General features: G+C 44.3%; 2 protein-coding genes across 5 annotated transcripts; one reads left to right on the forward strand and one right to left on the reverse strand.

The window, feature by feature from the left end:
* Positions 1-20,661: 20,661 nt before the first annotated feature.
* Positions 20,662-21,934, reverse strand: LOC132439289 (lathosterol oxidase-like). Its single transcript, XM_060033560.1, is given in 2 exon segments — positions 20,662-21,374; positions 21,630-21,934. Coding segments are annotated over 2 exon segments (930 nt in total). The 5' UTR covers positions 21,847-21,934.
* Positions 21,935-39,609: 17,675 nt separating this feature from the next.
* On the forward strand, positions 39,610-112,487 carry GPAM (glycerol-3-phosphate acyltransferase, mitochondrial). Of its 4 annotated transcripts, none has more exons than XM_060034072.1 (22): positions 39,610-39,828; positions 67,184-67,236; positions 68,257-68,387; positions 69,548-69,670; positions 71,891-71,964; positions 74,463-74,576; positions 76,306-76,452; positions 86,778-86,874; positions 87,517-87,653; positions 90,498-90,597; positions 91,151-91,363; positions 93,162-93,275; positions 94,641-94,726; positions 95,466-95,581; positions 97,546-97,616; positions 98,407-98,671; positions 99,226-99,362; positions 100,544-100,621; positions 101,245-101,385; positions 103,038-103,227; positions 104,536-104,594; positions 105,418-112,487. In XM_060034072.1, exons 2-22 carry the CDS (start codon positions 67,200-67,202, stop codon positions 105,532-105,534), a joined length of 2,547 nt encoding a protein of 848 aa, XP_059890055.1. In that variant the 5' UTR covers positions 39,610-39,828; positions 67,184-67,199; the 3' UTR covers positions 105,535-112,487. The 4 variants fall into 4 exon arrangements, with proteins under 4 accessions (XP_059890055.1, XP_059890056.1, XP_059890054.1 ...); XM_060034071.1 differs by lacking the exon at positions 39,610-39,828 and adding an exon at positions 59,469-66,750; XM_060034073.1 differs by lacking the exon at positions 67,184-67,236.
* The last annotated feature ends 31,692 nt before the right edge of the window (positions 112,488-144,179 follow it).

A 144,179-nucleotide genomic window follows, 5' to 3' on the forward strand; every position in this document is an offset into this window, starting at 1 on the left:
ATAGTAATTTCTTACAAGTTAGTAGCAACATGGAATCTGAAACCTATCAATGAAATTTTTGTACTCTGCAACACTAAATTCATTGGTCTATCTTACACTTTAATAGATCTTTTACCTTTGCGTGATTTATAACATTTTGCGTTGGTCTTTTAGAAAGTATTAGTTCATTGAGTTTTGCAGATTTTCTAAAGGTTGACATGTTCATGATAAGTATTTCAAATATCACATTTATTAAGATCACCAACATCTCTTCAGAAAATTCAGTGAGTATTGAGAAGCTGTTACGATCATGGTGGTGGAGAGTAGATTTTGGAAATTCTACTTTTCTAGCAGAAGTTCAGCTTTTATCATTGGCAACAAATACCATCAGTTATTTTCTTGTAGTGTCAAGCTCACTTAGTTTGTTTTAGAGAAAATATCTGCTAAGATCCAAGTCTGAATAACCACAGTTCGTCTGCTAATTGTTCATTCAAGTAAAAGTGCTCTTCCCTGACAAAGCGGCTAGTTTATCCCTTAGTTTAAACAACCTTCTGAGTGCTTTCCCTCAAGACAATCATTACACTTTGGTATGTAGCAGAAGGGCTTTATGCATGCTTCCCATTCTGTTACGTGCAATATTAATTTAATATTGAAAAGTTATGTACTCAAGGGTTGCGATTTACGTAAATTAATCATTTTTACTGCTTCATCAAGGATATTCTTTAGTGAAAATGGCTTTTTTCAAAGCTGGGAGTGACCTGCATTGACAATTACAAAGACTTTCAGTGCTACCGCCTTGATTCTTGCTGAGACACCAGCAGTTTTACCCACTATTGCTTTTGCACTATTAGTGCAAATGCCAGCTCAGTGAAAAACGCAATTAATGCCTTAGTATTGTTACGAAAATGGTTTTCACCTCACTGACTCCCAGAAAGGGTCTTGGGAGTTCGAAAGGGCTTGGAAAAAAAAAAAAAATCCCTTGCATCATCATTTCCTAAGCACTTTGAAGCTATCAGCTATCTGCTTTCACAATCACATCATTATTTCTTGTTGAATGCTTGTGTCTCCCACTGGAAGTGCTGGGAGGGCAGGGACCCGTCTCTGGATTATCTGCTGCTGAATTTCCACCATCTGGTGTCCAGAATTCAACGAACTGAATTTTTGTTAGATGATGACATAAAATGCAATGACTGCTGTCTGAGTGTCATCTGGACTGGGAGAAAGCATCCCAGCCTGGGTACCTGAGCGTGATGTCACTGTTTCAGTAGTGACGGGGAGGGGGCATGGTGGTAGGAAGGTGTGTGTGATGGTTAGAGCCAGGGCACAAAAATGAGAGAGACCAGCTATGTGTCTGCAGATCAGTTTCTTAACCTCTCTTTCCCCCCACTTCCCTCGTTTGGAAAAAGGCGGTAATCCCAACACCTGCCTCCAAGGAGCGTTGTAAGGAAGAAATGAGAGAAGGCAGGTAAAGCACTGGGCACCCAGTAAGCGCTCAATAAATGGCAGTATTGCTATCATCTTATCACCATTTCTCCAAGTCCCTGTAGGAGGGCAGTTTCTCCGGCACATTCTTTTATGGGGTTCTGTTCCCTTCATTTAAAGGACATCTTTCTTCTGAGCCCTCGGGGCTTCTGCTGGAGAGACTCAGAGACTTCCCACGAATGTGGAGCTGAGGGCCCCTTTTTTCACACTGCCCACACCGTTGCCTTCAACAGTCTGGGGGCTTCAAGTCTCCAGGTACTTCTGGCCCCCAGCCCAGTCTTTCTGACACTAAGTTTGCTTTTAAGTCTCATCCTAGGGGACCATTTGTCCACCACTTCTGTCTTGTCAGCCCCACATCTCCTTATTGGCTGGGAAATCGGGTCAAAGCAGAAGAAGAGGGAGGCTTAGAACTTACAGGAGAAATTTAGGCCAACCCCCTACAAACTTTCATCTGCAGGACTGGGACACCCGTGAGCTGTCTTTCTGGTTTCCTTCCCATTTGCTTTTATTGTCATCAGCTGTCTTTACAGAGCCAACTGATTTAGTGATCTTTGTGGTCACTGAATATTTCCCCAGCTGTGAGATATTTTATGGGAGAATGTAGTGCAATGATATATATATATATTTGAAAACAAAGGAGTAGCCCAGTAAGTTGAATTTGAGCAATCTGGACAGTTGCACGGTCAGGCCTGCAATTTTTTTTCAAGTATTGCAAATGCTGAATAGTTCTGTGGTTTCCGGCCCTGACCTTTGCACACTGTGACCTTCACTAGTTACCTCAGACTATTTGCATAGCTTTAGTTTTGGGTTTGAAACCAACTCTGTCCTCTTACAGTTGGATTAAGAAGCTGTGGAAATCTATCCTCCCCAGTGGACTTAAAAGATGGTTAAAACTGATAGGAAATCCATTTGCGGCTCTGTGCACACTCCGAGATAACCACCGCACAACGTGGTCTGCCCTTGGGCTTGGGAAGACTTAGATTTCTCCAACCCCCTCCCCGCTGTCAGTTTGGTTCTGCCCTGAACTCACTGTGCAACCTTGGGCAAATGGCTCCATTTCTCTGGTCGTTCATTTCCACCAAGCTCCTTACAAGGTTGTGATGAGGGACAGAGGAGAAGCATTCAAAAATATTTAGAAAAGTTAGAATTTGTGTATCAAATTATATAATTACATATAAAGATTATGCAAAAAAAAATATATATATATAAAACATCTCTTGCTACTAAGCAGAGAGACAGACAGGTAAGTGGAGGTTGTAAAAGCATTTTCAAAACTATAAGGTCACACACAAGTGCAAGACACTGCGGAGATCACCACTTCTAACAGTGAAGCTGGCCTTGTGGCTGGTGGTGATTTTATCTTGAGGAAAGCCTAGACTGTTGTGCCCACTACGATTTACTGAATATGCTAGTGGAGATAAGGCTTGAGTGGTGACTCTGAGCTGGAACTTGCACGCCTGGGTTAGGTTAAGGTTAAGGTTAGGTTAGTTTAGGTTAAGACATGGCTCTTACCATCCTCTACCATCCTCTTCTTTCATGTTTCTTATCCTCATTCTCCCTCCCCTTTGGTTTCTTTTTTTTTATTTGTTCTTTCTATAGAAGTAACACTTACTCTTTGCAGAATATCTAGAAAGTTCATAAAATATTAAAGAAACAGAGAAAAATGCATAATTCCATCCCCTTGAGGCAACCCCTAGACTATTTGCTATTTTCTTCCTTTTGTTGTTGTTGTTACTGGTTTTTTGTTTGTTTGTTTTTTTGCGGTACGCGCGGGCCTCTCACTGTTGTGGCTTCTCCCGTGGCGGAGCATAGGCTCCGGACACGTAGGCTCAGCGGCCATGGCTCACGGGCCCAGCCGCTCCATGGCATGTGGGATCTTCCCGGACCGGGGTACGAACCCGCGTCCCCTGCATCGGCAGGTGGACTCTCAACTGCTGCGCCACCAGGGAAGCCCCGTTGTTACTGTTTTTAAACTATGCATTTTGAAAACATCATTGAGAGCCTACTGTTTATGAAATTTTGGTATCCCGCTCATCCTTATTTCTGACTCTACCGTAGTAGAACCTTGATGATCTTTAGGGGTGCGTCTCAGGACCTTCTTGAATCCCTATTTTGGTGATACTTGTATAGAGTATGATTTCCCCAATAAAACTTCTCTCTCTGTTTCAGCAGCCGTTGACTATCTGTTCAGGGTTACTTTCTACTACTTTGCATGAACTAGTACACACGTGACAGCAACTGCATTGTACTGCGGCCTGTTGATGGGGCTCCACCACTAACTATGGAATCAGATCCCATGACCTAGTCCCCCCACTACTTGAAACTCCAATTCACATGACCAGAAAGAACAAATGACTCTATGTCTTGGACTTTCAGGATCACTTGTGAACAGTTTTAACCTCAGATATTCCACTGTGACTGTCAAGGGTGCCCTGATCCCCACGCCGTTGCGTAGGAGGGGCAGTTCAAGATTCTGTTTCTCATCTTCTCCCAGGTGGAGTTGGGAGAATTGGAGCCTTGGAGAATCACCTCACTTAGCCTCATTGCCATCCAGGGAGGGGGAACCCACAGCACAAGTCATTATTTTCCAGCTGGTGAAAGGGGTTGAGGTGGGGTTAACAGCACCGTGACTGTAAACTACACACCTGAATCTCTCATCAGGGCCCAGTAGAGGTTCCTTATCAAATGGTCACTGGAAAAATGCAAATGGTGACCTCTCCCCTGTGCCCTTGAGCTTATCCTGAGTGGAATCAGAATTCTCTCCTCCCATCACTCGAGCGCATGACTTCACGCCGGGGCCTCCTTTTCTGAACACATTGAAACCATTATCCTCCTGGGTGATCCCTGTTTTTCTACATTTGTGATTTCGAGGGAGCCGATAGCGTCATCCCCCATTGTCTCAGGCCTTTTGGAGTCCATATTAAGTAACTCCTAGGTGGCCCTGTAGAGGCGGCTTACACATTGCAAGTGAGAGAATGACATGAAAGTGGCTTTAGGGAAAAAAGAGCAAAGTCAAATCAGCAAGTTTGAGCTTGGGTTTCAGGAGTCCCTGTATCACAGAAAGGACTGTGGCCTCCACTGCTTTCCTCTGATTACAGTCTACTGGTTTAATTGAAGGGAGGGAGGCCGTCTCATCCTTCAGAAAAAGAGATTCTAGGGATGGCCAGATTTTCTAAAATCTTACCGCAGGAAAGTGTCAGTCACTCTCTTGCTCAAACGTGGCTCCTTGTTAATTTCCAGGATCACATCAAATCTCCAGATATCAATATTTTGATCCCTCCATGACCGCCCTTAATTTATGCTTCCGATTTTATTTCCTTTTTCTCCATCCCTCTTAGTAGATTACACAGTCCCGCCACTGTGTGCTACTGACTAACACCTCCCAACTCTTGCTCAAGTGCTTCCACTCTGCTGGTAGTGGCTTCCCTATTTTCTTTTCAGGGTCACTTCCCACTGTTTACCTAATCTGTAACTGTTAACAAAAGAGCATTCCCTTAGATCAGAGGTTATGAACACGCAGGCCGTTGGCTGATTCAACCGGCAGGTGACATGACTTGTTTGGCTCTCATAGGGCTTTATGAATTTGAGCCAACATTTTAAAACGAGGAGATTTTACATAACAACCTACCTTTTAACTTAACTTGAAGAATGATACGCTTGCAATACCGTGCCCACGTTTGTGCACGGTGGTAGCTGTGGTTGCAGAGAAGATCCTGGCCCCTGTTGACAGGTCACAGACTCTCCAGCTGTCACAGTCCCTGCCACTCACTGACAATCTGTACCTGTGCTTCCACTTGCTTCTGCTTCTCGCATTCATATTCCCTGTCTGGACTCTGCAGGCATTCGTATTTGCAATTCCTGCTTTAAATGAAACAATAATAATTTAAAAATAATTAAGACACACTCAGGAAGTCTTCTAAAGCACTACTCGACACAGGAACGTGCTGCCTAGAACATGACATTGCAGAGTTGGAGGGGATGTCTAGGTTGTGCTCTGGTGAAAGCCTAAATCTCCCCATTCTGGTTGAGGCCCATGAGCACATATGCGGGCAGACCGTGAGGGTGAGACGGGGAATGTGGAAACAGAGAGGACTCCAGGGTGGTGCCCAGTGTGGACAAGATTTGTGCAGCCTAGAAGGAGACCTAATGAAGGGCCCTAGGTTCCATGGTCTGTTGTAACAATGGAAAAGGTTGTACTTCAGTGAGGGAGGCACTGGACTTTCATTCAAAGTGACTGTTATACCATGTCCTGGGCAACAAGAAATCAAGATGATGACTGGAGGCTTTTCTTGGTCAAAAGACAAATGGAACTAAAAGGGAAGAAACTGGACAAGGTGTTCCCTTGTTCTTTTCAGCCCTCTTGGCAAAAGCAGAGATGGCAGATAAGCTTTATCTTTTGGTATGCCTGTGCCGACTGATTGGTACTGGCTGTCTAGAAAGCTGTGTTGAGAAAGATTCTCAGATTAGTGGGCTCAACATTTGGATAAAATGCTGTGATCGATTAGCGATGTCTACTAAGAGCATTGAATTGGAAGTAGCGAAATGCATGCCACACATTTGTATCCTTGGGTGAATGAGTATTTTGTTGTCAGCGAAGCACTTCATGACCTCTATGGAGACAGAACATTTTGCTATAGAATGTGATGACAGTTACTCTGCATTTTTTGTACTTCTTTCTTTTTTTGTTTTTCCTTAGGATTCCAAAGTTTTTTTTAAAAAAACATTTAAAAAATATTTATTTATTTATTTTGGCTGCACTGGGTCTTAGTTGCAGCACGCGGGATCTTCATTGTGGCACGTGGGATCTTCATTGTGGCATGTGGGATCTTTAGTTGCGGCACATGGACTCTTAGTTGCAGCATGCATGTGGTATCTAGTTCCCCGACTGGGGATTGAACCCGGGCCCCCTGCATTGGGAGCGTGGAGTCTTACCCACGGGACCACCAGGGAAGTCCCCCAAAGGTTTTTATTTGTTTTCTTTTCTTTTCTTTTTCTTTTTTTTTTGCGGTACGCGGGCCTCTTACTGTTGTGGCCTCTCCCGTTGCGGAGCACAGGCTCTGGATGCGCAGGCCCAGCGGCCACGGCTCACGGGCCCAGCTGCTCCGCAGCATGTGGGATCCTCCTGGACCAGGGCATGAACCCATGTCCCCTGCATCGGCAGGCAGACTCTCAACCACTGCGCCACCAGGGAAGCCCATATTTGTTTTCTTTTTAAGTGAAAATGCCATGTGTTTTGGCTGTGCTGAAAGGAACTAAAGAGAACTAACCCTTTTTTGACAACTCTTGGCCTGAGAGTTAAGGGGGAGGCCCCTGCTGGGGCTGGGGGCAGGGCTGACACAGGCGTTGGGAGCCCAGAGCTGTGGGCGAGGCTGCTTGTGTTCTGAGACCCTCCTTCCTTTTCCTCCTGCTCAAGCCAGGAGGTTTCTGGTTTTTATTTAAGGGAAGTCATTTCGTTGTTATACCTTGTATCCAACCACTGTTAGCCAATAGCTGTCCCCATTTTGGGGGTCTCACCCCTTCACCTCCCTCTGCTTCCTGCCCTCATCTTCATAAATGTTCAAACCCAGAGGCTCCAGGTCTTGACGTCTCAGAGGCAGCCATGGCCCAGAGTCGTGAACAGCGGGCCTCACTCGAAGGCTGGTACATTAGCCTGTGACTTGGCTCGTGGGTGTGACAACCTTCAAGAGGCCTCAGGACACATCTTTTCAGGCATTCTCCTGGATGGCCTTTTCTGGTGGTTTTGTTCACAAGATGCCTTCAGAGAGCATCATGGGGTGTGGGGGAGAAGCAGGAAGGGACTAAGGGGCTGCTTACTGTGGATTCTCACCAGCACGCCTGGAGGAAGCGTTTTTTTGTTTTTTGTTTTGCGGTACGTGGGCCTCTCACTGTTGTGGCCTCTCCCGTTGCGGAGCACAGGCTCCGGATGCACAGGCTCAGAGGCCATGGCTCACGGGCCCAGCCGCTCCGCGGCATGTGGGATCCTCCCGGACCGGGGCCGAACCCGTGTTCCCTGCATTGGCAGGCGGACTCTCAACCACTGCACCACCAGGGAAGCCCGGAAGCGGTTTTATGTATCAGAACCGTGGCGGCAACTTTCTCTCCCCACTTAGGGAGGTTCGGAGGGGATGTGGTGGAATAGATGGTAACGCAGGCTTCCTTTGGAAGAGCCCCAGATAATTCTCATGGACGCCTTCTTAATTTCTCTCTTTCCGTCTGTTGGAGTCTAGAATTTCTCCCCAAGAGCCATTCCTTAAAAGTAACTCCAGGGCTTCCCTGGTGGCGCAGTGGTTGAGAATCTGCCTGCCAATGCAGGGGACATGGGTTCGAGCCCTGGTCTGGGAGGATCCCACATGCCACGGAGCAACTAGGCCCGTGAGCCACAACTACTGAGCCTGCGCGTCTGGAGCCTATGCTCCGTGACAGTGAGAAGCCCGCGCACCGCGATGAAGAGTGGCCCCCGCTCGCTCCAACTAGAGAAAGCCCTCACACAGAAACGAAGACCCAACACAGCCAAAAATAAATAACTTTTTTTTTTTTTTTTAAATTTTATTTAACTCCAGTACTCACTCTTTTAAAAGACAGGTCCATGGGGCAGATGTTCTTTTAAAATGCCTGGGATATGAGGTGAATACAACACTAGTCCAGGACTGGAGAGTCCTAGACTGAGTCTTGACTCTGCCCCCAGGTCATCTGAGTCCTCCCTTGGGTTTCAGTTCCCTCACCTGTGCGGTGGGAGAATGGAGTTCAGGCATCCTGACGCCACCTACCTTTCTCTCTGTGTAGAATTAATTCTAAACCCTCCCACTCAGGGCGACAGGGGAAATCCCTATGCACCCTCCTCTTCTCCCGCAGCCGTCAGCTTCCAGTACTTTCCACAGCTGAAAGTCAATGGGAATATCACAGGCAGCCTCTTGAAAGAGGAAAATGTCACAGAAAGTTGGCATGTCCCCCCCACCCCGCCCCGCCCCGAGTGGGTCGTGAATGTGAGTGTTTGGGGCAGGAGGCAGATGTTTGAAATAAAAGCCGGGGCTGTCGGGGCTGGAGAAGGGGTGAAGAGCAGGCTGTGTTAAGCACTGCAGGGCCCTAAGCCCTCAAAAGCTCATGTCACCCCCTGTCCTATTTGTAATTCAAATAGAAATACTAAACAGCAAAATAGGTATCAAGAATCTAACATAGTTTTGAATTTTTAATGCTCTTTTGGAAATATAAAATAGCAAATTCTTTCAAAACTCTCCCAGGGTGGTGCGGTGATGGAGGATGCTTGTGCTTTGCCAAGGTCATTATCACAGTCCTGGCCGCCTCCACACCTGGTGAGGAGTCACCTCCCTTTCTTGGTCACCGCATCCACATCTGACCCTGAAACAAGTCACATCTCCCTGGTGTCTCCGTTTGCAAAACGAAGAGTTTGGAATAAAGTTTCTCTAAAAACACTTCATAGAGTCAACATTTTATCACTTCACAGATAAATCTGGTGCTTTGTTTTGTTTTTAAACGTCTACCTATTGAGGAGTTTGCGCTAAAGCAAACATAAACAACAACAAAGCCCTGCAGTGTTTTTTTTTTTTTACATCTTTATTGGAGTATAATTGCTTTACAATGGTGTGTTAGTTTCTGCTGTATAACAAAGTGAATCAGTTATACATATGTTCCCATATCTCTTCCCTCTTGCGTCTCCCTCCCTCCCACCCTCCCTATCCCACCCCTCTAGGTGGTCACAAAGCACCGAGCTGATCTCCCTGTGCTATGCGGCTGCTTCCCACTAGCTATCTGTTTTACATTTGGTGGTGTATATATGTCCACGCCACTCTCTCACTTCGTCCCAGATTACCCTTCCGTCTCCCCGTGTCCTCAAGTCCATTCTCTACGTCTGTGTCTTTATTCCCCCTGCAGTGTTTTGCGTGGGAAGCAATCTGGTTTTCTGCAAGCCTATCCTATCTGCCTAGGGTTGGGGGGCTGAGGACCAGGAAGTGTGGTGAACAATAATACTTTTGGGTGTTTTTCTTTTTTCCTTGCAAATGGATCCACTTTGGGCTGGGGGAATGTGTGAGAACATAGGGAACATTCCATTCTGGTGTCACCTGGCTCCTGTCCCGCTTCTATTAGAGGGATCTGGTAACAGTTAAAGCATTGTTCCAAGGGGCTTTGTGTCGCTTTCTTCTGCCTTTCAAAAAGCCCCCTTTTAACCTCCAAAAGTGGTGGGTTAAAGGGAGGGTCCTGAGGGAGAAGCTCACAGGCTTGGCCTGTTCCCTTGTCCCACTTTGACCACCCCCCTCCCCTCTGTCTCAAGGCCAAAAGAGAGAAAGGTCTGCATTGGCTTCAAACAGAAAAGCTCTTTTCAGGGACGGGTGGGAGGGCAGGGTAGCTTCGGGGTAAGAGTGGCCATTTTCCAACTTCTGAAACAGCCTCCTGTGTCAGAAGAAAACATGAGCAACTGGAAGGAAGGAAAATGTGATTTTTATCAGATTTGTGAAAGCAGTAGAGGGTGGAGGTGGCGTGGATGCAGGGCTGATGGAACAGGGTGAGCATTTCCTCTTGGCTGGTTTCAGAGCCTCCTCTACACGGGCTGCTTCCACATTTTCAGGGAGGTTGCGAGTGATTGAAAGACGCAGGGAAATTGTGAGTTGGTTCGGCAACTGAGGTGCTGTCCTCCGGGAAAGCCCCACTGGGTGCTGAGCCGTGCCGCCTTCTCATCTCTTATGAATGTCACTTCCCTGAGGCACCATCTGGGTAGAGCCCTGGGGCCTCAAGGAAGGTGGTGCCCTCCCTGGGATGGTAAATTTCAGGGGTTTGAAAATATGAGAGAAGAGTCTCTTTCTCTTACTAGTTAGAAATAAAACCAAACCTTTTTTTTTCTGAAAGCAGACTATGGCTGGATATTTCTGGAGACCCTTGAGAAGGCAGAATAATTACATGGAAAAATGCTCATAATTTAATGTTTAGTGAAAAAATAGGTTACAAAACATTAGGTATAGTATGATCCCAAATTTAGATTATATTAATACATAAACATATAGGTGTACGTGTGTGTGCATGTGTGTGTATGCGTATGCTAACTGATAATAACTGTATGCTAACAGTTATTATCTCTGGGGGAAGAAACTGTTATGGACTGAATGCTTGTGTCCTCCTAAAATTCATATGTTGAAATCCTAACCCCACCAATGTGATGGAATTAGGAGGTGGGCCCTTTGGGAGGTGATTGGGTCATGGGGGGTTAACCCTCATGAATGGGATTAGTGCCCAGAGACCTCTCCCCCTTCCACCATGGGAGGACACAGCAAGATGGCCTTCTATGAACCAGGAAGTCGCCCATCACCTGATATCGAATCTGCTAGTGCCTTGACCTTTGACTTCCCAGGCTCCCGAACTGTTAGAAATAAGCTTCTGTCATTTATAACCCACCCAGTCTCTGGTATTCTGTTACAGCAGCCCAAACTGACTAAAACAGGGATTATGGGTGATGTTTACTTCCGGTTTGTGCTTTCCTGTACTTCCCCAATCTTATACAATGAAATGAATCGCTCTCACAACGTAAGCAGTGCCCAGAAATGTTAAGAATTTTGTCGTCCTTGAGGCTTTGTGAGCTTTCTTTCCATGGGAGCATTTATAGGTTTTGAGTTTCCCTTCACACACCGTAAGAGTGATGGACCTATTCCCTATCTGCCTTCAACAGTATAAGGGTACCCGCCTCAGTCCGTGGGATGTCCATGAAAGCCTTTCATCCTGGACACAAAATGCAAATGTTCCCCCAGGATCCTGCAGCCCTGCAACCCGGTGCCCGAGATCCCTTAGTTTGTCAGCTGTCCCTGCCTTGCTTGCTTTTGGAGCTAATTCTTTTCAAGGTAAACTTGAATCGGCCCCCATCCTCACTCCCACTCTCCACACCTGCCACCAGCTTTATATTTTAACGAATTTATTTGTTTTGGGTAAGCTCTGATAGTCTGAGGCAGGCTTGGAGCTGACACAGATACACGACCACCTGAGATTTTAGGGAGATCATTCTGTCCTGTGTTTCTCAAATTTTCTCCCTTACAGTAGCGTATGGAAATGGATTATGTCTCCTTCCTGGTCTTAAACATCCATAAAAACTTTGTGATGCTGTAATATTTCTGTGTGTGTTTTAATAAAAGCTAAAATAAGGTTTTATATTGCCGCTTTAAAAACTTAGCAGGGAAAATAAAAATTAAAGTTAAAAAAATAAATGAGAATAAAACTGGTGTCTCGGGAAGGATGGGTTGCTTGCCCTGTGCCTTTGGGTGTCCCTAGCTCCTGCCATATTCCTGCAAGGATACTGGTCCCTCAATATGAGAAACAAGGGTTTGGAGCTACTAAATTCTACCTGTAGGGTGTAGAAGGCCTGGACAGGCCACTCCCTTCAGTGTTCCCTTTGCGGTTGTTAGAGAGATGAAGACAGACCTTTCCTATCCTTCAGAAAGAAATATCTGCAAAGAAGTTTCACTTAACAATATTGGCCAATTTTTATATAGCAAATCTTTGATGCATTATTTTGCTGATGGGATTTCTGTCTCTTTTCTCCATTTTAGTAAGGATTCCCTCCCAAAGTAGTTGGGAGCCATGCGAGAGGCAGGAAGTGAGGGAGGCCAAAATAGGTCCTTCTGACATAGATGTAATTTAAACTTCTCACCCTGATGACCACGAAGCTGAGGTCCAGAGAGGGAAGTTAGGAGGAGACAGGCACTAAAATTCATTACCAGGGGCTGAGCACAGGACTACATAGTCCTTTCCACACCATGCCTCGTTCATCTTCACAACCCTGTGAGGAAGGGGTATCATCTCCACTTTTCAGATGAAAAAATGGAGGCTCAGAGAGGTCATTTAACTTCCTAAAGTCACGTAGACCATAAGCAGAGCTGAGCCCTTCTCTCCAACTGACTTGACTGGAAAGCCAGGGATGTCTCCACCCATGTTGTGGTTCTTTAGGTCTCCATGCTCACCATCGTCCTGGAGGTATGTCATAGAAGTTTGTAACGTACGTTTATCAGAGTGCTCATGTCTGGAAACAGTTAACTTTTAAATTAAATTGGGAGGAAGTTCTGTCACTCACCTGCTCATATGCTTTCTTGGGTAGAAATGAAAGGAAGGACAGGAGTGGGTGAGGAATATAGGGGCATGGAGGGTTGCAGGTGTGTGGTGTCATGAAGAATGTTCTGGAACATGCTGTTAATACATGCAGAGTGTTTAGGAATTATTGTCATATTTTGCTTTCCTATGCATTAGAAAAGACACACACCTGTTTTCCAGTGGGAAAGTCATCTGTCATTTGGTTGTGGCAGAATACAGGTTAAGAACTGTCACAAACAACTGTGCTTTGGGGGACTTACCTGAGACTACTCTGACTGATTAGTAACAGCTTTAATCAGAATTCAGGTTTCCCATTTTCCAGTCCAAAACTTGTGTAACATTGCCACTTTTAAGATTTGGCCTGTGAGTGTTGACTTACATGATACTTTAACTGAGAAGAAGAATTTGGCCCCCTCAGAGAACCCCAAAGGCTTTACCTAAGACCAGTGAAATAAACAGACCCAACCTTAAAGGTCTGCACTTTGCACAGGTTTCTTCCTTAAGCCATTAATCCACGTAGCAAATGGTTATTGAGGAAATGCTTGTTAAATACTATTTTTTTAAAATTATTTATTTATTTATTTTTGGCTACATTGGGTCTTCGTTGCCGTGCACGGGCTTTCTCTAGTTGCAGCAAGCAGGGGCTACTCTTTGTTGCAGTATGCGGGCTTCTCATTGCGGTGGCTTCTCTTGTTGCAGAGCACAGGCTCTAGGCACGCGGGCTTCAGTAGTTGTGGCGCACGGCTCAGTAGTTGTGGCGCACAGGCTTAGTTGCTCCACGGCATGTGGGATCTTCCCGGACCAGGGCTCGAACCCATGTGCCCTGCATTGGTAGGCGGATTCTTAACCACTGTGCAACCAGGGAAGCCCTCGTTAAATACTTTTCAGATGTATGACTGAACATCTACTGTGTACTTAGGGAGGGGGTCTTCACCCACTTTAGGGATCTGATGAAAGCTGTCCTTGTGGCAGACAAATGAACATCCTCAAAAATATTTACAGACATTTTTAGAGGGTTATTGGACCTGCTGACGTCTGCGCATTGAGGTCATAGACCCCAGGTGAAGAGCCCCTGACCTAAGGGCTCAACCTTGAATCAGACAGTTTCTGTTCTCGAGCCACTCGTAATCTAGGTAGTTACCGCTTAACCATGAATTTCTCAGCCCATTTCATTTCAGGATTGACAAGCACAATCTGGTAATGAAGTAAAATATGTTTCTCATTACAATTCTCACGGCACTGAGAGGAAAGCCATTCATGTTCAAGCTTTAAGAGAAAGGCTTCATGCCAAGTACCATGGGGGCACAAAGACATACCCCACACAGTCTCTGCCCCCGAGGAGTCCTTTATCTCCTAGGAAGTATGGACAGTGATACCGAAACATAGCAATTTCAAGGTCTGGTGAGTGGGACAGCTGATGAGCAGGGAGGGTGCCTGGTGGGCTCAGGTGAGAGGAGGGGAAGCTGAGGCCAAATCTCTGCAGTTCCTGTGATGCAGACACAGAGCAGGGTTCCAGGCAGGGTAAGAACTCAGATACTGTGGCTGTTAAATCTCACCCCTAGAGCCCAACATCCAATATTACTGGAAATAATTGCAGAGTGGGGGTGGGTATCATGGAGCCGGGGGACCTGGGTAGGAATCCTGACTCTACCAATCACTGCCTGGGTGTCCTCAGGCCAGTTCCTTAATGTCTCTGAGCCCCCATTTCCTCCTAATATTACTGAAAAAAATTAGAAATAAGACATAATACAGTATATATTGGCTGCCTAACAGGTTAAGGTGTGTTAGTTTTCACCCCCTAGTAAGTCAGGAGCCAGGGTGATGTTAGCTCCTCTGACGTGGCCCCTTATCAACTCCTCCAAGTGGTCATGTCTGCCCAACTTCCCAGGCAGCCACTCATTCCTTCCAACCCATTTCACCAGACAGCTTTGGGAAGGAGCAGGGCATCTGGAAACTGGAAGTTCAGTCCCAGTCCCCTCACTCACCAGTTTGTGAGTAGCTACTTAACACCTGTTCCTCAGTTTCCTCATCTGTAAAATGGGGATATGATATGTGTCTCACAGAGCTGTGGTGAAGATTAAGTGAGAGACTACATGTTGCAAAAAATTAAGCCATTGTGAGTGATCCACAAAAATGCCTGTTGGCACCATGATGATCTCACTGAGTCCGGGAGGAAGAGTAGGGACCAAGGCAAGGTCGCCTGGCTTGTCCTCTCTGAAGAGAAGATGGAAAAAGAGATCAGATGGAGCCTGGGGCTAATGATTTGGTGTATTCTCTTTCCTTGGGCTTGTCAAAACAGAACCACAAGGGGCCTTGAAAGGGAGAGAATGCATGTTTGCCCAGAGCCTGCTCTATGCCAGGCACCGAGGGAGGTGCTTTGTATAAATGAGCTTATTTCATCCCGAGGTCAGCATGCTTATTGCATTTCAGAGATGATACAACTGAAGCTCAGGAGACCCTTTCAAGAAACTTGTAATCAGGATTGCCCTTGAGTGTAACAGAAGATGGTTTGTTCAGAGGGAAAAAATGGAGATCAAAGACAGGTCAAGTGGAAGAGGAGAGGAGATGCAATCCTGAATCTTTCTGGCATCCTCTTTGCAAAGACTTAGCATTTCACAGAATACTAACGTTTCAGAGCTAGAAAGGAGCATATGGAGATGATCTAGGTTAGATTCTCTTTTGTAAGGTGAGGTTCAGAACCTGTAGGGGACTTGCCCAAACTCATGGCTGCAGAGCAGAGGGGGCTAGACTATAATTTAACCCTCTGGGCCCTGAATCCAGCCTTGCTCCATTGCCCCATTATTCCATACTTCTGTGTGTGCCTGTGTGTCTGACTAGGAAAGGAAAAACCTGGAGAGAAAAATCTCTTTTGAGAGCATCACTCAAGTGAGAGGCTCAGGGATTCGCTGAAAACACATTAGACATTTCGGCATTGCTGAGATGATTGTCGGTAACACTTGACAGGTTGCTTTTATGTCCATAACTTGTCTTTCTGGGTCTTGTGTAAGCAGGGCAGGTTGGCTCTGGGACCTTTGGCATTCACATGAGCTAAGAATGCTTTACTACAACTACACTTTGCTACTTGAACATTATTAGTTTTGAAAAATGCTGTCTGGTCTCAGACCTTGAGTTAAACTTGGAACTGATAGAGCAGTAAAATGCAGTATAGATACAGTGAGCTGTGGACGAGACACACTGATTATTCATTCAGCACGTGTTTATGGAGCACCTATACTTAGGCTTGCTAAGCTCTTCTGTGGACCTTCCTAATGGAGGGAAAGGATCATAAATGACTAAGTAAAATACATAATAGTGATAAAGAGAAGGTGACAGGAATTTCTGGAGATGGGGAGTTCAGAGTAGGCCTCAGTGAGAAAGGGACATTTGAACAAAGACTTGCAGGAGGCCGGAGAATGAGCCACAGCAGTGACTGGGGAGGAGTTGTTTTGGCCAGAGGGAAGAAGAAGCACAAAGTTCTAGAGACAGGAGCCTTCCTGGGAGATGGAGAACTAACACAGAGGCCAGTGTGGCTGGATCAGTGCGTTAGGAAGAAGTCGTAGGACACGAGGTCAGCGTGGTTGGTACCAGGGGCCAGAGCATGGCAGGGACTGAAGGCTGGACCAGAGTGACAGCAGCTCGGGGAGGAGAGATGGTGTGATACTGAATGTATTTTAAACATATCATCCAATGCGGTTTTAGTTAACAAATATGTGATGTGTGCTTTTAACATTCAAGGTAAATACAGCACAACTCTGAAGCGCTCACCATGAAGATGAAGCGATAAGAAAAGTAAAGAAATAGCTGCAATACGAGATTGTGTAAGGCGAAGCCCCAAGGGGAACAAATCACTAGGGGAAATCGTTCTTGTTCCGGGTCAGGGTCAGGGACATAGGCTTTACTGAAATATGTGAAAGGCCTAGCCCAGGAGGCAGCCCTGTTCTTAGGATAAATATTAGTTAATTCACTTGGGCCTGAAGGATGCTGCTTTGCCCTCATCTGCAGAAAGATGATAATAATGACTATTGTTCTTTGAATTTTCTTTTTTTCTCTTTTCCTTTCCTTTTTCTTTTTCTTTTTTAGCTTTAAACAACAGAACTTTATTGTCTCCCAGTTCTGGAGGCTAGAATTCTATAATCAAGATGTCAGCAGAGCCACGCTCCCTGTGACACCTGTAGGGGGATACGAGTTTGCTTCTTTCTGGCTTTTGGTGGTTTGCCAGAGGTCCTTGGCATTCCTTGGCTTGCAGTTGCCCCACTCAGATCTCTGCCTTTGTTGTCACATGGTGTTCTCCCTGTGTCTCTGTCTTCACGTGGCTGTCTTGCAATAGGACACCTGTCATATTGGATTAATAGCCCACCCTACTCGAGTAGGACCTCATCTTAACTAATTACATCTGCAACACCCCTATTTCCTAATAAGGTCTCATTTTAATGTACCAGAAATTGTTAGGACTTCAACATATCTTTGCCAGTGGTGGTGGTGGGGACACAACACACTTCTACCCATAACACCAGCCTCATTTGATTATATGTCCCATCAGGGCTTTTTACAGTAAACTAGCTTTTTTTTGCTGTCGTTCATTAAGGTTTTATCAATTAGTCCTCACACTAATTCCTTGAGGTGGGCCATTATCATCTCTCTTTTGCAGATAGGAAACTTGCTGAAGATCACACAACTTGAAGGACTTGGAGGCAGGGTTTGAACCCAAGCAGCTGACTCCCAGGCCTGTCCACCCATGGGGTTACTGTGAAGAGAAAAGGAGTTATAGAATACACCGGGGAGTAGTGGCCTCAGACCGATGGTTCTTATGACAATAAAGTCATTAAACAAATACCAAGCACCTGCTGTATGGTGTATTATACCTGCTGTATTAAATACCTGCTGTGTTAAACAAATACCAACACACTCTGTTGTGCTAGAAGACATGTGAGCCCAAGTAGACTCAGTCAGAGTGGACCTCGCAGTCCATGGAAGACAGACACGAATCCAATAACCACACAAATGGATGTGGTTAAGTACAAACTGAGGTTGGTGCTCTGAAGAAAACTGACCCAGTTTTAAGAACATTGAACCGGGAACTGGCCAAGATTGAGGGAGAGGGATATCTCAAAATAATATGATAATTATTAGGAATGAGGGAGTGACTTGGGTGGGATTCAGTGTAAGTGTCTGATAAGTGATCAGATAAATAAGTAACCCAGTATTCTTTCCATACCATGGGCTGTGGCACAGCAGTGAATTGTGAAATGAATCTGGTGGCTGCAACGGGCATTTTAAAAATAAAATGGAATAGCATCAAACATCAGAGGCCTTGTCCACAGGAAGAGAGGTTGTGAAACTTTCAGTTATACAGTGTATGTGTCTGTTGAGTGTGACCTGAGTCCTTATGTAAAATGTATTTCATAATGTGTTATCATCAAAGAAGTTAGAGAAACATTAGATGAGCTTTTGTGATCAGGTGGGGTCCTCAGTTTGAATCCCAGCCTTGCTTTACCTTCCCGGGGTCACTTTGGGCAGCTTATTTAATTTCTCAAAGCTGTCTCCTCTCCTGAAATGGAAGAGCATCTCTCCAATCAGTTGCAGGCAAAGAATGAGTCAATGCCTGGCGAGTGTCTAGAACAAGGTCCTCTCCCTTTCCACAGTGGCTTGGTCATGTTCAGAGGATGCTCACCTAGCTACGGCAGCCCCCCGCCCCCCACTTCCTCACACCCGTATCCCTTCTAGACAGTGAGCACCCAGGGCCCCTCGCACCACGAAGCAACCTCTTTTTGTGCCCCACGTCACAACTCCTTGCCCGGCCCCCCAGCTTTGGGCGGTGGTGGTGGAGTGTTCTTTGCCCACTGCCAGTGTCAGGGCTTTCTCTGTAGCTGAGGAAGCCTGCTCAGCCCACGTGTAGGTATAACCTGGAGCTGGGGGCCCTTAGTGTCGCTGGAGAAACCCTCAACCATGAGGAGAGTGGCTGACAGGTAAATGCCTCAGTCTCCAGTCCTTCAGACTCACACCCTATACCGTCCCTGGGGGGACTGGGCTCCGTTTCCCAAGGCGGTAACCAGCTCCATAATGTACCCTTAACTGACTTTCTCCCTGCTGGTCTCGCTTTCCTATGTCCCTCATCCTGCTTCCTGGGATCTTTTCCCAAGAAATTACCTGCTCCCAAGTGCTTCTTTCAGACTTTACTTCCAGGGAACCATTTGAAGTCAGGCCAGCACCTAAATAGGCTCAGGTAACTTTTCTCAACAGCTCCCAGTTAAGGAAATTCCATCCAACCTGCTTGCTGGCTCTCACTTCCCTGGACTAATGAAAACTCAAAAGGTGGGGACAAGGAAAACCCAGAGAATCCACACTATATGTTGATTTTTGGCAGCCTTCTCAGTTTGAGTTTGAGTTCGGGCCAGGTTGGTTCATGCCTGACATTCTTTTGCGTTCTGAAGGACTCACAGCGAGAAGTACTAACTAATTGCATCATAACAAATACAAGAAAATAATGACAGTTGTCATTTAGTGAGCAACTTGTTCCATGAATCTTAAATGTTCTATTTCAACTTCTATTAATATTATTAGAAATTTAAATGTAATATTTAAATTCTAATTTCTTTTTTAACAGCGTTCTTAAGATGTAGTTCACATACCATACAATTCACCCATTTGAAGTGTACAATTCAATGGTTTTTAGTAAATTTACAGAGCTGTTCAGCTATCACCACGGTCAGTTTTAGAAGATTTTCATCATCACACAAAATAATCCCTTATCCATTAGCAGTCCTTCCTTCCTTCTCCCAAACATCCCCGCGCCCCCCAACCCCTGGCAACCACTAATCTATTTTCTATCTCCATGGAATTGCCTATTCTGGACAATTCATAGAAACAGAATCATTTGTGGTCATTTGTGTTTGGCTTCTTTTACTCTGTATAATATTATCAAGGTTCATCGAAGTTGTAGCGCGTATCAGTATTTGATTTCTTTTTATTACCAAATAACATTTTATTGTATGGACGTACCATGTATCTATTACTTTTTTTTTTTAATAGTCATAATCAACTTTTATTGATTTTACATAAACAGCTTAGAGAACGCCTTTGGAAACCATGTTTTCCCAACATATTTATGTTACAACACACGACATTTCTTTATGAAAGTATTTGTTAAATCCTTTTGCAGAGGGAGTGGGCAAAAATGAAGAAAGAGGAGGGGAAATAAGATTTCAAAACTAGTCTTCAGTGATAGGCCTAAATATTTGGCAATTATTTTCTTTTATAGAAAATCACCGGACTGTAACTTTGAAACATACCAAAAGTGCAGTGCATCGATTTAATTAAAAAACCAGTGGTGTCTAATATATTCTTTGGGCATCAAATTTCCCTTTCTAAATATAATCAGGGTCATATAATTTTACACTTATTAAATAATGATTGAAAACAATAACCATCAAAATCTTTAAATAATCCCAGATCTGGATTAAATCATGGTAGTATTAATATTTTCTAAAATTCCAATTTATTTGTTCATCAGTAAAATGTAACAGTTGACAATGTCTCCAGAGAATAAGTTTTCTATGTGTAGGAAGACAATAATCTTACAACACCTGCTATTAATCAGGTCACTGAGCTACTAACACATTATATCACGATTTATTTTCACACTGATTTTTCCACTTCAACAAAGTACAAGTAGTTGTTATCATACCAATTCTGAGTACTTAATCATTCCTGAAACAAGGAACCATCTTCATATTAGTACTTCTTTGTTATGGTGTTTAGTCTTGATATCATTAAGCACAATGAATTTTACTTAATGAATATGGATGAATTAAGGCAAAAGGACATAACCTGGTCCCCTCAATAATTTATCCTCTACCTTTTAAAAAACTGTTGTTGAGGCTATACAAATTACAGATCTACTGGCTGGAAAGACACAACTTCTCCCTTAGACCAACATTCAGTATTTTGAGCACGAGGTTAAAGTCATGGTGTTCACAGCATGTTCCCTTGTTCTACCATTATGGTCGTTCCTCGCCTGTACCCACAATACTGATTTTCAAATGATACTGTTCGCTTGCTATGCGTCCTGGCTGTAGATTATTTTCCTTGTTTAAAAATATTTAATAATTGGGCAGTAATCTACTCAGTCTTTGTAAACTCTCCGTTGAATATTTTTTCATTTTTACAACCACTTACTGCATGGCTGTTGCACTTTTTTTCTGTCATCTTCTTCACATGATTAAGTGGTCTGTTCCCTTCAAAGGAGGAGGGATTTTTGAATGAGCCTCCAATTCTATCCCACAATGTGAAATACTGTCCATAGTTATAGTCAAAGAGCATGTGGTGGTCTGTGTGATGAGCTGAGCCATTAATAAATGGCCTGAAGATATGGGGAACACGAAAATCACCATCATGAATAGAAATTGTCCAGATATTGACCAAGACGTACAAACCTAAATGAACTACCTTGTGTAATGGGAAGATAAATGGGTATATGTGGTAAGGTAGACCCTGAAGGAAGCCATCCAGAGGATGAAAAGCATGACTTGCAAATGGAGTTGGGATCTCCCAGATATGATGAGGTTTGTGTAAGCGCTTATATACAAGTCTATGATGAAGGCCTCTGTGAATCTAGTAGATCAGCATGTCAGTGAAAAAGAGAAAGGACAGTACACAAGCAATGAATCGAAGCCAGCCGTATGGAAACTCCTCTATGCCGTCACGTAGTTTGCTATAACCTCTCACCTCTAGCAGGAGCACTGAGACTGTGGGGATGCTTATCCGTGGCACTGACTGGACAGAATGCATAATCTCTCCATAGACTTGGTTCTTTAAAAATTGTGGGTGTTGGGCTTCCCTGGTGGCTCAGTGGTTGAGAATCTGCCTGTCAATTCAGGGGACACGGGTTCGAACCCTGGTCTGGGAAGATCCCACATGCCGCGGAGCGACTAGGCCCGTGAGTCACAACTACTGAGCCTGCGCGTCTGGAGCCTGTGCTCCGCACCAAGAGAGGCCGCGATAGTGAGAGGCCCGCGCACCGCGATGAAGAGTGGCCCCCACTCGCTGCAACTAGAGAAAGCCCTCGCACAGAAACGAAGATCCAACACGGATGGAAGGAAGGAAGGAAGGAAGGAAGGAAGGAAGGAAGGAAGGAAGGAAGAAGAGTTCCTCTAAAAAAAAAAAGAAACAAAGGATATAAACACCGAGATTTGTTATAATCAGGAGACTGACAGCTTGTCGGAAGATGCTGTCCTCTGGCCATGTGGCTGGATATATGTGCGGTGTGAAAAAATAATAATCTGCCGCCTTGAGTACAAGCTCCATCTTAGCCCCTAGAAAGGGTCCGCCACCCGCTGCTGATTCGGTTCCTGCGGGGCCCCGGCTGCTCCAGCTACTCTCTATTACTTTTTGATTGTCTCTTTTCTTCACTGTAGTACTCCTAACACCTAGAACAGTGCCTGCCACAAAAACTGTTGGATAAATATATATGAGATATATGAATGAGTAATTGGTGAGAGATCTCACAGTAGGAATGAAACTTAGTCCAAAAACTAAGCTGTGAAAGAGGTATACGTTTCTTTATTTTTCTATAACTAAGTTAAATTCCTATTTTGAGAACCATCCTGTGCAATTCAGGGTCTCCTAGCCTGAGAATACATCTGTCTCCAGGATCATCCCCTACCCACACTGGCATCTTCTGAGACAGCCTCATTCCCCAAGATTGCAGGTATAGGAGTCCATCAGGCAGGATGCAGCTAGCTTACCTCCTTTTCCAGCAGGGATTCTCCTTGAAACTTCCCTGCCTTCCAGCGTGCAGGTGTCGCTGCCAGGCAAGCCTGAGGGATAGCTGTGAGGCTGTCTGAGGTCCTCTCTGCCTGGACACACAGCTGGTGGCTCCTTCTCTGGAGTCCTGCAACCTACCCAGGTGTTGCAGACTGACAGAGGACAATTGGATTGTCCCCAGTACTTGACTCTTGTTCTCATCCCCTGACTGCCCGCTTTTTTAGCTAGCTATAGTGGGAAGAGCAGAGGCTTGATCCAATAGCCACAAGTTCAAATTCAGGTTCTTATCAACCTAGCTGTATGATCTTGGACAATTCCTTTCCCTCTCCTGAGCCTCACTTTCCTTACTGGTAGTGTTATGGGGGTGAACAGTATAATGCCTATGTCCCCCCAAAGTCTACTGGCCCTTTTGTCCCTATGTGTTGAGGCTGTTCTGATGTCAACATAAAAACGAAGCAGTTTTGTACTTTGGATGATCACCACCCTGCCTACTCCTATCCTCACCCCCACTCGCTCTACTCCAGCCTTCATGGTCGACTCGGCATTTCTCTAATGCTCCAAGCATGTTCCCATTCCAGGATCTTTGCGTTTTCTGTTTCTCTGCCTGGAATGCTCTTCTCCTAGACACCGGCAGGGCTAGCTCCCTCATTTCCCTTAGTTTTTGATGAAAACTCACTTCTTACAGGAAGACTCCCTGGCCTGCCTCAACACCACTCCTCTTCCCCCTCACATACCACCCGCCCAGTCTGTCTCCTTCCTTGACCTAGGTTTGCCCCCAGCTTGTACCACTACCTGACATCTGCCATCCTTCTTCATCATGTGTCTTCCCCACCATAATGTCAGCTACAGGAGAACAGATTTTGATCAGTTCAGTTTGCTAGTGCAGCCCCAGCACCCAGAATCGTTTGCAAGATGTTGTGGGGCTTCCCTGGTGGCACAGTGGTTGAGAGTCCGCCTGCCGATGCAGGGGTCACGGGTTCGTGCCCCGGTCTGGGAAGATCCCACATGCCGCGGAGCGGCTGGGCCCGTGAGCCATGGCCGCTGAGCCTGCATGTCTGGAGCCTGTGCTCCACAATGGGAGAGGCCACAACAGTGAGAGGCCTGCCTACCACACACACAAAAAAAGATGTTGTGAAAATATTTGTTGAATCAATGACTGAACGATGTGGGGAATGGGGAAAGTCTATATTGTCTGGCTTGTCATATTCACTGTCTGCTTTCTGGGCTCAACCCCGGTGGGGATTTCCCGGCCTCTGAGAAGCCAGTTTCCTCCTCCCCTGCATCTTCCCGCCCCCAGCTCTTCAGATGTCTCATCAGCTCCTTTGAATTTGCATGCCCCACACGAGGAGGTCAGCCACAAACCGCCTAGAGTTCCGGAAAAGGCAAACTTTAAAAAAACTTTTTTTTTCTTCCTGTCTGCATAAAGTGCAGAGGCCTGCCCGAACATCAGTGCGATGGGAACAAGCGTGCAGCACGTGGCAGTCCCGTCCGCGGCAGGCGCCCAGATGCCTGCTGAGAGGAGCCATGACGAAAGCTGAGATTCAGAGGTGTTACCTCCGCTCACAGCTCCATCCTGGGAGTGAGGTACCGTTCAAAGGTTATGTTTTGGAATCTGAACACACTCCACTCCACCTTCTTTTAGGTTTTAAAAGCTCATCAAGGAAGGGAGAAGAATCTGGAGGAATTGGTATCTGCATAGATGTTGTAGATCCCTGCCCACCCATCTGTCTCTACAGGGCAAACCCTGAGGGTTGTTTATAACGTGCAAGGGGGTCCAGTAGAGGTGTTGACACAACGCATAGAGGACGAGGGCTTTGTCATTTTCTTCTACACTTGACACGGCTGCTTCAATGTGCTAAGGCAGGCAACAGCATAACTGAAGATGTTGGGTTTGTTTGGGGCCTGAGCAGCATGTGGTCTAATAAATTGGGACTGGTTTATTCTAACTCTCTACTAACCTCCAACTTGCTGTGTGACCTTGAATGACATTCCCAGCCTCTCTGAGCCTTAGGCTGATCCTCTGCAAAGATCATCCACTGGCAAATTACAATATCAAGTGGTTTTCAAAGGCGAGGCTACTGCTCAGTGCCTTTACAAGGAGATGCCTGAGATGTAAAAGCCTTTGTGTACAATTTGCCTGAGACCTAAAGCGGAAGTGAGAAACGGCTGAATACCTGGTGTGTCCAGTTCTCAGTAGAGATGTGAACATCTTCTGCAAAGCTTCAGGCACCGATGGCTTCCTGTCAGTGTTTTACATCTGAATGCCCAGCTCAGGTGGATTTGTCAGTTTCCATTTCTCCCTTGTTGGTGGCAGGATCGGAGGACTCATGTGAGGAAGCCAGACTCCATCCTTGACCTTCTTCTCTACACACGTCTAATCACCAGTTCAGAGCAATTCCCTGTCCTAAATTGCCTCCAAGTCACCCACTTGTCTCCATTCCCCTGGACACCACCCTGACCCAACTCTCCACCCCACCCGACGCCCTCCTGCAATAGCCCCCTATCCTGTGTCCACCCTGGTTTGCAGAGCAGCTAGAGTGATGGTTGGAGCTAGACTAGGGTCACCGCCCCCCTCTACCGCTCCAGCTGCTTAAGCTCTTCAAAGCCTCTCCACCGCTCTCCTATGAAGTCCCAGTTCTTCCTAAAACTCTCACCGCCTTCTGTGTTCATCTCTGCAGCCCTTCTGCCCACTGCACTTTATAACCCTGGCCACGTGGAATCACTTGCCCCCTTTCCCACATCTGTCCCTCACGTGTGCTGTGCTTCTGTTTGGAACCAGCATCCTTCCCATCTTCACCTGGGGAACTCCCATTTGACCCTTAGGCCTCTCGATTTGGGAGGCACTTTCTCCCCGCAGTTTCCCTGATCTACTGTCTCTGTCTTAGGCTGAGATTCCTCCTCCTGTGCTAACTGATTAACTGGAGGCATCTGCCTGGAATGCTAGTCTGAGAAGGTTTTGGAGACCAAAGTGAGTGAGAAAGAGAGCTGTGAACGGTTGAAGGCATTTGCAATGGAAGGAGGGGCGTGTGTGTGTGCAGTTAAGCCTTCACCACCTGATACGACCCTTCCCCTTGCCGATGTCTAGCTCCCTCCCCCACCCCCACCGCCATGAAATCCTCTGACTGCTTCTGCTGACACTGATCTCACCTTCTCCCAATGCCTTTGTGTAGAATCAAAGCCGCAGAGCTAGCCCCGAATTCTTCCGTAATTGCGTTAGGCATCATTTCTGTCTCCTGAGGCTGGGTGCTCCTAGGAAATAAGAAACTTCTAATGGAGTCTTCTCTGTTCCCCATCCAGCAGGGCTGGAAAATAGCTGCTGACAGCTGGATGGCTGCTTGCAGCCCTTGCCTCTGGCTCCCCAGTACCCTGTCGATGGTCACGTGTCCTCTTCCCCACAGGCCCTAAGACCCCGAGCTCCCAGTGCTCTGATCTCATCTCCTGCTGTAGCCTGTCTGTGTCATGCTTGACCTTCTCATGGTTCCCCCACTTCCCACTGTTCAAGTTCATTTCAAATGTCACCTCCTGGAAGACCCTTTCCTGACTGTCCTGCTCCTTTATGACTCTCTAGAAAGTTACCCTGCTTTACGTTTTTTGGACCATGTGTCTTCTTTTGCTGTGTTTCCTTTTTTCTTATTGTCTGGCTCCCCCACCCCCATGCCCCCCAAATATAAACTCCCACATGTTGTCTGTCTTGTTCTCACTGTATCCCCAGGCCAGGCACTGTGGCTGAATGGATGGATGAGTGAGTGAATGAATGAATGAGCGAATGAGCGAACGCCTGAGGAATGGGCTGTCTGTCATTGAGACTGATCCAGTACGGGGGCATCTTTTACCAGACTGCTAAGTTCCCAGGCCTTTGGAATTACAGCATCTGGCTCTGCACATTCAGGAGAATTGTAGATGGCCTCTTGCTTTCTGGGAGAAAGCAGTGGAAAGAAAGAAAAGAGAAAGAGACAGAAGGAGAGAGAGAGAGAAGGAAATGGTTGCTGGATTTGAATGCGCACTGGGCCACCTGAAAGACAAAGGAGGCTTCAGCCACTGTTCTGCTCCCCAGCTTCTCCCACTCCTGGAAAGAAAGGAGGCTGGGAAAGTGTCCCTTCCGGTGGCCATATTTGCTGAGAAACAATAAGCCACGTTTCACAGCTGATGCACCAGAAAGGAACAAATACCCCTCTGACGGGCTCTGAGCCTAGGACTTGAGAATCCCCTGAAGATGTTAAGGGAGTTTAATATTTCCCAGCCGAAAGTGCTTTTGGAGAAAGGAAACAGGGAGGGAGGGAAGCATTTTCCTGTATCCTTTTTGGTCTTAACAAACCAGGACTGTTCCTCCGGAGAATGCTTTGCTTTTTTTTCTGCAGTTTATTCTCAAAACCTGTTCAGTGATGCTCAAAGGCTGTCTTTCCTCCAGGACCAGGCAGAGAACTTATTAACCTGAGATAGCTGTTTGTTTCTAATATTTTTTACTGTGATAAGTTTGGAAAATACCAAAAAGCAGAATTTTAAGGAAATTAGAACAACCTATATTCCCAGCAGTCAGAGGCAAACCTCCAGGCTTTTGCTTCTCTCATATATGCTTATGAAATTTGGGAACATGTCATATATACTGCTTTCTCATTTGACAATATGTCATAAACCATCGTGAACATTCTTACTGAAGAGAAATTGTTTTTGCTTTCTTATTACAAAATAATACTCTTTTGCTATAGAGAACTAAAAAAATAAAATGAAATGAACAAAAAAACCCAGATAGCACAGAGACATTGTAAAAATCTGTAATTTCACAATTCAGAGGTAATCACTATACAATATGTACCTAACTATTCTTTAAAAGCATATTCCTAATATATATAAAATATAATTATATCTAAAAGCTATTCTTAAAAGGATAAAAATTGAGCCATGTTGTACGTGCAGTGAGGTCAGGGAAATAGTCTCTCATAATATGACCATTTAAAATCAAGTACATTTCATATACAACATGATTATTATGTGATGGAATATGGCAGTAGCTCCAGTGAAACTTATTTAAGTCACCTTCTCCCTTGCTTTTCTCTACTATGGAGCCTAAAAAGTGAAAAATACTCAGTTTCCCTTGTTGCTGAGGGTGGTCATGTTATTTATTCTGATCAATAGGACAAAGGCAGTTACCTGAGAAAGACTTCTCTTCCCCAATAAAAAGACAATAACTTAAGAAGAGAAGACTTTTTGCCATTTACACTACCATTTCTTTTTTTCTTTTTACACTACCATTTCTTTTTCCTTCTTGGAATGTGGACGTGATGCCTAGAATGCAGCAGCCATTTTGAAAATACAAGGACAAAATCCACAAGCAAAGGACAGTATAGCAGGAAAATAGTAGAAGCTGTTGATGATTTTCATGATAACTTCTCTAGCTCTGAACTGGAGTGAGAAAAATATGCTCCATACTTGTTTAAACCACTATTTGTGAGTTTTACTGTTAACTATCTGTGATTGCTCTCCTAACTGATTTGAGATGTATATAAAATCCAGCATTATACAAGTCTGCCCTTTATCTCTCCATGCTCCATGCAAAATGACCAACTCTCATATTCGAACTTGGTGGGGCCATGTTCACAATAATATGCTTAATCCAGGAAGGTACCTATTTCAACTGTTCATTTCAGTGGGAGTTCATAACATCTGGCTATCTTCGCTCAATTATTTTTATGTAGCTTTGTAATTTTTCTGTCTTCAAACCCCCTTCAGTGACCAACTTACCATCCCAAGTCAAGAGCTGAGCTGTATATTTCTGTGTACCAACCCATAGCACAGTGCTTTGTGAAAGGGAGGTACTCAATAAATGAGTGGTTTGATTGTCTGATTTTAATTCTCTGATTTCTTGGTTACAGAATGTGTAAGGATTGCTAAGACTATTGATTTAGACATCTTTACAGAATGCAGGAACACAAAACGATGCTTGTTTTTTAAAATGCTAAGCAGACTGGTCAAAATGACCCTACTGTACTCTTTTGTTTAAGGAATATTTCCAGCTGCCCATCATCTATCATTTGATTATTGTTACCAGCAATATATCTCAGTCCAGTGGTAAGATTAACCTTTTGAATGAAAGGTTCTGTTTGAAAAGATCTGGAACTGATTAGTGAGGCAGCTATGGCACTGCTCATGTCTTCTCCTGATAACAATGGGAGGTGGTCAATTAGTTGAGCTATGCTCGGTCATATGGTCTCTTGTAATTGAGGGTCTGGTGTTCTTGCCTGTCTGAGCAGGCGGTGGGGTCAGCAGGGAGCCTCACGGCAAGGCAGACAAAGAGGGAAGAGGGTAATGTGGTTGCCCAATAAGTCTTCAGGACAAATTGATCCGAACTGTTTGTGGTTCCAAAAGTCACCATGTAGCTGTCCTTGGTGTGTCATTGGGCAATGGTTGGGGGTGGGGGTGGGAACCTTGACCTCTGCCTGTCCGCTTGCAGCGGCAGGATGAGAGCCAACTGTTCAATGAGTATCTTTAGTTCATGTCTTGTTTGCCTGGCTCAATCCATCTTCTTCAGCCATGGGGACCAGCACAACAAGGAAGAAATCACTTGAGAGGTTAGTCTTGTTGGCTTCTCCCTGGTGGGAGGCCAGAGAGCTAAAAGCCAAGGCCACTTGGTGACTGTAGGAGCCGAAGGGGCTCTGGCCTCACAGCCCATTAGGTGAATCAATTGAGCAAGAGAAGAACAAGGACAGCCAATGGCTGGGATCCAGGAAGGCGAGGTGCCAGGGGAGGGTGAAGCAGGAGAGAGGCCTCAGGGCTTAGTTGGAAAGCACAGAACAGAGAAACAAATTCTGTTATGCTCCTTCATCCCCCGAACTAATTGTCCTTAAGGAGTAAAAGTTCATGTTTAACGGACTCTTCTTTATGCAGAGACCACATTTACGGAAACACCCTAAGTCATTTTCTTATAGAGGCATCAGGAGAGGGTCCACAAGAAGTAAAGGAGGAAGATGCTGGCTGGGTTAGAAAGGATCATGGATGTCTGCACATAAAGGGATTTGGAGGTCATTTAGGCTTCCAACTGCCTTTTATGGAAACGCTCAAGGGAGGGAGAGTGGCGTGCCCAAGGTCATATGGGTTCAGGGTGCAACCTGGCTTTTTTATGCCGGGCCTGGTAATCCTTTACCACATATCTTCCAAGCCTTCTTTTATATTTCCAGTGGGAAACGGCTCCCCACTCCCCTTCAGCCTCTGGGTTCTAATTCCTGTGCTCTGCAAATCCCTTTTCCTTCCCCTCCCATCCTCTGCCCATTGATGACCTTCATTAATAAGGGAAAAGGAAATAAGTATAGAGCCCAGAGGTGGCTTGGTGCCTGGGGATTGGTGAGTGGTTATACAAGCAGAGCATTTACAGGGAAATGAACATCATCTAAGATTCAGTTTGCTGACCATGACACCCCAGACAGGAGTGTCTCCATCTTGGGCCTAGAAATTTATTTCAACATAAGGAAGATCTTATTAGCCTCATTTAAAGAATAAAGAAAATAAGGCACCATGAAGGAAAACGCTTTGCTCAAGGTCACAATGGTCATATGTAACTGAATAGGGGGCCCTGATTGACTCTACTGTAGCTTGTGGCTTCAGCATAGAAGAGAACAGCTTAGTGCGGTGCAGAATTTATTTAATTTATTTACACTGCTTCCAATGTAAACTGGGAGATCAGTAGCATCTTTTTCATGTATAAGGAAGTATGGAAGCCCCTGGGCGTTGGTGGAGCTCAGGCACTTTAATTGTTGGGGTCCTCGGAGAAACAGGTGCTAAAGGAGTAGATGTGGACGAGATTTATCGGGGGTGATGCTTCCGAAGGATAAAGGGAGAGTGAGTAGAAGTGTAGGCAGGCCTTGGACCAGGATGCAGGTCTGAATCCTGTGAAAGGAGAGAGGGAAGGGAGCATTGGGTAGGAAGAGCCTCAGACCACAGTGCAGCTCTGGAACGTCTCTGCTGGACTGATGGAAGAATGCCCCGGGGGGCAGGAAAGGACTGGCTCTAGGGCCCCCGTTGTGCCCAGCCACTAGCCAGCAGCAGCCTGGGGGAAGTGTGGCCTTGGTGGGAATGTGCAGTGGTCCAAAGGGGCGCACCTAGAGGCTGTCAGTCAACCATGCTCCTGCAGCGGGTTCTCTTGAAGGTGAAGCTGAGCTGTGCACCTCTGTGGCTGCCACAACGTGCAATGTTTGCCTGCACACCCTGTGTCAGGTTCCATGCTCGGCCTGGAGGCTACAGAGATCTGAGGAACATTGTTCCCATCCCTCAGGGAGCTCATGATCTAGCTGGGAAGACCAAACATGCACACCTGAGTGAGGGAATGTGTGTTAAATAATGACAAAGGTAATAATAACAGGTGAGTGATGGAGCAGTTTGAAATTGAGGGGAGCGATGTGTGCTGGTGGTTCAAAGAGGGATCCCTGGAGGAAAGCTTGGGATGTTCCCATTAGGCAATATGATAGGCGTGTGTGCCAGGTGTTCTGCATCATTTCAGCCTTCCCCATGCCCATGTGATGCCTCCATCCATTCGACATTCACCAAGTACCTACCAACCATGAGGCTCCATGTCAGGAACAGTAATCACGTGGGTCATCAACAAGCTTACAGTATTGAAGGGCCTTGTAGTCTGATGAGTCATTTCAAAAAACAAACCTGTAGAAGTATGTGTGACTTTGTGTGGGGCTCCTAACAACGGAAGTCCTGCTTATATCCATGGTGAGGCACAACAACGGCAAAGCCATTCACTTCATTACCATATATCTGTTAAGCTCTGTAAAGCACGATGTGGTAGTAGGAAGTCTTTTCTTTCCATTCATCATAAAAAAAATAGAAAAAACATGAAAAAATAGAAAAACAAATCATATAATAGACCATGAACACACACATCAACCAGCTTCAACAATTATCGGCTCACGGCAAATATTGTTTCACCTTTAGCCTCATCTAGCTCCACCATCTTGTATTATTTTGGAGCAAATCCCCAACATCACATAATTTCACTGGTGAGTATTTTAGTATATGTCTCTGAAGAACAAGGATGCTATTCTTCTTTTAAAACATATCCACAATACTAGTATCATGCATTTAAATTTCCTGAACCTCAATTTTCTTATCTGTCAAATGGGCATAATGATATCTATCCTGCAGGGCTGTTAGAGTTTTATATAGAGTGCTTAGTCTAGTAGCTAACCACAGTCATGTTCATATTATAATGTGTATGATCTTTGCTAGGCAATGTGGAGGAAAATAAAAGAACCCCAAAGCATGATTTCTGACCCCAGACTTTCCAGTCTAATTAGAAAACTAAGAAACGTATTAGTTGTGTGTGTTAGTTCTGCTTTCATAGGACACTTTGCATGGGAAATGATATTTAGTGAATTTGGTTTTCTGCCATGAAATGCAGTGACATTTTCATATGTTCAGGATCTATATCAAGGGAGAAATGCTTACTTAAATAATTAGTCTCGGTGACAAAGGACCAAACAGAATCCCAATTCTTGAATTGCCCAATTATTCTTCTTTTGAATAGAATTAAATTACATTACCTGAATTTTTTAACACTTAACACATATATTCTTTCTTTCTTACACAATCTACACATAACATCACACAAACATATAAAATCTGTCTTGCACACACACAGGTCTTGCATCTTTTTTTATACACTTTTGACTTGGTGGTGTGGTAGCTTTTATGATTTCCAATTACTGACCTTTTGAGTTGAATTTCTTCAGTCTTATCAGTTCATATTATTACTAATGGTCTTTATGTCTCAAGATCTGTATTAATTCCCTCAGAGTACTGGCCATTCATATAAATTCCCTGGACGATTATTCAGCAGCAGGGAGTGTTTTTATTCTGGTCGCAAACACTATTTCATGCTAATCCCCTTGTGTCTCAGGGTTTGTACAAGTGCAAAGAAGAAAAGGCACTGAATTCAATAGCTTGGCCTTTCCTTTTATTTTCTGTCAGCAATTTTCAGTTGGTTTTTTCCTTGTAAGCCATTTGGAAAATGAGCAATTTCTATTTTCTGAATGATACCAAGCTCCAAAGAATATAAATTACAGGGGTCAGTGCTTAGGAATCGTGATGAAAACTCAACAACAAAAAAACAAACAACCTGATTTTAAAATGGGCAAAGGGCTTGAATAGACATTTCTCCCAAGAAGATGTACAAATGGCCAATAAGCACATGAATGGATGCCCAGCATTGCTAATCGTTAGGACAATGCAAATCAAAACCACAATGAGACACCGTCTCTTACCCATCAGGATGGCTACTATGAAAAAAACCAAAACAAAACAGACAAACAAAAAAATCCCAGAAAATAACAAGTGTTTGGGAGAATGTAGAGAAATTGGAACCCTTGAACGCTGTTAGTGGGGATGTAAAATGGTACGGAAAACAGTATGGTAGTTCCTCGAAAAATTAAACACAGAATTATGACATGATCCAGCAATTCCACTTCTGGGTATATTCCCAAAAGAACTGAAATCAGGGACTCAGTAAGATGTTGTACGCCCATGTTCATAACAGCATTATTCACAACAGCCAAAAGATGGAAGCAATTCAAGTGTCCATGGATGGATGAATGTATAAACACAATGTGGTATATACATACAATATTGTACAACCTTAAAAAGGAAGGAAATTCTGACACAGGCTACAACTTGAATGTACCTTGAAGACATTAAAGCTAAGGGAAATAAGCCAGTTACAAAAGAACAAATACTGTACAATTCCACTTACATGAGGTACCTAGAGTAGTCAAACTCACACAGACAGAAAGTAGCGCAATGGTTTCTAGGGCCTGGGAGGCGGGGAAATGAGGAGTTGTTGTTTAATGGGTACAGAGTTTGAATTTTGCAAGATGGAAAATGTTCTGTGGAGGGATGGTGGTGATGTTTGCACAATAATGTGAATGTACGTGATGCCACTGAACTGTACACTTAAAAATGATGATGATGATAAATGCTGGAGAGGCTGTGGAGAAAAGGGAGCCCTCCTGCACTGTTGGTGGGAACGTAAATTGATACAGCCACTGTGGAGAACAGTATGGAGGCTCCTTAAAAAACTAAAAATAGAACTACCATATGACCCAGCAATCCCACTACTGGGCATACACCCTGAGAAAACCATAATTCAAAAAGAGACATGTTCATTGCAGCACTATTTACAATAGCCAGGACGTGGAAGCAACCTAAATGTCCATTGACAGATGAATGGATAAAGAAGATGTGGCACATATATACAATGGAATATTACTCAGCCATAAAAAGGAATGAAATTGAGTTATTTGTAGTGAGGTAGATGTCTGTCACACAGAGTGAAGTAAGTCAGAAAGAGAAAAACGAATACTGGATGCTAACACATACATATGGAATCTAGAAAAATAGTACTGATGAACCAAGTGGCAGGGTAGGAATAAAGACGCAGATGTAGAGAATGGACTTGAGGACACAGTGGGGGGAAGGGGAGGCTGGGACAAAGAGAGAGAGTAGCATTGACATATATACACTACCAAATGTAAAATAGATAGCTAGTGGGAAGCAGCCTCATAGCACAGGAAGATCAGCTCTGTGCTTTGTGACCACCTAGAGGGGTGGGATGGGGGGTTGGGAGGGAGATGCAAGAGGGAGGGGATATGGGGATGTATGTATACATATAGCTGATTCACTTTGTTATACAGCAGAAACTAACACAATATTGTAAAGCAATTATACTTCAACAAAGATGTAAAAAAACAAACAAAAAACCCCTTCCAAAAAACAAATAAACAAAAAAATGATGATGATGAAGGGAAAGGGGGAGGGGCAATATAAGGGTAGGAGATTAAGAGGTACAAACTATTATGTTTAAAATAAGCTATAGGGATATATTGTACAATTCAGGGAATATAGCCAATATTTTATAATAACTATAAATTGTGAATTATATATGGTATACCTCTAACTTATGTAATATTGTGCATCAACTATATTTCAATAAAATTTTTTTAAATAGTAATAATGGTAAATATTATGCTATATGTATTTTACCGTAATTAAAATTAAAAAAAATCTGTAGTAAAAATGAGTCATGATGATAATACTAATATAGACTTTAATATACCAGGAGCTGGTTTTTACTTTTGGGTTTTTTTTTTTTTTTTTTTGGTTTTATTGGGTCTTAGTTGCAGCACTCGGGATCTTACTTGTGACATGCAGGCTCCTTAGTCGCGGCATGCATGCAGGATCTAGTTCCCAGACCAGGGATGGAACCCAGGCCTCCTGCATTGGGAGCATGGAGTCTTACTCACTGGACCACCAGGGAAGTCCCATCCAGGAGCTGTTCTTAGAACTTTACGTAAGTTAACTCATTTGATCCTCACAATGACCCTATGAGCACCATTATTATCCCCATTTTACAGATGAGAAAGCTAAGGCACAAAACAGTAGAGTGATGTGACCATGGTCACATAGCCTATAAGTGGCAGAGCTGCGATTTGAAGACAGGCCATCTGGCTCCAGAGTCTGTGGTTTCAGGGACCTAATCCCAGTACACAGACAAACTGAGGAGGCATTGAAAGTTCACATTCAAGGGAGGATTGCCTTGAATATTCAACGATCAACTGTTGAAATGAGAAGAGGCTAAGATCATAGAGCACACTCGCTTGTGTGAACAAAAACCTGGACCGACCACTACTAGATGGATCGTCTTGAGAAGCGGGAAGCCAGGGCTTGAAGCTCTGTGGGCTGCAGAGCTGTCGGGCACCTCCAGTGGACACCAGGACTGAGAGGGTACATTGCCAACATTTATTGTGAGCTTGGCATGTGCCGCGCTCTGTTCTAAGAGTTTACATATCTTAACACAGCCAACGCTTACAGCAACACTACGGAGCACTTCTGTTTTAATGACGAGGAGATAGGGGAATTCTCTGGTGGTCCAGTGGTAAGGACTCTGCACTTTCACTGTCTGTGGGCCCAGGTTCGATCCCTGGTTGGGAAACTAAGATTTCGCAAGCCGCGCCACGCAGACCAAAAATAAATAAACAAATAAAGATGAGTAGAAGGGTGGAGTGCTTAAGGGACCGGCCCAAGACCACACAGCTGATGGTGGTACAGAAATCAGGAGCGTCATATCCAAGCAAGATTGCTGGAGTTTTAATCCCTTTATGTGAAATGGAGTTGACGATTGCTGGCTCTGAAAGGTTTGTCACGGTGAAAATAAATATGAGAGGACTTTGGAAAGCAGGTAGAACCATTCCAAAGTGGACCAGCATTTGCCTTTTGCTGGTTCTAGGTTTGGGCCATAATTCTCTGATCTCCTCTTGTTGAAAATTCTATTTTTGAGAATCTTAAGCCTGAGCGTCCCGTTCAGGGACACTTAGGAAAGCCCCCTTCCAGGACCAGGTCCTCAGAAGATGCCTGCAGTAGGGAAATAACCTTGGTCACAGGAGCCAAATTCTCTGCTCAGTAGCTGACACACAATCGATGCCATCAACCGTCTCAGGACAGACAGCCTCAAGGAAGTTAAAAGCAACGGCACTTGTACCCTTCTCTGAAGGCAACAGAACACACGTACATAAAAGCAAGGAGGCTTACATGTGAATATATGTAAACAGATATGTATTCTCACAGATATGTAGGAGCACGAACCTAGATGCATACATGTTATATATGCACACGTGCACACAAATGATTTTGGGAGCGCTAGAAAAATCACTGAAGGAAGAATGGGAATAAGTGGCAGCTTGTCAGAAACAGAAAAAAATGAATCTAAGAAGAAAGTGGTAACGTGAAATAACAGAAAGGTCATGGGCTTTGGAGTCAGATGACCTTAGCCTCAAGTTCCTTCTCTGCCACATATTAACTGTGTGACCTCAAGCGAGCTGGTTAACCTCTCTGAGTTCTACTCTTTCATCCCGTGAAATGGGTATAAGTATTCCTACCCTACAGGTTTTTGTGAAGAGAAAATGTGACAGGGAAGGCAACTGTCCGGGACCTGGTCACCTATCTGGTAGGTGCCAAAAAATATTGTATTTTTTGCCACTAAGATGAACGTACTGATAAGTGCTTGCCTCGTTCTGTATCCTGGTGCCCAATCCCCGGTGCTCTGATGCAGGAGGAGATCTAAAGAGAGCCTTTCATTTTCCAGAAGTGGATCTTATAGATGGCTCAGATCTTATAGATGGCCTAACCTTAGAGAGATTTTCTAACTGAATTTTTCTGACAGTGTTTTGCCTGCTGTGTACTGAATTCTACAAGTAACAGGCCCAAGGAAACCCAATAAAGTTGGCATGGTCTTGGTGCAATGAATCAAGAGCCATGAGACGCCTGGCTGGTTCCAGACCTCCGGCATGCCCACACTCCTGCTGTTCACGCTGTGATCCGTACTCCCAGGTAAGAAGTACTTTGCCCTGGAATCTCCACCTGGGAGGTGAGCTGTGTCTGTTCCCATCTCCTGTGCTCACCTGGCCTGCTTGGCCTCATCTCCCCCCATGGAGATCTTTGTCCTCCTGCTTCTGGGAGGATCCCTCTCCCGTGGTACAGGACTGTGCTCTTTGGTTAGGTCTGGACAGGTGATAAGAAGCTGGATGGATTCTCTAGCTCTGTCTCTGGTTGATATCTTTCCCACACCATTCCACTCAGAACATCTGTTCGTATTGTTTGTCAAGTGCCCGTAAGGGTTTCGATGAAACATTCCTGGCCACGGGACAACCTGGGGACTTGGCCAGCCTTTCAGCTGGACTCTCCCCACGTTCTCTGTTTCTTTCCTCCTGCTCTTGTCTTCATAGCCGTCTCTGCATCTTCAGACTCGCATGTTCCCTTATCCCCTTCCACACCCCATGCTGTGGACGGCATCTTCTTCACCCAGGCCCACCCTCATCTGCAGTGCCCCCTCCAAAGCTACCCTTCCTTCCATCTGAACAGCCATGTTACTGCTCTTGGTTAGATGTTAGGAAGAAAGCAAGATGATCTAGCCTGTGTTTGGGGACCACCTAGCTGCCTTTAAATCAGCAATGACTGGCTCACTAGCTCTGTGCCTTATAAGATATTTAATCTTTTTGAGCCTTAAGTACAAATTTTTAAAATGCAGACAGTAACAACTACTTGTTGGCCTAATTACCACTTTCTCCATAAATAATGTCAAATCTCTTTTTCTTTCTTTCTTCTTCTTCTTTTTTTTTCCCTTGGACTACGCTTCCTGGAAGCCAAGTCTGAGTATGTAAGAGAAGAATAAAGCCGTTTTGTGTGTGAAGAGCTGCAGTACAAAGAACGCAGAACCTAGTTCTGCCTCAGTTCTTGGCTGGGTGACTTCTGGCCAGTTACCCAAACTTTCTTATTCTTTATGATCTTATCTTTAAAATGGCAATAAAAATAATACCTCCCTCATCCCTAGGCTTGAGGGGAGGATTACACGAGAGGGAATGTATGACAGTGCTTTATGTGTTGTGAAAATTTGTGGAAATATCACGCGCAGCTACTGTTGTGATATTCTCTCTTCTGGCTAGAGAGATGTCCTTCAAAAGCTACTTCTCTCACCTGCTTTGTTTCCTTCTTATTTCCCTGCTATGAGATTGTGAATTTGTGGATAAAAGGGAGTGGAGAATGTCCATACAGCATTATTTGTAACAGCAAAAAAGTGGAAGCCATCCAAATGTCCATCAGTGGATGAATGGAAAAACAAATTGTTGTATATTCTTACACTGGAATATTATTCAGCAATAAAAAGCAATGAAGTGAACCTTGAAAACATTATGGCAAGTGAAAGAAGCCAGTCACAAAAGTCAAATAGTGTATGATTCCATTTATGTGAAATGTTCAGAATAGGCAAGTCGTGGGAGACAAAGTAGATTGGTGGTTGCCAAGAGCTGGCAGAGGTGGGAATGGAGGGCAGGGGATGCGGAATGACTGCTAATGAGAAGGAGTTTCTTTGTGGGGTGATGAAATGTTCTGGAATTCATTCTGTACAGCTGTGTGAATACACTAGCAATCACTGAGTGGTGTACTTTCAATGGGAGAATTGTATGGTATGGGAATTAATCTTCATGAGGCTGTTACATATTTTTTTAAAAGGAGTGGCGATACAACTCTGCTTTTCCTCTTTTATCCCCTGGTCTGATACCCGTAGGGAGTTCCCTTGGGGAAAGTTTGGCTACACTTGGCCCCCCGACTTGAGTCCATTTCCCGCGCGCCGTTGCTGGTTTCTCCCTTGTCCCCTTTGGACGGGGCCAAATCCCCCGTGACAGAGCCCCCTTCACTGTCCTGCCTCCATGCACTGAGGACTCTAATAAAACTGCTGCCTCCTGTGCTGTAACATTGTTTCGTGAGGGTGGGGAACTCACCTTGGTGCTCGCCCAGTGAGAGACGCCAAATAAATATTGTTGAATGGCTGATGGGGAGGTTGGGGTATGGGGAGGGGGAATGACTGCTAACAGGCGGGGGTGATGAAATGCCCTAAAATGGATTCTGCCGATGCTTAGTGTTATTCACCTAACAAAGGGGTTCTTCTTAAGTTCCTTTAGATATTGACCTCTAATATATCAATACCTCTTAAGGGTTTGATTACACCTCCTCAGGGCCCGTAACAACCTCACGGGAAGTGGCAGAGTTCTCTCATTTAATCCTTGCAGCAACGAGGGAGGGGCTAAGAGGCATGTTCAGGGCTGGAGAGATGGAGGGCCATTATTCACTCCCAGGCCTGCTAAGCTTCCAGAACCCACCCTCTTTATGATACCTCTGTGGCCTAATAGAGCACTGATAGCATTGGAAGGGGAGGGTGATTGGGAAGGCTGAAGAGTAAAGAAAAGCTCGAAGTCACCGCTAATCAAGGACCCCTAGGAAATGCATGAGAAGCATCTCCAACATGTGAGGGCGAGTCACTGGGGTCTCCACCACCTCTTCAGGGTCACAGTCAATGAGTTGCACAGCTGGTGTCAAATATGCTCACCCGCTGCTGACCCAAGCCTGCTTCAAGGGTCCTCTTGGTGATGTGGAAGCATCTGTGCAGGGAGCTGGGTGCCACGTGATCGCTCAGGGTCCTCAGCTGCAGCCCCTGGGCCAGGTGCTTCCACTGACAACGAGGTTCCTGAGCTTGGGGCTTCACTTCCCAGTCAGAAAGTCCCGCCAGGCAAAGCCAAGAAGACACCAGCGGCAGCATCATTAAATTATAAAAAGCCCTGAAACTCAGACTCAGCCCTGGGTCTGTTTGCCTTTGCGGGTCAGGAGGAAGCGTGTGATTGGCTGGCTGAGCTCGGCCTAGAAGGCCTTATCTCTGACTGGTTATTATTTGATTAAAGAGGGCTTCCTCCTCCTGTGGTGTTTCGAAACTGTGCTGGGAGAGTTGCTGCTGCCCGGGGACTTTTTCTGAGGTTACTACCGAGCACCCAAAGTCCTTCAGTCTTTGGCCGTACAAACAAGCACCCTGAAGAGATTTTCATTCAGCCCCACACTCAGGCTGGGGCTGTTTTCTCCAGAGTCTCCATCAGCTTTGCTAATCAACTGGTTGGAAATAAGTCCTCAAACAGCACAAAGTCAAGGATACAGGTATTAAAAAATTTTTTTTTTTCTGGGGCTGTTGGTCTAATTTCTTAGGATGTCAAGACATTAGAAATGGGGGTGGGGAAAGGGCTGGGGCAGTAAAATGGAAAGCAGGAAAGGCAGAGAAAGTGGAGGAAGGAAGTGGAAGGAAAGAGAACTCAGAATCTTGGAATTCTACAGAACGGCAGAGCCAAGGAATGAGCTGTCTGCAGCTGGACAGAGCTGTAAGCGCGATCGTGAGGTATCGTTCGGGTCTGCGTGTTTTGCCCCCATGAAATCCTTCCCCAGGTCTAGCTGCCCCCTTGGCCTCCTTGTCATCCTTCCCGCTGGCTCAGAACCCCGAAGTCCTGAGAGGGTTCTGCACACTTTATGAGAAATCCAGTTACTTCAGCTTGAAACGTTGTCACATCTGATCCTCAAAGTCCTACTTGGTGGTACCAATCCTCGTGACGTTGGCATCAGAGAAGGAAGAGTGGGACCAAGCTCCTTGTTTAGGAGAATTTGTCTCCCACGTTGTCTGGGATCTGCACCTGATGTGACTTGTCCATTCTCATCCTCATTATAGTCCCACCTCGGTGGTGTTTCTTGAGCTTGAGGTGGGCAGACAGAGCTTGACGTCAAAGGACGTCCTTGCTACGGATGGAAGCTGGGCTCCTTGCAGTGCCAGCAGGGACTTAGTCACTTGGAATGAAGGTGAAAGGGAGATGACAGTATGGATTCCGTCCTCTCTAATTGTTAGGTTTAGCTGGAGGTGGTTGAGGAGGGGAGGATATGATACAAAAATAAGAAAAACGATTTTATTTTGGCATTAACTGGAAAAGAATACTTTTATGCTGAATGGCTATGCTTAAAACTGATTTTTCCCTATGCATTTTAGGTTAAGAGATAGCCATGCCAACTGCGTTTCCTTTCTCTAGTCTTGGTGGCTGTCTTAATCTCCAAATGTTTCCATCTGTGTTGTCTTAACTCTTGAGTGTTTGTATACGGATTGTCCCTGCTTTGTTAGCTGCGGCAGGATGCTGTCAAGGCTTGGTCTCAAAACTGCTCCACAGGATGGAAGATCGTTCTTCTTGCTGACTGCTTCGTGGTTCCCAGGGAGTTTTCTCTACTGAGGCCCTATTGTGTTTCTTGAGACTCTTCAGAGTAATTGGTCTGAGAAGTTCATCAAAGTGAATCCTGCTTCCCCCTAATAATTTCAAGAGAAATATCAAGAGGTAGAGGAGAAGCCCAGGACACAGGGTTATGCTTCCTGGACCCTGATCTAGCACCAGGCTTGGTAAGACCGGGCACCTGCCCGGGGACACAGCTCTGAGCTATCCTCTGTTCTAGAGCCATCCCTCTCCTGTTCCTCCTCTCTCCCAGATGTCTTGGGCATCTGGTTCTAGAACATCACAGCCCCCAAAACCTAAGCCAAAGCCCGCAGGTTAAGGGGATCTCCCCAGTCTGCTAATCTTGGTTAGAAGAGTAGTGCAGCATGGGGGAAGGGTCATTCAGATCCATTGCTGGAGTTTGCTTTTTCACCTTGTTATTTAAATTGTCTAAGCCCCAAGTTCCTCATCTGTAAAATAGGTATAATACTTCTCTCATGGGGTTACTTTGCGAATAGAGATTCTGCTTTCATTAATAGCGGTGTGTGCCTACTGTGTGCGAGGCGTTGGGCTATAGTGGAGAATGAGGCAGAGAAAGCTCCCTGCTCTCCTGGAGGTTACAGGTAAACGGGGTGGGAGGTGATAGGCAGTAAAAATATCACACAAATAAATAGGTCATCCCCATCTGTGATGAGAAAAAGAACAAAGGACCTGATCTGGATGGGGGTGGAAAGCTAGTCAAGAAAGCCCTCTTTGAAGAACTGAATGATTCCTAAGACTGAGTTGCTGCTCGCTGGTGTTTTATGATTCCTTGACCCACAGCAGGATAGAGCCAGATCAAATGGGAGCCTCCTGACTCCCTGTCCAGTGCTCTTCTACCCAGCGGCCTCCACTGCTGGAGAGAGGCTGGGCCCAAGCTCAGGGAGGGTAGGAGGAAGAATTGGCCGATTCTGTCTCCTAGAATCCCTTTTCTCCAGCACCTCCTTCCTACTCCCCAGCTGGAGCCCAGTATCCTCACTCCCCTGGGATCTTTTCTATCAGATGAAAATCCCTAACTCCTTCCCAGGGATGCTGGGGTGGGAGGGGCCAGATAAGAGGCTCTCTGTGTCTTTCTCCCCCAGGTTCCTACACGTCGATCCTGGATGACTAACCCACCTGGGGCGGTCATCTCTGGTGGTGAAATTCCATGCACAAGCAGGCTGGGAGGAGAGCAGGGAGCTGAGGATTTGGGGGTGGGCCCATCATCTTCTCTGGCTGCCATGAGTGTGCCCAAGGCTGCCCCCTTCCTCACCCCCTCAGCCTCCGAGGAGCACCGTGTTCCTTTCGCACTGTACACGGTGTCTATTGTGAGCCTTCTGGCAGGGGCTTCAGTGACGGCTCTTGTAAGGAGCTGGTTAGCATTTTTTCCAGACAAAGCCAGTTCTGGGAGGTGCTGGGGAGGCTAAACCTGCAGAGAGTGATGAAAGGAAATGGTCAGTCTCAGGCTCCTGAAAGAACAGCGTCAGCATCTTCAATTCTCTCCCACCTTCCCCGTGGGGAACCCTGTCCCCGTGACCCTCAGAGGCATATCAATTCTCCCTTCGTCTCCTCTTCCTTAGCTGGGGCCTCACTCTTTTGCCTTCAGCTGTCTGCTAGCCAGCCCCCACCTGTTGCTTGCTCGCCACAGTAAGGCTTAGTAGGACCTCCCAGGGTCATCGGTGTTTTAGCCAGTGATGGCTGAAGGGAGCAGTCATGGTGGGAAGACAGGCAGTAGGATTGATACCTCAAGGCATGTAACTGTCTTCAGCTGAATTCAGGATTTAAAATCCTCTGTTTGGTGGGAGAGTCACAGAGGATTGGATGGTGAGAAAGGAACAGAGATGCCATGCCATAAATAATACGCTACACAAGACCATTTCCAACAAGAATTTTTTTTTGCGGTACGCGGGCCTCTCACTGTTGTGGCCTCTCCCGTTGCGGAGCACAGGCTCCGGACGCGCAGGCTCAGCGGCCATGGCTCACGGGCCCAGCCGCTCCGCGGCATGTGGGATCTTCCCAGACTGGGGCACGAACCCGTGTCCCCTGCATCGGCAGGCCGACTCTCAACCGCTGCGCCACCAGGGAAGCCCTCCAACACGACTTTGAATAGCGAGTAGTACCCCAAAGCAAATTCTCCCCAATAGGTCGTAAGAGGAAAATGGCAGGATATTTGCAATAGGAAACTCACTCTCACCGTTCAGTTCCCAGAACCCACAGCCTTGCTCATCCCACCAAGGTGGAGCTCAGTTCTCCACCTGCCGAGCTGCATTTCAGATATTTAGTGGGGCTCCGGCTGTCACACTGAGCTGGCTAATGGAAACGCTCTATCATCACCCCTGGGCTCCTGAGTCCTCTCCCCACCCCATCCTCCCCTTGCCTCAGCGCACCTGCTTGGTAAGCTTTGGATTTTGGCCTCCACCCAGTGCCCGGTGGGGATGGCAGGATGTCTAGCTGAGGTTTGCTCTGTCTATTGTGCTTCCACATCCTGCCAAAAATCAGATTGGCTCAAGAAAAAAAAAAAAGACGCCCAGAATGAGTCTTGAAAGAAAGCAACGTCCAGTTCCCCGTGGGCTGGACTTTCTCTGCAGGGAAGGGGTACTTGTTGTGGAACTGAAGCCTGGTGTCTCCTGGTAACTGTGTCGGTGATGTTTTCTTTGAGTCAATTCCAGAAAGTGATTATGAGGAACGAGGGCCTGGGGAAAGTGAAAACCTCGGGACTGAGAACTCTCCTCAGACTTGGCAATGGGGAAGCGGGAAGATCAGGCAGCAGGCAGGCAGGAGGCTGGCTGCCCCACACCCTCGGCCCTGCTTCTGTTCAGACAGCTGCTCAGACGCAGGCAGCAGAGCTGAGCCTTCGCTCAGCGGTCCCCTGGCACCTTCCTGGGGCAGCAAGAGTCCGAGCTCCCATCAAGCTCCCCTTGGGGCGCATTTTAATTATCTTGTGGGCTGATGCTCAGGGTGAGCCTGCCAGGTAGGATGGAGGTAGAGCCCCCTTCCACTACACTAGGCAGAAACTGCATGCGTGATTAGATAATAGAAAATGTGCCTTCTAACCCTCAGATCATGTGGGTCCTGGAAGCAGCACCGTGTGTCCCTTGTGCTTTGCCGTTGCTCCTTCAAAGGCCCGCTTGCTATACCACCACATCTAATTAGCTCTGTGACTCAGGGCAACGAGGTACAGACACTACTCTCAAGGAACTTAAAGCACAGTGGAAGAGACAGGTGATTAAACAAGCAATGTCCTGTAGCATTACAGCGTGGAGGGTGCCTCCACAGAGCGGTAGTTTATTCTCAGGGCAACTCCTGTGCCCCCATTTCTACCCCTCCCCCGTCCATATCCTTGGCCTGGGATATCTTCTCCATTCAAGCTGGGTCTCAAGTCTAATTCTTCTCCACACAACTCCAGTGGCTACTCACAGTACCCAGATTCCACACCGCAGAGAGGTGCTGGTCTATGAGGTTTTTCCAGTCTCTGGTGACACATGAACTAAGGACAAAGTAGCACGTCTTTAAGATGGCTGTGGGTGTTCAACTTGAGAAACTTCCCCTTGCTCTGAGAGTCTGTCCATCCTGCTTGTTGGGTTGTTAAAATATTCTTTCTTTATTAAATGATGTTGTTTGTAGATTGTCAACTTCTGTTCCGTTTAATTTTAATATTATGACTGGGCAGCATAAAAAAGTGATAGCTCAAGGTCTGGGAATCATTGCCCTTCAAACTGCTCATCCCTGAAATTAGCACCCATGTCCAGACCCAAGCAGGAGCCCCTGGGGTGTCTTTCTTAGTATCTGATTTTCCAGTCTGCAGTAGAGTGGCAGAGCTGATATATTCAAATTCCACTCACTTCCCCAAGACACTTAGCTGCCTGTGGCAGCCAAATCGTTAAACAGACACTACTGTTTTCTTGGCATCCCAGGCTCCTGTATGTTTAATGCCTTGAATATCCGATTTCTGGGCCAAACTCATGAAAATCTAAAGGGGAATTATCTGTCTCAGAAAGCAGTTGCAATGGAAATAAAAGCCATTAGTACTCAGTGTAACCAGGATGTTTAATTTTTCATTGAAATTTCAAGATAAAAGTCCATCTTCAGAGTTGTGTTAACTGAGATCTCCAGCTTCCACTGAGAGGCAGCTTAGAGACTGCTGGAGAAGATGCCAGTGCCCTGGCTCAGGGTAGCCTTTTGGGGGCCCTCTGTCTACCTTCTTAGGTTAAGGGACCTCGGGGTCAAAGCATCTCCTCTGGTTAAGTGAAGTCCATATTGCATCTGGTCACCCTGTCATTCTAGGTGTGATCTAGGGCATTGGAAGTCCCCCATGAAGCTTGATGGATAGAAGAAAATGTCCCCCAGGCAAACCAAATCCCGATGACACAAGTGGTAAAGTCCAAATTCTTGGGCTGAAGTTGAGTGTTTGTGTTAAAAGTTGTTTAAAATGAGTAAATCATACTGGGCTTCGCTATTTAGCTGTAAGGAGGGTTTTGTTTTACCCATTTTGCAATGTTGGCTTTGCTCTGTGAAGGCGGTTGCAAAGGAGACCCTCACGTTTGCACTGAGTACTTCTTGGGGTCAAGGATATAACTTACGTGTGATGTTAGTGGACACCTCTTCTCCTTCTGCCCATCTCTCCCCTGGGACCCAACACATCTCTTGGCACATAAGAGGCCAAAAAATTGTTGGTGGCGACAATGACAATGCAAAGGACTCATATGTTTTAGAGAGAATCAGTTTCTGGCAATATCTACTTGACCTCATATGACCACCCAATCATTAATATTTTTATCTTGCCTATTTAATTATTAAAAGAAAATTCTTTCTTGGACTTGATCCTTGTGTTTGGTTTGCAACCCTAAGGAAAGGAGGGAGTGGGAGCGTGACGCTGGTGGCAGCAAAGGCCTCTAGGTGAGCACTCTGTGTTCTGAGTCTTGGTCTCCTAGTTCCAGAACCTCCCTTGGCTGCTTATTCAGGGGATGATCCAGACTGAAGAGCGACAGTCTTGGTCCTTTAGAACCTGTGGAATTGTGTTTGGTTTGCCTGAGCCATTATGCCAACATGGTCTTTCCTTCCCACTGAACCCATCCCTCTTATGGCAGGCAGCCTTCTGGCTGGCTAGCCTTGAGGTCTGGCAAGAACCGTTGTAGGAGGCTCCAGGGGATGTCATCAACCAGTTGTTGATGTGTGAACCTGGGCAAGTCTCCTTATCTCTCTGGGTCATGGTTTCCTTGTGAAACATGCTGGATTAGGTCAGAATTTCTCGACCTCAGCACATTGTGGGTCATAATTCTTTGTTGTGGTGCTGTCCTGTGCATCGTACAATGATTAACAGCATCCTGGCCTCTACCCACTGGATACCAGTGGCACTCCTCCCCTTTTGTGACAACAAAGCATTTCTCCAGACATTTCCAAATGTCCCCCGGGGAGCAAAATCACCCCCAGTTGAGAGCTGTTGGATCCGATGATATCTGTGTTTGAGAAACCACATTAGGAGCTGTTCGTTTATCCTATTTTATTGCGCTCCCACTATGCGTGGTGCAGTGTATTAGGTTTTACAGCCTAAATACTTTTTACAGATATTCTATTGAGAAAGTCCCATCTACTTCATGAAAAGCTGAATTAGAGCAGGACGGTGTCTACACAGGCATTGAGGCAAAGCGTGGAAAGAAGAGCTAGAATTCCTGTTTGGCTTCTCGCTGGCGTCATCTGTAAAACAGCAACGTTATACATTGTTGTGAGGACCTAATGCTCAGTGTATATAAAAGTGCATAGATCATAGTAGACACTCAGTAATTAAACTCATTCCCCTTTTCTCTCCCCCAACCCTGAGAGAATCAGATCTGCACAAATCAGTTACTTGGCCAGCCTTGCTCTGCTGTGTCTGGGAATCTAACCTTATCCCACCATGTGCCCACAACCTCCTCCCTGTCATGCCAACACTGATATGTCATCTCAAAAACAAATCTTCAACTGTTTGTTTCGAGGAGAGCCCCAGATCTCTTGTACCACCAGATTGTTGAATTGGTCCATCCTTAAAGGGACTGCCTCTCCCTAGCAAAGAAAAAGATTCTCCAATAAGCAGAGATTTGTAGATGCCACCGTTTCATGTTGGCTTGAGCACAAAAATGACAATAAGGAATTGAGGCTGAGGGAACCCCACTTTGTGGGCTGTCAGCACTGCTCCTCCTGGGGCATGGATTGGGCTGTGGGTTTTATCATCTCTCCTGGGTTCTAAGTGTCTCAAGGGCAAAGACCATGCATTGAACATCCATGGCAGGTCCTACACTATCTCCTCCAGGCAAAACATCTTGGTATTTTGTAGCCTGACCCAGTGAAAACTATAATGGTATAGTAATAAAAAGATAGGGCAGGGACTTCCCTGGTGGCACAGTGGTTAAGAATCCGCCTGCCAGGGCTTCCCTGGTGGCGCAGTGGTTGAGCGTCCGCCTGCCGATGCAGGGGACACGGGTTCGTGCCCTGGTCTGGGAAGATCCCACATGCCGCAGAGCGGCTGGGCCCGTGAGCCATGGCTGCTGAGCCTGCGCGTCCGGAGCCTGTGCTCCGCAACGGGAGAGGCCACAACAGTGAGAGGCCCGCGTATCACAAAAAAAAAAAAAAAAGAATACTCCTGCCAATGCAGGGAACCTGGGTTCGAGCCCTGGTCCACGGAGATCCCACATGCCGTGGAGCAACTAAGCCTGCGAGCCACAACTACTGAAGCCTGCGTGCCACAACTACTGAAGCCCGTGTGCCTAGAGCCTGTGGTCTGCAACAAGAGAAGCCACCACAATGAGAAGCCTGCACACTGCAACGAAGAGTAGCCCCTGCTGACCGCAACTAGAGAAATCCTGCATGCAGCAATGAAGACCCAACACAGCCAAAAATAAATAAATATTAAAAAAAAAAATGTTAGGGCAAGGGAGTTTGTTTGTTTTTTGCGGTATGCAGGCCTCTCACTGTTGTGGCCTCTCCCGTTGCGGAGCACAGGCTCCAGACGCGCAGGCTCAGCGGCCATGGCTCACGGGCCCAGCCACTCCGTGGCATGTGGGATCTTCTCGGACTGGGGAACAAACCCGTGTCCCCTGCATAGGCAGGCAGACTCTCAACCACTGCGCCACCAGGGAAGCCCCGGGCAAGGGAGTTTGAATCTGCATTTTCCTCTCTGGTCAGACTCTGACCAGGGGCTACGGGGCTCATGAAGGCAGTGTAGTTCTCAGAAAAAAAAAAAAAAAAGAGAAAAAGGTTCAGGCTCAAATCCCAGCTTTGCCACTTACTCTCTGATTGACCTTGGGAAATTTATGTCACCTCCCTGAACTTCAGCTGTCATATCTGTGAGTCTGCAATCACAAGGGTTCCTCCTCATGAGGAATTAAATATTAGAACACATGGAAAGCACATGGCACAATTCTGGTAAATACTAAATGTTCCATAGAAATCAATTTTTATTAATAATATAAATGATCTGAAATAGTGGCTATTAAAAACAATAAGTATAGTAGATGTTAAACAGACAACAAAAAGATGGACTTCTGGGTGGATGAAAAGGTATGAAATTGACTCATTGTGTTACTGATAGGAAAATAGGCTCAGAAAAAGGAAGCGAGTGGCAAGGGGTACCCAGGACATCATTGCTGGTTAAGGCAGAGCTGGGTCAGATGTTGCATCTCTAGATGCTGGTTCTACCATGCTGGGGCTGCCTTCCTGTGTTAGAGGGGAAAAAAATAACAACACTTGTTAAAGGTGGCAAGGCAGGCTTTCCTTGGGACCACTGTGATAAATATAGGGACCACTGCAATGGGATTTTACAGTGGGGGTGAGAGATTGGGCTCAACTCCAAGTACAGCCTGGGCAAGTGAGGATTTACAGCTAAGGGGCAGGTTGGGGGTCAGTGGGTGGAAAATTACCAAGAAGAAACATCATGGGTGAGGGGGATTCTCGGTAGACTGACCCAACAGGATTCTTTGCTGTAGTCTCGGGTGTCAGATATCACCTGGGGGATGGCAGAGGATAAGGAACCCAATCAGATATCAAAGATGGGGGCTCTGGTGAAACTGACTTAGCAGCGTTCTTAGAAAAACTGGATTTTACAAGAAAGCACACACACGGGCCTCGGAAAAGCTTCAGGAGCCTGACTAAGGTTTGAATGTTTGTCACTATTTAAAGCCCATGTTCAGAAAATTGCATACAGATTGAGGAAAATGCACCTCTTGGTTTAAGAGCCACGTGCTGTTTCTAGAGGGACACTTTCTTCAGGGTAAGAGAGAAATGAGTATTTTGTCTACAGTGTTTCTAATGCCCTAGGGCTGCCTGAGAGAAAAACAGGGCAGAGAGGAGGCCTTGCCCCCAAGCCTCCGGCATAGCCAAGCACTATAGAAACCACCTTTGTCCCTACCTCCCATCTTCCCAAAGTTCAACCCTTACCCTGCAGCCCAGGCTCAAGGGACTGGGGAGTTGGTCTTTCGCGTTAATGCTGATATTCAGTCTTGAGAGCCACTCTGATTAAACCCCTGGGCACCAATATGTTCACCTTCTCAATGAGGCTGCGGGAGATTTCTCTGGGCTGGCTCTGACCTGTGATTCATATCTTGTCTTTCACCTTTTGCCAACGAACTCATACCTTTGCTTGAGAAGAAAAGACTGAAGTTTTCAGGCTCAGTGGTTGAGAGAGGAAGAGTTTTAATCGTCACAGTGCCTCGGGATACTTTATCCTTCAATCTTGCCTATCTTGGGCCTGCTTGGGATGGAGGGTATGTGTGGTCTATTAGGGTGTTGGCAGGTGAAATCACGGATAATTGCAATATGAATGGAAACTTGGTTCAGACAGAATACCGTATTTGCGTCAAACTGTCCTGTGGTCTCAGTGATGGTTATAAGTTAGGTGAGAAGTTGAAGAAGTAGAGTCTTAACTCTTACCAGAACTCCATCGCCTATTTTGCCTTTTTAAGCTTAGTTTATCCACCTGCTGTCTTTCTTATTTGAAGGGCACGCATTTTAATGCTTTTCTTTTACTTCCCTCCTCCTCTTTTGTTTAACCCCCTTCTAGCAAAGCACAGATAGAATGATGATTTAAAGGCGGGATCTGCAAATCATGGTCCCTGGGCCAAATCCTGCCCACGGCTTGTAAATAGAATTGTGCTGGCACACTGCCACGCCCCTTTGTGTATGTATAGTCGTGGTTGCTTTCTGCAACGGAGGTGAGGAGTTGCAATGGAGACCATATGGCTCAGAAAGCCTTAAATATTTACTCTCTGGCCCTTTATGGAAAAAAGCGTGCTGACTCCTGATTTAGAGTGTAACGCGGGAGTTAAACATACCTCGGTTCAAATCAGGTCTTAGTTACTTGCTTGCTTTGACATTGGAAAAGCCACATAAACTCTCTGAAACCTAATCTGTACCGTGGGATAAGAAATACGTACCTTGGAGGGTTGCTGTGAGAATTCAGTGAGAGAGTATTTGCGGCCCTGTGCCTGGTACAGAGGAAAAGCTCAATAAATGTAGCTATTACGATGATCATTGATTCCTTTAACCACCAAATGTATTTCTAGTGCTTTCTCTCTGCTAAGCCTGGGGGGCTGCAGCAGTGATCAAGACATAGACGATCCCCGCTCTCATGGAGCTCACAGTCTAATGGGGAAGACTGACGATATGAAGAAAATAAATCGAGAGATTATTTTCAGACAGTGATAAGTGCTATAGATAAAATAGGACAGTATGAAGGAAAGTGCCAGAGCAGGGGACAGAAAGTTGCTAACTGAGCTCAGACTGAAACATGAGAATGAGTCAGCCATGCAAATATCTAGAGAAGGAATGTTCCTGGCAGAGAGGACAATAAATACAGAAGCCCCTAGCCAGGGGTGAGCTTGGGATGGTCCAAGAACAAAGAGATGGCCTTGGGGACTGGGGCAAAGTGGAGGTTTTGGGGTAGGGGAGACGGTAGAAGACAAGGCAACAGAGGTCAGCACAGGTAAGAGCATGTCATCACTCACAGGTCCCGAGAAGATGCTTTCAGAGGCAGGGATGCAATCTAAGGTCATAATGGGGCAGAAATGTAACTGGGTCCTTGGCCTCATTCTATGACCTCTGTTGTAAATATATTATTCTTCCTCTTTGGTCTCTGGCATTCATCACTGTCAGAAATAGGAGATGAATAGGGGCTCTAGTGAGCCCTAGTCAAAGTGCCAAGCCCATCACGTGGCCCCAGCAGGACACATCCACCTCACTTGGGCCTTCTCCTTACAGTACCCCTGACTCACCAAAAAAAAAAGTCTTCTGGCCAATGCCATTACCTCTTTGAAATCATTCCTTATCAGGAGACTTTAATGCTTCTCCAGGTGGAGCACTTAAGGTAAAAATCAGTTAATGTAATCTTAAAACCCCCTAATAAATTTCCCGCAACTTAAGACAACCAGATAATCATTTTGTCCCTAGGGTCACTCAAAATTCACAGCTCAATTCCCATAATTAGCATTTCTTTTGTATCTCAGTCATTGAACAGGGGGTGAAGAGCCCCAGTGATAATATTTTACCTGTTTGAGGTTTAAAAGAAAGCTTTGATACAATCAAATAAACTGCCTCCAGAGTTGCCAATAATTACAGCCATACAGTACGTTCCAGTTCCAAGCAGTGTGCATACTTGGCTCGCTTAAAGGTAAAAGTGTACATTTAGTTTATCAACTTTGATCCATTTGGGGTGACTCCCCCTCCCCCTCGTGTTCTCCTCTTCATTCTCCTCTTTCATCACCTTTATCCTCACCAGAACCCCTTATTTATCAACCCCCTTGGCTAACAGTAGTTAATACTTCCTTTACAATGCGCAAGTATGTGTTTCTGTCTCATTTTGTTTCAGACATCCTTAAAAGAACAAGATCCAAAGGTGGCTCTCTTCCAAGCCATGCTTTCGAACACTGATTCTTAATCTGGGGTCCATGAATGATCATGGCGGGGGGCGGTTATGAGCCCCCTGAAATGGAATGCACACTTTTACATGTCCTTTTTTTTTTAATCAGGAGGAAGTCTAGAGTTTCATTACACTCTCGAAGTGTTCCCTGATTCTAAAAAGTTAGGAAATACTGCTTTAAAGACTTTACTGACTCAATCTATAACATGGTTATCAAAGGAAAATTCTAGAAATTTTCTATCTGAAAAAGGAACATTTGTTGAGTTGGAGCTGGGCAAGCCTGTGATTCTCAAAGACCACATTTATCACTTATGACCTGTGAAAGCAAGGGGGATTGATGGTTGTTGGGTCAAATGCAGCCTTCCTTTTGGAGGACTACACATTCTCCTGGGGGTTCTTATCACGACTGCAAACATTATATAGTTCCCACTATGCACCAGGCACTGTCCTAGAGCCTTATATATTTTAACTCTTAATCCTCACATTAACCCTATAAAGTATGTACTATTATTAGACTTGTTTTGCAGATGAGGAAAATAGGGCACACACAGATTGAAACCATAGAATGAGCTTTATACTCAACATTCCAAGACCCTTCACAGGTCTGCATAATACATTTTGCCCAGCTGTAATTAATGGCTCAGAATAATTATTATTGTGGATGTGTCTGAATGGCAGCCATGTTGTAAAACCGTGAAGCACATGCCTGATTAATAACAGGATTCCTATTTGTGCCACCTTTGGTTTTGTGAATAAGAACAGATTGCATGTCACATGCAGAGGAGAGCCAGCTGACTACTATGCTTAATTTGAATTTGGCTAAGAGTCACTGTGGTTTATAAAGTGAGGTTATTGACCAAGTAGATAATTTTATTATTATAACTATTGTTTTTTTAACATCTTTATTGGAGTATAATTGCTTTACAATGGTGTGTTACTTTCTGCTTTATAACAAAGCGAATCAGCTATACATATACATATATCCCCATATCTCCTCCCTCTTGCATCTCCCTCCCACCCTCCCTATCCCACCCCTGTAGGTGGACACAAAGCACCAAGCTGATCTCCCTGTGCGATGCGGCTGCTTCCCACTAGCTATCTATTTTACGTTTGGTAGTGTATATATGTTCATGCCACTCTCTCACTTCATCCCAGCTTACCCTTCCCCCTCCCCATGTCCTCAAGTCCATTCTCTACATCTGCATCTTTATTTCTGTCCTGCCCCTAGGTTCTTCAGAACCATTTGTTTGTTTGTTGTTTTTTAGATTCCATATATATGTGTTAGCATACGTTGTTTTTCTCTTTCTGACTTACTTCACTCTGTATGACAGACTCTAGGTCCATCCACACAATTTGTTTTAAGAGTATTTTGGGGGGGGGGCTGGCTGGGTAGGAGGCTTTATTCTTTTGGCAGATCCTCTCAGTCATTATAGATATTGCTGCACTGTTAATAAAAAATATGTGCTTCTCTGTAAAGCATTAAAAAAAAAAAATCCAAGGATGAGATGGCTGAGGTCTCAGCTCAAGTATCTCCAAATACATTGTTGTCCATTCCCTGACCTTTCCGTGTGTTATAGCTGATTCACTTTGTTATAAAGCAGAAACTAACACACCATTGTAAAGCAATTATACTCCAATAAAGATGTTAAACCAAACAAACAAACAAAAAATCAAATTGTGACAGGCAATGAAAAGTGGATACTGTACAATAATGTGGAACGGAAGAGACTGTGGGGCAAGCAAAATGAACCACCACCAACCATACCAAAGGCTGGTCTTCATCCACAGATGGTGATGTTGTGTATATGGTAGGATTGGAAGGGAGTCCTCTATTATGAGCTCCTTCCGGAAAACGAAACGATTAATTCCAACAAGTACCACTCCCAATAAGACCAACTGAAAGTGGCACTCGACGAAAAGCATCCAGAATTAGTCAACAGAAAACGCACGATCTTCCATCAAGATAATGCAAGACCGCATTTTTCTTTGATGACCAGGCAAAAGCTGTTACAGCTTGCCTGGGAAGTTCTGATTCATCCGCCGTATTCACCAGACATTGTACCTTTGGATTTCCATTTATTTCAGTCTTTACCAGGTTCTCTTAATGGAATAAAATTCCATTCCCTGGAAGACTGTAAAAGGTACCTGGACCAGTTCTTTCCTCAAAAAAGATAAAAAATTTTGGGAACGTGGAATTATGAAGTTGCCTGAAAAGTGGCAGAAGGTGGTGGAACAAAAGGGTGAATATGTTGTTCAATAAAGTTCTTGGTGAAAAGGAAAAATGTGTCTTTTATTTTTACTTAAAAACCGAAGGCACGTTTTGGACAGCCCAATATCATCAGCAGTTAGTGAGCAGGCGGCCTAGAAATTTAGACAGACTATTCTCGAAGAAAATCACTTATAAATAATCTATAGAAAATCCAACATTGTGGGTATTAAGGTTTGTGTGATTCCACCCGTAGCCTATAGTGGTTACTAGGAATCCTACAATTCATGTATGTAGGCTAAATTTATAGATAGAGGTGAAGTAGGAACCCTGGACCGGAACAGAAAGCCTCTGGAAAAAGTAACCGTAAAATAATTTGATGAAGGGGAAAATGTTTTGCCATCTCCTAAGCAGATTGGATATGCAACAGGAACAGGCGAGGTGTAAGTCATCCTAACTGAGTGAAGGGTCAGACTTAATCGCCTCCCAAGACAGCGGAATAACAAAGCGGGGCTGGGAGAGAGGATTGCACCCTGTGACCCTCAATTATGGAAAGCCTGTTTTCTAATATCTTACCTTCATGTTGGAGGTCATCCTTGTAATAAATTTCAAATATTTTAAGGAATAATATGATGGTGACCGTCAGAGAATATCTGGTTAAAACCGCAGTCAGCTGCATCGTGCTTATTCAGGTTTCACTTTATATCAGGCAATTTAGATCATTGGAAACTGGGTTGATAACACTCTTTACTTTGGAAAAATGTTCTTTTGGGAAATCTGTAAGTTAAAAGCCAGACACAGTTTTAAGGAGTATGTTTAGAATACCCAGGAGAATAATTTTCCAGAAGAAAATCTTAGAGCTTCTATGTCCCCAAAAGTAATGAAAGTAAATTTATTTAAAAGTATTCGAAAAATGAGCCTCAGCTGAACTTCAATTGATCTTCCTTTCAATTAGACTTAATAAGTAAGTTTCTAGCTTACTTTGAACTCATTAGAAAAAGAATAAACGCAGAGTAGTCCTGTTTCTCCTTGTTCCCTTCATGAAAATTTTTTTCTTTTTTGACAAAGACTGATTCTGAGGGAAGAAAAATAAAAATTAGTCTGTCTCCAGCCATGTCTAGCTTTCCTCTCAAGTATTTTCAAATTCCTTCCTTCAAGGGTATTGGGCACTAGTGTGCTTTGCCTTGTTCTTTCTTTCTTTTTTTTTTTTTTTTTGCGGTACGCGGGCCTCTAACTGTTGTGGCCTCTCCCATTGCGGAGCGCTCCCGACGTGCAGGCTCAGCGGCCATGGCTCACTGGCCCAGCCGCTCCGCGGTATATGGGATCCTCCCAGACCGGGGCACGAACCCGTGTCCCCCACATCGGCAGGCGGACTCCCAACGACTGCGCCATCAGGGAAGCCCTGCCTCGTACTTAATTGTGGTGTTCTTATCCATTGTGGGCCACCTCCCACTGTGTTGCTGGTTACCACTGGAGAGTTGGGCCCCTGTTCTCCCTTGTATTATGTTCTTCCGCCTACTCTGGTTCAGGAAGTTGGGGTGGGAGAGGAATGGGAAATCTGCTTCCTATCTCCCTGTCAAGCTTGGATACATGCCTTCCCCAAGACCCGTGAGTCCTGAGCCCCCAAAACTCTAGGTTCATATATCTCTCCTTGAATACTCCTGTTCCTAGAGCTACCCTTGTCCAGGACTCTTGACAGTTGTCATAGCCATTCACACCTTCCTTTGTTAGTAGGTAATTAACCATGTTGTATTTAGATATTTGACAAATAGATCTTAAGAATCTGTATTGTACAAGGTACTGTTAGGTGCTAGGGATACAAAGGAAAGGAATGGTAGAAATCAAGACGGACATTCAAGAGGGAGAGGCAGATCTTAAATGGCTAATTCTACAATTAATTAATATTCAATTATAATTGTGATAAGTCCCTTGGGGAAGAAGCATATGATATGGGGCCTGCCTTAGTCTGAGGGTCAAAAAGTTTTTCATGAGGAGGTGAGAACTGAGCTATGTTATGAAGCATGAGTTGGAGAGAAAAAAGGGTTGTGCTCTCTCTGCTGGCAGAGAAAGCAGTTTGTGCGATGGAAGAGTAAAGCCCGTTTTTCCTGGGGACTGAAAGAAAGAAAGGGTGACTGAAGTTGGAGAAAAAGAGGGCAAGTGGGAGGAGATGAGGGTGGTGAGATTAACCAGGGTGGAATGTGCCAAGCATTGGCAGTTCTAAAAACTATAAGGAATAATTGAAAAGATTTTAATCAGTCGGAGTGGGGATCAGGCAGAGAAATGGGGGTGTTTGACATCGTCAGTGTTGTACTTTCAAATGTTCATCCTGGCTGATATGTGGGGTGTGTGGGAGGGTGGTGTATAGAAAGCAGACATGAGGAGTCCAGGTAGTAAGCTGCTGTGCCGCCCAGGGAAGATGGTGGTGGCCTGGAATAAGACAGTTCAAGTAGAGAGGAAGATAAAAAGATGATGAGTTTAAAGCTGTCTAGAAGGTAAAGTTGCCAGAAGTTAGTATTCGATTGGATGTGGGAAGCAGTTAAGAATGACTCCTAGGTTCCTGGTCTGCTAAGGACAGAGTGTGGAATGAGAGTGAAGGAGGGCTTTGAACCAGCAAAAGATGCCGAGAAAGAACATTCAGGTAGGTAGAAAGAAATCCAGCAGGACATGGGGTTGTGAAAGCTGAGGAAAGGCTTACACCCAGAGCTTGAACTTGCTCCACGAGCCATCAGTACGCAATAATCTGACATCAGGTTATACAACAGTGGAAGAAAGGTCCCGGGTAAGTCTGGGCATGAAGAATCTAGCCTACATCAGGATCCCTCTCCCAGAAGACAAGATGTTTTGTTTACAGTCAGCATCTCAGCTCCACAAACCATGTTGGATCATACGTTCCAAGAACCAACAGCGGTTTTCAGAGAAGTGGTCTTAAGCAATATTTAGGAAGAAAAGTTTTTCCTAAAAGACAACGTCTTCGGAGATGCAATTCTAGGCACAACAAGGACAAACTTTTGATGTCATCTAGGGTAGTCTGGCCTGTTAGAGGCTCCTGAATCCCTTCATTCCACATTGGGGCCTTTGCTTTAACCAGCCCAACCAGAAGTTTCACTGAGGTTGTTCTGATAGTCATTAGGGTTGCTCATAAATGTTTAGTTACCTTGTTTTGGGCACATGGTGGGATTACACCACCTCTTGCTTCACTCTCTTGCTTTATATGATGTTTTAGCTAATGAAATGGGAACAGAAGTGATGTGTGGATTAAGAGCCAGTGCATGGTTCCCTATGCTCTCTGGTCCCAGCCCCAGCAATCAAGGAAGCAAGTGTCAAGGTGGAGCCTCCCTTAGTGACCTTATAAGCAGAGCCCCTGTAATAACCTGCAGTCTCCATGTAGCACAGGCAAATAAACTTTGTTGTCTCAAGACTCTGAGACATTTGTTACTGAATCATAACCTAGCCCATCCTGACTGATACAGAGACATTCTTCCCAGAACAAAGTAAACTTAATGGTTGATATGAGTTCCAAAGATTTTAGGATAAATTCTTCACTAGGATTCAAGCTCAAAGGAATAGGACCTCTCTTTTGTCTTCAGAGTCTATGCAAGAGGAGACTAACAACAATCATAATAATAGCTACTATCTAGTAAATCTCACCATCTGGTAGGCAATCTGCTAATTATCTGTATACATTATTCCATTTTACCTTAAAATAACCCAGTAAGTGAACATTAGCAAATCCACTTTTAAAATGAGAGAGTTTTGGGGCTCAGAGAGGTTAAATAACTTTCTCAGGGTCACACAGCTGGTAGATGGCAGACCATGATTGGAACCCAGGTTGTCAGGCTCCAAAGCCCTGTCACAAACTCTCGGACATTCTGCTGGAAGGACTCAGGGTTAGTCCACTTATGTCCCAACTAGCAGCAGCTCAGTTTTTAAGCCAACCACCTCTTAGTATCACTACCCTCAGCTCCTTCATGGAGTGGGGTTTAACATAAAGATAAGCTTTTCAGACCTGGGATCTGGTGGCCGAGTCCTAACTCCCAGGCTCTCACCTATGCTGGCTGAGTAACGCTATCAGTTACATGTTTGGGCTCTAGAATCAGATGGATCTGAATTCAAATCAGGATTCTTCCACATACCAAATTCACCTAACCTCTCCCTGGGCCTCAGTTTTCCCATATGGGAAATCAGGGTAATAACAGTTCCTAGCTCATGGGGCTGCTGGGACGATGGGCACCTTATTTGCCTATTTGCTCTCAGATCCAATCCCCACCCTTCTCTGCCTGGGGAGGGGCTGGGAGGGTGGGTGAGGTAGCCCCCTGCAAATTCATTCCTTAGATTCCCCTGCAGTTTGCTTCAGCCAGTAGGAGGGCTGGCAGACGAGGCCAGAAAGAGGTAAAAGCCAGGGAGGGTATCCCCCTCTTTCTCAGGGGGCATCTCCAGCGGTGGCAGCTCTGTGATTTCGGCTCCCCCTAGGCAGCCCCTCTCTCCTTGGTCCCAGCTGTTGCCTAGGGGCTGTGTTAGCACCTGGCTTTGTCACTCCAGCCCTAGGGAGGGTGGTGATCTTCCATTGTTGCTAATCTCTAGGCTGCCTCACTATCCCCTTTTGTCCTTTCAGTTCTTCTAAGACCTTTCTAAGTAGAATTCTGTATTAAAGTCCACTAGCGGCTGTCTGGCACAGGCTGTTTTTCACACAGCACCATGCCTGATACAGAGGATTGCTTGAGATATGCCTATGGAGTGCTAGAACAGTGCCTGGCACATAGTAAGTGCCCAATAAGTGGTAGCTTACAAAATGTACTTACCTCTTGCCTAGGTTCTCTGAGGCCAGTTTGCAGCAGGTAGGCCCCTGCCCACATCATAGCTCCTGAATCAATGCCCATTTCTCCTCCTTCTGGGCTGTCCAGGTCCACAGACCTGGGTTTGTTTTGATGCATTCTTTTCTAATCTTTATAAGGTAAAGGGCATGTGGATTCCGCCACGACATGTATCACATGTCACCATTTTATTTCTCATTTTTCAAACTTCTTACTACGGCTTAAAAAGCCCTGCTCTATCTGGCCCCTTCTGTCTTCCCAACCCCTCCCTCTGCCACATCCCCTTCACTCCCTCCAGCTTGCACTGGCCTTTGTTCACTTCTGTCTGCCAAGCTCTGTCCTCCTTCAGGGCTTTGGCAGGTATAGTTCCCTCTTTTTGGAAAGATCTTTCCTGGTCTCCTTTCATATCCTTCTCACACCCCAGCCTCAAGGTAGCTGCTCCTCCCTTAGAGAGGCCCTTCCCATCACCTTATCTAATGTTGGTCACCTCTGTTATTCTCTGTGACAGATGCTGTTGGATCTTCACTGCAGTTTCCAAAACTTGTCATGATTTTATTTGTTTGCTTGTTTATTACTCTCCCTACTGTCTCCCTCCCAACGTTCCATAGGCTGTTAGACTATTAATTCCATGAGGGCAGGATCTATGTGTGACAGCCTCGTCTGTGTATCCTCGGTGCCTGAAAAAGATGCTCGGCACACAGCGGGCTCTCAGTCACTGTGTTATGCATGAATTGATGTTGAATTAATCTGTCTCCAAACTGCTCGTGTCAAGGGTCCCTAGAAGTCCAACGGTGATCAGTGTTGGGACTCCCCTCCTCTCCCTTTCCCTGGCACATGTGTTGTGAGCCAGAGGCCCTGGCTCTGTTCAGGCTGGCCCTCTTCACCACTGTTCCCTGCCTACACCCTGCACGGTGCGTGGAGCTCTGTTTTCCCAACGCGCTCAGCCACCGGGACCTTCACCGAGGCTCCCAAGACTCTCTATTCTCTCCATAGTGCTTCCACTTTCACCCTCCTTCTGAAGATCTGCCACCTCTAGGGCCTACATTGGAGCCATCTCCAATCAGATCCATGAGCAGAGTCCTCCATCCTGAGCCCCTTCTCAGCACCTGGGCCTTCCTGGCCTCTACTGCCTCAGATAACCTCTCCCTGTCACACAATCCAGCTTGATTCCACAGAGGAAGCGAAGGCCCGTTCAGGTTTTGTCTCCTCTGGTGACCAAAGACAGTCAATAGTTTCTCATTTTTTGTCTTTCAGTAACAAAAAGGCTGCTAATGGCCATGACTTAGCCTCTTTCAACAGAACCTCAGGACTTAAACCACAGAGCCTGGCTACACTCCTGGGAGAAGGAAAGATAACTTTCCTTTTTAAGAATAAATTAACAGTTGTAAACAAAAGAAATTGACTTGGAAGCTAATTTCTTAATTACTGCTCTAGCAGTTACTGGTTCAGGGCCCTGCTTCCAACTCTAGAGCTGGTGCCCTGCCCTGAGGCCCTGCTTGTGGCTGAAAGCCTGGAACCCTACCTAGTTCCCACTGGCCTTGCTTCCTGGGGTGGGTGCATCAGCTTTGCCGTGCAGCCCACACAGTAGAAGATGCCAAGCCAGCTCTCCCAGAAGCATGACTGCCTCCTGCTTGGCTTATTTCAAGTTTTTGGCTTAATCTACTATGAAGCAGTTTTCAGTCAAATTGAAGTACCTGTTCCGTCACACATGTGGTAAAAGTGAGTCAGAGGGGATTCCATTCTCTTCTGGCCTAAGGTACGTTCTAAATGGCAGGCTCCCAGGTCACGTCCATTGCCATCCCCCAGCGTGATATGCTGGCAGGGACTATTTCTCAATGCTCTTTTCCTCCCATATGTTTGAGTTATTCTAGCAGCCGGAATCACTGTGCTTAAAAATTAAATATGAGTCAGGAATGCAATTTGTCTGTGAGTAACAGAAAAAAAGATTTCAGTGGCTTAAAATCCAGAGGTGTGTGATTGGTAATGTGGGGTTTGGACATTAAATTACAGAGCAAATGGGGGAAAAAAGTGAAAAAGAAGCAGGGCCAGCTGTATCTGTTCCCTTTTACTAGGAAAGAAACACTTCTCCAGAAATCCTCAAGTTTGATTTTCTCTTAGGTGTCACTGCCCAGAACTGGGTCATAAGACCATCTTGGCTGCAGGGGACAGTTAGACTATTAGAGAACAAGATTATCATAATTAACTCAGATACTTTGATTCACTCTTTTCTCGGGGCTGGGCAAGAGATCACTCAATAAAATCAGGCTTCTAATAGCCAGGACCCCACAAGGAATGGGTACTGGACAGACAGGTCTCATTGCCTGCCCCAAATCAACTGAGTCGTAGAAGCCACAGACTACTGAACTTGAGGCTGATTTTTGAATCTTTTGGGACACAATTATCAAACAGTTGTGTGTAAGTCTCCTAGGCTATCTTATCCTATGCTGCCTGGCGGGCGGTAGGTGTTCTATACATATTTATTAAATAAATGAATGAAGAAAACAAATCTAGAGGAAAGTGGAAGATGAGAACAGCATAGATTCAGTAAGAGTAAGTCAGGCCAAACTTTATATCCTTTAAAAGTTTTTGATGGAGTAATTGTTGTATTTGAGATCAGGGCGTGTCATAGATATTTTGTCATTGGATTTCGGCAAGTCAGTTGACACTGTTCCTCATAACATTCTTGCAGAGAAAAAAAAGCACACGTCACAATTTGACGGATGTAGCTGAAGCAAAACTTAGTGAGAAGTTTATAGCACTAATATATTTGTATTAGAAAAGAAGACAGGTCTCAACTCAAATCACTGATCTCAGGGTGGTATTTCAAGGTGTTGAGTCCCAGCCTTTATAAGGTGTGTTTTCACCATCATTCAGTTCAGAGTACTTTCTAATTTTCATTCTGATTTATTTATTCTTTAAACGGTGGGGTGTTTATTCTGTTTGTTTTTGTTTTTTAGAAGCATGTTAGTTTCCAAATATTTGGGGATTTTCCAGATACCTCTAAGTTAATGATTTCTAATTTCCATTGTGGTCAGAGTACGTTTTATGTGATTTGAATCCTTATAAACCTATTGAGACTTGTTTTATGGCAGGTTTTACCAAGACACGTTCCGTATTCACTTGAAAAAATGATATTCTATCTATGCGTGTAGTGTTCTATAAATGTCAATTAGGCCAAGTTGGTTGACAGTATTGTACAAGCCTTGTATATCTTTACTGATTTTCTGCCTAATTGCTCAGTTATGGAAACAGAGGTGCTGAAATTACTGTTTATAATCATGGATTTTTCTATGTCTCCTTGAAAGTCTGTCCGTTTTTGATGCATATATTTGGAAGCTTTGTACTAGATGCATGAATATTTAGAATTGTTTCTTCCCCTTGATGGATTGACTCCTTTATCATTATGAAATGATCCTCTTTATTTCCGGTAATATTCTTTGTATTGAAATCTACTTTGTATGATATTAATATAACCACCCATATTTCTTCTGATTATCATTAGCATGGTACATTGTTTTTCAATCGTTTAACTTATTTGTCTTTATATTTAAAGTGATTTTTTTTTTCTTTTTATAGATGGCATACAGTTGGTTCTTGCTTTTTTCTCCAGTCTGACAATCTTTGCCTTTTAACTGGGGTGATTACTTATATGCATGAATTTAAATCTACCATCTTGCTACGTATTTTTTCTTTCTCAATCCATTTTTCTTTCCTTTCTCCTCATTTACTGCCTTCTTTTGGATTCGAGTGACTTTTTTTTTTTTTAATGATTCTGCTTTATTTTCTTCGTTGATGTATTAGCTACAACTCTTTGTTTTACTTTTACGGCAGTTGTTTTAAGAGTTGGAGTATACATCTTTACCTTCAAGTATATTACACCACGTTATGCTTAGTATAAGAATATTACAACAACAGATGCTTCCCCCTTTCTGGATGTTGTGCTGTCATCATACATTTTATTTCTACATATATTATAACCCCCCCCAAATACTGTTGTTATTTTTGCATTAAGCTATTATCTTTTAAAAGAGTTTTAAAAGGGAAAAAAATTATTTACCTACAGATTTATGACTTCTTGAGCTCTTAATTCCTTTATGTAGATTCAAACTTCCATCTGGCTGTATTTTCTACCTGAAGGAGTTTCTTTTAACATTGCTTGTAGTGTCTGCTGGTGGTGAATTCTTTCAGCTTTTGTGTGTCAGATATGTCTTTATTTTGTCTTGTGTCTGAGATACATGTTTGGGGAAAGAATCCTAAACTGACAGTTTTCTTTCTGAGTACTTTAAAGATGCTGCTTCACTATCTTCTCATTTGCATATTCCTGATGAGAAGTCTCCTGACATTCTGATCTTTGTTCCTCTGCACTGTAATGTGTCTTTTTTCCTCTGTTTTTAAGATTTTTCACTTTATCACTGGTTGTAAGCAATTTAATTGAGACGTTCTTTGGTATAGTTTTCTTCTTGTTTCTACTTAGAGTTCGTTGAGCTTCTTGGATTTGTGAATTTATAGTTTTAATCAAATATGGGAAGTTTTCAGCCATTATTTTTTCAAATATGTATTTCTGATATTTCTCCTTTTCTTCAGGGATGCCAGTTGCATATATATTAAGCTCACTGATACTCTGTTCATTTCTAGTTTCAGTCTTTACTTTTTTCTATTTGTGTTTCATTTTGGATAGTTTCTATTGCAATATTTTCTGGTTCTTTTTTTTTTTTTTCCAGTAACGTCTAACTTGCTGTTCATCCTGTACAAGTGATGTGTGCACGTGTGTGTGTTAAAAATCTCAGACAATGGTTTTATAATATCTAATGTTTGATTTGGGTCTTTTTTAAGTTTTCCACATCTCTACTTAACTCAATCTTTCCTCTACTTTCTTGGACTTACAGAATATAGTTGTAAGTATGTTTTAGTGTCCTTATTTACCAATTCTATCATCTGTCATTTCTGGGACTCTTTCAGTTAATTAATTTTTCTCTTCATTGTGGTTCATTCTTTCCTGCTTCCTTTTGCATCCCTGATGATTTTTTTTTTTTTTTTTTTTTTTTGTGGTATGCACACCTCTCACTGTTGTGGCCTCTCCTGTTGTGGAGCACAGGCTCCGGACGCGCAGGCTCAGCGGCCATGGCTCACGGGCCCAGCCGCTCCGCAGCATGTGGGATCTTCCCGGACCGGGGCACGAACCCGTGTCCCCTGCATCGGCAGGCGGACTCTCAACCACTGCGCCACCAGGGAAGCCCATCCTGATGATTTTTGATTGGAAGAGTAACATTGTGAATTTTACATTGTTGGGTGCTAGATATTTTCGATATCCTTTAAGTATTCTTGTACTTTGTTTTGGGATATTTTGTTCTTGTGAAGTTTGATCCTTTGGGGGCTGCCTTTTAAGATTTGTTAGGTAGGTCCAGAGAAGTTTTACTCTACGGTTAATTTTACCCCACTACTGAGGCAAGACTTTTTGAGTTGCGAATTATGGGATTTTCCAGGCCTTATTCCTGGTCCCATATGTTCACTGGTTATCTTTTCACTCCGCCTTGTGGGAAGAGGCACACCTCTCTGGTACTCTACTCCCAATTCCAGCTGTTTTGGCCTTCCTGGTCTCCCAGTTCTAGCTTCTCAACTCAGAAAGTCTACCTAGCTCTTCCTGGATTACCCCTGTCGGCACTATAGCCTGGCAACTCTTTCTAGGCAGTAGGCTGAGGCAATCATAGTGCTTAACCTCATTCACTTCCTTTCCCTTATGGACCACAGTCCTGCACTGCTTGCTGTTTTATATATCTTGCTTTTTAAAAAAAATTTTTTTATTGTTGTTGTCATCTTAGCAGGAGAGTAAATTCAATCCTTCAGTCCTTGTTGCTCCACCTTGGCTGACTAGATTGGATCTGGATTACTATAAGTTATTGTGGTTCTGTTGATAAAAGACTGCCTAGGGTGTCACTTGCTTCCAAAACAGTTCTCATTTAGTAATCTGTGCACTGCAGTCCACATCTCCTCCAAGTACCGTAAACTCTTGTGCAGTGGGTGTTGCAGAAGAGTTGCCTACAAATGAAGTTTATATAAGAACCTAATTTTCCCCTCTGGCTTACACTTTAATTCCCGTGGTGCTCTACATCATTTCTCATTACTTTCTCTTTAACAGTGACTTCACATCCTGTGACTTTCCTGTATTTTCTCCCCTCCTTTTCTTTTTCTTTCTTTCTTTCTTTTTTTTTTAATGTCAGGGGTCAGTAATCTGTACACAAATTTCATGATATTTTGGGATGAGAATTCATCTTATTCTAGTCATCATAGGCCTTAAATACTTAGGTGTGTGCTTAGAGCTAAGGTGTGTGAGGGGGCGTTGAATAAAGACAGGGTCCTTGACTTCAAGAAGCTCAAAATCTTTTTTTAAATGAATAACAATTCCTGCTGCTTTGAATTGTCTTGGGATGGATTTACAAACAGAAGTAGGAAGTGCCAGAGAAAGAACTCTTGTTTTACTTCTTGTTCCTTAGCTTCAACAAGTAGTTACTGTGTTTACTGTTATGTATTTACTATAACAAAGTATCATAGTGTTACCTAAGAAACAGGCACTGGGACTTCCCTGGCCGTCCAGTGGTTAAGGCTTTGCCTTCCAATGCAGGGGGTGTGGGTTGGATCCCTGGTGGGGGAGCTAAGATCCCATGTGCCTTGTGGCCCCAAACCCAAAATGTAAAACAGAAGCGATATTGTAACAAATTTAGTAAAGACTTAAATGACAGTGTGTTTATGGAGGGCTGGAGACATCAGGGAAGGCTTGGAGTCCTAGTTCAACACAGAACTTGTCAAATTTAGCTGAGAGAGGTGTGAGCACAGTTAGGAGTATGAGGGCCCAGGGCTTGACAAGGGACGATGGGAGAGGCTGAAGCAGGGGCTCTTGATGGAGAACAGTGGGAAAAGTAGAGGCCTCTCTGTGTAAGCCTTAGATGCCAGGCTCAGGCATTTGGACTGTGGGAGCTGTGGATGGTTTTTGATGGATGGACATGGGCAGAGATTGTTTGGAAGAGAGGGTTAGGGTTCATGTGTGCAGAGGAGATGAGGACTGGTGGCAGAGGCGTGACGGCGGGGATTATGCCTTAACGATCTTTGTACCGTCTGCTAGTTCATAGTTAATGCTTGTTGCTTAAGTGCATGTAAAAGGTTATCTTTTCCCTTCTAAATTGCTAATCTCTTGATAACCACTGGCCTTGTCAATGGTACGACAAATACTGTGAAAGAAACTCTTTGTGCCCCTTGTTAATTTGTTTCAAGGACCAAAGGCAGAGAAATTTGGACTCGGGCTCGTCCAAGCCTTATTTGTTTCTCTTTTAATTCCTTATATTCTTCCTTTAGGAAAAGGCACTCAGCCACTGTTTGGAAAACTACACAACAGGGTCATTCCCAATCCCTACCTCTCTCATGCCCAATAAATTCTGCAGTCTTACAAATCTCATAAAAAGACAGCCCACGTGCAGGCTCCCAGGACAGCCGGGCGGAGATACAAACTTCTAGAGGAACAGAGCTCACACAACGCAGATGCACCCACACTCACGTGACTCAGCGCCCAGGCAGAATCACCGCGCGTTTAGGCAGCACACGCCGTACCTGGCCACACAAACACACTTGCGGGCACACCTTCTACTCTCGGACCTATCCCCAGTGCACGAGGCCACGAGCCGCGCAGAGCCCCGGCCGCTGGGCCCCGGCGCCTAGCCCCAGCCCTGGCCCTCCCGGAAGTGGCTGGCCCTCGGCTGCGCTCGTCACCCCAGGCGCCGATTGCGTCATCATGGCGCGACGTTGCAGCAGCGCCGGCGGAGGCTTGAAGTGTGGGCAGCTGCAGAGGAGAAGCCGGCGGAGCCGAGGGTGCGAGCGGCCAGGGCGGGAGCGGGCTGAGGGAGGCTGCTCGCGCCGGGAGCGCCGGGACAGGTGCGTGGTCGCCCTCTCACCGGGCCCGGCGCTACTCCAGCAAGCTGCCGGGCGGTCCGCTCCCCCCGGCCCTCTCCCTCGAGCTCCCGGGTTCCCCCTGAGAGATGGGCCCGGCTCGTGCCGGCGTGGGGGTCGGGCTTTTTCTCTCCCCGGGAGACCGGGCTGCGGCAGGTTTCCCCTGGGCGAGAGGGAAGTCCCTGTGGGCTCAGTCCCCCGCGCACCCGAAGGGCACGTGGAGTCATTGGCTTTGGCGTTGAGGCAGCAGGCGTGCTCTGGGAGCAGCTGGTGCTGGGGACAGTCCGTTGACAGATGACCACTGATTGAACTGAGCACTCACTGTGCGTCAGACACTGTGCCAGGCGTCTTAGGGGTATTATTCGGTCCTCCCAGCAACCCAGGAGGTAAGATTTATCATATCATGCCCATTTTCCAGATGGGGAAACCAAGGCATGGAAGTTAACCAACTCGTCCAAAGTCACACAGATGGTAAGCAGGGGGGATTCGAACTCTGATCTGTTTGGCTTCAGAGCTGGCCCTCCTGCCTCTGTCGCTTTTAAAACCCACAGTTGGCTCCCCTCAGCCCACAGCCTGGCGCCTCCAGGATTCTCTTTTTTTTTTTACGGGGGGGTGTACTTTTCAACCTTGGACAAACGTGGGGAGGGAGGGGTGAAGCGTGGACTTCCTATTGGCACAAGACTGTTTGCACCTCTCGTCCTGCCCTCATCACAGGGGCCAGACGAGTCTTCATTTTCCCAGGCAGCAGCTGGCTCTGCCGGTTGTAGTTACATTCTGCACCTGAAACTGATAGCTGAGTTTTATATTATAATACAGAAGAGCTTTCCTGCCAGGTGCATTGCTTTACCATTCCCTCCCCTCGCCTATTATGGTAGATTGCTACTCACATAAAATTGTTAAGAATGTGTATAGTCATGCTGAGGATAACAGTTACCACTGTAAATCCACATGGGGATTGTAAAGAAATCGGCATCTGCCCTCCAAGGAACACTGTTAACTTGGACATGACCTTTCAAGGTTTTAAAGGACTAATTTAAGGCCAGGTGAGAAATAGTCAAATGCTAAAATAATTTGAGAATTATGTGAGAAAATTCTTATATTTTAAGTTAATATCTATTTTCTTTAGCAGTTCACTGTTAGTGAACATTTTTTCCTAGGGTAGGAAAAGGCTTATTGAAAAGATACGAAAACTTATAAATCAGATATTTTAGAACAGTGTACTTTTGTCTTAGAGCTGTGTAGATGTATTAAAGTATTGAAGTCCAAAGATAACGAATGTTGTTTTTTGTTTTTTTTTTAAATCAGGATGGCCTGGATTCATATATACACATCAAAGTCCTTTTTTACACATTGACTAAACATGGGGAAGTCCTCCATAGTTCATTTGACATCCTATCATGGGGCAAAATAATATAGAAATCAGAATTTTGAGTTCTAGTATTTGCTCTCTGGATCCCTCATTAACTTATACGGTATACATTTTTTTTATAGCGCATGATTTGGGAGTTACGCTTTGTGACATGGATGAATCTGCACTGACCCTTGGCATGATAGATGTTTCTTATTTGCCAAATTCATCTGAATACAGTATTGGTCGATGTAAGCATGCAAGCGAGGAATGGGTAAGTTTAAGATACAGGTTAAAAGCATTCAGCCTAAAGATGTTCATTTCAGTGTGTATGAAGGTGGAAACACTGGAAGCAACAGAAATTCAAATAGAGGTTAATAGCTACAGAAACTACCTCCAGCTGTTAGAAGATTTGTTTATGAAGTCTAATATTTAAAAATTCTTATGATATTATGTTATTGGGAAGAGAAAATTGAGTAGGAAATTTAAGTACAGTGATTATGTTAAAAAGCAATAGGAAAAAAAACCTATTAGTTGTTTTGGGTGGTGTAATTATAAAGAGATTTTTTTTTTTCTTTTCGTATCTGTTTTCCATGATTGCATTTCACAAGTGTGAATTTTGTAATGGAAGTAAACTTTATTTCAAAAATTGAAAATAGGAGATTTTAGTATGTCTCTCAATCCAGAGGGCATGCTTTTTTTTTTTTTGTATTGTTTTCCCTATGTCAATATAACATGGCATGTTTTAGATGTTTCCTGAGCACTATCTGCTTTAGATAAAAAATGATGTTGGAGTTTTGGGTGGTTTTTTGGTTTATTTTTGAGAATGTGATATCAGTGGGATTTGAGCAACTGATGAACTCAAAGTTAAGAGAAAATTATTTAAAACAGAAGAGCAGAGTTTGACCCTAATTGGATAGTATGGCTATAATTTAAATTCCAGACTTTAAACTCTCTTGTTAGGATAAAGGAATATTATATAAGTTTACCTTGTTTTTCATTTAAAGTAAAATATTTTAAACCGTATTATAACAACTTGTTTACTCTGGGTAAGGCTTTTGTCGTTCTTTTGTGGGAGTGTGTGATTTAAGAGGGAGTGAGGTGAATTGTTAGCATAGGGCTCCCGGAGTCTGACTTTATTCCTTCTGCTACTGTCAGAAGGCTATCTGACCTTTTATAACTTAGTTTTTAAACCTTTGAATGCTGCTTTGAGTGTTGCCAGCTATTGCTATTCTTAGGTGCTCAATTTTTGCTTATGTTCGCAGTGTTGGTCGTAGAGGGAGCACCTTGAATGAAAAATCACTCTGAGAAACACATGCCACCAAAAAGAAAATATGTCAGAAGTTTCTCTTCTATCTGAACTAGCTTAGAGATCAAGTGGACAAGTATAATTTTCTTGTTACTGACACACTATTTTTTCTTAATATTTATTAGGGTGAGTGTCGTTTCAGACCGACTGTCTTCAGATCTGCAACCTTGAAGTGGAAAGAAAGCCTAATGAGCCGGAAAAGGCCCTTTGTAGGAAGATGTTGTTATTCCTGTACTCCCCAGAGCTGGGTAAGAATGCTGCCTTTAATACCTTTGTTGACCTTTAATAAACAGAGTGAAATATGTGACACAGGTTTCCAACTTTGTGTGAATTTTATTATTGTGTAGTCTTAATGGACTTAATGCATTTTTAGAACTTAGGCCCATCTTTATAAACCAAATATTCCAAGTAAAGATGTTGACTCAGTTTTTCTTTCCATTCATTTATTCAGTGAATGTTGGTCTAATAGTTGATGCCAGGCTATATTTTGTTTTGTGTTTTCATTTTAATGTGACTTTAGAGGGAGAGTAGATCTTACTTTAAGATAACCCTTCCAAAGAGTTGGTGGGAACCTTCATGTAACTTCAAGATGTTGCAATTTAGCACTGAAAGTTAAAGTCCTAGCAAGATGGATGAGAGAGAGAGAGAGTGCGCGCGCCCGCGAGACAGAGCTCACACATGAGCGTGGAGCAGGACAGAATAAGAAATTAAAGCAGTGGCTTTGCCCTTTTGCTAAGTGTCTGTTCCTGCGGTGGAGGGAGTGAGGGGTTTCGGTTGACTCTGTGATAGGGAAGGATGGTTACTAGAATGTTATGATGAAGATTTAGGAAGGAGTGTGCATGCGCTTGTTGTTCGTATTTGATGGAAAAAACAAGCCATACAAAATCTTCCACATGAGAGTGTAGTGTTTGGGAAGAGTCGATTGGATGAGAAGTATGCTTCTGAGGGCATTTTGCCAGAGGGATGAGTTAGCACAGGAATGTAGACTCTAATGTGGCTGTGTTCTAAGGCAGTAGACTTACCTTTTAAAACGTATAACTGGATGGTAAGCTCTCTCTGGGATGGGCCAGTTACCAGGACATGTAAGTGCCATTTATTAACCCTGCAATTTATAGAAGTTGCTTATAACCTGTGTGAACAGCTAACAGCGCTGTGAGAATTCTCCACTCAGGTTTGGCTTGGCAGAAAGTCTTGTATAAGGAATTTACTAATCTGAGAGAGATTTGTGTGATACCCAAGCAGTTTATGTTAAATATTCAGGTCTGCTCAAGAATATCTTGATAGAAATATTGTTCCTCTTAAATCACAAGTGCCTTGTTGCAAGATTATGGTGGAAGTGAAGGATCATGGACATTTTCTAGTCTAGGAGTAAGGCCAGTTCAGATTAATAGGCCAGTAGAAATAAAGATTTAAATAGATCATGTGGCTTTTCTTTTTAGATCTGGCATCTCATCTAATTCTAATTTTGAATGCTTAAAAGATCAAAACAATACCTTAACTCTAATGTGTTCTTCAGTCAGAAGAGAGTGTAAGAAATTATTTGGTGGTGGTGATGGTCTGGGGTGGGGATAGGTGAGTAGTATAACAGATAATTGATTTTTGCCTACGTATAGTACCTGATAGAGCTAAACTTGATCTTATATTCTTCCATGGCATGTTTTTCTAAAATAATTTTTGTTTGACAGTATTTTTGTAGTAATTTTTTGACATTTGCTACCCTTTCTATGAAATCCTATTTTCCTTTTCTCTAAGGAGGTATCACTTAAGTATTTTGACATCTTTTATTGAGGGTACATTGTGCTTTCTCAGCATTTATTTGTGGAAAGTTTACCTTTTTGCCCCCATTGTTAAAGTTATGGCCTTTCTCTTTTTAGCAGAGCTATTTCTGGATTATCTTTCAAGATTACCTGTAAAGAGGGTGACCTTTAGCCATATGTTTTCTCATTAAGTAGACAGTCATTTTAGGGGAATAGAAAGACCACATTCTTTGAAGCAAGATCTGGGATTGAATCCTAAACTTCTGCAAGCCTCAGTTTTCCTATCTATAAAATGGGGATAATAATTCTTATGTGTCAGGATTATTGGGAGATTTAGTAATCTCACAATAACTACATGATACTTAGCATAGTATTTTTGTATTTTGAAAACACTGAAATCTCCAGTTTTCCTGTCAATGACTTAAGCTGTCTCTGGCTTTAACTCTTTTTGGTTGGGGGTGGGGAGTAGGGCAGGAGAGTGAGAGACAGTAGTTCCTTTGAAAGCTGCTGATGATTAGTTTTGAGTTTGTGACCTTCATAGAAGGCTAAAAAGTAGTTTTCAATAAAACACCATTTTTCTTCATCTCAGATTTTTGAAGCAATGCCTTACTTTATGCGTGAATTATAAAAGTCCTCAAGAACTAATAATGTGAGTCCTTCACCAGCAATCCAGTCATATATTTATGTCTAATTTTATTTTGTTTTATGTAGGATAAATTTTTCAACCCCAGTATCCCATCTTTGGGTTTGCGGAATGTTATTTATATCAATGAAACTCACACAAGGTAAAAAGACATTTCTTATACTTCTAATGCATGTCAAGAGAAAAATTCCATAATAACCAGTTAACACACTTTAAGATGAATCTCTTTATTTATTTTTTTTAGAGTTAATAAGATACTAACTTCTGACACAAAAGGCTTTATCTAAAAATTGGAACCTGAGAAGACCTATTGCTATTTCCTGCTGTAATTATATAATATTTTCATGAGCATGTATATATCACTTCTGGCTTTCTTTACCTTATTCAGATATTGATGCTGCAGCTGAAATGTGCCAAAATGTGACAGAGATATGTGTGAGGAGAGGTGTAGGTTTGAATGTCTTATGATCTATTATTATTTTATACCTCAAAGAAAGTGTAACTTTTTGAAATCTACCTATCTACAGAGATTTGGAAGATATTTTTCTCTATTGAACAGATGTTCTTTGATTTATTATTAGCTTAAGACTTTTCTTAGAATTCTTACTTCCAAATTCCAGGCATATGGGGATAGGCTGTTAGGCATCAGAGTGGGAGAAAAGAGGCTTTGTTCTAAGTGAATTTAGTCTAGGGGATGAGGAAAGAGGGGGAATGTCTGCGAGACAAGAGAGAAACGGCAGCCAAAAATGCTACCAGTCCTTATAATTCTAAGATTAAATGCCTGGAGTAGGTCAGTAGTAGGCTCAGGTGATGAGAAATACACAAAATTCCATTAAAAAACTGATCCAAGAAGTCAAATACTTAAATTTTAAGTCTTTCTGATTTTACTACTCATATTTTGATGATGATATTATAAGTGAGCATGATAATATTTGGGTATAAAGTTTTTTTTTAAATAGAACTAAAGTCAAGGGATGTGTTTTTTCTAATTTCCATGCTACCCTTTCTTCTCTCTCTCTCTTGCTCTCAAGTTTAAAGGAAAGAGGAGAAATTTTTTTTTCCTTTGGTTGACATGATTAAGATCCTAAGCAAAAGAATCCCATTGAGTCTTTTCTTTATGTAAGTAGATATTTTACATACAAAACCGAGGAGTTCATTTGTGGTCCTCAGTTGGAGGCAGTTAAGAAAAAAAAGCATATGAGATACACATACACACACACACACACTTTTTAGCGTATGTTGTATTGACCAGGCAGTGTGGAACTATTCAGTGTAATAAGCTACCTGTGCAAGTGAGTTGGCTATTTAGCTCTTCTGTGTGTTGCATGAAGCATAGCCTAAACATTTTTACACACACACACACACACACACACTGCTTTCAGTCCATTGTGAAGGGATTTCATCAAGAGTTTGGACTTTGTACATTCCAGTAATAGTTTTGAAAATATTCACTGATAGAAGAGTTTAGAATTAAACACTTAACATATTGGGCTAAGTTTTCAGAGAAATGAGACACAGGAAAGGAGGAAGAAAAAGAATGTCAGGAAGGAGAGATGAAGGAACTTTTTTTTTTTTTTTTTTTTTTTTTTTTTTTTTTGGTGGTACATGGGCCTCTCACCACCGTGGCCTCTGCCGTTGCGGAGCACAGGCTCCGGACACGCAGGCTCAGCAGCCATGGCTCATGGGTCCAGCCGCTCCGTGGCATGTGGGATCTTCCGGGACCAGGGCACAAACCCGTGTCCCCTGCATCAGCAGGCGGACTCTCAACCACTGCGCCACAAGGGAAGCCCCCTCAAATTACTTTTCCTCAATTGAAGGCTTTTTGGATCTTTCCAGAATTACTTTATAATTGAAATCTTCTACTGTTTATATGCTTATCATTATGGAGGACATGATAATGAGGCATTATATAATCATTACAAATGGTTTCAAATCACCACATAATGGAAGCTTGTAGCATTCTTATTCTAGATCCCTGTCCTTAACCCCCGTCCAGATAACACATAGTCACTGTCCCTGATGGGAGTATGTCCTGTTCCCTAGGTATGCTGAATGTGCTTTCAAAAAAGCTACCCAAACAGTAAGAACTTCCGGCTTCATAAGCGCAGAGCACAAATATTCAGACCACTGTCTAGTTTCCTTGACTTCTCTCAACTGATCAACTTTGTCAATTCAATTTGACAGTCAGTGATCACCTTAGAAGAATTACTGTAATAACAACAAAAAAAGTAGCCCTTCATCGTAGGAAAAGACTCCCAAATTATTTTTTATGGCCCATAGCTATAGATATAAGCTATATAGCTTATATATAAAGCATTCAACATATTTGGTTTTTCAAATGGTATTAAAGTAAGATGCTTTTATTTCTTTTGTTTTTATATTTGGATTATTAGTTTGCGGAGTAACACTATTCAAGCATTAATACATAAATTCCAAGTTTAAGTTTTAGCTGAGAGTACATGAAGGAAATTAGAAATAAAACTGTCTGCATAGCATCCTGAACTACTTACTAAGGAGAATTTGCTACAGGAATAGATGAAATGAGGATTTGTTTTTACAGGAGGGGAACCTGTGTAGTTTAAGCAACTTGTTTTAGCTATTCCTAGAGTACTTCTCTGCTAAATCATTTTCACGTTGCAGGCATCGAGGATGGCTTGCAAGACGTCTTTCTTACGTGCTTTTCGTTCAAGAGCGAGATGTCCATAAAGGCATGTTTGCCACCAACGTGACTGAAAACGTACTGAACAGCAGTAGGTAAGGGTGGGACGCTGCTGTAAAGGGGAAATGTAGGTATGGGTGGTGGGTGTAGGGAAGTAATTTCCTTTATCAACCTTTAGTTTCTCTGGGACTCTGTCTCAAGAGGTGTTTGTGTTTCCAAACGTTCAATGTTCAAGCTCCAGAAGAAAGCAAGGAAAGGCAAGAGAACAGATGGTTTTGGTGCCATGTGAGAATAGCAGTCTTGTTTCATGCATTAATAATTGAATGGGCTTCTAATAAATGAAAGGCGAGTTGGAGTTCAGATATGCACATATTTCTAGAGTTCTCTGTTAAGTGTTCTGTAATATGAATGTTTGGGACGATGCATTTCCTATTTTATAGCCAGAAGAGAAGCGAGTTTGATATTTCTGTCAAATAATTGTTAAGTACCTGGGCACAAATTCTTGTATTAGAAAGTCATTATTAGAAATTTTAAGAGAATGAGATAAGTGTCCTTGCCCTCAGAGGATCTTGCTTAAAAATGGAAGAGACTGACTTGAACTCAAAAGGATTGGGGAAATCGTTATGAAGCTCAGCCATTAGCCTATGGGAGTTTGGGTGAAGGTTGGTTTCTATTCCACCTCATTGTTGTGGCCTGTGTTAGACACCTACCTGGATTTGGGAAGCTGGAGACCAGAGTGGATTGAAAGATGCTTAGAAATGCAAGCCCAGTGGTATGGTTGTTCAGGGCTGAACAGTAGTGGCACGTAGTAGGTACTTTTATATTTATTGAATAAATGAGTGAATAGTTGATAATGGAGATATAATAATTACATGAATTACTTGCGAAAACATTCCTGGCTGTATTGAAATAAATGCTATTCATGGAATAGAATTAGGGATGGTGCATAAGTGTCATGTGGAATTGATCTTTCTGTAGTAACGAATGATGGGGCTCTGTGGAGTTTAGCTGTACACTAGCCTAAAATCAGCAACACTGGGAGAAAAAAACAATTATTTGAAACTCCCTTGGATTATTATATATTCTGTTTTCTAGATAAAGCCCCTCAAGTATGTTTCATTCCATCCAGATATTTTGAGTAATAACTAGGATTTTAGAAGTGATTTAAGGAGGTTTAAACCTCATTCGTTCTTCCCTAAGTCATGTGGAAGATTTACAAGACTGGGTTAAATCTTCCCTTTTACCTTACTGCTTACTGGTCTGTGCTATTTAAATCTAGAGCTGTGCCTTTTTAAAATTACTGGTTTGATTTGGAAAATACTTGTAAATATTTATGTCCACCTTTGATCCCTCCTAGAGAGTTTTACAAATAGTTCCACTAATAAGCCACAATGTAAATGAATAATAAGTTTGGTATTCAAAAGAAAAATCACACATTACTTGGGCAAATGGGCTTGGGATACCTCTGAATTATATGCCTAAAGGGATAATCTTCCTTTTCTTCCTTTCTGCCACAGTGTAACTGTGCCCCTCACAGCATAACTGGAACATTCGAATTCACATAGTTGCTACCCAGTGAATTTGAATTAAATTTTCAAATCTGCCTTCCAGCTTCCTCAGGAATTCATTGATTTAGGAATATAATATCCTTAATATTTAATAGACAGCCAAGGAAAGCACTTCTAACTTGAGCTTATTCTCTTGTGTTATCACATAAAAGAGAAAGTATATTTTGTTTTGTGATTTGTTATCTGTAGTTTAGAAAATAATACAGAATGTAGCATAGAGCCAGTTACATTGTCTGTCTTTCCACTTTGAAATCAGAGTACAAGAGGCAATTGCCGAAGCGGCTGCTGAATTAAACCCTGATGGTTCTGCTCAGCAGCAATCAAAAGCTGTCAATAAAGTGAAAAAGAAAGCCAGAAAGATCCTTCAAGAAATGGTTGCCACTGTCTCACCGGCCCTGATCAGGTATAAAAAGCAAAGCAGAAAACTTTCAGCAAGAGTCATCCTGTTTTGAGCAGGCAGGACTGAACCGTTGCACTTTCCTAGCACAATGCTCTTGGTCCAAAAGAGGTTTTATCATATTCTGATGTTAAAAACCAACTCCTCTTTTTATTCTTTTTTTTTTTGCGGTGCGCGGGCCTCTCACTGTTGTGGCCTTTCCCATTGCGGAGCACAGGCTCCAGACACGCAGGCTCAGCGGCCATGGCTCACGGGCCCAGCCGCTCCGCGGCATGTGGGATGGTCCGGGACCGGGGCACGAACCCGTGTCCCCTGCATCGGCAGGCGGACTCTCAACCACTGAGCCACCAGGGAAGCCCTTTTTATTCTTTAACTGTCATGAGAAGTAGCACTTGGGAGGTTTCAAGGTGCATTAATCTCTGTCAGCTGTTACCAGCCATTGTAGTACTGCTGACATCTTCTAGACTAGTTGTGAGCTGGGTTTCACGGGCCCATGTCGTTTTGTTTTCTCTCAGTTTTATTGAGAAATAACTGACATACAGCACTGTATAAATTGAAGGTGTACAGCATAATGATTTGACTTACATATGTCATGAAATGATTACCACAATGAGTTTACTGAACATTCATCATCTCATATAGATACAAAATCAAAGATATAGAATGAAATTTTTTTTTCTTGTGGTGAGAACTCTTAGGATTTACTCTTAACAGTTTTCATACATAACATACAGCAGTGTTAATTATATTTATTGTGTTGTATGTTACATCCCTAGCACTTATTTATCTTATAACTGGAAGTCTGTATCTTTTGACTACCTTCATCCAATTCCCCCTTCCCCCACCACCTCTGGTAACCACAAATCTGATCTCTTTTTTTGAGTTTGTTTGTTTTGGAAGTATAATTGATCTACAACACTATGTTAGTTCCTGTTATATGACATAGTGATTCAATATTTCTGTACATTTCAAAATGATCACCACTATAAGTTTAGTTATGATCTGTCAACATACGAAGATATTACATAGTTATGAACTGTGTTCCCCATGTTACATTTCATACTTGTGACTCATTTATTTTACAACTGAAGTTTGTACCTCTTAATCTCCCTCACCTATTTCTTACATTCCCAACTGCCTCTCCTCTAGCGACCACCTGTTTTTTTTCTATATCTATAACTGTTTTATTATGTTGTTTTGATTTTTAGATTCCATACTGTATAAGTGAAATCATACAGTATTTGTCTTTCTCTGTCTGACTTTTTTCACTTAGCATAATGTCCTCTAGGTCCATCCATGTTGTCACATATGGCAAAATTTCATTCTTTTTTTATGGCTGAGTAATATTCCATTGTGTGTTTTTGGGTATATGTGTGTACATACCACATCTTCTTTATCCATTCATCTGTTGATGGGCACTTAGGTTGCTTCCATATCTTAGCTATTATAAATAATGCTGCAGTGAACATAGGGGTGCATATATGGCTTCTAATTAGTGTTTTCATTTTCTTCAGATAAATACCCAGGAGTGGAATTGTTGCATTATATGGTAGTTGTATTTTTAATTTTTTGAGGAATCTCCATATTCTTTTCCATAGTGGTTACCCTAATGTACATTCCCACCAACAATGTACAAGGGTTCCCTTTCCTCTACATTCTCCCCAACACTTGTTATTTGTTGTCTTTTTGATAATAGCTATTCTGAGATCATATCTCAGGGGTGAGATCATATCTCATTATGTTTTTTTTTTTTATACAGCAGGTTTTTGTAGTTATCCATTTTATACATACTAGTGTATACATGTCAATCCCAATCTCCCAATTCATCACACCACCACCCCCCCCCCGCCACTTTCCCCCCTTGGTGTCCATACGTTTGTTCTCTACATCTGTGTCTCAATTTCTGCCCTGCAGACCGGTTCATCTCTACCATTTTTCTAGGTTCCACATATATGCGTTAATATACGATATTTGTTTTTCTCTTTCTGACTGACTTCACTCTGTATGACAGTCTCTAGATCCATCCACATCTCTACAAATTACCCAATTTCATTCCTTTTTATGGCTGAGTAACATTCCATTGTATATATGTACCATATCTTCTTTATCCATTCATCTGTCCATGGGCATTTAGGTTGCTTCCATTTCCTGGCTATTGTAAATAGTGCTGCAGTTAACATTGGGGTGCATGTGTCTTTTTGAATTATGGTTTTCTCTAGGTCTATGCCCTGTAATGGGATTGCTGGATCATACGGTAATTCTATTTTTAGTTCTTTAAAGAACCTCCATACTGTTCTCCATAGTGGCTGTATCAATTTACATTCCCACCAACAGTGCAGGAGGGTTCGCTTTTCTCAACACCCTCTCCAGCATTTGTTGTTTGTAGATTTTCTGATGATGGCCATTCGAACTGTTGTGAGGTGATACCTCATTGTAGTTTTGATTTGCATTTCTCTAATAGTTAGTGATGTTGACCAGCTTTTCATGTGCTGCTTGGCCATCTGTATGTTCTCTTTGGAGAACTGTCTGTTTAGCTCTTCTGCCCATTTTTGGATTGGGTTTTTCTTTTTTTTAATATTGAGCTGCATGAGCTGTTTATATATTTTGAATATTAGTCCTTTGTCCGTTGATTCCTTTGCAAATATTTTATCCCATTCTGAGGGTAGTCTTTTCATCTTGTTTGTAGTTTACTTTGCTTTGCAAAAGCTTTTAAGTTTCATTAGGTCCCATTTGTTCATTTTTGTTTTTATTTCCATTTCTCTAGGAGGTGGATCAAAAAAGATCTTCCTGTGGTTTATGTCATAGAGTGTTCTGCCTGTGTTTTCCTCTAAGAGTTTTATAGTGTCTGGTCTTACATTTAGGTCTCTAATCCATTTTGAGGTTATTTTTGTGTATGGTGTTAGGGAGTGTTCTACTTTCATTCTTTTACATGTAGCTGTCCAGTTTTCCCAGCACCACTTATTGAAGAGACTGTCTTTTCTCCATTGTATATCCTTGCCTCCTTTGTCATAGATTAGTTGACCATAGGTGTGTGGGTTTATCTCTGGGCTTTCTGTCCTGTTCTGTTGATCTATATTTCTGTTTTTGTGCCAGTACCATATTGTCTTGATTACTGTAGCTTTGTAGTGTAGTCTGAAGTCAGGGAGTCTGACTCCTCCAGCTCCACTTTTTTCCCTCAAGATTGCTTTGGCTATTCGGGGTCTTTTGTGTCTCCATACAAATTTTAAGATTTTTTGTTCTAGTTCTGTGAAAAAATGCCATTGGTAATTTGATAGGGATTGCATTGAATCTGTAGATTGCTTTGGGTAGTATAGTCATTTTCGCAATACTGATTCTTCCAATCCAAGAACATGGTATATCTCTCCATCTGTTGGTATCATCTTTAATTTCTTTCATCAGTGTCTTATAGTTTTCTGCATACAGGTCTTTTGTCTCCCTAGGTAGGTTTATTCCTAGGTATTTTATTCTTTTTGTTGCAATGGTAAATGGGTGTGTTTCCTTAATTTCTCTTTCAGATTTTTTATCATTAGTGTATGGGAATGCAAGAGATTTCTGTGCATTAATTTTGTATCCTGCTACTTTACCAAATTCATTGATTAGCTCTAGTAGTTTTCTGGTGGCATCTTTAGGATTCTCTATGTATAGTATCATGTCGCCTGCACACAGTGACAGTTTTACTTCTTCTTTTCCAATTTGTATTTCTTTTTCTTCTCTGATTGCCATGGCTAGAACTTCCAAAACTATGTTAAATAATAGTGGCAAGAGTGGACATCCTTGTCTTGTTCCTGATCTTAGAGGAAATGCTTTCAGTTTTTCCCCATCGAGAATGATGTTGGCAGTGGGTTTCTCATATATGGCCTTTATTATGTTGATGTAGGTTCCCTCTATGCCCATTTTCTGGAGAGTTTTTATCATAAATCGGTGTTGAATTTTGTCAAAAGCTTTTTCTGCATCTATTGAGATGATCATATGGTTTTTATTCTTTAATTTGTTAATATGGTGTATCACATTGATTGATTTGCATATATTGAAGAATCCTTGCATCCCTGGGATAAATCCCACTTGATCATGGTGTATGAGCCTTTTAATGTGTTGTTGGATTCCGTTTACTAGCATTTTGTTGAGGATTTTTGCATCTATATTCATCAGTGATATTGGTCTGTAATTTTTTTTTTTTTGTAGTATCTTTTTCTGGTTTTGGTATCAGGGTTATGGTGAATGAGTTTGGGAGTGTTCCTTCCTCTGCAGTTTTTTGGAAGAGTTTGAGAAGGATGGGTGTTCGCTCTTCCCTAAACGTTTGATAGAATTTGTTAGAATTCACCTGTGAAGCCATCTGGTCCTGGACTTTTGTTTGTTGGAAGATTTCTTAATCACAGTTTCAATTTCATTACTTGTGATTGGTCTGTTGATATTTTCTATTTCTTCCTGGTTCAGTCTTGGAAGGTTACACCTTTCTAAGAGTTTGTCCATTTCTTCCAGGTTGTCCATTTTATTGGCATAGAGTTGCTTGTAGTAATCTCTTAGGATACTTTGTACTTCTGTGATGTCTGTTGTAACTTCTCCTTTTTCATTTCTAATTTTATTGATTTGAGTCTTCTCTCTCTTTTTCTTGATGAGTCTGGCTAATGGTTTATCAATTTTGTTTATCTTCTCAAAGAACGAGCTTTTAGTTTTAATGATCTTTGCTATTGTCTTCTTTGCTTCTATTTCATTTATTTCTGCTCTTATCTTTATGATTTCTTTCCTTCTACTAACTTTGGGTTTTGTTCTTCTTTCTGTAGTTCCTTTAGGTGTAAGGTTAGGTTGTTTATTTGAGATGTTTGTTGTTTCTTGAGATAGGATTGTATTGCTATAAACTTCCCTCTTAGAGCTGCTTTTGCTGCATCCCATAGGTTTTGGATCGTTGTGTTTTCATTGTCATTTGTCTCTAGGTATTTTTTGATTTCCTTAGTGATCTCTTGGTTATTTAGTAACGTATTGTTTAGCCTCCATGTGTTTGTGTTTTCTACGTTTTTTTCCCGGTAATAGATTTCTAATCTCATAGTGTTGTGGTCAGAAAAGATCCTTGATATGATTTCAGTTTTCTTAAGTTTACTGAGGCTTGATTTGTGACCCAAGATGTGATCTATCCTGTGCGCACATGAGCAGAAAGTGTAATCTGCTGGTTTTGAATGGAATGTCCTATAAATATCAATTGAATCTACTTGGTCTATTGTGTCATTTAAAGCTTGTCTTTCTTAATTTTCTGTTTGGATGATCTGTCCATTGGTGTAAGTGAGGTGTTAAAGTCCCCCACTATTATTGTGTTACTGTGAATTTCATCTTTTATAGCTTTTAGCAGTTGCCTTATGTATTGAGGTGCTCCTATGTTGGGTGCATATATATTTATAATTGTTATATCTTCTTCTTGGATTGATCCCTTGATCATTATGTAGTGTCCTTCTTTGTCTCTTGTAACATTCTTTATTTTAAAGTCTATTTTATCTGATATGAGTATTGCTACTCCAGCTTTCTTTTGATTTCCATTTGCATGGAATATCTTTTTCCATCCCCTCACTTTCAGTTTGTATGTGTCCCTAGGTCTGAAGTGGGTCTCTTGTAGACAGCATATATATGGGTCTTGTTTTTGTATCCATTCAGTGAGTCTGTGTCTTTTGGTTGGAGCATTTAATCCATTTATGTTTAAGGTAATCATTTATATGTATGTTCCTATTATCATTTTCTTAATTGTTTTGGGTTTGTTTTTGTACGTCCTTTTCTTCTCTTATGTTTCCCAGTTAGAGAAGTTCCTTTAACATTTGTTATAGAGCCGGTTTGGTGGTGCTGAATTCTCTTAGCTTTCACTTGTCTGTAAAGCTTTTGATTTCTCCATCAAATCTGAATGAGATCCTTGCCAGGTAGATCTTGGCTGTAGATTTTCCCCTGGCATCACTTTAAATATGTCATGCCACTCCCTTCCGGCTTGTAGAGTTTCTGCTGAGAACTCAGCTGTTAACCTTATGGGAGTTGCCTTGTACATTATCTGTCGTTTTTCCCTTGCTGATTTCAATAATTTTTCTTTGTCTTTAATTTTTGCCAATTTGATTACTATGTGTCTCGGTGTGTTTCTCCTTCGTTTTATCCTGTATGGGACTCTCTGTGCTTCCTGGACTTGGGTGGCTATTGCCTTTCTCATGTTAGGGAGGTTTTCGACTATAATCTCTTCACATATTTTCTCGGGTCCTTTCTCTCTTCTCTTTCTGGGACCCCTATAATGCGAATACTGTTGCGTTTAATGTTGTCCCAGAGGTCTCTTAGGCTGTCTATATTTCTTTTCATTCTTCTTTCTTTATTCTGTTCTGCAGCAGTGAATTCCACCATTCTGTCTTCCAGGTCACTTATCCGTTCCTCTGCCTCAGTTATTCTGCTATTGATTCCTTCTAGTGTAGTTTTCATTTCAGTGATTGTATTGTTCAGCTCTGTTTGTTTGTACTTAATTCTTCAAGGTCTTTGTTAAACATTTCTTGCATCTTCTCGATCTTTGCCTCCATTCTTTTTCCGAGGTCTTGGATCATCTTCACTATCATTATTCTGAATTCTTTTTCTGGAATGTCGCCTATTTCCACTTCATTTAGTTGCTTTTCCTGGGGTTTTATCTTGTGTCTTCATCTGGTACATAGCCCTCTGCCTTTTCATCTTGTCTATCTTTCTGTGAATGTGGTTTTTGTTCCACAGGCTGCAGGATTATAGTTCTTCTTGCTTCTGCTGTCTGCCGTCTGGTGGATGAGGCTATCTAAGAGGCTTGTGCAAGTTTCCTGATGGGAGGGCCTGGTGGTGGGTAGAGCGGGCTGTTGCTCTGGTGGGCAGAGCTCAGTAAAACTTTAATCCACTTGTCTGCTGATGGGCGGGGCTGGGTTCCCTCCCTGTTGGTTGTTTGGCCTGAGGCGACCCAACACTGGAACCTACCTGGGCTCTTTGGTGGGGGTAATGGCGGACTCTTCCCAGAACTTCTGCTGCCAGTGTCCTTGTCCTCATTGGTGAGACACAGCCACCCCCCGCCTCTGCAATAGACCCTCCAACACTAGCAGGTAGGTCTGGTTCAGTCTCCCATGGGGTCACTGTTCCTTCCCCTGCATCCTGATGTGCACACTACTTTGTGTGTGCCCTCCAAGAGTGGAGTCTCTGTTTCCCCCAGTCCTGTCAAAGTCCTGCAATCAAATCCCGCTAGCCTCCATGTCTGATTCTCTAGGAATTCCTCCTCCCATTGCCGGACTCCCAGGTAGGGAAACCTGATGTGGGGCTCAGAACCTTCACTTCAGTTGGTGGACTTCTGTGGTGTAAGTGTTCTCCAGTTTGTGGTCACCCACCCAGCAGTCACGGGGTTTGATTTTATTGTGATTGTGCCCCTCCTACTGTCTCATTGTGGCTTTTCCTTTGTCTTTGGATGTGGGGTATCTTTTTTGGTGAGCTCCAGTGTCTTCCTGTCGATGATCGTTCAGCAGTTAGTTGTGATTCCTGGGCTCTCGCAAGAGGGAGTGAGAGCATGTCCTTCTACTCTGTCATCTTGAACCAGTGCAATCATTGTGGTTTTGATTTGTGTTCCCCCAATGATTTGTGCTGTGGAGCATCTTTTCATGTGCCTGTTGGCCATCTGTATGTCTTCTTTGGAAAAAATGTCTATTCAGATCCTCTGCGCATTTTTTTTTTTTTTTTTTTTTTTTTGCCGTACAGGGGCCTCTCACTGTTGTGGCCTCTCCCATTGCAGAGCACAGGCTCTGGACGCGCAGGCTCAGCGGCCATGGCTCATGGGCCTAGCCGCTCCGCGGCATGTGGGATCTTCCCATACCGGGGCATGAACCCGTGTCCCCTGCATCAGCAGGCGGACTCTCAACCACTGCGCCACCAGGGAAGCCCCCTCTGCGCATTTTTTAATTGGATTGTTTGTTTTTTGATGTTGAGTTGTTTGAGTTTTTTGTATACTTAGGGTATAAGCCCCTTATCAGATATATCCTTTTCAAACATCTTCTCCCATTCAGTAGGTGGCCTTTTTGTTTTGTTGATAGTTTCTTCAGTCTGAAAAAGCTTTTTAATTTGATTTAGTCCCATTTGTTTATTTTTGCTTTTGTTTCCCTTACCTGAGGAGACATATCCAAAAAAAATATTACTAAGACTGATGTCAAAGTGTATATTGCCCATGTTTTCTTCTAGAAGTTTTATGGTTTCAGGTCTTAGATTTAAGTCTTTAATCCATTTTGAATTTATTTTCATGCATGGTGTGAGAGAGTAGTCCAGTTTGAGTTTTTTGCATGTAGCTGCCCAGTTTTCTCAGCACCATTTATTATAGAGACTCTTTTCCCCATTGTGTATACTTGCCTCCATTGTCATAGATTAATTGCCCTTATAATGTGGGTTCCTTTCTGGGTTCTCTATTCCGTTCCACTGATCTATGTGTCTGTTTTTGTGACAGTACGTGCTGTCTTGATTACTGTAGCTTTGTAAGATAATTTGAAATCGGGGAGCGTGATACCTCCACCTTTGTTCTTCTTAAGATTGTTTTGGCTATTTGGGGTCTTGTGTTTCCATACAAATTTTAGAATTATTTATTCTAGTTCTGTGAAAAATGCCATTGGTATTTTATAGGGATTACATTGAATCTGTAGATTACCTTGGGTATATGGTCATTTTAACAATGTTAATTCTTCCAGTTCATGAACACAGTATATCCTTCCATCTGCTTGTGTCATCTTCAGTTTCTTTCATGAGTGTCTTACATTTTTCCAAGTACAGGTATTTTACTTGCTTATGTAGATTTATTCCTAGGTATTTTATTCTTTTTGATGCATTTATAAATGAAATTCTTTTCTTAATTTCCCTTCAGATAGTTCATTGTTAGTGTATAGAAATGCATCTGATTTCTGTATATTAATTTTGTATCTTGCAACTTTACCAGATTCATTGATAAGTTCTAGTAGTTTTGATGACCTCTTTAGGATTTTCTAAGTATAGTATCATGTCATGTATATACAGTGACAGTTTCACTTTTTCATTTCCACTTTGGATTCTTTTTATTTCTTTTTCTTGTCTGTTTGCTGTGGTGAGGACTTTCAATTCTGTGTTTAATAAAAGTGGCAAGAAAGGGCATCCTTGACATGTTCCTGATCTTAGAGGAAATGCTTTTAGCTTTTCACCATTGAGTCTGGTGTTAGCTGTGGGTTTGTCATTTATGGCCTTTCTTATGTTTAGGTATGTTCCCTCTATATTCACTTTGTTGAGAGTTTTTATCATAAATGGATGTTGGATTTTGTCAAGAGCTTTTCCTGCATCTTTTGAGAGGATCATATGATTTTTATTCTTCAATTTGTTAATGTGATGTATCACATCGATTGATTTGTGGATATTGAACTATCTTTGCATCCTGGGATAAATTCCACTTGATCATGGTGCGTGATACTTTTAATGTACTGTATTGTTGAATTTGGTTTGCTAATATTTTGTTAAGGATTTTTGCATCTATGTTCAACAATGATACTGGCCTGTGATTTTCTTTTTTTGTGATGTCTTTGGTTTTGCTATCAGCGTGATGCTGGCCTCGTAAGATGAGCAGAATGCAGAAGTGTTCCCTCCTCTGCAATTTTTTGGAATGGTTTGAGAAGATATGTGTTAACTCTTCGCCAAATATTTGGTAGAGTTCACCTGTGAAGCCATCTGGTTCTGGACTTTGTTTGCTAGGAGTTTATTTTTTTTTTTATTACTGACTCAGTTTCATTACTGGTAATTGGTCTGTTCATATTTTCTATTTCTTTCTGGTTCAGTCTTGGGAGATTGTACATTTCTAGGAATTTGTCCATTTCTTCTAGGTTATCCGTTTTATTTGCATATAATGGTTTGTAGTAATCTTGTGTGAACCTTTGTATTTCTGTAGTATTGGCTGTAACTTCTCCTTTTCATTTCTGATTTTATCTATTCGGGCCCTCTCTCTCTCTTTTTCTTGATGAATCTGCACATGCCCGTGTCGTGGAGTGATTTGTATGCAGGAGAGGGATCACTACTCACCTAAATATTTGCTCGATCATTAGCTTCTGAAGTATAAAGTGTGCAATGAGAATGAAATGTAAGACTTTAGTACATAATAAATGGATGCTTCTGTAAGTAGCATGTGTAAGGTCAGTTATTTAAGTTCACAATTCAGATGTACACATACACACACATACATGCACACGTGCTCATAAAAAGTCAATTACAATCACTCACGTTGTAGGTTCAAAACTTTAGGTAGACAAATGTCAAATATATATGTTTATATATATAAATATGTGTATATACATTAAAAAATTTTTTTAACTTCCTTTCAGACTGACCGGATGGGTGCTGCTAAAACTGTTCAACAGCTTCTTTTGGAATATTCAGATTCACAAGGGTCAACTTGAGATGGTTAAAGCTGCAACTGAGGCAAGAGCTATGTGAATCTGTCGTTCTGTATTCTCCACATTTGCAGAGCGATTTCGGAATTCTTTTTCAAATGTTTCCTTGTATACTGTTGTGCATTCCTACACATTTGCAAGATTTCCCCCCATGTGAGATAACTACAGTAGTTATGTGTTTGTGGGAGATAAGTGGGGTAAAGGAGCACCTTCCAGCAATATGCAGGATTCCTTCTGTAAGTTATCTTGCAATAACTCTGAAAATCAGGTAGAACAAGCCTTATTTTATACATGAGGAAATAAAGGCACATGTAGATTAAGAAATTGTCCCAAGTCACAGCCAGTAAGTCACTTGCCCAGGATTTCAAACCAAACCAAGCTTGTGGCCAAAAACTATGTTCTTTTTATATGATTAGGGCTTCCTTTCAGAAGATATATAGTCAACTTGAACTCTTGATTGTTCTCCTCCTTCCCTGATTCTTTTCTATTGGTGTAGTTGTTTTTAGCTAGATGATATTAAATTGAAAGAAGTTCTTATTACAGAAAAATGTTTTTAAAGAATGAGTCACTAAGTAGCTAGTGTTTGAATGACTTTAACCAAATGTGAAGTTGCAAACTGTAATTGAACTTTCCATCTGAATTTTAAATTTGGTGTTTTTCCTTTTGCTAGATGAATTTGCCACTTATATTTCTACCAGTTCATAGATCACATATTGACTATCTCCTGCTCACTTTCATTCTCTTCTGCCATAACATCAAAGCGCCATACATTGCTTCAGGCAATAATCTCAACATCCCCATCTTCAGGTAAGATCAGCTTATTTTGAAAGTTAAGGTATGAAGATTATATTTTGAATTTTTCTTTTTTTATTATACCTTTTGATACATTTATTGTAATGAGGACATTAACTTTTTTATTTTTATTATGAAAGTAATGCATGCTTATTGCAGAAAATTTGGAAAGTACAAAAAAGCATTAAGACCATCATCATTTGAACTTATTTGCAAAGCAGAAATAGAGACACAGAGGTAGAGAACAGACGGGGGAAGGGGTGGGTGGGATGAATTGGGATGAATTGGGATTGACATATATACACTACTATGTATAAAATAGACAACTAATGAGAACTGACTGTATAGCACAGGGAACTCCACCCAGTGCTCTGTTGTGACCTAAATGGGAAGGAAGTACAAAGGGGATATATTTATACATGTGGCTGATTCACCCTGCTGTACAGCAGAAACTAACACAAGATTGTAAAGCAACCATACTCCAATAAAACAACAACAACAAAAGACTGTCATCATCATTTCTGTGTTTTATATGGGATATTTGGTGAACTGTGAATAGCTAAACTTATCAGCAGTATTTATCAAACATATAAAAGGCAATTAGAAAGATAAGATAGCAAATTACTGTATCTGACTTGGCAGTGCGCAGGTGGGGTCAGGGTGGTGGTAGGCAGGTGGTAATGGTATAAAGGTAAGAAAGAACCTTACCTGTTACTTTGACCTCGTAATTTAGTAGAGCTAGAAACATAATAATTACAGTATAACATAAAAGGTATGTTTTAGAGGTTTTCAGGGGAATGCAGTGCATTCCATTCAGAGGGAATAGTATGTGAAAAGACAGAGTGATTTAAAAGCATGATATGGTCATGAACCAGCAGGCAGTTCTTAGCCTCTAGGGTTAGAATGTAGGGTGCGTTAGCAGGGTTCAGAGGCTGGAGGTGGTGACTGCATAGGTGGTGAGAGTTAGGTCAAAACAATTTCTAAGCCAAGAGTTTAGAGTGTATCCCATACTTGAGAAATGATACGTTCAGATGCGCATTTTGAAAAGTCATTCTGGATTAGAGGGAGTTAGATCAATTCTGACTCTATTGCAGTAGTTCAGATAAAAGGTAATGAAGGCTTAAATAAAAGTATAACAGTGCTCTTGGAGAAGAGGTCACAGATTTGAAAAGTATTTAGTTTCATACTTCAAATTACAAAGCATCTCTCAGGTCAGCTCTGTGAGTAGTAGAGAGCACGAGGAGGATGAATGTGGAGCTACTGGAAGGGAAGCAGGCTGTGCAGGTGGCGCTTCACAAGGGGGCAGTCACTGCTTTGCCTGCCATGAAACCTGATCCTCAGCCTCGCAGGTCAAGGAGCTCCTTCCTAATCCCTTGGCTCAGAGTTCTGTAGCTAATCTGATGCATGTGGATGACTGAAGAGAAGCCATTCGTTCATGCAGTAAGCCAGTACTTACCCAAATGTGCTCTAGACAAGGGAGAACAAGATACATAGTCCTTACTTTCAAATAGCTCATAAAATAATGGGGAATGTAGGCAAACAGCTAGCTCTAATCCAGCGTGATATGACCCTACAGGGCAGACATGCTTTTCCAAGTATCAGAATATCTATGTTTTCTCTCATGGGTACCTCTTCCCAGTGTCAAGGAACCTGGAAAGTTGAATTAGAAAGTCATCAGAAACGTACTTAGGCGTGAAGAAGACTGTTCCAGCTGGGCTCTTAGAGAAGCCTTGCCCCATAATAGTTTGCCTCTTCTGTAATCAGAACAACTCATGTACTCATTCCCTCCAGGTTGGATTGGTTCTCCAGGTGGATCTCTGGGGAAGTACTTAATAAACATTGATCATTTCTCATAAGCCAACTTCCCTTTTCACCACCTCTATGCCAGTCATTGCTCAGCTTATCATTCCTTCAGACATGACAAACTCTCGATAACCTGGCCTGTTTATTTGCAGTGTTCTTTTGTTACATGCCAGTCTGTACATTCACAAACCACTTTTCAAGGGGGCTTATTTTTGTGGATGGTTCATCTCATTTATTAAGAATTTATTCTGCAGAGTTTTACTTTCAAAGAGTGACATTAAGTTCTGGATATATCTTACTGTGGCCTCCTTATGCTGACTGTAGAAGATTCCAAAACTATATATTAATATTTATATTAATATCACTCTGTTTGAACAGAATAGGAGGAGGCTCTGAGTTTGGAAAAGTTGACTTAAGTTTTGGAAAGTTTCAACCTCATATCAAAGTAATTCATCAGTGCTGTAGACAGAGAAGTGGGGTTGTGCGAATTGTTTTATTCTATGTATGTGTAAATGAAGCAAATTTTGGTTTCATGTTTTGGGAGGATGGTTATGCTTGGTTCCAGTTTGATAAAGTTACTCTTGTCTTACTGGGATACTCTCTAAGAAATACTTACTTGAGAAGGTTTCCCCAAAGGAGCTTTTGTAACATCACATTCATCTTGTAGTAAATGTGCCTTAGGAAAATTTTGGTATGTCTAAAGGTCAGTGTCTTAAGACCCTGGGCAGGGTTTTTAAATTTAGCAGTATTCTATAATCCTCTTAAAGTCTGTACCAGCACCTTTGCGGGATAATATATCATGTAAACTCCTTTTGGCTTAGAACAGATGTAACAGAGCTTCATTATACACAGTGATATTCTGAAGGCTAATGAATAATGTAAATGACTGAAACACGTCAATATATGGAAAATGGAAAAATGTCCACATTTTCACAATCAGCAACTCAAACAATACATGAGGTTTATATCCAAATGACACGTTACGAATAACTTGGAATTTGAGTACTCTTTTTAAATTTTTCTTTTTAAAAAATTAATGCGTTCTTAAATTTATAGTACCCTGATCCATAAGCTTGGGGGCTTTTTCATACGACGGAGGCTAGATGAGACGCCAGATGGACGGAAAGATATTCTCTATAGAGCTTTGCTCCACGGGGTACGTGTGATCTCTAATTACTCTTAAAGTCGTTATGGTAGCTATCACAGTAGAAGAAAATGAGACTTGATTCAGACTTTTTATTTTTCGGTACGCAGGCCTCTCACTGTTGTGGCCTCTCCCGTTGCGGAGCACAGGCTCCGGATGCGCAGGCTCAACGGCCATGGCTCAAGGGCCCAGCCGCTCCGCGGCATGTGGGATCTTCCTGGACCGGGGCACAAACCCGTGTCCCCTGCATCGGCAGGCAGACTCTCAACCACTGCGCCGCCAGGGAAGCCCCTTGATTGAGATTGTTAAAAAACAGTTGTCTGAGTAATTATTTTCGTGATTATTGCTTGGATATGGGTTTGATGATTACTTTTTGTTATCACCAAAATATAACATTGGAGAAGCTCTTTTGATATTATCTGTGTGAGCAAAATATTTTGTCAGAAGTTATAGGTTTTGTTTGTTTGTTTGTTTTGTTTTTTTAGGTTTAACTTTGCTGAGCTTATTCTAAGTTGGGTGATCTTGAGTTCATGAGTTCATATTTTACTTTCTCCTTATATTCCAGCATATAGTTGAACTACTTCGACAGCAGCAGTTCTTGGAGATTTTTCTGGAAGGCACACGCTCTAGGAGTGGAAAAATCTCCTGTGCTCGGGCAGGACTTTTGTCAGTTGTAGTAGATACTCTGTCTACCAATACCATCCCAGACATCTTGATAATACCTGTTGGGATCTCCTACGATCGTATTATTGAGGGTCATTACAATGGTGAACAACTGGTAAGAGGACCACCTGCACAAAAGTCATCTTTGCTTTTCCAGTCTTTTGCTTTTAGATAAGTGCTTTTAGAATTAGTTGAGAATATTTTTGTTACTCTCTAATTTTATAACACTGTAGGAAACTTGGTAGGGTGGGCTTTCATCCCGTATGGCAGCCTGATTGGTAGTGATGATGTGGTAATTTCCTGCATTTGGAGGAAGTGGCATGATTAGATTAATCATGCCTTGGTCGTGGGGTCGGGAAGTGGAAGAATACTTGCTACTGAGTTGCCACCTCTGCCCTGGGGAGGGTATACATGGCTCGGTCTCCCCAGGGCTTATTGCTTATGTGTAGAGTTTAAGTTACACCTGAAGAACTGGTGGGATCATGTTGGCAGAGCAACTGCAAATTAATTTTGAGACTGCAGTAATTTTTTTAGTGAACTTTTTTACTGAAGTAAATAGTTCCAGAAGAATGCACCCATCATACACGCATGTAGCTTGAATTAGCACAAAATGAATACACCTACATAACCAGGACCCAGGTCAAGGACCCTAGAAACCTCCCTTATCCCTCTCTCATTGTTTTCCCCTCAAGGGTAACCACCTATCTTGACTTCTTACTGAATAGATTAGTTTGCCCATTTTTGAACATGATATAAAATGGAATAATGTAGTGTGTGGACTTTTTATCTCTGGTTTCCTTTGCACAAGCAACACCTGTTTGTTGTTGCAGGTAGTTACAATTTGTTCATTGTCATAGTTGTACAGTATTGCAGTGTATGAATATACAATTTGTCTATTCTACTGCTGAAAAAAAGTTTGGTTTCCTGGTTTCAGCTGTGATCATTCTTGTACATTTCTCTTGATGACCATATGTATGCATTTTGTTGGGTATGTGCCTGGGAGTGGAATCAGTGGATCATAAAGTATGTGTACGTTCAGCTTTGTAGATGCTGCCAAACAGTTCTCCAGAATGGTTTTACCAACTTGCTATTCCTCCCAGCAGTGTGCCAGTTCCAGAGGAGTTTAGTTTTGTTCTTATTTAGTGTGGAAGTCTTGGTCATGATACTTGTTTCAAGCTTATTGCCCCAAACATGTCAGAAGCTCAAGGACTCCTAATAATTGGAGGCTTTAGAAATAAAGTGATAGACCTGGATTATTATTATTATCTCTTGTGAGACCCCTCCTTGTGTTGCCTGTGTCAATTCTGAACATATGCTCCACTCACCCTGACTGCGTCTCATGACATCATATCTGAGTCCTGTGTCCCTTATACAGCTGACATTGTGCCTTATGTGTGTTAAATATTCAAGAAACACTTACTGAATGAATAATTGGCTCAAAGGCCACTCTGGGGCTGAATTTGGCATTTGGTTGCCTAATGTTACATACTTGGACCATCGTGATCATCAGACCACAATAAGGTGGCCTCTTCGACATCTTACTTTTATCTGAGAACTGCAGAACAGTTTTTCAGGCTGTTACATCATTTTTGTCCTTCAGTAGTTTGCAGTTCTATTTTTGTGAATGATGTAAACAATGCACTAAATGAAGTTGTGTTAAATGTTTCCTTTTTCAATGGCCAAATTACCTCCCCAGTGACGTGATTACATCTTTTAGCATCTTGGAGTGCTAAACATTTTCTGACAGGTCTCAGTCAATGAATACTTATTTTCCTTCAGTCGTTATTATCTTTTTCCAGACAGATCATCGGTTTCCATAAAAAAATTAATAAACTTTATTCTTTGGATAATGATGTTTGTGTATTTGTTAGCTTTATTTCTTACCATGCTATTCTTTCAAAATTGCAAATTAGGGAAAACCTAAGAAGAATGAGAGCCTCTGGAGCATAGCAAGAGGCGTTATCAGAATGTTACGAAAAAACTATGGATGTGTCAGAGTGGATTTTGCACAACCATTTTCCTTAAAGGTGAGTGTCTGTTGAAGTGAAGCTGTGTCAGCCTTGGTGTAGCTCAGTGTCACAAGATCTGGGCTCTAGTCCGGCCTCTGATGCCTCCTCTCCATGTGAGTTTGGGCCTCACTTTCTTCTCTCATAGAATGGGGACTCTGACAAGGATAGTGTTTCCTAAATTATTCCACCGAAATGTGCCTGTTGACAAAGGAGCCTAAATGTCTATGTTTGGGAGATATCAGTCTCAAAATGTATTGCTATTTTTTTTAATTCATGAGAATTTTGCATGTTGCTTTATCTATATCAGTATTTTATACGATCTTTTTTTCTTTTTTTTTTTGTGGTACGCGGGCCTCTCACTGTTGTGGCCTCTCCCGTTGCGGAGCACAGGCTCCGGACGCGCAGGCTCAGCGGCCATGACTCATGCGCCCAGCCGCTCCGCGGCATGTGGGATTTTCCCGGACCGGGGCACGAACCCGCGTCCCCTGCGTCGGCAGGCGGACTCTCAACCACTGTGCCACCAGGGAAGCCCTATATGATGTTTTAAAATTGCCCTTAAGAGAAATTTTTCAAAACGTATCTCACAGCTGGGTAACATTGATACTCTAGGATGATGCCGTATTCTACTGAGTGGAGTCTAATACCTACATAGTCAGAGAAATAGTGCCATCCTCATGGAGAAGCCTGGGGCTGGTGGCTCCCTGAGGTCCTGCAGTTTTAAATTCTTAAGATTTTCAGACTGGTAAAGGAGAAGAGAAGGATAGGGACTTGGGAACCTAAAGATAAGGTGCAGAGATGTCCTGCTTCTCCTTCTGTTCCACGTTTCGGTTTTACTTTGAAAGAGTCAAACTGCTATGCTAGATGCATGCTTTCTGGCCTTAAGTGCGTTTGACTTTTAGGGACCTCATCATTTCTTATCACTTTTTGTTGTTGTTGTTGTTAATATTGCACAGCTTCTCTCGTTTATGATTTGCTTTTGAATTGAGGTTCTTTTGAGTATAACGTGACCTTCAGGTTGTCAGATTTCCTTTAGAAGGTATGGTTGGTGACTTATCACTATTAGTAATACTGGGAATGCCAAATAGTTTCATGAAGATATGAGAAAAGTTAAATTTTCCCCTTAATTTTTAAATGATTTCACTTAAGCATCATCCTGTTTTTTGGAGTTTCTGTTCTTAGATTTCATGCTTAACAACATTCTATGAGTTATTCTGCAGTTCTGAAGACAGTTTAGGATATAGAAAGTATTTCTCATGTTATGTTATACGGCTCATTTTATTAACATCTCCCTTTTTACTTTTTGAAGGTGAAATTATATTTTATATATGTTTATGAAAGTGAGACAGTGGGAGTAAATGATAATATTTTATTTTATTTTTCCAGGAATATTTAGAAAGCCAAAGTCAGAAACCTGTTTCTTCTCCACTTTCTCTGGAGCAAGCGTTGTTACCAGCTATACTTCCTTCAAGGTAGGGTTCATGGAAATTTTTTATACTGACCCGTCAAATATCTGTTATTTCTTCTATTGCATGGAAGAATTTGTTAACTTTATTAAGGGCATTCATGTTCTTGTTTTTACTTCCTCACTTGAGTAACTTTTCTCTTGGTCTGATAAAGGATCTTGAAACTATGTGTTTCCACATTAGTTTGAAGGTTTTTGATTACTTGCATCATAAAATCTTTTTGATTTTGTGAATCATGTAAGAGTTCTTATTTGATTTATATTTTTGAATGTTTGAAATGTTCTTTTTGGTAGTAACTTAGGCTATGCATATTGCATGTTCATGCAACATATGAAAGAGTTTTTCTATGTGAATTTTCCAGAATTCAAATCGAATTGTCACTTAGAGAAATAGAATATTAAGCCCTTCCTTTAAAATATGTTCAAGTATTGAATTTTTGAAAATGTTTTAAATGAGGCATCTTGCTTTATGCATTCTTTCTGCCGGTGAGTTCTGGAAGTGATGTACCAACAGACTATTTAGTCATAATTAAGTAACACATTTTGGTCAGGAGAGTGTATTAGACTTAATAAGGTATATTATGGAGTAAAACAATGCATAGAAATAATCTATCTGTGGCTTAAATTTAGAATATGTAGAAATTTAAAGTGTCTAATACATTGTATCTTAAGCCCATGTAGTATGCTTTGTGAAAGAGTGGGGTTATAGAAGTCTAATTAAAAAAACAAAAACAAAACCTTTTTAGACCCAGTGATGCTGCTGCTGAAGGTACAGACACGTCCATTAACGAGTCCAGAAATGCAACAGATGAATCCTTCCGAAGAAGACTGATTGCAAATCTGGCTGAGCACATTCTCTTCAGTAAGTAGAATTCCAGTCTTTAATTCCATAATTCAGATACGGTGTGATGCAGTACGAACCATACAGGTTTTAGAATCTGCCAAAGTTAGCTTCCACTTCTGGTTCTAGTACTAATACACAGGGGGTGATAGGAAAGTTATTAGAAAGAAAGTGGTGCTGAGAGGATTTGAGATAACCCAGTGAAACATCTCACACCGTGCCTGATAATTAGCAGGTACTCATGTGGTAGTTCTTAGGCATTTAAAAAATTGCCAAAATGATTTGTTGCTTCTTTTGCTTATGAATTAGTCTCTTTGAACTAACTTGTGGTACAGCATCTAGGCTTACAGTTGCATGTCCCTGTCCCCTGTGACCCCGTGATCATTTTTATTTGGCAAATATTTTGCGGCTATTATGTGTACAATTTTGTTTTAGCTGTGGGGAATACACATTGAGTAATGGTTCTGTACTTAAAGACGTATGCTCTTAGTGGGATAGTTGTACACAAACAATGCAAATGGGCGCGGCTCAGAGTGGAGTGAGTTACCTGCAGAATCAGCTGTCCTGAAGTTCCGAATGGCAGCACGGTGTCACGTTGTAGAGGCTGCTCTAAGACTGCAGAGCAGCAGCAGCGCGGGGCCCTCGGGGTGCCACCCAGGCGTGCTCTCCTCGCCATCCCTGTGCCTCCTCCCCGTCAGGTCAGACTCTCAGCATTTCCTGCCGACACCAGTGTGGAGGCTTCCTCACCTCTCCCGCTCCTTTCACTCTAGCTGCCTCTACTCCTGCTTTACGCCGGGCCAAGGTAGTCTTTCTGGAGCACATTTGATTGTGTCTCTCCCTTGCTTAAATTCTGGATGCTAAAAATAATTCATCCTTAAATGTTGTAAAGTTGTAAAATAAAGGTAAAACTCACTACCCAAATAACCAGACGTGTTGCTGTCTAGTCTATAAAAATATTTTTTACCGTTTTGTATTGTGCTATTTTCCATTTATAACACAAATAATTTAAAAAACCTTTTAAATATCCTTTTTAAAGGCCAAATATATATGGTACTCGGTACTTTTTTGTTTCTTAAACACTGGAGACAACATCAATTGTGAAGTATTTATTCATGAATTCATTATCATCTTAGAAAACCCACAGATGGTATCTTATTTTAGATTATTCCATAGATGTTCTCATATTTGATTCGTATGATTAATAATTTTCTACAAATTTAGAATATTGAGTTATGGACTATAGTCATTCTCAAATGTATTTCTGTCCCCTTCCTTCCTACCTCTGACCTGCCTCTGGGCCAGGTTGAAAAGAGGAAATTAAAATGTACTGAGCACCCATTACTATGCGTCCTGTGCCAGGTCAGTCACCTCGTGCTTACACAGCCCAGTGAACCAGGTGGATGCTCATTGTACCAAAGGGAAGCTGAGGCTTGGGAATTTAAGACGTTTCCCCCAAGTCATGAAATTAGTGTAGAAGTTAGGATTTGACCCCAGATTCCTGACTTTAACTACCTGTCCCCAGCCCCTTCCACCCCCGCCCCCCGACTTTGTTGTAATGTGGTGGTGAATACCTGCAGGAGGAGTGAAGTAGAGTTGCAGGTGTAGTAGACTGAGGCCAGGAACAAGTCAAGAAACACTGAAGCAGGATATCCTGTAGAGCTCTTAGAACAGGCTCATGCTTTGGGTCTTGGTATTTCCATAAAGATGTCTCTTGGTCACCGAGTAACAAACTTCCATTGGTTTGGACTGAGAGTGGACCTGTCTTAGACTGAATTCTATTATGTGATGAATAATGATCTCTAGTGAGGTTCCATTGGCCCAGAACATGGTATAATGTTGTAACTTCCCTTTGGTAAACGGGTTATAGGAAATGTGGCAGAGGACTTTTATAATTTTAAATACTCCTGATTAAGATTTAGGTACTTTTAAAAAGTTTTAGCTGTATTAAAAAAAAGTGCAACTAAAGATCTGTGTTTGCCTTCCAGCCGCTAGCAAGTCCTGTGCCATTATGTCAACACACATCGTGGCCTGCCTGCTCCTCTACAGACACAGGCAGGTATGTCTGCAGTGTCACCTGGAGTGCAGTAGAAAGCATGAAAATGCTTTGTCCGCTCTTCAAATACTTGTCCACTGGTAGATTTGGCCCCCTTCCAGCTAGTCCTGTGAGATAAACCGTAAAATAAGCTAAGGACTCTGCCGACAGGTGCTTACACCTGACGGAGGAAGAAATCTACATAAAAAAACCTCAGAGACTGTTTTATGTGACAGCAAGACATTCTCAGTTAATGTAAATAAGGCGTATCTCATCGGCATGCGGAAAGTATTCTGATAGCTAATGGTTTCCAAGCTGTTTGATTTGTATTTTGGACCTGCGCTCTGCCTTCCCACAACACGCTTGTCTAAGCCCTGTGATGGGAAAGACTGTGTCTGTCTGTCTGTCTGTCTGTCTCTCTCTCTCACAGTCATGTTCTCAACACCAAACATAGTGCCGGTATATAGACACCAAATAAATATTTGTCAGATAAACATTTAGAATGAGGGAAATTCTTGCTAAAAAATAAGTACTTCTCACTTTCAGATGGTGGCTTCTCCCTTTTGTGATCTTACGTGCTCGTATCACATGTTGTGGCTAGAGTAGTCTCTGATGTGGAGTACCTTGACATTCCTGGGGGACAGCTTTTTAACCAGTCTTCTGACCTTCTTTACATGGTGTTTTGGCTCTTTTTCTGTATGTGCCAACAGCGAGCTGCAGGAAAGCCAAGAAAAAAAATTCTTGGAACGGTCTCTTCATCTTTTGGGAAGGAGTTTTTCTGTTCTCAAGAGACCACTTCTGTCTGTTTCTCTAGGGAATTGATCTCTCCACACTGGTGGAGGACTTCTTTGTGATGAAGGAGGAAGTCCTGGCTCGCGATTTTGACCTGGGTTTCTCAGGAAATTCAGAAGATGTAGTCATGCATGCCATACAGCTGCTGGGAAATTGCATTACAATCACACACACCAGCAGGAACGATGAATTTTTTATTACTCCCAGCACAACTGTCCCATCAGTCTTTGAACTCAACTTCTACAGCAATGGGCTGCTCCACGTCTTTATCATGGAGGCCATCATAGGTATGTCGGACCCTGAAATATTTTCGTGGCAACTAAAATGGCCAAAAGCACATGGTGGTGTCTCCTTCAGTTTGGATGATAGCCCCTTGTTTGAGGGAATGTGTTGCTATAGTTTTAGTTTTCAAACAAAAGTGTCATCTGCTATGTCACTGTTTATCGCTTATTCTTACATTTATTGTTCAACAAGTAGTAACTGGATTACTGTATGCATAGTAGTACACGTTTTACTAGGGAGGAGAGGTAAGGTGTCTTGCTGTTCATGAGCTGAAAATCTAAGTGAGATGAGACATACACGACAGTGAAGTGAGTGGAGGCAACAGAGGAGACGGAGAGCGGACGGGATGGAAGCTTCTGAGGAAGGTTTGATAGGGTTGGGATCACATGGAATCACAAGAAGTAAATTCTGAAGGGATTTACTTAAATTTCTCCAGTGAATGCAGATAATTATCTTTGATGTATTAAGAATCTGTTGAGGTGATCCAGCTAATCTGAGCCAGTTGAAGTTGTTCTTGGAGACCCAAGGCTGCCGGCTTCATTGAGCTTTTACTTCTCAGCCTGCAGCCTTTACGCAGTTCTGAAGAAGAGGGGCCCGGGAGCGCCTGTGTCTCCCAGCTTGATCAGCCAGGAACAGCTGGTGCGCAAGGCCGCCAGCCTGTGCTACCTACTCTCCAACGAAGGCACCATCTCGCTCGTAAGTGAAGACTCTTTAGTGTTGCCTCTTCTCTTTTTCTTGAGCGTCTTTGTGAAATCATAAAATGCTTTCCTTTTAGAGAGCTTTTGGCCCATTATTGAAGCTTTATATCCTGCTCCTGGGTCTCAATGACCACCAAACCATTATGTCGTTACTATCTTGGTTTGCTATTGGGGTCAGTGCTCCAGCGAACCCCTCGCGTGCTGTGAGGTGTGATAGGACAGATGGCTCAGCGTTCTCTATCACTGCGATCCAGAGTTATTGAGCTCTTACTGTGCTTAAGCCACTGGGTCAGGGCTTTGTAAATAATTAACATGCCCACTCGTGGATGATAGAACCGTAGAAGATAAGAGTCAGAAACAGTCTTAAAACTCATCTCCTCAACCCCTTCTCCTTTACAAATGGGGAAAGCAAGGCCCAGCGTTTATATTATATTTAAATATAAATTTATATTTATATTATATTTAAATACTCTAGATATTTATAATGAGGCATACATATTAAGCAGTAGAGAGATTTTTTTCCTCAAAATCATCAACAAATAGAATTTATATTTTAAAGTCTGTTCTTTTCCACTTATATGAATGTGCCCTGGGACATTTATGAGCACAGGTATTGTGAGTACAGCTCTCCTCCACAGCGTTCTTTATATATGTTATGTTTGTGGTCCTGTTGGGGAATCTGTTTTGCATGAATCTTGGGGGCAGGGCGGGAGGGGACAGGGTAGATAAGGCTCTCAAGTTTGACCTTGCCTTTCACTTGGGTCTTTTTTGAGTTATTTGAATACATATTGTGTTTCCTCATCCACCACCTTTGTGTACAACATTTACTGTAAGATAGCTTTTGCAGAGAAATTGTCTTACAAAGGAAGAAACAGGTGTAGGGTCCTGACAAGCAGCCCTTCTAAGGCCTTGCTCCACTCGGGAAGACACAGCTCAGGAGCCCCCTCTGCAGGTGGTGCTGCATTGCGTGCTCTGCCAGTCAGGTTACAAGATCTCTTCTTTTGTCCACGACATGCACTCATCAAGAGGGCGGGCACCGGAACTCTTAGGGCTTGCCCAGTGGAGGGAGGCAGGTGATACTGTGGAAGTATCCAGCAGCTACCTTGTATGCTATTTTCTGTCTTTAAAAAAATAAGTGGAGGACAGTGACATTTACATTGAAATGCCTTTTCTTTTTAGCCCTGCCAGACGTTTTACCAAATTTGCCATGAAACAGTAGGCAGGTTTATCCAGTATGGCATTCTTACAGTGGCGGAGGTAAGAGCACATGCTTGCCTTTGTTTGCCTTTATTTAGTTTCTTGCTCTTCAGTATCTTTCCTACCAGCCACCTGAACCAATAATTCCACTCGATATATTGTCAAGTCCAGATGAGATGAAGAGAAAAATAAGAATGGGGAGAATAAATGTCCTTTGGGACTGCTTAATATTTTGGCTCCTTTTGTGTAATGGGTGTTGTGCAAGACGTATCTTGACTAGATTCCCTGACATCCAGAAGTCTGCCTTCCAAGATCAGCTCTTCTGCATATCTGTGTGCTTGTAGCTTGCACATGTGCATTTTTCTTTTTTGAGATTTTGTTTTAATTTCGGCACCTTTAGTATAGAGGGTATGGCCTGAGAAAATAGGTACCAATTTAGGAGAGGGAAGGGTATTTTATTTGATCTGTCTGGTAGCTTTCGCCCTCACTCTTTCTTTTTTCCCTCCCCTGCTGTCTTCCGAGTGATTTTGAGTTTGGAGAGGGCAGTGGATTGATGTTGTGAATGGCTAAACAGAGCAGAGTAGGGGAGGGAATGAGAGAGGACTGCTTTGTCTGGGGTCCAGCGGGCAGGTGTTTGCGTGCCTGTGCACGTTTATTTACTCTTGGTCATCTCCCTGGCATAGCCAGATGATCAGGAGGATATTAGTCCTGGTGTTGCTGAGCAGCAGTGGGACAAGAAGCTTCCTGAACCTTTGTCTTGGAGAAGTGATGAAGAAGATGAAGACAGCGATTTTGGTGAGGAGCAGCGAGATTGCTACCTGAAGGTACTTGGGTGAGGAGTTCTGGTGGACGTGACAGTGATGAGTTGAGGCTTATGTTCCACAAGTTGTAAGGTTCTTTTTTTTTTTTTTTGCGGTACGTGGGCCTGTCACTGCTGTGGTCTCTCCCGTTGCGGAGCACAGGCTCCGGACGCGCAGGCTCAGTGGCCATGGCTCACAGGCCCAGCCACTCTGCGGCATGTGGGATCTTCCTGGACTGGGGCACGAACCCATGTCCCCTGCATTGGCAGGCGGACTCTGAACTACTGCGCCACCAGGGAAGCCCTATGAGGTTCTTATAAACTGGGACTCTGGTGACTAATTCACGTTCAGAGCACCCACAAACTATCTGGGGTGCTTTCTGCCTAGTTAGGATACTGAAACTGTTTGAATTGAATTAATACCTTAAATTGTTCAGTTTGGGTATAGATAAATGGAAAAAGAGACAAGAGTCTGAAAATTCGGCAAGATGAACGTCCTAGGTGATACCTTTCATGACCTGTGCATTCTCATCAGAATGCACAGGTGCACACCTGTTTACCCACACCTGCACTCACTCCTAAAGAGGCAGAGTGGTTTTGTTCAGTCATCACTGAAGCAAGGCAGGACCGTACCAGGTATGGGAGAGAATTAATATTCAGCTGCCACTGGCCTGGGTGCTCTTTTTGAGCCATGCTCAGTCTTGCCATCTCTCCCAGAATTTCCTACATCAAGCTCTTTGCCTTCAATTAAGACAAATCCTATCACAGGAGAAAATTTGATTTTTAAAAGATTGTCCCTGCTTTAGAAAAAGCAATTTTGTCTAATTTGTAATTTTAGAAATTAGTAATAATGACCCTTCTCTTCTGAATACCCTAAGTGGATTACTCTCCTTGCAGTGGGATAATACCCCTAGTTTACACACACACACACACACACACGCACACACACGAGAGTCCATAATACCCCTAGTTTACACACACACACACACACACACACACACACACACACACACACACACACACACACACACACACACACACACACACACACACACACACGAGAGTCCAAATGACTTTTGGAGGTTTTCCATGTTGGGTATTATTAGTTTCGAGATGGGGCAGTGCTCTTGCTTCCACACTCCAGAGAGGCTCGTCTGAACGTGCATGTTTTGGGAGAGGGGTGCAGTGAGAGCGCCTACTGCCCAAAGCACCCCGTCATCACCAGCACCATTCCCCGCTGTGCCAGACTGTGGGCCCGAAGCCACGTGGGGATGGCAGGCAGTGAGGGATGGGAGGGACTGAGATGGTCTCAGGGGTCTCGACATGTGGCCTTTTTGTGCACTTGAGTGACCGTCGAGCCAGGCTTCAAAGTCTGGAGGGTCCGGCCTCGGGAGCAGCTGTTTTCAGTGATGACAGTGTGGCATAATTTCTCAAGTATGACGATTTCTCCTAGGCAGCTGTTCAATGAGCGCAAACCTCAAGTACTTTGAATGTCAGTGGTTACAATAAAGAACGCATGTCAAAACCAGTAGTCATTTCCAGGGGCGATTCTGCGCACACGGAGCAGTAGGCCGCTTCTGTGTGGAGGCAGTGAGAGGCCGTCTTCTTGAGCCGCTGGTGCTCTGAGGAGGTTCCTTTGTCCCCCAGTGACTGGGTCTCCCGCCCCTCCCCTCCCAGGTGAGCCAGTCCAAGGAGCACCAGCAGTTCATCACCTTCCTGCAGAGGCTCCTTGGGCCTTTGCTGGAGGCCTACAGCTCTGCTGCCATCTTCATTCACAACTTCAGTGGTCCTGTTCCAGAGCCTGAGTATCTGCAGAAGCTGCACAAATACCTGATAACCAGGACAGAAAGGAGTGTTGCAGTGTATGGTATGTGGGACCCTGTTTTGGCTTCTCTTAAAAGCTACACATTTTTCGATTATAGGAATCTGCTCCTTGTAGATAATTGGGAAAAAGAATGCAAAATTATCCTGACCTCTAACTCCATAGATTACTACTACTACCTGTTTGGGTGTGTTATATAAATTGAATGATGCAGATAGATATTCTTATGTCTGGCTTTTTTCATTTAACTTTGTTAGTGAGATTCATACATGTCGTTGCATGTAGTTGTTTGTCTATTCTTGTTGCTTTGTAGTATTCCACTGTATAAGTATTTACCACATTTTATTTGTTCACATCCATCATTGATGGATATTTGGGTGTTGCAGTTCAGAGCTACTCTGAATAGTGCTGCTGTGAACATGTTTGAATGTGCCTTTGGGTGAACACAGGGACTCATTTATGCTGGGCTGTGTAGGAGAATTGCCTAGTCACAGGGTGTGGTGGGTTCAGCTTTAGTGGGTACTGCCGAGCAGTTCTTAAGTGCTGAACCAGTTTGCACACCTAGTAGCAGTGGGTGTTCCACTTGCCCCCCGTACTGGCCGGCACTTGACACTGTCTGCTACGGAAGAGGCGTGATTGGCGTGGGAGTAGCATTTTATACAGTTACGGTTTAGGACTGAAACTACTTTGAATCAATAATTTTTAGAGCCATGAGGGATTTAGAGATAATCTATCTAGAGATATCTAGTTATAGTTATTAGAGATATCTAGATCTCTCTTTCTATAGATAGATAGATGTGTAGATATATCCCTAGATATATCTCTAGATCGCTATCTAGAGCTAGAATCACCTCACTTTATAGATGAGGACACTATTCCAGATCACATAGCTAGTTAAAGGGCAGCCTGGGTTTAGAATTCTTTTTTCCCAACCTCTAGACTTGTGCTCTTTCTGGTCCCACTGGTGTAGTAGTCATGTATGCATCACTGTGCAGTTTAAAAGAATTTCTACACGCTGTCTTGAGTCTTACAAAAGTCCTTCAAGATGGATGTTTTGGGTGTTTCTCTTTCCCTTCTTCTTCTCTCTCCTCCCCTGCCTCCCTCTCTTCTTCCCTCCCTGTTACTCTCCTTATCCCTCTCTCCTCTTTTTTCCTTAAAAGATGACGAAGTAGCTTTAAAGAAACGGCAAATCCTTTGAGGCCTCACAGGTTACCAGTAGCGAAAGGGAGCTTGACCCAGTCCTGGGACTTGCTCTGACCCTCTCCCTAGCCTCCCGCGCTCTGACTGTGGGTATAGGGGTTTACTTTGTTGCTGGGCCTAAACGTTTGACAGGGGCTTTTTCTTTCTTCACAGCGGAGAGTGCCACCTATTGTCTTGTGAAGAATGCTGTGAAAATGTTTAAGGATATTGGGGTGAGTGTCCCCTGCTTATGGTATAAAAGAGCATGTTCACGTCTGTCTGCTTTCCATTTAGATCTAGTCTATGTGAGGCACCTTTGTGTTGGGCTGAAGCCTGGGAGAAGCAATTTCTGCTGGATTAATCATGCAGGCATTTCTGGGGGTTGGGAGAAGAAGGGGCACGTTGAAGGTGAGGTCCATCAGCACAGATTTATTTGAATGTTTCAGAATGTTCCTGGTTTTCATCTTCATTCCAAACGAAGGTGTCAGTGTGTTTCAAAATCCTCCTGCGGCTTTGGTGGGGTGTTAGTTATGCCGTGTGGTTTTCAGTTCTGTTCCTGGCTGCGCTGTGCGGCATGCGGGACCTTAGCTCCCCAACCAGGGATTCGAACCCATGCCCCCTGCATTGGGAGTGTGGAGTCTTAACCACTGGACCGCCAGGGAAGTCCCTTCAGTTATTTTCTTGTGCTTTTACCAATATTTCTAGAAGTATCCTCATGTATCCCTTATCTTCACATATCATTTGGAACATGAGTTCCATGAAGGTACTAGTGATCATTGTAAGGGAATATTTGTGACTTTATTCCAACATAAATTTAAAAATACAGTACACTGGTTGAACTCCACCCCCAGAACCCCACACCTGCCCCCATAACCTCCCCACCCCACACTCGCACACGCTTACATGGACGTTTACTTAAAGCCCGCATACGGCTCTGCGTGCCTTACTGCATTTTCTGGTCTAGGACACAGAGCAGGGTTGGTGATAGAAATTCCCCCCCGCCCCGCCCCGACCCTTTTTGGTTTGTCTTTAATTTAATCTAAACTTTCTCTCTAGGTTTTCAAAGAGACCAAACAAAAGAGAGTGTCTGTTTTAGAACTCAGCAGCACTTTTCTACCTCAGTGCAACCGGCAAAAACTCCTAGAATATATTCTGAGTTTTGTGGTGCTGTAGGTAACTCCTGGCACATCTGGCCAGTGACGAGTGTGGGACGAGTCCCTCGTAGGCTCCTGCCTGTGGCTCGAGAGTGGAAGGTGCCATCGTGTGGTCGGGCCTGACCTGTCCTGATGTGACCTCCTGGAAGACAAGTGCCTTCTCCCCTCCATGATCTGTGATCATCGGACTCTGAGGTGACACAGCCGCCTACAGATCACACTTCGGGGGCCCTCAGCCTCCGTTCACAGTTCATAATCAGTAGATTACAAAATGAAATCGCAAACGATTATTTTGGAGTTTATTAAAGATTTACATTTTAAGTATAACTGTTAAGGACTAATTACTGTGATGGACACAAAAATGTAGTTGATTCTAGAACTGAATCTTGTATAGATAGTATACTTAACGCTGTCAGGTAATTTGTTGGCATATTTTCTGATTAATGGTTAATGCTTCCTTTAAAAATAATTGCGTCATCCATTCCCTGGATTTTTTTTGTTGGTTTTTGTTTTTTGGGTTTTATCCTTGTCAATCGTAGCTAAATTTTAAGTGGGAACACTTTTCATCTTAAAGTGCTTTACAAATGAATGGGCTAATGTACATCACACCCAGGTATCACTGTGCTGTCTGTTGCAGTCAGATGCAGAAAGTGTTTTAAGAGCTAAGTGAAGACACAGTATTAGTTTAGGTCAGGAATAGAGATAATGTGACCAAACAGCTAACACCAGGAAATAAATTTGGCTGGCGAAACTCAAGATAAACCTGGCCAGAAAACTGACTTTGAAAACGTTTGTTCATGTGAAAAAGTGCCATTGAGTTTTAAATGACCAGCAAGTATTTAGGAACAACTCCTATTTTACGTCTATATACCTTCCCACCCCTCAGGTAGTACCTGCCTATCACAGGTACAGCTGTTTCTTAGAGAGAGCAACTGTACTAACTTATTAGCTTGGCCTGATAGCCTGTGTTAAAGTGCCCTGGCTTCAGGCTACTGACCCAGTCCTCTCATGCCATTCAGACAGGTCGTGCACTGCACGTCTTCTGGGTGGCTGGTACCCACTCACGTTGGGCAGAGTACAACCTGGACAGTATATGTGATAGCCCTGCGGACTGGCAAATGGTCGGAGGCATTTATAGGTTTTTTAGCTTTGAGGAAGAAAAAAACCATGGTTCTTTAAAAGCGTGTGTGGGTTATTTTCCTAAACCCCGATGCCACATAGTGGCAAATAATTAAGAAAAATTGTTCATAACATGTAGGTGCCTTTTTGTGAGCAGGGATCATAATCGTTAGCTAATTGTGGTAATTATAGTGATTTAAAAATCATGTGATATTAAACGTTTTCTAACAACTTACTGTTCCTTCTCTTCTCTCCATGGTATTATGGAATAGGAATTTTCCATGATGAGTATTGCAGGTAATCTTTGAATTTCATCGAAAAGTACTGAGAATAAGTTTGTGCTTTCATCAGCTTGGATTTTAAACACTAATACTATCTCATGAATATTCTTTGTGCGTTGCGAGAAGGAAAGGTACTAATTGGTATTTCACATTGTATGAAGCTTTTGAAACTCAGAGCAATAATGCCATGCTTTTGTGATTTTCTTCCACTCTTCTCAAATTCCGCATTGAAAATATATGTTTTCCTTATAGGCGTTCGCGTACTATTAAGCAGTTGTCAGTGTTGCAGCGTCTCTGGTGTGAAGTGGGGTCTTCCCCGTGTAGCATTCCTTTTTCCTAAGTAGGATGGAGCTCTGTGTTTGGGGGAACAGCCAGGGAGGCTTATTTATCCCCTTGTGTGTTCCTTGTCTAGGCGAGCAAATATTTCACTAGTCTCTTTTACTCATCCACTAAATTGTAGACCAAGGATTACTCAGATCCTTTAAGTCAAGGTTGGGACTGACCTCCCAGTGGATTCTGCTGCCCCGCCTGTGACTTCTGCTAAGAGCTACTGCTGCACCAGCCTAAGCAGGGAACAATGGCTTCTCTGGCTTTATTTTTCCCTTTCAGTTGGTTTGTTTTCTAGAAATCTATGCAGATGCTTTGGGGAATGCAATATATGATTTGCTAGCTCTCTCGCCACTTAACTCACTGTGAGAATAAATATGCATGTTTTCTGTAATTAACTGGTGCTTTGAAAACCTTTTTTAAGGAAGACAAATCTCAACCAAAGTTCTGCTCATCCAGACAAGCTCACCCTCGAGTTAATTTTAGCACAGCTCATTCTTGAGTGCCTCGTTACTGAACGAACATCCATCATCCCAATAAGGCTTCCAGATAGCACTGTCTTGCTCGAAGATTTATTCTTGTTTTCCAAAAGCGAATGGCTTTCATGTAAGATTAAACAAACTAGGTGCTTGTAAATAATTTACTACAGTTTACTCTATTGCATTTCTATAAAACTGAAATGCATGTCCTCCAGGGGAAGACAAGCTGTGACTCAAGTTAAAAAGCAAACAAAAAGACCCAATAATAAGCAATGTGAAATTGCACTCTTTGAAAATGAGAAAATCCTAAGAAATTCAAAAGAGGAGAAGGAATTTTCACTCTCAAAATTTAAAGAAAAACAAAGGGAAAGAACTAGCATGAAGTGTGTAGAACTAGTAACAGTACTGTGAGTCTTCTCAGATCTATTCAGATCTATTAAGTCTCACAAAGCCACAAGAGTGAGTGGAGGAAACATCAGGGATTGCAATGAATATAAGATTGTGGAATTTCCAGTCTGAAGGGGAAAAGCATTTCCCAAAGTTCTCCATGTATATGAGTGCTCTGTGAGATGTTCATAGGTGTTTTGTATATAGAAAAAGTGTTGCTGGTAAAATAAATTTGCACACGGACCCTCTTTCCTAGAAACTCACAGTGCACTTTAGTGCAGTAAGGGCTCAGGGCCTGCCAGTACCAAGCCTGTTTAACCCAGCATTTCCCAATCTGTGTGATCCCAGGGCCTTTTCCCCCTTTGGGACACCTATGGACCTCTCCTTAGGGTCATAGAAGACATTTTGGGAAACACTATGTTAGGTAGTTCTGTAAGGGGTCAAAACAAGAACTGCCATATGGCACAGAGGCAGAATTTGCATGCATTTTGTATAATCAAATGTTGCATTTAATGGATGTATATTTCCTCCCCTGGAGACAATGAGCACAGGAAACTATAGTATAGGTGGTCAGAGCTCTTTTCTTGGATGAAAGACCAGCCCTTAATGTATCTGGGTTTTTCACTGAAAGTAGCAAAGTTAACACTAGGATTAATTGGGATAAAAAATTAAGATTCTCATTCAAACCTAGAAGAAAATATTGCACAATCGAATGCAGCTTTTTATCCACAAATAGTTCTAGTGTTTAGAAACGATAGGACTTACCACTGAGGTTTATAAGATTTAATTTGGATGTAAATCTGTTTTTTAAAACACATTTTAGGAACTTGAGACTTAGCATCTGGCATTTCAGTTTAATACAAACTAATGATTGAATTTGAAAGAGACTTTTGACTTTATTTCTAAACGTCTAACGTTCTGAAAAGCCTTGATGGAAGGTGTTAAACTATTTGCCCATTGTACAGAGAAGTGTCAGATTGTTATAAAAAGATTTATTATAAAGTACCATGTGACACTGTGGGTGAAACATTCGGAAACATTGATTGATTTTTATGCTTGTCAATATATTGTAAGAAGCACAGAAGTGTAGTTTTGTTTTAATAAACCAAAAAGTGAATATATTCTTGATGTCTTGCATTTGTAGTTAAAAGTTCCCTACATAATTCATTGTACAAACGGTTCTTGTTTGACTTCACATAGGCCTTTATTAAAATGCTTATAAGAAATAATCTTACATAAATTTGTGAACCTGCAGTGCGTGATTTTATTATTGACCCAGAGCTCTTCAAATTTGATCAGGCATTTGGGGATGTAGATATCTACAGCTTGGCTACTGCCCTTCTCAGTAAATATTCACATCACAGAGAGATTCTTTGGGTTTCTGTAAATATTCCTTTAAACGTGGTGCTTCTGATATATTTTAATATGTTTAAGTTTGTAAAAGCATGAACTGAAGTCTTAGGTTTTTCCCACTAGTTCATGATAGTTGCTCAAAATAGTTTCCTTTTTTTGACAAGTAAGACAAGTATTTTACTAGAGCACAGTTTTCTGTGGATGATTTGAAACCGCCCAAATGCAGCCTTCTCTCCAAAGTGTGCCCCCTGGAAAGGGTGTTAAACAGGAGCCTGGTGATGCCATCCATGCCCCTTGGGTGCATGACAGTGCGTGACAGGGCTGTGAACCTGATCAACACCCAGGATCATCCCATGTGTTCTGCTCCAGCTTCTCGATCTGAACTTTGTACTTTAGCGCCTTTGATTTCCTCTGGGATGCTGTTGCCACGACTGTGCCCTCACCCTTTGGTGTATTCGTTCTTTCCTTTGCATTAGCAACTTTCTTGCTCCTGCACTGTGGACTTAACCTTGCCTTCCGTTCATCAAGGCAAAATTCTAACTTTTACAACCACTCGTTTTTAAGTGGATATTAATTTTGAAATCTAGGCTTTTAATGTTTAGTCCTGTATTCACTAATTGTAATCCCAGTTATACCCCTTTTAAACACCTTACAGTCTGTCTGGTACACACCTAACTAGCAAAATTCTAATGTACAAATAGGCATTTTCTGAATTGTCCACAGCATCTGTGATGTCCACGCAACGGCCACTGCTTAGCCGTCTCTAGATGCCAGCATAGCTCCTGCATTGTGTGACTTGTACCACAAAGCTTGGCATCAGGATGCTTCTCAGCCCTCAATCTAGGAAAAGGAAGCCTCATCCAAGTTGTGTTCTGTGTGTGGATTTTATATAGCATTTCAAATCTGTTGTTATTATTTTTAAGAAAAGGAATATATCAGAGAGAGCATGGGGTTTGAGGAGCAAAAAACTTAAGATTGAGTCTGGCTCTCTTGTGCACATGCTGGAAGACATTGAGCTGGTCACCTCACCCCAGTGAACATACATGGGTGTCCTCTGTGTTGTATGGGGACAACAGTGGATTTTTGAAGATGAAATAAGGTGGGATGAATGCAGAAGTGTTTTGTAAGCTTAGGAGTGTTACAACTGTGTGGTATTTGGTTTTCTCGATTTCCTACTTAGGAAAGAAAATGTAGCTCTGAAAGGGAAATTAGGAGTCACCTGGTATTTGGCGCCCAAGTTTTACAGAAGAGGACATCACCGGTGCTCGCACAGTAAGTGATGATAGAATCTAGAACAGAAGCAGCATCGTTGGACCCTCAATCCCACCCCACTTCAACCCCACTTCAATGACCACCAGCCAAATGGAAGGTGAACAAGAAAGTAAAATGATCAAGTCCCATCCAGTGAAGTAGGGACCATCCTTGTGTTTGGTGTCGAACTTGGCAAATTATAGGTACATAAGGTTGTGAAACTGGAAGGAAGTTTATTGGCTCCAGCAAAACAATGCGCTTGACATGCTGGTACCTGGGACTTCTTTGTGGGTACAGAGTTGGGCACTGCGCTAAGGACTTTCTATGCATCGCCTCAGTCCTCCGGGGGTAGGTACAATACTATTAGCCCCATCTTACCACTGATGAAACAGGGCTGAAGCAGTTTGCTGAAGGCTTCTGCCAAGGCAGAATGCAAATTTGCTCTCCATCATGGTGACACACTTTTCTCTGGGTTTGCAAGTTCTGCCCTTGTCCTGGAACAACTGACAGGCACAGAGGAATAAAGCAGAAAGCAGTATGTCTCATCAGGACAGGCGGAAAAGGACGTAAGGATTCTTTCCCTTCACCTAATCTCCTCTTGAAAAGTCCACTGTTAAGGGTGTCCTTGTACGATTCAGAGGGCAACCATGTCACTAAGGTGATGTATCCAGCTCGCAGGATTTCTCAGAAGCCCTCCTACACTGTGCCCTTTGCACAGAGTTAAGCAGAAGGAGAGCTTTTGAGGTTGAAGACGGCTAGAATTCGTCGCCACTTACTGTGGATTTGTCATGATGCAGAGCCCAAATTCAGCAACGATTAGCATATGTGTTGGAGGGGATCACGGAGAGGAAGTGACCATTGGTTGACTGGAGAGTTGGACCCGGGCAGCAGGAGACTCCTCACCCCCTCCTCTGCCCTTGGAATGTACGTGCTGCTTACTATTCCCATGCTGACAGCCATTTCAAGGATGCAGCCTTGAGCGAGTAAGGTGTTGCCGAGACCAACTCGACTGCATACATGATTGAACCCAGTTAAGGCCTCTGTATAGACTTTTGAGATTCTAGCTGATGGGGGCAGAGATCTACCGTCTTGCACCGCCCAAGACAATCCTCGTAGGTAAGTTCCCTTGCTTATTAAACCTGCCACCGACCAATCTGGAACAGTCTGCCTCTTCCTCTGGTTCTCCTTGCCCTCTGTGGACAGGGGCCAGTTTGCAAACCAACAATGTAATAGTATTTTTATGAACGTGTGTGCCGGGCACCACGCTGATCATGAGGTAGGGGTCCTAAAGACCCTAAGAGGAAACTGAGTGTAAGCTATTTCTCACGGTCATCCTGCTGGCAGGCAGTGGGGCTGGTTTCCAAACTTGATCTTCAACACTGCATTTTACAAGGGTTCATTGGAGGCACTCAGCCTCCCCAGTGGGTCATGTCTGGAAGAGAGAACAAATAACACTGGAACAGAGTCTGGAGGTGGCGTTTACTTGGGAGGGGTTTTGAGCACAAGGCAGGCTTCGGCTGGGCTTGCTCTGAAGTCTTCCACTGTGTTCACTGAGTTGGAAAAGTCTCTGCCTCTTGTGCAGAAAGAAAAGGGGGCAGTTCCACCCTGGCTTCCCACACTGCAGGCTGCAGTCCTGGCCCCTCCACTTGGGGTCAGGAGATAGCCCTTCCCTCCAAGGCACTGCATAAATCACTTCTAAATCTGCAATCCTGAGACAGTAATGGTATCAACAGGGCCACAGTTTTATAACGCTTTAAAGGCTCTAAACTGCAAGTCATTTTTTTTTTTTTTTACATCTTTATTGGGGTATAATTGCTTTACAATGGTGTGTTAGTTTCTGCTTTATAACAAAGTGAATCAGTTGTACATATATGTATGTTTCCATATCTCTTCCCTCTTGCGTCTCCCTCCCTCCCACCCTCCCTATCCCACCCCTCCAGGCGGTCACAAAGCACTGAGCTGATCTCCCTGTGCTATGCGGCTGCTTCCCACTAGCTATCTACCTTACGTTTGGTAGTGTATATATGTCCATGCCTCTCTCTCGCTTTGTCACAGCTTACCCTTCCCCCTCCCTGTGTCCTCAAGTCCATTCTCTAGTAGGTCTGTGTCTTTATTCCTGTCTTACCCCTAGGTTCTTCATGACATTTTTTTTCTTAAATTCCATATATATGTGTTAGCATACGGTATTTGTCTTCCTCTTTCTGACTTACTTCACTCTGTATGACAGACTCTAGGTCTATCCACCTCATTACAAATAGCTCAATTTCATTTCTTTTTATGGCTGAGTAATATTCCATTGTGTGTATGTGCCACATCTTCTTTATCCATTCATCCGATGATGGGCACTTAGGTTGTTTCCATCTCCGGGCTATTGTAAATAGAGCTGCAATGAACATTTTGGTACATGACTCTTTTTGAATTATGGTTTTCTCAGGGTATATGCCCAGTAGTGGGATTGCTGGGTCATATGGTAGTCTATTTGTAGTTTTTTAAGGAACCTACATACTGTTCTCCACAGTGGCTGTATCAATTTACATTCCCACCAACAGTGCAAGAGGGTCCCCTTTTCTCCACACCCTCTCCAGCATTTATTGTTTCTAGATTTTTTGATGATGGCCATTCTGACTGGTGTGAGATGGTATCTCATTGTAGTTTTGATTTGCATTTCTCTAATGATTAATGATGTTGAGCATTCTTTCATGTGTTTGTTGGCAGTCGGTATATCTTCTTTGGAGAAATGTCTATTTAGGTCTTCTGCCCATTTTTGGATTGGGTCGTTTGTTTTTTTGTTATTGAACTGCATGAGCAGCTTATAAATTTTGGAGATTAATCCTTTGTCAGTTGCTTCATTTGCAAATATTTTCTCCCATTCTGAGGGTTGTCTTTTGGTCTTGTTTATGGTTTCCTTTGCTGTGCAAAAGCTTTGAAGTTTCATTAGGTCCCATTTGTTTATTTTTGTTTTTATTTCCATTCCTCTAGGAGGTGGGTGAAAAAGGATCTTGCTGTGATTTATATCAGAGTGTTCTGCCTATGTTTTCCTCTAAGAGTTTGATAGTTTCTGGCCTTACATTTAGGTCTTTAATCCATTTTGAGCTTATTTTTGTGTATGGTGTTAGGAAATGATCTAATCTCATACTTTTACATGTACCTGTCCAGTTTTCCCAGCACCACTTATTGAAGAGGCTGTCCTTTCTCCACTGTACATTCCTGCCTCATTTTTTTTTTTTCTTTACATAAAGTTTGCTTCCATCTCTGGATTGGGAATTTTTACACAATCTCTTTTGTTGAAGTCTTGCAGCCTCATTCACTTTTCCCCATAGACGTTCCCTCCCAATAGTCGACTGAAATAACAGCCCACAACATGAGAGCTGTGAGTTTCAGTTTTATGTGGGGACTTACTGAGGATTATAGCCCAGGAGACAGCCTCTCAGATAGCTCTGAGGAACTGCTCCAAAGAGGTGGGGAGAGAGGTCAGCCTGAGGGTGATTTTGGAGAAGGGGTAGGTGTAATCAGGCACACATCTCCGCAGAAGGTTGTTGCTAGTCACGAGAAACAGGTATCTCAGTTAATGACTTTAGTGCTTGTATGAGAAGATGCAAGAAATGGGGTTCATAAAATTTTCTCCTGAAAATATCTAACTCTCTGAAGGCCTGTTCTGCCAGTTTTCCCAGAGCACAGAGTGCCTCATTCCTGATCTTCGCCCCAGTATCCTTTCAGGGTATCGGTATGTTAAAGGTCAGCAACAGCGGTGGCTAATGACGTAATCCTTGTAGAGCCAGATGGCGAATGACATTCTTTTCGTTGGCACAATGCAGGCATAAAGCAGGCAGATTAATTTGGAGAGTATGTCTAAGTTGGGTGATAGAACACAGCCATTGTCTTTGATCAGGATGAAACTTAAGTTCGTTGGCAACAACGTGCATTTAGGTCATTCTTGATGAAAATTCATTGTGCTTCCCTAAGCTGCTGACCCAAGAGGTAGGTTTGCATGGTGTATCCATGGTTCCTGCTTTAAGTCAATTTAATTAACAGTAGAGTCTTGTCAGTGCCCAGAAAATAACTTTACATAAATAAAGGTAAAATGCAGAGGTTGAAAGAGTAATTGTCCGAAAGGGCGTTTGAGTCTCAGGACGCTGCGAGGGGCCAGAAAGTTGCAGACACTGAATATGGGAGTCACTGCAGCAAAGCCCACCACACAAGCACACAAAGACAGACAGCACCAAGAATCAGATGAATTCCCAAAAAGCCGTTAGGAAATCAATTTTAAAAATTGCAAAATAATTTTAAAGGATTACATGCTTTGCTATTTAAAGTAACCCCGCTGGCAAGGTCTTTAGTTATAAGAAGTTCGTCAAGTCTGCAAATGAGAGTTAGTAACTGATTATATGACTTTGGGCAAACACTTGATTTCTCCGATTCGTAAGTTAGGGCAAAAAATAATGTCCCCACATCTAGCACGTCTATCACGGGAGTGTTGGGAAAACACCTGAGCCAGTGGGTGATGCCTTGAAAGTGTAATTTATTCTCTAAACGTAAAGACTGGCTTCTGCTCTGGTGCTGGGTTTTCCTGAGGCAGAGTTCTTGCAGTGGATCCTGTAGGACCCTACCTATGTGCCCGTGGCCACCACCGGGTCACCTGTGGACATTCCTGCACCTTTGTCTGCCTGGATCTCCCTGCTGAGGGCTGTCCCTGACTTGGGAGTCTGTGGAGCCACCAGAGCCTGCTGGAAGTTGCTGGTGAGTCAATACCCCAGCAGTCATGGTCATCCAGTGGGGTTTGGGTTTGTGGAACTAGAAGATAAACAGCCCCTATTGGAACAATTCAGAGGGTCCTCAGTGGGGTTAAGCTCCAGTTGGCCATAGCAGTGACCCACTCATTATTCCCTTTTCTTGGAGTGTGATCATTCCTTCTCCCCCTTCCATGTCTCCCTTTGCCTGTCCGTTACTGGTGCTTCCGGACATCAGCTCACACGTCAAGGACTGGCAGCCGAATCCTGTCTCAGGAGCTGTTTTCAGGGGAACCCAAACGGAGGCAGAGTCCTCACGACTTTTCATTGACTAGATGTTGAGCACAGTGATGTCAAGAGCTAGTGTTTCCAAAGTCTGTTAAGTTGGACTCACCCATGCGCTGTGGACACAGGATACGTAGAGCCAGAGAGAACGTGGCATCTCTAATTCCCGGTTTGACGTCCATGTTTGAAGATGGTGATGAGTGGGTCTGTAAACGCTGTCCTGCCTCCTTTGCTGGTTGCCAGTGAGAAGGATCAACATGGTGGTTAGAGAGATTAGAATTCAGGGTGGTAAAGATTCGGGAAGTGTAACCAACATTGACAGAGTCTAAAGGTAGGCAGGGGAGAGGAGGCCATGTGTAAAGCAAGTGCTCACCTGGGAGCAGCGCACTGTCTCCTAGGGGACCCAGGACCTTACCCAAGAAAGGTTAGCTAATAATATTGTAGTTGGTCGAGGCAAAGACAGAACTTGCTGTGTGAGATCTGGGTGGTGACAGGGGGCACATGGCAGAGTCAGTCTTTAATTGGGCCTGGAAAGAAGGGCAAGAACCAGACAGTGGGAACACGAGTCCTTTCAAAACCTCACCTGATAATTAAATTTGAGTAAACTTAATATTAAAGTTCATGTGCAAGACCTGTGTACATAGCCTTAATTCATCCTGCAGACTTGCCTAGTTTGGTAATTTCGAAATGTCAAACAAATGGAGTCAAAGTTCAAGATATCAGATTTCTCTAAAATTGTAGCAAAATTCTAGCTTGTGTTAAAACTCTTAGAAGATCTGGCAGCACCGGGTCTGTACTCCACATGGAACAATGGGTTAATAATGAATAGCGGTCATTTACATGGGGTATGCTTGTTATATTTCCGCCTCCTGGATTGGCTGCTGCACGGAGGTCAGGGGTCATTGAATCACTGGGCTTGTGCAGTTTTATTTTTCCAAAGCAAAGAGCAGAGTCTCTAAATGCGCGTCTTTATTTAAAATGAAAAAAAGAAAGCCCTTTGAGTGTGAGGAGAATAAAGTAATGCGTATTGAGCATAAGCGAATTGCCAGTCGCTGCGCTAATAGCTTTACAGGCACGACTAGCTTCTCCCCATTTTACACGCCCGGACGTGGAGGCGCGGAAGTCTTGGGAAGCGCTTCAGGCATCTTAAGGGAATCATGGCCAACCTGCCGCTCAAACCCGTGTTCTTTCTATGGTACCTGGGAGTTTCCTTGACCTTGAGCTTGTTCCTGTTTGGATTTCATGATCTGGGTGTGATAAGTCCCCACTGTGACCACATTTGGGGGTGGGTTAGGGATGAGGGTGGTGAGAGGGAAAAGGAGGGTGAGGCACTAAGATGTGGGGCTTTATGATTTCCCCATAATTTAAAGCCCGCCTCCCAGGACCCACACGTTTGCCTTGGGAGTTAAACGTGCCCAATCCAGGACAAAGAGGCCACAGCTGTTTGAGGAGGGGAATAGAGGGCCGGCGTTGAACGTGATGCGCGGGCCAATCGCAGGTGTGGGGGCTTCTCGGGGGTGAAAAGGCGGCCATGACCGCGAAGTCACGGGCGAGTCCGTTTTCACGGCTTTCTTGGGGGTACAGAGCTCCGACCCGCCGACCAACTGGAGTTCTGAACAGGTAGGATCCCCGCGCAGTAGTCTGGGGGCTTCCGGGTTATCTCTGTGATGTGCCTGCGGTCGAAGCGTTTATAACTTTGGGATTCTGTGCCCAGAATCTGGCGAAGGCTCCCTGGGTTCGGATCCCAGTTCCGCGCTCACCAGCCCCGCGACCTGGCGCCTGTTTCTTGATTAACCGTCTCCACTTAACTGGGTTTACGAGGAAGTAATGAATATTCACGAAGCATTTAATACCAAGCCTGGCACACACATAGTAAATGCTTTATAAATGTTAACCCTGTTAAAGGTCTCCCCTTTTCTGATGACTCAGAAAATTTTCCCTGGGAGCCCCTGCTTTCTCTACCTCCACCTGCCCTCTCGCTCCCTCAGCCAGCGTTCGCAGAATATTCGGGTAGACGCTGTGCAAGCCACCCGTGGTCCTGACCCTAGTGCTCTGTGCTTCCCCAGACTCCAGCCTTCCTGAGGTCGGGAAGTTTCAGAGGCGACTTTACTTGAACCTGGGACGCAGGAATGCAGGGTGTGGCCGCGCCACGCATTCCAGTTCCGTCCACGAGGTGGCGCTGGAACTTCATTTTGGGCTCCTAACCCGGGGCTGAAAGAAGGACGCCGCCGTCCAGACCCTGGGACTGGACTGTGTGCTTCCTGGGGGGTGGGCTTTAGGTGCTCCTTAGCAATGGGGCTTCTCACCGATTGCCGCAAATGAGACTCCGGGATGGATCCTCCAAGTGGAGGAAAGGGACAGGAAGAGACAGGAACGGGGACGGATGGGGTATAAGGGGCAGCAGCGGGCGTGGTTCCTGCAGCCCCAGCTCTCCGTCTATGGCCTTGTCTCTGCCAGTTGCTCTGTGCTAGTCCAGGCTCTGGACGCTTTGTCACTCTCTCCGGTCCCCTGCCCACCTCTGCCTTGCAGTTCATCTTCCATGCGCCTTTCTGCTCCTCTTTTAATACCCCCGGAGCTCTCCAAGACCACCTCTCCTTTCTTTACCCTCGCTATTCACTACAGTCAAACCCAACCCGTCCTTACCCTCCTCCACGCCTTTGCTTCTGAGTTTCTTTGTCACCACCTCTGCGTGTTCAAATCTTATTTTCCCCCCTTGGGTCACCTGGAAGTGATTGTTCCTTCTTCTGAACCCTCGATGCATCTCTCCTATGGCACTGGGCCCTTTCATTCATTCATTCCAGTCCTCATGGAGCACGTACTGTATGCAGCAAGGTACTGGGGATGCAGTGGTGAACAATACTGACACCTCCGCCCTCATGGAGCTCACATTCTCCTTGGAGAGATAGGTCTAAAAGGAGTAAACAGAGGTGTAAATAAAATGCAGATTGTAATGAGCGCAGTGAATGAAACCATTGGGGTGCTGTGGGAGAGTGTAATTGTGGGGTGTGGGCTCGGGGAGTCTCCTCTGAGCAAGTTGACATTTAAGCTGAGAGCCTTAAGGCTGAGAAAGAGCCGGTTTTGCAAAGGGGGCTTAGGGGTGGGTCGTTCCTGCAGAGGGAACAGCGTAAGCAGAGCCCTACTGGACCACAGAGAAGCTGGGAGAGGCTGGGCAGCCCCTGAGCCACGAGGCTGCCAGAGCAGGGAAGCCACTGGAGGGGAACTTCAAGGTTCAAGCCCTTTAAAGAGTATTGTTGTTGGTCTGTGTACATGACCTGGGGAAAGGGGAGGAAATGAAACCACAGGTGCAGGGAGAGAGGATGGCGTCTGGGACTGGTGGATTTGGGGACGCTCTGGAGATTGATGGGCAGGTGTGCCCTGTCACAAAGGCATGGGACCTAGGGTCAAGTGGAATACCAGCTCTGGTGGCCGGGGCTGGGGCCGGGGGCGGGGCGGGGCGGGGGTGGTCACTGCCTCCCAAGCACTGTGAGGGAGGGGCTCCGAGCACGTGCAGTCTAGGCAGCAGAGTGACGTGACTGAGCAGCCAGCTCTAGGGAGGTGCAGGGGGCCACGACGCGGCAGGGACAGTGGATCTGACATTTGATGAATGGACTCAAAACTCCCTGAGGGCAGGAAGTGCGCTTGATTAATTGTTGCGACCATGAGAAGCATTTCCTGGGTGGCCTCCCTTTGGTAGAACAAGCAAAAAGATTTGATACTGTTGGAGACGCTGGTGTCAAGGGGACTGAAGCAGGGCCCCGTTTGCTGCCTGCCACCCACTGTCTTGGGAGCACTGAGGATGCCTGGTGTGACTACAGAGTGACGGGGCCAGGGTGGGCTTTTCTCCTTGGCTCTGTGCCTGGGACTCCAAGCCCTCTCGGCCCTCGCTGCTATTGCTTAAGCAGTGAGCTCCAATCCCTCTTCCTCCCCCTTCAGGGTCCACCTGCATACTTCTCTGAAAAGTGGGGTGCTGATGGTTTCAGGAGGGAGTCTGGCTTGCCTTGCCGAAGGGGAGAGTGGGTGCCTCCCATGCTTCCCAGAAATGCCTCCTGGATGCCTGAATCACATCGGAACTTCACTCCTAACAAAGACTTTGCCGGCTCTAAACTGACTTCACAGTCAGTCCTACAGTGTAAAGTTTGCACCGTCGTAAAATTGAGATCCACATAGCAAGCTGGGAAGGGCCGTAGGGAGAAGGCACACTGTGTCTGGGACCAGTGGGAAGACAGGGAGACGCTGAGGAGGGGCAAGGGGAGTAATGCTGAGGCTGGAAAGCTGGTGTCCTGTACATCACAGTTTTGCCCTGGGCCGGCACCTCTCTGGGAATCTTCACTTTCTTCCCGGGGTCAGGGAAGAAGGTCCAGGTGGAGCCCGGCCCCTCCATCCACTAGAGGGCGCCAGCACCCTGCAGCTGCTGGTGCAGCTTCAAAGGCCACTGATTGTGGGAGAGGTTTCGGGTGTCTCAGGGCCCTCAGAGATGCCATCGTGCCTGGAACTGCGACCTTGTATCCCCTGTGCCCTCTGTTCCTATCTGCTGCTCAGATGTGGCTGCTGTTTGCTTGGGCATCTCACAGATCAGCTCTGGCCACACCATTGCCAACATGAGCCCCGGGGAGTGGGGACCCCTGGCCGGTGCCTGGGGGCTTTGGGCTGCTGTGGCGAACCTCAGAGGGGCTCCCGGAGCTGGCCCCCGTGTGCGCAGTTGGGTCTGCCTGCCCAAGAGCCTGGGGGTGCCTGCGGCCTCCTCCCTGTGGGGTGACTCTCCTGGGAAAGAGACTCTGTCTTTGGAGTGTTCCTCTGCCCTTCAGGGCCTAGCTGGGTCCTGCCCTCCGTAGGAACTCATCACATCCACTGGCCCCGGGTGCCTACTGGGTGTTGGCTTCCGGCGAGCAGCTGCCTGGGAGACAGTGAGTGGGTGGGAAGGTGGTGGTCCTGCAGGATGGGGCTCAGAAGCAGCTGAAAGGCTGGGGTACCCAGTGAGGGGGGAGGGGTAGGGAAAACAGCAGGAAGAAGAGGAGGGGGGAGGGGGAGGGGGCGGAAGAGGGCAGTGAGCTGCTCTCGGAAGCCGGGCGAGCGTTCCGACCTCTAGGGGGGTCTCCATCCAGAGGAGGTTTGGCGCAGTGGCCACGCCAGCTGCTTCTGTTTAAGAATCTGGAAACCAACTCATGAAGCTGGCTTCCAGAGCCTTCTAACCTCCAGGCTGCTCTGGGCCAGGGAACCAAGCAGGGATGTTATCCTTATTTTGCTCTGGCCTTCAACCATGGGGCCGAGCTCTCTGGAGGAGCCAAGGAGACGGACTGTCCTGGGCCACTGGGGCCTGTGTGCCCCACGGGTTCCACAGAGGCCCCGAGGGCTGCAGGTGCGGGCGTCACGTCTGCAGAGGTGTCGGTTGGTGCGGTTCTCGTCGCCGGCATCTCTGAGCATCGCAGGCCGTGGGGCTGCACCGAGTTCTTGCGTGGGTTTCCTGCTTTAATAGCGTGGGTTATAGGCGCGCTGGCCAGGCTGCAGTTTCTTCTCCCAGTGGGTACAGCTTCTGCTCTGCAGCCGGAGGACCCTGCTTATTTGCTGGTCTCCAGCAGCCCTTTCTCCGGTCTGAAAGTAATCCCTCTTGGGGCCAGTAGCGTAATGGGCTTGTGATGCTAATTTTAAAAATGGTTGGCAGATGATTTCCATCATAATGAGAGTCTTAGTGAAAGCAATTGTCCGGAGGCCGAGGACTCCTGCAGAGCCCTTGTGGAACACGAGGGGATCCGATGAAAGGGAGGACCGGCGGGTTGGAGATGGTGTGCTTCTGAAGGCGAGGATGATAGGGGGTCGCGTTATGAATGCAGGTTCCGGGAGGAAACAAGAGGCAGTGGGCAGTGGCCAGATTTACATCCATTCTGTAAGGCAGTGTGACTGTAAGTATGACTTTATAGATGAGGAGAGGCTCAGAGAGGTTGAGATTCTTGCCCAGGGCCATACAGCAAAACAGAGAAAGAGCAAGGCTCGGAAGGCAGATTTCTGCATCCTGAAATGTTCACACACGCACACGAGTGGAGAGAGTAGCGAACAAGCCCCGCGCTCCCATCACTTACGTTCAACAACCGCCAACCCCAGGGCCGGTTCCATTTCATCTGTATCCTTTCTGCTCTCCCACCTGTGGATTATTTCAAAGCAGATCCCTGACATCGTATCGTTTCATCCGTAAGTATTTCGGCAGGCAGCTCTAAAGGCTAACGATTCCCTTTTAAAACTGTAATCACGATGTCATGATCACACCTGATATCAGGTGTGTCATAATCACTCTAGTCAGCGTTCAGTTGCCTCAGTTTTTTCTAACTGGTGGTCAGGATCCAAGTAAGAGCCACGCATGGCAAGCAAAGTCTTTTCAGTTTCTTCTGAGCTGCAGTTTTTCTCTCCCTCTCTTTTTTCCCCTGCAGCGTACTTGTTTAAGCAATCTGGCCAGTTATTCTGTGGCTCCCCACACCTGGCTCTGCTGTTGGCATCTTTGAGGTCCTGTACAACCTGTTCCTCTGTCCTCTGTCCCCCATATTTCCTGTAATCTGGAACTTAGATCTGGAGGCTTGATCTGATTTAGGTTCAATTTTCGCAGCACCATCATTCTCAAAGCATAAGATCGAAAGGCAGGCTGCTGAGCAGTGTGTGTGTGTGTGTGTGTGTGTGTGTGTGTGCGCGCGTGCGCGCGCATGTGTGCACGTGCCGGTACCCATGAGCTGTTATCTCCTCCCTTCGGCCACCTCCTAGAAGCCACTGCTCTCCCATGGCCACAGCCTCCTCTCAAGGCTACAAAACTGCTTCAAGGCTACTTGTCGAGGAACAAATACAAAGTGTTCCCTTTCTCAAAGCCGGTCCCCTGGGATGCTGCCTCAGAGAAGTCGTCTTCACTGGAGACAGAATTTATTTTGATGGCTGGGTACCGGTTTCCTCCTGCTGCCTCCTTCCGTTGCCCATATTTTGACTAAGGGTCTTTCCTGTCAGGGACCCTAGAAGATCTGAGAACCCAGCATCCTCTTCCCACCCCCTCCCCTTGTTCAGCCCCAGCTCTCTGCCGAAGCTGAGAAGTTAGACGCGAACCTCTGCTTCTACCCCGGAGGTCCTGTGGGCTGATGGGGCAGACTGACATGGAAACTGCAGCGACAGCCATCACCCAAACGCCCAGCCAGAGGTCCCTGGGGTTGCCCTGGAAACCGAGGAGGAGAGCTGGGGAGGGTCAGGAAGCACAGGTCTGCTCTCCTACGGGGTGAAAGCCACCATCCAGGCGGAAGACTGAGCCTGGAGCTGTCAGCTGCAGAGTGGAGAAAGAGGCCTTGTGCTCAGCTTCTAAGATGCCTGTCCTGGCATCTGAAATGCTTGCTCTGGGAGCCATCCATCAACGCAAGAGTATTTCCAAAGCACCTCTTCTGTGCTGGGGGAGAAAAGGGTCATCTCAACATGCCTATGGTCCGATGGCCAGCTGATGACCAAGAGTACAAAGAACAGGGAGGCATTCTTTTTTTTTTTTTTTTTTTTTTTTGCGGTGCGCGGGCCTCTCACTGTTGTGGCCTCTCCCGTTGCGGAGCACAAGCTCCGGACGCGCAGGCTCAGTGGCCATGGCTCACGGGCCCAGACACTCCGCGGCATGTGGGATCTTCCCGGACCGGGGCACGAACCCTCATCCCCTGCATTGGCAGGCGGACTCTCAACCACTGCACCACCAGGGAAGCCCCAGGGAGGCATTTTTGACCCCTCTTGTTTGTCCCTCACATCCAATCCATGGCTGTGTCAGCTCAACCTTTAAAACAGATTTTATTTTATTTTTTATTTTTTGTCCGTGCCGCACAGCTTGTGGTATCTTAGTTTCCCAGGGATTGAACCCAGGCCCTCGGCAGTGAAAGTGTGGAGTCCTAACCACTGGACCAGGGAAGTCCCTTGAACAGACTTTAAATTGGTCCCCTTCTCTCCATCATCTCCCCACTGCTGCCCATCAACTCCTGCCTTCTCTCTTACTCACTTTAATCCATTCTTACACTGCAGCCAGCGTCATGTTTTTGCAACATAAATCCCATAATAATCCTCCTCCAGCTAAAATGCTGTAGAGGGTTGAATAGTGCCCCCCAAATTCATGTCTATCTGGAACCTCAAAATGTGACCTTACTTAGAAATAAGTTATTTGCAGATGTAATTAAAATGAGGTTACACTAGATTAAGGTGGGCCTTAAACCCAGTGACTGGTGTCCTTATGAGAAGACACAGAGAGAAGAAAGCCACGTGAAGGCAGAGGCGGGCCGCAGTGATGCATGGAAGCCAAGGAAGGCCAAGGATCGCCAGCAGGCAGGAGAGGCTGGGAGGACGCATGGAAGGACTCTTCCCTGGAGCCTTCAGGGTGTGCACGGCACCTGCCAACACCTTGATTTCAGATTTTACCTTCTGGAGCTGTGAGAGAATAAATTTTTATAGTTTTAAGCCATGCAGTTTGTTATGGCTGCCCTAGGAAACCAAACCCTTAATAAATGGTGTTCAAAATTATACCTAGAATAAAATCCAAAACCACGTCCCACCAGGCCCGGCAAGGCCTGGGCCCCTCTGTCCTGCCACCCAGGGCCTGTGCTCTTCTCACACCTCATGTTTCCCTGTCTCCCTGATATTCTGTTTTTAACTTCCATCATAGCACTTTTTACAAGTTGTCATTTTGAATAGACTGCGATGCTGTTTCCTTACCAGACTGTGGGCTCCTGGTGGGCACGTGTGTCCGTCTTGTTGGTCCTGGATTCCCAGCTCTTTATACTGTGTGTCTGGCACATCGTAGGTGCTTCATAAATATTTGCTGAATAAATGAGCCCAACACGTACAAGTGAAAATATTTCGTGGGATGAGACTGTACGGAGGGTCAGATCAGGGTCAGTGGGACATGGAGAGGAGGAGAGGCCTGTGAGTTTGAGGGAGATCAGAAATGATTTCCAAATGATCCAATCCACCGTCCCCAGGGAAGACACTGATGAAAGAGGGCCCGTGTCAGCTTTCTGTCTCATCGTAAACTCGGGGAGGCTCATCCCTACGTGCCAGGCCCTCTGCCAAATGGACAGAAGTTGGCGTTGCTTGCTGGCGAGGCATGGCCCGGTCTGAGGAGCAACGGCCTTTCAGCTCTCTGGGCTGTGATTTATGGGCCCCAGACAGAGGGCAGGTGATCATGATTTACACGAGCCTCAGACCATTTGGGCCAAGAGACTGTGGGCAATTACATCACCCGACAGAGGAGCTTTACGGCACAGGCAAGACACCGGGGCCTCGGGGAGCCTCTGCTCCATCTCCAAGTTTATAGATGGATCCACCGAGGCCCCGAGAGGGCGTATGACTAGCCCGGCATCAAACGCAGGTGTCCTCTCTGGGGCAGCGCAGGACTGGAACCCAGGGCTCCCTAGGCTGGTCCTTCCTCCCCATGGCCTTTCCTTTTAAAAAAACCCAGCAAAAACCAAGCAGAGAATCCCTCCTTAGGCTCTCTGGAGGGCTGGCATTTAAATCACTTGAACTGGCCCAGCTTTTACTTAAAGATAATAAAGGTAGGGCTTCCCTGGTGGCGCAGTGGTTGAGAGTCCGCCTGCCGATGCAGGGGATATGGGTTCGTGCCCCGGTCCGGGAAGATCCCACATGCTGCGGAGCGTCTGGGCCCGTGAGCCGTGGCCGCTGAGCCTGCGCGTCCGGAGCCTGTGCTCCGCAACGGGAGAGGCCACAACAGTGAGAGGCCCGCGTACCGCAAAAAAAAAAAAAAAGATAGTAAAGGTAACAGTTCTGTTTTATTTAAAAGTTAAACTTTTTAAAACTTCTTAGCTTTTCCACCAACGTAGCCAGTGCTGACAGGTCACTCCTGTCCTTCTGCAGCCTCTGCTTCTGCCTTCGCTGCCCTTTTGATTCTTTGATGTCTGGGAACCTGAGATGGACGGGGGTGGAGGGAGCAGGGAGGCACAGGCCAGAGGAGGCCTGTGGTCTCGTTTCTTGTCCTGGCAGCAGCCCACCTCATCCAAGTGGAGCCTAAAAACCCAGCTTTGTGCTGGGCACACACTTGGTGCTAAATTAAGATTGCCTGAGGCCATGAACAGCCCTGAGTACTGGTAGCTGAGATGATCGTTTTGGTGACTACCCCTCCGCTGCATCATCGTGGTCTCCCTCATTTATAGAAATGCAGCATCTCAGAGCTAAGAGGACCATGCAGTGCATCCCCACCTCCGCCACATCTGTCCAGGTCAGAGACCTAGCAGTCATCGTTGAGTCTTTCCTTTCCTCCCTTCCACGTGCAACCCACCCACTGGAGCTGTGGCTTTATCTCTGCACTGCATCTCCAATGCCCCTCTGCTCTCCATCACCAAGGCCCCACCATTCATCTTGCTCCGGGAGAAGCCTTTTCACCGGTGCTTCCATACCTTCCATGTTTCACAGAGCAGCTTTAAAAGGGGCGATGCTTTTAGGAGGAAAGTCACTAAATTATGTCAGTTCTTTGCTTAAAACTGTCCATGGCGTTTTTTGCACTTGGAATAAAATTCCCACTCCTTTCACAGCCCACAGATAGGGTCCCTGGTGATGCCAACAGCCTTGCAGCTCCTGACCAGCCTCGACCCGCAGTCTCGCTGCCAGGCCTCCCCTACTCTCACCCCGCCCCTGCCATGGGCTCCCCTGCCCGAGGCGCTCCCCTCAATTCCTGTGGCTGCTTTTCCTCAAGACCCTGCAGGTCTACCCTCTACCCCCCACGCACAGTACTCAGGGGTCACCAAACTCCGTGGGTCAAATCTGACGGCAGCCTGCTTTTGTAAATAATGCTTATTGGATCACGGCCCCGGCCGTTCCTTCACCTGTTGACTTTGGCTGCATTGGGGTTACAATGCAGAGCCAAGTTGTTGCGACACAGACCATATGGACCACAAAACATAAAATATTTACCATCTGGTCCCTTCTAGGAAAAGTTTGCCGACTCCTGTTGTAGCTCAGCCTTTTATTTGCTTTCTTGATATCATTTTTCACATATAAGAATCAATGTATGGGCTTCCCTGGTGGCGCAGTGGATAAGAATCTGCCTGCCAATGCAGGAGACACAGGTTCGATCCCTGGTCTGGGAAGATCCCACATGCCACAGAGCAACTAAGCCCGTGAGCCACAACCACTGAAGCCCATGAGCCTAGAGCCTGTGCACCGCAACGAAGAGTAGCCCCCGCTCTCTGCAACTAGAGAAAACCTGCGCACAGCAACAAAGACCCAATGCAGCCAAAAATAAATAAACAAAATAAAATTTAAAATTTTTTTTAAAAAAATTTTAAAAAAACCATTTAAAAAAAGAATCAATGTATATATTTTCATGTTTACTTTTATTTTTGATCTGTCTTCCCATAAAAATGTGAATTCCCAGAGCATAGAGGCCTTATAGGACATATTCACACCTGTATGTCTGAGCATGGGGTTGGGCATATAGGAAGAATTTAATTATTTGTTCACCAAAAAAAAAAAAAAAAATGATGACATGGCCCAGTAGTTTCCTAGGACTAATTGAGTAATTAGTTACTGGTCAGATCAGTGTTCTTGGATTATCTTTAGCTTACTTACCCCAAACACACGGACATAAGCCCTGGAGGACAGATGAGCACCGACTGTGTGTTTATATCACTTCTTGCTCACGGTAGTTGCACCTGGACACAAGCTCTTCCATTTCTCTTCCAAACCTGTTGGCCTCCTGGATAATCTGGGGGAATAAATTGGCTACAACTTATTAAAAATGGATAAAACTTTTCCCTTGCCAGGAGTAGACAGGATGGAGGAGAGACAGGCTAGCTTCTGGAAGAAGGAGCCCTGAGCATCATGTTCTAGCCTTGACGCCGCGAGCTTGTTACGAATGGCCTCCATTTTTTTGGACAGAGGTAGATTGTAAATGACAACTAACTAACTGTGAGAGCCTGTTCTCTCTGGGCCTTAGTGTCTTCATCTGGAAAATGATTTCCAAAGAGTACAGAATTACTGCTGAACACTTTCCTGGGGGTCTTGTTAAAGTCAGATTCTCTGTGTGAGACCAGGTGATTCTGACTCACAGCTGGACCCACTGGATTAAAGGTGTCTGAATTCTCATATCTCATCTTTTCAATGCTAATTTCTGGTTCAGGTTCCTCCACACGCATGTGTTCTGTGTCTTTGGGCAAGAGGCCTGATGTCTCTGAGACTACATCACCCTATGACAGGCTCACATTTTGAAAATATTAACTGTTATTTCCTTTTCCGTCTTGGCCCTTCCATTCACTGGTGCGTCTTCTCTTTCCCCATATCCCTCCCTGTGACAGCAGTAAGAGGAAGGAAAAGGAACCCTCTTCCTGGCTTTCAAGTTTCAATAGCCTAGACCCTTTGAGGACCAGAAAGGACTCATTTCAGAGGAAAAATATTTTGGAGGAAATAAGGCATATGGAAGGAAGACCCTCTCCATTTCTATCTCTGACCAGAAGACTCCTCTCAGGGCTGCAGGCAGAGAGGCGACTTGGAGGGGAGGCAGGGATGGTGTAGACATGGAGAGACCCCATGGGGCTTGGGGTGAGCCCTGGAGAAGCAACCATACAGATGTGTTTGTGGGAGCCGAGGGCAGAGGAGACTCCTGCCCGAGCCTGCAGGACCTCAGAGAAGAAACGGTTTCCTGAGGAGTTTTGATAAGCAATGTCCTGATAGCTTCAGAGTATCCTCAACCTAAAATGAAAAAGGAGCAGTGGATGATTCTAGGGGGTCACGAGGCCAAGAGCAGCTTCAGGGGTAGGGGTGGAGATGACTCTGCAGTGTCCTGCATGGGCAGATGACGGCAACATCCAGGTGGCCTTTCTTCTCCCTCCCCCACCAAACCTCAGCGTTGCGTAGGCCTTCCTGAACCTTCTGTGCAATCTCAGGGAATAAGGAGGGTGGGCCTGAATTAGCTGAAGGTATTCCACCAGCTTGCTCAAACCAAAAGGAGTATTTTCACCTAGCTTGTGCAAATCTGGGCTTGAAGACAAGCACCAAATGGGATGAAGTGAGGTATGGTGTTTTAAAGTGCTGAGAAAGTTGGTTTGGAAGAAAAATGCAGAGAGGGAGGGGGAGGGAGAGAGAGATTGAAAAATCAATCCCCAAGCTGACAGCAGCCCAGATGGTGGGCACCAGATGGGAAAACGATGATCTACAGATCAGGTCCCGTTAACGAGACTGATGGCAGCCATAAGAAACCACCTGCAGCTGGCTTGGTGGAAAATCTGGCACCCGAGCATGCGGCTTCGAGTAATCCATCTCGGGAACCACTGAGCCATGAACTTGTTGAACGGTAGCCGCTGGAGACCTGCTCAGCTCACGCTCAGCTGCAGACGGTGGCAGAATCTCTGTCGCTGGAAGGCCAGATGGCGCAAGAGGCGGTGGTGGTCCCAGGGTCCCAATGCCGTGAGCGCACGCTGCGGCAGATGCTGGGGTTGACAGCTCCCGGGTCAGCCGATCTCACGTTGCCGGAGCTCCCGGAGCATTTGAGAGGTGCATCTGTTCGCTCTGTGGGTCCATTTTCTTCCTTCCTCTTCTTTTCCTCTGACCAACCTCTGCCCTTTGGCTCTGATGGAGCCCGCTGCTTCTGCTTGCCTCCACCTGCGAGGACCAGGCTGGTCCTGATTAGGAACTGAGAGTGTTGCAATGAGGAGAGATGGACAGTGGAGCATAGTGAGTGCCAGAGCTCTGGATCCCAGTCCCGGCTCACCCCTACCTGCGGGTCCATGAGCAAGTGACTAAACCACTTTAAGCCTCGGTTTCCTCCTCTGTCAAAAGGGGTTACCTACCTCATGGAGTGGATGTGAGTATTAAATGGGGTAGTATAAACGGAGTGCTTAGTTCAGTACCTGGCACCTAGTCCCTAGCCCCTACTCAGGAAGTGTAACTTATAGACACAACCAACCACACCCACGCACAACCCCGGACATAGCAACGGTCCCTGGAGCATCGGCACAACACGAAGTCCCCACAGCACAGGAGCCCCACACTTGGCTTTCCTGGTGGGACCATAACTCTTCCAGACCTCAACGATCTTGTCTTTATGCCTGTTTTTCCTGCTTCCGGAATGTGCTCTCTTTTCCTTCTCTGCAGGGCAGGCCTTGTGAGAGTCTCAGCTGCACGTGATGGTGGAAGCTGACTCTCCCCAGGCAGAATTGTATTAGAGATTTCCATTTCCTGAAACCCTGCCCATCGGATGCAGCCTGTTTCCAATTACTGTACCTACCAGTAATTAGATGAGAACAAACTGAAAAATGGCTTTCATGGGAGCCACTGGCGCTGGATTGGCTTCGAAGCTTTTAACCTCATTATTAATAATAAATGTTTTGGTGATGAACTTTTGACCATGCACTCATCAAACATCCTTCCTCATAAGTACGTTTCACTGGAGAGGCAGTGTGTGTGGCGGAAGGGGGCTGCCTAGGAGATCGGAAGAGTGGAGTCCAGATCCTTCGTTATGCTTCAAAACTCAATTCCTCTCTCTGTGCCTCAGTTTACTCATTTATAAAATAGAGGGTTAGACCCTGTGACCTCTGGGCTTTCTTTTACTGAGTTATTAAACTTGAACACTTGCAGGAAAAAAAAATTAAAGCACCCAGGTCTAGAATCATTAGCTCAAAGTGGTAGTGACCGATCAGAGCCCTCTGATTTTTAGAATTACTTCTCTGGGAATGAACCTCTAGTGAGGGGTGACGCTCAGGGAAGCTTTAGGAGGGAGAGGTTGAAAAGTGACTCCCTGTGTTGACATGACTTTTGTAAGAATGTTTTTTGTGGGGTTTTTTGTTGTTGTTTTTTAATCCAGGGCTATTCTGGATTGGATGGAATCATGCCTTTCTAAGTAGTTCTTGACTTTTGATTTTCATTGGAGTTGTCTGGGGAGTTTTCAAAATTTCTACGCCCAGGTCACACCTGGGAACAATCCCAGTGGAATCTCTGGGAGTGAGTTTCGGCATCGATAACTTTGTACAAATGGCCCGTGTGATTCCAACATGTGGGTGAGGTTGGGAATCACTGGGCCATGACAGTACATTCCAAACTTTCATGAATCACTGGTGATTTTGCTGAAATGCAGATTCGGATTCAGTAGGCTGCAGTGGGACCTGAGAAGCTACATGTCTCGCAAGCTCCCAGGTGGTGCTGCTGGTTCTGGGACCACACATGTGTAGCAAGACCTGGAAGTCTCAGCCATCTGGCTCTGCCGTCAGAAGCTACACATCCATGAGAAACTCAGGCTGCAGACATCCATCCGGGAAACCTCTCTGCCTGCCCTCATCAGTAGAATGAGACTGGAAAGTGTGGGTGCCCTCGTCAGGCTGAAAACTAGACCCTTCTTCAAATGGATAGTCTAAATATTTGTTCATCATATTTCTTTTTTAGTAGGGTTGTCATTGGTGTTGGCAAGGATTTTTAAAAACTGTGTCTTGGGGCTTCCCTGGTGGCGCAGTGGTTGGGAGTCCGCCTGCCGATGCAGGAGACACGGGTTCGTGCCCCGGTCCGGGAAGATCCCACATGCCGCGGAGCGGCTGGGCCCGTGAGCCATGGCCGCTGAGCCTGCGCGTCCGGAGCCTGTGCTCTGCAATGGGAGAGGCCACGACAGTGAGAGGCCCGCGTACCGCAAAAAAAAAAAAACCCCAAAACTGTGTCTTGAATGTTCTGTCTGCCTCAAGGAGAGTGACATTCACAACGTTTAGAGCTGGACGGCATCCAGAGCTCCTTCTTCTGCTTTGTGACTCTCCCACCGTGCATCTCAGTAGGCAGCCCTGCTGCCATTCACGTGGGCTGACTCAGCCAGATGATATCCCGCCCCAGGGCAGCCTGGGAAGGGCCTTGGTCTTAGCTTGGAAAATTGGATGCTTCTGCTTAAGTTTTTGACTCGAGCAAGGAAGTGCGTCAGAGGCGCAAGAACAGTTAGAGTTGATTGAGGCAGCAGTGAGTATATCCGGATCCGGGGGTGGTGGTGACGACCATGGTGACCCATGCCGAGCACTGGTGGCAGTTGTTCTTAGCCAGTTCCTGCCTATGGTTTGACCAAGGCTGGGATTCTGACCATCCAGTCTTCCTTGGTTCCAGGCACCCCTCTGATTCTGTGAGCTACTCAGTACCCCTCCAATAAATGTATTTTTGGCCTGAATAGGCTTCATTTCTATTGGTGAAATCAAGATGCCCAGTTGGTACATAGGGCTGTTGCTAGATGAAATGGGATAATCCATGTAGAGAGCTTAGAGTTCCACCCAACGCACAGGAGACAACCAACCAACGTTAGTTATGTTGATGAAGAAGAGGAAGGCGTGGGGGGGGGGGCGGGGGGAGGAGGAGAGAATAAGAAGGATGCTGAGAGGGTCAACACTGAAGGGACTTGCTTCCGAGAGAGATCAAGAAGACCTGGCTCAGGACATGCCATAAAAGTTCAGACCTGAAAAATGAAAGGGAGCCAACCATGTGGAGAGCATTGGAAGGAGGCCACAGCCTGTGCACAGCCCTGAGGAGGTAATGAGACTCAGGTATTCCAGAAATCGTTGCAAGGTCAGTGAGGTGGGGGTGTGGTGACTGAAGGGCCACGCATGAGTTGCAGCATGGAGTCGTGGGTTTTCTGAGTCATAGTAAGGAATTAGTATTGAACGTTTAATCCTCAGAGCATTGCCAAAGCGTTGCCAACCTCTGTCCCTCCTTCCAGCCGTGGATTCCCTCTGGTTGATATCCAAACCTGGCCTGCCCTGGCACTTGCCATGTTTGAGGTGGAGCCTCAGGAGAGGGGATGGGCAGCCCCTCTGCAAACTTAGGACATGTGTGAAGTTGGTCTTGGAGGTGGAGCGTCCACCTCCTTGGATGGGTTGCCCTTCGTGCAGGCTTGAACGTTCACTGCATTCATCCCCCTGGCTGTGGAAGTCTTTCTTGGGAAGACAACTCTGTTAGTTGGTAGGGGATGGGCTGTGCCGTGGTAACCAATGCTGTCCAAATCTCAGTGACTTAACACAGCAGACGTGGGTCTAGCAGCTCTCCAGGGCAGCTGTCCTTCGTGCAGTAACTCAGTGATTCTGACTGCTTTGATCTTGCGGTGCAGAGGTGCTTCACCTCTTCGTGAAGCTTCTGGGTCGCTGGGGCAAGAGATGAGAGAGATGGAGGGTCAAACACCAGATCTGCAATGTTGGTCACCGCTCATTGCCCAGGACTGGTTATATAGCCTCACTTAAATGCAGGTGGGCTGGGAAACATAGGTGAGGGCATGGAATGTTTAAGGAACATGATTATTTCTGCCACAGCCTCTAATCTAATCTAGTTGAGTTTCTTACCTAAGAGAAACCAGCATTAAAGGGCAGCACTTTCTGTTTGTTGCTACATCTTGATTAAACCCCCAAACCGTATAAGATTAAAAATGATATTGTCTCCATTATAATATGAAGAAACACAGGCTTGGAGGGTGTATTACTGAGGACCCGTGGTTGCAGATGTTAAGAAACCAGTTTTAATTGGTGTAAGGCAAATAGAGAGGAATGTATTCACGTAAGTAGAAATTCTAAGGCTTCAGGCATAGCTGGATCTAGGGTCTTCGTGATGTCATCAGGACTCCATTTCACGGTCTTGGTTCCACTTTGTGCTGTGTTGGTGGGCTTACTTGGTGTGACAGCCTCAGAAACTTCAGGTTTATGACTTCTCAGTTTCAAATATAGTAAGAAGAGAGATTTCCTTCTCAGAGGTCCCAACTCCAAATCCCAGGATGGAATCACCTTGGGCTAACTTGGGTCATAGGTCCTGCTGATTCGATCCATGTGGCTGAGAGGCTGGAATATGCTGACTGACCTCTCGGGCTACATGCCCACCTCTAGAGCTAGGGATGGCGTAGTTTGATACCTTCCACCTGAAGGAAAATGATGGTTCTATTACCTGGAGAAGAAGAAAGAGACAATGCATGGGCAAACCAAGAAATGAAGAAAGTAAGCATGTGCTTCAGGACATTTCAATAATGTGCATACATTTTACAGCTCTTAAGTGACAGTGAGAGGTTTTGAACTAGATTCTTCTTGACCCCAGAGCCCATGTTCTCCCAGTTGTGCTCTGAGCACTGGGTGAACACTTCTGCCATGTACCCTCCTGGCACCCAGTCAACCTGGTGAGGCCAGCGTTCCTTCAGAGACAGGGAAATTCCTCTCCCAACAGCCCGTTCCACGTTGGCAGGGTGCTCCTGTGGAGTGAGACAGGCCTTCTTCCTCCGAAGGGGAGCCAAATATTCCCATCCATGAGGAGGACCACAGTGTAATCCTGGCTCCAGCCATGGCATTCCAGGATGGTGCCCCTCTTTGAAGGAATTTGTGGCAGAGAATGTGGGGAGCAGAGGTCAAGGACGCGGGAATCCTTGAGGCCCTGAGGTTTATAGCAGGTCAGTACCTCCTTACTGTGCCAGGGGTAGGAGGCTCTGGGGCTCGCCCAGGGTCCAGACCGGGGGCAGGAAGGCTGCTCTAGGCCCGGAGGGGCAGGCACAAATGAAGGTGGTCCCTTTAACACACACACTGACCACACACTGACCCCACTAATGTCGTAGCCGACTTTGCTTCATGTGGCTTTGTCCGTGTTCATGGGGGCTGCATCTGCCCTCTTCCCAGATTACAGTCCCTTGAGGGCAGGGGCTGTGATGTCTATTTCCAGTAAGCCATATGGATCGCTTAGTAGAGATGCCATTTCTGAAAGTTCTTTGAGCAGATAGGCTTGAAGGAGGGAAAAAGTAGGTTTTCTGTCCATGTGCTGTCTTTACTAAGACTGTGTGTGTGTGTGTGTGTGTGTGTGTATGTGTATCTTAGGTATATATGTGTATATGAGTGTGTGTATGTGTGTCTGTGTCTCTGTGTGTATATATGTCTATTGTGTATATGTGTGCTTGTGTGTCTGTGTATATGTATTTGTGACTCTCAGTGTGTGTCTCTGTATGTGTCTCTCTGTGTGCACGTATATGTGTGTGCATGTGTGTGTCTCTGTGTGTATATATATGTCTTTGTTGTGTGCATCTGTGTGTGTTCGTGTGTGTGTGTGTGTGTGTATGTATGTGCAGAACATAAAGTTTTTCCCTGGATGGTGGTCTTGCTGAATAAAAAGCATGTGAAAGACGTTTGCCTTTTTATGTGATGATCCAAGGCTGACAATACTCTTGCTTTTCCTTTGCTAAAAGGAAGGAGAGAAAAACATGGCCGGTGATATTTTCCTGGTGGTTCATAGCTGATGGCCTCGTCAGCTGGAGGCACCCTCAGGCCCCCCACTGTGCAGGAGCCACAGCTCCTTTGCGATGGCAGAGGGAGGGGTCAAGGGCTTACCGGTTACACCGGCTGGGAGCTCGGAGCCTGAAATCTCTTCTCTTGCTGCCTCCGCTTCCATTACTGAAAAACTCACATTATTCTCACCTTTCCAACTACCAGTCCCGTCACTTTCCACGTCCAGCCATGCAGCTTTTCCTCCTCCACTTCCATTTTATATGATTTTGATTAAGATGGAGAAAAAAATAGGAAAAAAACCAAACAGTGACCCACTCTGGAATTTGACCAAGTATGGATTTTTTTTTTCCCTTAATGATGTCAGTTTTCTTCTTTGAAAAAGAAGGGGCTGGACTGGTGATCTCACTGGTCCCTTCCGACTTTCAAGTCAGTTACATCCCCTGCCCTGACTCACCACCCCCAGCACATTCTGGACCCCGGTAGAGAGATGTGTCGGTGCCTGAAGCAGCTTTCAGGGTTAATTCTCTGCAATCCTCCTAAATGCGTCAGGAAAACAGCGAGAGAGAAGCAGGACTGTGGGTCTGGGGGTGTCCACGAAGACTGGCATGATGTGTGGCAGGAGTCCCATGAAACCCTGGTCCTCCTGCCCCAGAGGGTCTAACGAGTAGGTCTGGGGTTCAGCTTCAAAATCTGCATTTCTAACCCATACTCCAAGCTAATTCTGGTGCAGGTAACCCACGAACCAAACTTCAAGAGATGTAGCCATAGACCAGAGTTACGTAACCTTGGTATCACTGACATGTGGGCTGATGATTCTTAGTTGTGGGGAGCTATCCTGTAGGGTGGTCATCAAAAATGTCCCCAGACGCTGTCAGTTGAGCCCCAGGGTGAGAACCAGTGCCATAGACGGTGCTTCTCCTTGGAACCTACAGGCACACATTTGGAGATAACTGGACACTGAGAGCATTTGGACATCATGAGCACCAGGACCCACCAGGCTTCTTCATCAATTGGAGAGCATCCCACTAGCGAACGTCCCTCTAGCGTTTGCTCCAGGCTGAGCGCTGTGCTGAGTGCTTTGTGTCCATTATCATGTTTGATCTTCCCAGCAACCTTATGGTGCTACTTCTATTATTATCTCTATTAAACAAGAAAAGTGTGTTAAATCTTCTGTACAAATGGTTGACCTGGGATTTACACTCGGGCAATCTGACTCCAGAGGCCACCTTGTAAACCACTGTGCTGTGTATATATGCATGTCTCTCTGCATTTCCTGAAAAATAGACTTCAGTCTTGCCCAAACACCAGGAAGATGTGATTTGAGGTGAAATCACATTATAAGAAAAATTAAGGGATGCGTTTCTTTTTTGTTTTTTTTTTTTTTGAGGGATGCCTTTTGAACTAAGCCTCGCTGACCGGGGACCAGGATACATCAGCCTGGGGAGCAGCATAGGGATAAAGCCCCACCCAGGGCACGTGACCAGCCACTTCTGTCCGTGTTCCTCCCTGCTTGAAAAGTTTTGGAGTGTCAGGGAGCAAAGAGAAGCAGTGGGGGAGGGGAGGTGACACGCAAGAGGACGTTGAGTGGGGTTTGGCACATCTGTCTTCTCCACTGGGAGGTTTTAGGTAAAGTTCTTTGTAAATTTTTACAAATACCACCAGAAAAACCCAGTGGGATAATAGGGACTTTGGTTGGGTGGTGCTGTGAGGATTCCCACGGTGCCTGGCTTTATTCCCTATAGATTAGCAAGTAGGGAGAAAGTGACAGCATCATTTAGAATGGTTATTGCATCTGCTAATGAGCATATTGCTATAATAGTTAAAATCCTTCATGTCTGTGTGGACTGGAAATAAGAAAAGCAAGGAGAAGTGGACCGGGAGATGAGCGTGACCCCAGAGCCCTGGTGAGCTGGGAATGCCTTTGAGGTGTGCCAAACTGTGACCAGTGTGTCAAGTTTATTGTCCTGGAGCTGAAGATGCATTTGAGTGGATGGTTGAGGAGCAGCAAGGTGGTGAGTGGAGCAGATCCTTGCTGGGGGTGGGTCAGAGTACAGATTGTTACAGGACAGAGGAGGAGGCATCACGAAGGGCAAGCCGGTGGCAAAGAAAGTTGGCCTGTGTACTGGCACATGAAAGGGATTTGCCTTGTCCGTACATACGGAGAGTGTGGTCCAGGCACAAGCAGGTGTGTCGAAACAGCAGCCCTGGTGCTGAAGGGGGTCCGCATGGATAGGATAGTGATTGCTGAAAACAAACAAATTCTGAGTCCTGTGTCCATTGAGATCTTTGTTTGCAAGTGACTGAAACCCAATTTAAACTGATATAAGTGAAAAAAAAAAAGCAGAAAACAAACAAAACTGTCTATGTGCAGAGGGGGAGGGTCATTAATTCACTTAATGGAAAATTCCAGAGGTAATTCACTTCAGGCACAAGTGTATCGAGAAACTCAAATGATGTCAGTAGTGCTTTGTGTCTGTTTGTCTTTTGGCATCGCTCTCTTCTGTTGGCCACGCCCATAAGCAGATTTTCCTGCACGATGGTCCCCAAGCATACCTCACTTCAAGTCCAGTAGAAAGAGAAGTCTTCTCTTTGTCACTGGTTCCAGCTACGGTCCCTGATTGTAGTCTCATTGGCCAGTACTGGGCTCTGTGCTTTCCCCGAACTGGGGGTTTAGGTCAGACCCACCCGAACCACGTGGCCAGAGGGGGAGAAACCTCATGGGCTTCTTTCTGATGGATTCAGATGGGCAACTTGATCTTTTCTGCTCCACGTTGAACAGTGACCTACAGCCACAAGCTTGCTGATCATATGGGCTTCACACAAACAATTCCTGTCCCTAAATTTCCCTTTCTGTTTTGAGCTTGGGCTAGCAATTTGATTTAGGATTAACTAAATCAAATTGCATTAGGATGCTAACTGGTGACTATTGATTTAAAAAAAAAAAAGTAAAATCCAGAGTTGGGTTTACTGATAAACACCACATGAAATCATAGGGATGAACATAAAACATCTTTCTTTTCCTCCTCCCTCCCTCCCTTCCTTCCTCCTTCTCTCTGTCTCGGTCTTTCCTCTAATTTTTAACGTGTGAGCTTCTTAAACGCAGGCCAGGTCTTTGTGTCTCTCCTAAGTCTTCCGACGCCCAACCCAGTGGCTCCGACAATTTCTTGTAACGCAAGCTGATTCACACAACCGTCAGGAACAGAAAAGCCTTGCCGTCCTGCGGTGAGACCACCAGACAGCAGAGGGGAGGGGAGGTGGGCGCATGAACAGCTAGTTTATTTAATGGTGGCCTTGACCACAGCTGTGGTGACAACTGGTTTCCAGTCCAAGAAGTTTCTGATTGAAAGGCTCAGTACAGCCTCTGCACTTTGGGTTTTACAACCCAGGACTCTCTTCTTATGATCCTCTCTTTGGTCCAAATCCCCTTTAGGATCAAAACAAGATCTTAAGGAGGATCTGTGCCAGCCCCACCTCCCAGACTCCAAGCCAGATCTTTCCCCGAGGCCAGTCAGCAAGACCACGTGCAGCTGCACCCCAAGTTCTCACTTCTTTTGTTGGGTTCTGACCTTTGCCTCATTCACTGAGGACATGACTAGAGCAAAGGGTGTGGTGATGCTCAGTGTAGCCTCAGCTGGGGCCTCCCTGCTTAGTGGAGGCTGATGGGACCCTTGGTTCCCTTCTCTTTGGAGGCCCAAGAACATAAACACTTTCTTTTTTTTTTTTTTTACATCGTTATTAGAGTATAATTGCTTTACAATGGTGTGTTAGTTTCTGCTTTATAACAAAGTGAATCAGTTATACATATACATATGTCCCCATATCTCTTCCCTCTTGCATCTCCCTCCCTCCCACCCCTCTAGGTGGTCACAAAGCGCCGAGTTGATCTCCCTGTGCTATGCAGCTGCTTCCCACTAGCTATCTACCTTACGTTTGGTAGTGTATATATGTCCATGCCTCTCTCTTGCTTTGTCACAGCTTACCCTTCCCCCTCCCCATATCCTCAAGTCCATTCTCTAGTAGGTCTGTGTCTTTATTCCTGTCTTACCCCTAGGTTCTTCATGACATTTTTTTTTCTTAAATTCCATATATATATGTTAGCATACGGTATTTGTCTTTCTCTTTCTGACTGACTTCACTCTGTATGACAGACTCTAGGTCCATCCACCTCATTACAAATAGCTCAATTTCGTTTCTTTTTATGGCTGAGTAATATTCCATTGTATATATGTGCCACATCTTCCTTATCCATTCATCTGATGATGGACACTTAGGTTGTTTCCATCTCTGGGCTATTGTAAATAGAGCTGCAATGAACATTTTGGTACATGACTCTTTTTGAATTATGGTTTTCTCAGGGTATATGCCCAGTAGTGGGATTGCTGGGTCATATGGTAGTTCTATTTGTAGTTTTTTAAGGAACCTCCATACTGTTCTCCATAGTGGCTGTATCAATTCACATTCCCACCAGCAGTGCAAGAGTGTTCCATTTTCTCCACACCCTCTCCAGCATTTATTGTTTCTAGATTTTTTGATGATGGCCATTCTGACTGGTGTGAGATGATATCTCACTGTAGTTTTGATTTGCATTTCTCTAATGATTAATGATAAGAACATGAACACTTTTTACCCACAATTTATCTTCACTGCATATTCCCTCGTCTCCCCTGAAATCACTGATGGCACTCTTAGGTTCTAATGATATTATCAGGGTCTTATAGATCCCATGGCTTTATATGGTCCTTACATTCTCAGAAGACAGCTTTTCATTTTAATGTTGGGGGGCAGGAGGTCTAAATCCTATTCCAGAACTTTAGGCTTCAAAAAGCCATGGACATCATTAGTCATTAAGAAAATGCAAATCAAAACCACAAAATCCCACTTCATCCTTACTAGGATGACCATAATAAAAAAGGTGGACGTTAATAAGTGTTGGCAAGGAGGTGGAGAAAGTAGATCCTTCAAATACTTCTGGTGGGAATTTAAAATGGTGCAGTGATCTGGAAAATAGTCTTGCTGTTCCTCAAAATGTTAAACATAGAATCACCGTGTGGCCAAGGAATTCCACTCCTAGCTGTACATTAAAGAGAAATGAAGACATATCCATGCAAATACTTGTACATGAATGTTCATGGCAACTTTATTTATAGTAACCAAAAAGTGGAAACAATCCAAATGTCCATCAACTATGAATGGATAAACAAAATGTGGTTTATCCATGCAATGGAATATTATTTAGCAATAAAAAGGAATGAAGTACTGATATATGCTACAACAGGGATGAACCATAAAAACATCATGCTAGGGCTACCCTGGTGGCGCAGTGGTTAAGAATCCTCCTGCCAATGCAGGGGACACGGGTTCAAGCCCTGGTCTGGGAAGATCCCACATGCCGCAGAGCAACTAAGCCCGCGTGCCACAACTACTGAGCCTGCGAGCCACCTACTGAAGCCCACGTGGCTAGAGCCCGTGCTCCGCAACAATGAGAAGCCCGTGCACCACAACAAAGAGTAGCCCCCGCTTGCTGCAACTAGAGAAAGCCCGCGCACAGCAACAAAGACCCGACACAGCCAAAAAAAAAAAAAAAAAAAAATCATGCTAAGTGAAAGAAGCTTGTCACAAAAGACCACATATCACATAATTTCATTTCTATAAAATGTCCAGAATAGGCAAATCCACAGGAAAAAAGTAGATTAGTGGTTTCCAGCAGCTGGAGGAATGTGGAACGACTGCTTTATGTATGGTGTTTCTTTTGGGGGTGACGAAAAGGTTCTGAAATTAGATAGTGGTTATGGTTGTGCAACTCAGTGAATATACCAAAGACCATGGAATTGCACACTTTAAATGGGTGAATTGTATGGCGTGCAAATTGGATCTCAATAAAATGGATCTCTATCTATATATATATACATGTATCTATCTGTATAGAGAGAGATGACGGTAGACATTAGCTGAAGAAAAAATTCAGGGTTGAAGTTACTTCATAAATAATAATGGTACAATGTCCTTTTGTTCTCGCCCCAAGCTAATCACTTCTGATCATGTGTTAGGTCTGTAATTCTTTATACTAATTTATAACAGTTCTTGTTATTGAACAGAAAGATTTAAAATCCTCAGTTTTAAGAACAAGTATATAATCTAGTTGCAGGGCAGGAATAAAGAGGTAGACGTAGAAAATGGACTTGAGGACATGGGGTGGGAGCGTGAAGCTGGGGCAAAGTGAAAGTAACATCGACACATATACACTACCGAATGTGAAATAGTTGGCTGGTGGGAAGCAGCTGCATAGCACAGGGAGATCGGCTCGGTGCTCTGCGATGACCTAGAGGGGTGGGATAGGGAGGGTGGGAGGGAGGCTCAAGAAGGAGGGGATATGGGGACGTGTATGCATATGGCTGATTTGCTTTGTTGTGCAACAGAAACTGACACAGTATTGTGAAGCAATTATACTCCAATAAAGACCTATTAAAAAATTAGATAACTAATAAGGGCCTACTGTATAGCACAGGGAACTCAGTACTCTGTAATGGCCTATAGGGAAAAGAACCTAAAAAAGAGTGGATATATGTAATGTATAACTGATTCACTTTGCTGTACAGCAGAAACTAACAACATTGTAAAGCAACTATACTCCAATAAAAATTTTTTAAATTAAAAAAAAAATGTAAATCTTAACTTCGATGGTGTCAGTCCATGAGGCTATGTTTGTTGTGGGAAAGGGACAGTGCCTTTTGATTATGAAGTATTAGGGAAGCACCTCACAGCTCAGAATGAAAGAGGATAAATAAAACTCTTAAAGGAAGTATTATTTCTCTCTCAAGAATCAACAATGTTATCATTTATAAGAGAAATTCCAAGTGTTTTATTATTCTCAGGCCTTGCCTAGTGTGATGACTTATGGGGACTCCTTTCTCCCCAGGCTCTGCTGTCTTGTTTTTAGTGTCAGGGTCAGACCTAGGGGCGGCACTTTGGAGGCTGGTGCAGGGGCACCAGAGGAAGCTTCTTTTCAACAGAGTCAGAGTCAATGTCCTTAGCTGACCAAGAGGACAATATTGGTGCCACAGTTGGCTGTAAGCAACTTGATGTCAGGGACCAGGGTCTCAGCCAACTGGGTATCCTTAGGACCCAGCATTGCCTCTGGCACATGGTAGGCATTTAATATTAGTTTCTTGAACGATAAATGTTAACTAGAAGGACACAATGGGTGACACAAACAGTCACAGACCCTGACAGAAATAGTAAGGAAGACGTTAATCAAATAATCACATACAGATGCAATTATAAACTGTAAAGTGCTTTAAGGGAGAAATATGCGGGGGCATGTGGAATTATTGATGACTGAATGGCCGCATGAAATCCCCATAAACTTCACCTCTGGAACACTTTTGGTCCCTGTGAGGGGATGTGTTTAGACACAGGAGAAATTAGTTCACCTCACCTGTCACCAGGGCTCAGATGGTCAGGACTAATGTAGTGAAAGGAAGACTGCTGGTCCTAGCCTGCCTCCCTGTTGAAGGTGGGAAGGGCAAATGGATAGGGCCTCCTTGGGAACCATCTTTATTATGTGGGACATTGGTGTCCTGTATCACCAAGTAGGGCCCGAATGCAGCCAAGACGCAGGAGAGCAACTGGCCTCCAGTGAAGAGGAGACTCTGTTCTGCCCTCATGTGGTGAAAGTGGAGCATGCTTTCCTCCACCCCCGCCGCTGCCTCCGAGGTTTCGGTGTTCTTTATGTGTATGCCATGGACCGTGGTCTCTACTGGCCCATTAGGGAGCCCATGGTGTCCTTTTCCATTGCTTATTACCTTTATTGTTTTGAGGTGTGCTTGTTGTAATGCGTTCTGACTCCATGTCCATCAGCCTACTGGATATGTCTCTGCTTAGCAGCTCCATAGAAACCTGGTATTTGAAATATCCACAGGTGAGCTCATTACCTTGTGCTCCTCTATCTCCCCAGCTGTGTCCTTTTCTATAGTCTCTGACCTGGTAAATGGCATCACTCAGTGCCCTGGGCTGGAAATCTGAGTGGCTTCCACACTACCTCCCTCTCCCTATCTTCCCAGGGCTGATCAATCCCATTCCTATTCACCACACTCTATATATTTCATTGAATTTATCCTCTTTTCTATCCCCAGTGCTGCTATGTGAGTGATTTTACCCCACAACTAATGAAATGGCTTCTTACCAGCTCTTTTTGCCTTCCATCTGGTCTCCCCCTAACCCATCTTCCACTGTGTCCCCAGATCATTCTAAAATGCTCGTATGACCACATTAATGTTCCTGCTTAAAAGACTTTGGTGGCCCCCAGTGCTTGTGGATCAAGTCCACACTCCTTAGCGTGGATTTAAGGTTCTGCACTGCCTGGCCCCGTGGATGTCTCCAGTGTATTGCTTGCCACCTCTCCAAACCTTGCCCTGAAACTCCCCTGAGGGCTAAGATGTTTGCACCTCTGTCTTGCTCACGCAGCCCACTGCGTGAGCTGCCTACCTGTGTTATACCCTCATCTTTTAGACTCGGCTCAAGAGTCACCTCCTCTATGAAGCCTTTCATGATTTCTTCTTTCAGACCCCCATCCAAGATGAGACTCACCACTTCCAATTTGCAAGATTATCTTGCAGAGAAATCAAGAGCAGAGGGTTTGGGGGCAGAAAATCCCAGTCCACACTTTGGTACCATCATTTATTCTCTGTGTGACCCAGAGCAGCCTTACTGAACCTCTCTAGGCCTCAGTTTCTCCCTCTTTAAAATGTGGAGATCATAGTACCCTGCTCAGTTCTGGGTTAAATGAAATAATCCATGTAAAGTTCCTGGCACATGGGAAGCCCTCAGTAAATGTTTCCTATGATTTGAAGCCCCCAGATATTCTGAGCAAGTTCCCACCCTAGGAAGGTAATGCCTTCCCATGTCCTTATTTATATCTGTGAACCCATAGCTAGACCAGATCTGATGAAGACAGGTTGATGTCGTTTCCTTAGTTCCTAGAATGGTGCTGGAAAGAAGAGACTTTGAACAGTAGACTTTTAGTCACTGTTTAAGGAGTAAGTGGAAATACAGTTGTAAAGGAAGGTGGGAATAATTTCATAGCTTCCTGTTGTGTCTCAGTGTGTCTTAGGAAATCAGTTAGCTACAGTTCATCGATGGTATGTCTGACAGTGGACCTTGCACGTGGAGATCTGGGCCTCAGGACAAAGAGGAAGATGAAAACACAGCAAGTCCTGTGTGCTCCCTAATTCTCCATTCCTCAGCCTGACATGTCAGATGTAACCTT

This window comes from Delphinus delphis, chromosome 16, assembly GCF_949987515.2.
Source record: "Delphinus delphis chromosome 16, mDelDel1.2, whole genome shotgun sequence".
Lineage (NCBI taxonomy): Eukaryota > Metazoa > Chordata > Mammalia > Artiodactyla > Delphinidae > Delphinus > Delphinus delphis.

Coding starts and splice junctions, on each gene's coding strand:
- GPAM (XM_060034071.1), top strand. CDS start 66,611: ATGGCGCGACGTTGCAGCAGCGCCGGCGGAGGCTTGAAGTGTGGGCAG. Junction 68,388..69,547: donor AGCATGCAAGCGAGGAATGG/GTAAGTTTAAGA, acceptor AATATTTATTAG/GGTGAGTGTCGTTTCAGACC. Junction 71,965..74,462: donor ATCAATGAAACTCACACAAG/GTAAAAAGACAT, acceptor TTCACGTTGCAG/GCATCGAGGATGGCTTGCAA.